General features: G+C 56.0%; 2 protein-coding genes and 5 long non-coding RNA genes across 13 annotated transcripts in view; 5 read left to right on the forward strand and 2 right to left on the reverse strand.

The window, feature by feature from the left end:
- The first annotated feature begins 15,777 nt into the window (after positions 1-15,777).
- Positions 15,778-82,082, forward strand: TPCN2 (two pore segment channel 2). 7 transcript variants are annotated; one of them, XM_077862747.1, is made up of 26 exons: positions 15,778-15,931; positions 19,658-19,722; positions 20,468-20,544; positions 21,135-21,312; positions 22,687-22,803; positions 26,519-26,625; positions 27,180-27,252; positions 28,456-28,558; positions 29,554-29,619; positions 30,545-30,609; positions 31,050-31,147; positions 31,747-31,828; positions 32,047-32,133; positions 32,918-33,037; positions 33,186-33,245; positions 35,072-35,200; positions 35,910-35,959; positions 37,356-37,455; positions 39,391-39,462; positions 40,564-40,640; positions 41,084-41,165; positions 41,255-41,337; positions 41,740-41,821; positions 42,255-42,349; positions 80,775-81,032; positions 81,725-82,082. In XM_077862747.1, exons 1-26 carry the CDS (start codon positions 15,820-15,822, stop codon positions 82,065-82,067), a joined length of 2,781 nt encoding a protein of 926 aa, XP_077718873.1. In that variant the 5' UTR covers positions 15,778-15,819; the 3' UTR covers positions 82,068-82,082. The 7 variants fall into 7 exon arrangements, 5 of the variants coding, with proteins under 5 accessions (XP_077718873.1, XP_077718874.1, XP_077718877.1 ...); XM_077862748.1 differs by having other exon boundaries at positions 28,459-28,558; XM_077862751.1 differs by having other exon boundaries at positions 15,779-15,931; positions 80,775-80,793; positions 81,725-81,745.
- On the reverse strand, positions 43,507-49,493 carry LOC144292451 (uncharacterized). The gene is made up of 2 exons (XR_013359843.1): positions 48,014-49,493; positions 43,507-46,789 (listed from the first exon to the last, which is right to left on the reverse strand). It is a non-coding gene; the product is annotated as an uncharacterized LOC144292451 (long non-coding RNA).
- LOC144292446 (uncharacterized) lies at positions 54,618-65,886 on the reverse strand. Its single transcript, XR_013359840.1, has 4 exons — positions 65,471-65,886; positions 60,864-60,963; positions 58,135-58,328; positions 54,618-57,806 (listed from the first exon to the last, which is right to left on the reverse strand). It is a non-coding gene; the product is annotated as an uncharacterized LOC144292446 (long non-coding RNA).
- A 9,896-nt stretch (positions 82,083-91,978) lies between the features above and the next one.
- On the forward strand, positions 91,979-93,208 carry LOC144292453 (uncharacterized). Its single transcript, XR_013359844.1, has 3 exons — positions 91,979-92,135; positions 92,224-92,364; positions 92,820-93,208. It is a non-coding gene; the product is annotated as an uncharacterized LOC144292453 (long non-coding RNA).
- Positions 93,209-93,810: 602 nt separating this feature from the next.
- Positions 93,811-97,721, forward strand: SMIM38 (small integral membrane protein 38). The gene has a single exon (XM_077862754.1). It carries the CDS (start codon positions 93,877-93,879, stop codon positions 94,006-94,008), a length of 132 nt encoding a protein of 43 aa, XP_077718880.1. The 5' UTR covers positions 93,811-93,876; the 3' UTR covers positions 94,009-97,721.
- A 13,477-nt stretch (positions 97,722-111,198) lies between these two features.
- Positions 111,199-115,242, forward strand: LOC144293206 (uncharacterized). The gene is made up of 3 exons (XR_013360625.1): positions 111,199-111,513; positions 114,004-114,130; positions 114,422-115,242. It is a non-coding gene; the product is annotated as an uncharacterized LOC144293206 (long non-coding RNA).
- An 11,583-nt stretch (positions 115,243-126,825) lies between these two features.
- The window catches only part of LOC144292454 (uncharacterized), a 23,574-nt gene continuing 11,542 nt past the window's right edge, over positions 126,826-138,857 (forward strand). The window contains exon 1 of the long non-coding RNA XR_013359845.1: positions 126,826-126,960. This is a non-coding gene — a long non-coding RNA (uncharacterized LOC144292454). The remainder of the gene's footprint in view (positions 126,961-138,857) is intronic.

A 138,857-nucleotide genomic window follows, 5' to 3' on the forward strand; every position in this document is an offset into this window, starting at 1 on the left:
TGGACCCCATCTTGCTCGTCCATTCATTCACAGGTGGACACTTTGTCTGCTTGCACGTTTTGGCTGTTGCCAATCGTGCTGCTGTGAACACACCAAGTATCTCTTTGCAAATGTCTCTTTGAGACTCTGCTCTCAATTCCTTTGGGGGTGGGGGGCACCAGAAGCAGAATTGCTGCGTCCTATGGTAATTCTAGTTTTACACCTCTGAGGACTCACTATGCTGTTTTCCATGGCAATTGCATCATTTTACAGTCCCCCCCAAGTCCCCTAAACAGTGCACGGTGGCTCCGGTTTCTGCACATCCTCACCAACACATGTTATTGCCCCCTTTTCCCTAGCGGCCTCCTGACGGGGACGAGGGGGTATCTCACTGTGGTGACCTACACTTAACTTTTGAACAAAGAAACCAGTACTACCCTTCTACCTAATAGAACCCGACAGTCCCTTGACAACCAAGGACACTCCGAGCCTCCCTCCAGAAGAGGAGATGCAAAATCCTCTTGGCTCCTTACCCGTCTCTGGGTGGCGTCCATTCCTTCTAGCTGAGCCACACTCCCTTCTGGGCCCGGGACCTTGAATCCTAGACACTGGGCAGCCACTATGAACACATTTCCTATTAGCTAGAGCAGGAAGGGGACGGGGGAGGAGCATACCCACACCTGCTCCAGCTCCTTCCTCCAGCTCCAACGAGGCGAGGGGGGGGAGACTTCCTTCTCCTCTGCCCGTCCCAGACCACTCCCTTAGCTCTGTGTGCTCATCTCAGCTTGCCTTGGTTCTTTGCCTGGTGGGGTGAGGCAAACCTTCATTCCTGAATGTCCTGTGCCATCAGGGGGTCCACCTCTTTTGGGTTGCTGGAGTTTCCCCCACAGGCATACCAGGATATGAGAGTTCAGAGGGGAGCTGCAGGGGCTCTCCTGGGGTCCAGGTGCGGCTCCCTATGGCCTGGTAGGTTTCTGGTTTCTGCTTGGGACCAGGGCCAGTCATCCCAGACAGCAGAGTAAACCCCTTCTTTGCCTCTTGGTTCAGAGCCTAGGCTGCATGCTAGGGTCCTGCGAAGTATTGTCACTCAGCCATTAAAAGGCTGTCCCTTCACTCAGAAATACTTAGGATGATAGGCAACATGGATGAAGTTCAGTGGTACACATCACGGGATGCATGTTGCCTCCCAAATCTAAAGGGGCCCCTTAGGCATCGTGCTGCTTGCTCAGTAGAAGAAGCTGTATGGTCTAGCAACTGGTATGTCATCCTGGAGGGGACATAGCAATGTGCTCCAAACAACTGTAGTGCTAGAAATTTCACTGAGACCATAGGCCCCTGCGTTTTGTGGGGTTCGCCTCCCACCCTTTTTTTTTCCCACCCTTTGATATGTATGTATCTCACCAAGATTTCTAGAATATTTAGGCTTCTTGCTCATCAGCTCTGATCCACACAGAGTCATCAGTACAGGGAATAAGTGTGCTGTCCCATGAAATGGTGAGGAACCCAGGTCCCAGAGCACTAGATCCTGAGGCCGGGCTGGAGAGTTGACAGGCCTACGGGAAGATGGTGCAGGTGTACTGCTGTCACTGCTGGGTGAGAACAAACTTCTCATTTGCATTTGTTTAATAAATAATGAATATGGGGAAGGAAGCATTTGACGGGTGTTGGGAGTGGTGTTGATTTGCTTTGGTAGATACCCGCACATCTGGAAGAACATGTGAACCTGGACTCACCACCGGTTGAGTTTATGATATTCCTTTTGTTTCTTTAAAAAAAAAACATTTTGGACTTTATTTTTTAAAAGATTTTTATTTATTTATTTGAGAGAGAGAGAGTGAGAGCATGAGCAGGGTGAGGGGCAAGCAGACTCCCCACTGAGCAGGGAGCCCGATGTGGGACTCGACCCTGTCACTCCAGGATCATGACCTGAACCAAAGGCAGACGCTCAACCAACTGACCCACCCAGGTTCCCTCCTTTTGGTTTTCTATTTTGGGAGAGAGAGAGATTAGCAGTTCTGGGGCTCTACTCAGCTATCTCTGCCACAACAGCACACCTCTGCCAGCCAGGGAACTGCCACCTGCTGAGATTGTCTATTCCCCCCACCCCGGGCCTTCCAGAATAAGGGGGATGACTACAGGGTGGCTTGGGGGACCCACTGAGCTTGGTATGAGCTGGATCTGTATTGAAATCCTGTTAATTGCCTGACCTCCATAAGGAGGACCATGGGGGTGATGTAAACCTCCCAGAATTCACATCAGCTCAGACCCAGGGTCCCCCACATCTGGATCCTTCCTTTTCTCCACTACCCAGCCCAAGTAAATGGCCTCTTTTCGGGGAAGGCAAAGAGGAGATCTGTACATTACAAATTTTTGGTAGACTAGCAGGATCCTTCCTCAAGGGGTTCTGGATGAAATCTGGGGACTGGGAGATGAACCAGGTCTCTCTACTGTGGTAGTTCGGGCCACATCTGTCGATCAGATCTAGAGCATCTTTGCTTATTCCAGTCAAGGAAGTTCTTGGTAGGCTGCTCATCTGTTTGAGAACCGTGTTAAATTGTAGTTGTTCAGATAAAAAATGGTCGAATATCAGCAATTTTATGTGATTAAACCAAACATTTTGGTCTTGGGTACTTCACAATCAAGTAGCCAGTGCCAAAGATCGCCATGGGTCAAGCTATTCTGGTTATTCCTGTTTCTGTTAGGGTAACTACGCCCTCCTTGGCTCCCTGGCTCCAGCCACGCAGGGGCCATATCACCCCATTTGATTTCAGGAAGTCCAGGTTGACCACCATCTCCCGCTGTCATTCCCAGCAAGCCCCAACATCGCATTTCTCCCACCTTGGTCCAACATTCATGGGGTAGGGGCCATTGTTGTGCATATTCCCAAAGCTTCTGCCAATGGGGACTGAAAATACCTGTCACTTCCTCTGGATAGTACATCTTCCTGGGTCAGATTTTGTTCGCATGCTCCCGGAGCATGCTGGGATTTGCGTTTAGGTGCAGGTCTAGAAGCAGGAGGTCAAGGTGGGCTCCTGAGGACGTGTCTAGCTTGGGAGTGACCTTCATATAGTTCCTCCAAGCTAACGCCCTTTGAGAGGGGACAGGGGCTGCTTCGGCCAGCAGAGAGGTTCTATGTAATTTGGAGGTTCAACATCCTCAGCTGCCTTGGAGTCTTTTCAAATGGAATTCATTCCAGGGTTCAGGGTCCCCCCATTTCCCAACTGATGCCCTAATTTAATGGAGGACGGCGTGGCCATGAGTGGAAATGGTTGTGTTGCATGGTTCAGCTACCCCACAGGGTCAGCGTTTGGGTTCAGACTTTCAGAAATCTCAAATCTGTGCCTATAAGAGATGTGGGCTTTTTTTTTTTTTAAATTTTTTTTAAGGGCAGCTATGGAAGTTTTCTGATACTTTAACTTGGCTGTGAGCTGAATATTTAAAGGTTTCAACTCATTTTCCCCCCTCCTAAATTTTCTATGCAAATGAAGAGGCCCACCAACTCCATAGCATGTACACTCTGCTGGGCGTCCTTGTCACTGTCAATAAAAAGCATGTGTCACCTGACCCTTTGTGGTACATGCTCGAAGGCCGGTTGGTTTGGGCAAGCACATCCTGAACGCCCCCGTTAATCCCTGTCTTGAGAAATCCCACCCTCCCTCTAAATTTCCATCAAGCAGGATGTGTAGGAGAATGTATTGTTCAGCCTTCAAGGTCAGGGACTCTGTGGGTGGCCAATCCGGAGCATCTCCCTTGTAACGAAGCATGTCCAGTGGCAGGCCTCGATCTCCTCGGAGCACTGGCCCTGGAAGGAGGAGCAGCCACAGAGAGTCACTCTGATATCAAAGCTTGGGTTTGCAGATCCCCGCAGAGGATCTCTCAGTGGATGCCGTCCCTGGACCCTTTATCCATAAGCTCCCCCAATAAACCTATGTCTCAATAGCTGTCTGCGGGTCTTATCTCAGTCTCACTGGATAATCACCCACCCTCGGCTGGGCCCCTGCTGGGTGAGGCTACACAGCCTTCAGGGGACTAATGGTGATTTTTCAGGTTAACTGTTTTGGCCCCATGCATTGCATAAACACCAGTGTCCCAGTGACTACTGGCAATAAGGTGCCTTCACATATAATCAGGCCAGAGACCACATTTCAGATGATCATCTCCAGACCTCACTTCTGTTACAGAAAACGGTATCCATCTGAGTTTGATCAAGAAAACAGAGCCTCGGGCACCTGGGTGGCTCAGCAGTTGAGCATCTGCCTTCGGCTCAGGGCGTGATCCTGGAGACCTGGAATCGAGTCCCACATCAGGTTCCCTGCATGGAGCCTGTTTCTCCCTCTGCCTGTGTCTCTGCCTCCTTCTCTCTCTGTGTCTCTCATCAATAAATAAATAAAATCTTTAAAAAAACAAAACAAAACAACACAGAGCCTCTCCATGTATTCCAGAAATAAACGTCTTAATATAGAAACCGGGGCTTCTCTGAATGTAAGAGAGGAGCATTGGGTAAAGGTCTGGAAATCCCAGAGGATTAGGGGAACCGCTATGGGCTGGAGCGCTGGAGCAGAGGGGAGGCACGGGCCAGGGGGACGTCCTGAGAGAATCACTTTGGCCACCACGGGCTGAGCTAGGAGCCAGGGAGGGGTGCGCAGAGCCACCGTTTCCCTCCTTCCCAGGGCCAAATGGAAGCTCCTGGACACATCCGTGAAGCTGCTGTATCTGGTTGCCACGACATCTAGAGAATTCTGCTTTACTTATACCTTACAAATCTTTGGAGAATTTGTCTCATTGGTAAACTCTTACCAGGCGCCGTTTGGAGAAGAGGATTCTGGGACACGTCATTCTCAGCCTTAGAGGGAGTGGTGGCGGCACACGGGGGTGTCAGACAACCCGCGGGCCAGCCTGGGCTGCGGGGACCCAAACCCCAGGCCGGGCAGCTCAAACACACAGCTCCGGAGGCTGGCGGGTCCAAGAGCCGGGTGCACAGCGCTTGGTTTCTGCTGAGAGCTTGTTTCCTGGCTTGTGGACGCTGCCTACCCCCTGCGCCCCACGCGGCCCACAGGGGGCCACCTCGGGTGCTGATCTCTCTTAGAAGGGCACCGATTCCTTCTGAGGGGTCCCATCCTCCTGACCTCAGGTAACCCTCACCCCCCCCAAAGGCCTGTCTCCAAATACTATCTGGCAGGGGGTTACGACTTCAACACAGGAATCTGGGACAGGTGCATAAACTTTCAGTCCACCACGCTAGCACACCCTCTGTGTTTCTTTTTTGTTTTTAGTGCATATTTTGGCATTTAGGACCATCGTTTTTGTGGTTGCCTCATAACCTTATGTAATATCTGCCGTCCCTCATATTTTTGGCCTTTGTCAATTGGTTTCCTAGCCTGGGTGGGGTGGTCTTTTATAATGTCCTCAAATTTTCTTTTTTAAATTTCTTGAACTATAATTTTTTAAAAGGTTTTATTTATTCATGAGAGACACACAGAGAGAGGCAGAGACACAGGCAGAGGGAGAAACAGGCTCCCTGCGGGGAGCCCGATGTGGGACTCGATCCCAGGACCCCGGGATCACAACCTGAGCTAAAGGCAGACGCTCAACCACTGAGCCACCCGGGGACCCCATGCTGCTCAGGTATCTCCCAGGGAGAGGAGTTCTTGTGACTATGCAGAAGGAGAGGTAGGCTGTAAACTGTCTGTCTTTTATCTGGACCTGCTTTTCTCTCCCTCTGTCCCTGCCCTGTCCCTGAGGGGCTTCCCCTAGCAGTTCCTTCTCAGTACGGGGCTTTGTCCTGGAAGGAGGTTTCGCTTTGTTGGCTCCAGAGTTCCCAGGGCCCGGGCTGCTCCAGCATGAGGACCTTGCTGCTCCCTGGGAAGGGAAGGCTGTGTGTCCCCTTCTAGATACTGACTCCTGCTCTCCTGCAATCCGATAGGGCCACTGAGCTCACCAGTGAGTACCCGTCAGGGTCTGGGAGGTCCTCTACTTCTCAGGCCCGGCAGGCCCAGCTGACTTCCCTCCCTGTCCTCTCCTGCCGTGGCTGATGACATGTGGGGTTGCGGCCCCTGGTGATCCACCCCCACCCACTTGCTCGCTCTGGGTGCCTAGCCGCCTAGTTTCACTGTGACTATTATCTGTGAGTTTTGGGTTTTGCCCTCCTAGGTGCTCTGTCCATTTTTAATGGGGAATTTTGGGAGATTAAAAAATTATGGCATCGCCATTCCTTCTTCCCCAAACTGCTTGTAAGCCCTACTTACTAAATAGCATCAGAAACATCTGCTCTGAAATCAAAGTGTTGATAACAGCCTGCAGCCCACCGTTTTTCAGCAGAAACAAGCAGTGCCAAAGACTGGAGCATGAAATGTTGGGGATCTGGGTCTTTCTAGGTCCCCGTTGCCAGACTGCAGAGGCTCTGTGAAGGGAGCTATAAGCAGGGCCACCATGTACTGTTGCTGGGTTGTGCACTGCTCAAGTACACCTGGGTGATAGGGTGGGGGTGAATTCCAGCTCATGCTGTTTGCTGAGCCCTGGTTTCCATCCTGGAGCTGCACCCCTCGCACCCTGAGAATGCACCATATGTGCTGGTGGCTTTGCCAACTGTGGGTGAGGGTGTGACTACATGTCTTCGAGGCCTCGTTCTATAGGGGATTCCCTGCAGGGGGGTCTGCAAAGCATTGGCTGTCACCCAGGTGAACGCACATCCTCCTGGCTGACGGGCACCAAAATCCCTTCCAGCAAAAATGTGGACTTCCTTCACTTCTGTCCTTACCTGTGGCGTCTGCAGCCTCATCTGGGAAGAGGCTTCACGAATTGGAAGCAGGTGGACTCAGCCAAGCCAGAAGCTGGGAGTCAAAGGAGTCCAGCTAGTTAGGGAGTGGCTGGACCAACCCAGCTTGGCTCAGCCTGAGCTACCCTCAACTGGCAGAGGGACCCTAGAGCCACACACCTCCTGGAAGAGTCCCTCCACCTTCCATCCCCCCCTCCCCCCCCCAGACAAGGACTGCTCAGTTCCCTGGTTGGTGCAGGTCTTTCCAGCCTCTACGTCTGTGCTCATGTGGCTCTCTCTACCTGCTAGTCCTAGGAAAACTCCTATGCACCCTTCAGGCTCCAGCTCAAATGTCACCTCCTCCAGGAAGCCTTCCCATGAAGCCTTACTCCCCAGCCTCACTCAGTTTGTTATACTGCCACTGTGGCACTGCTCCCATTCAACGTGGATAGCTTCTGTCAGTCGTTCAACAAATGTTTGTTGAGCACCTACTGTGTGTTCCACCTCTGACATGAGCCCCCGGGGGCGAATGAGACAGTCCTGGCTCTTGGCCCTCAGGAGCATGCAGTCCTCTTGCAAGTGTTCGTGCTAGGCTGCCTCTTCCCTGGGGCGGCACCATGGCTGATCCTTGGCTGACCCCAATACCCTGTGAGGAGCCCGTTTGATGCAGGATGAGGGTCTCCGGTGTGGCATGCCCAGCCGCTCTGAGCACCTGCCCAGGTCCAGCTGCCAGGATGTTGTGGCTCTCTGAGGGGCTCCCATGGTAGCCACCTGAGATGGGCAGGGACTTCTCCTCCGCCCCACAGAGCAGATCTTGACCATGAACCTACAGGTCCCCTAACCCAGCTTAGACTCTTACAGGTCAAGGCAGGACCAGCTCTCCCCAGCCTGGATGACCACAAGTGCCCCTTTGGCCTCGAGTCCGGGAGGGGGGTTCTCCTTCCAGACCTCAGGCATTGGGTTTCCTGGTTCTGGTGTCTGCCCCTTAGGCCTGGGACTGGCTGAGGAGCCCTGGCCAGCTGGCCTGGCAGCAAGCTCAAAGGCCAGGCTGTTTCCTGGGTGGTTGTGGGGTCTGCCTCCCTCCCTGCCCCACTCCCTTGCTCATCCACTCTGGCCTTCCCTGCCGCCGAGACAGGCCTCCTGCAGAGCTCCCTTTCTGTGCTGTGGTGCCCCCAGACCTTTCTCTCTCTGCCTGGGATTCATCATCTGAGGGCAGGGGTGCTGCTAATACACTGCAAGATGCAAATGGCCACCACACCAGAGCAAGGTGTCCCACCCACAGCCCTCTAAGGCACAGGAGTGAGAACAGGTTTGTGCCAGGTAGCCCCCAGCACTAGTCCCCTGTGACTCCCTGGAACATCTGTCACCTGGTGGCCGGGGTGGGGGGTGGTGTCTGCCTCCTGTTCCCTCTAATCCACCACCCCAACCCCAGCCCATCGTGTCTCTCTCCCCTGCCTAGATCCTCCAGCAGCCTGCCCTGCTTTCAGAATGAGATCTGTACCCCTCAGTATGGATGCCAGGCTATGCGGGTCTGCTGCTACCCCCTCACTTTGCCTCGTTCTTCTCCCCTCAAGGTCACCGTCCTCAGCCTGTTGTCACTCCCCCTACATGCTACGCCTCCTCTTTCCCCCCTCTCTGGCCAACTCCTCCTTATCCCTCAGACCTCAACTAAAATGTCACCTCCTCCCAGAGGCCCTCCCTGACCATCTTATCTAAAGATGGCCCCACTAGGGGTGCCTGGGTGGCTCAGCTGGTGAAGCATCTGCATTTGGCTCAGGTCATGATCCCGGGGTCCTGGATTGAGTCCACATCGGGCTCTCCGCTCAGTGGGGAATCAGCTTCTCCCTCTGCCTCTGTGCGCTCTTACACACTCTCTCAAGTAAATAAAATCTTAAAAAAAAAAAAATGAAGATGGCCCCACTACATGTGTGCTTTGTGGAATGGAGATATCATTCACCTACCATAAAATTTACCCTTTTATTTATGTATTTAATTTTTTTTGAGCAGGGGTGGGGCAGAGGGAGAGAGACAATCTCAAGCAGATTCCATGCCCAGTGAGGAGCCAGACGTGGAGCTTGATCTCATGACCCCGAGACCATGACCTGAGCCGAAACCAGGAGATCAACCACGTCAAGCCCCCCTTGGGACTGAGCCTGCTGCTACCAACTGGTGACATGCTTCTGTGGCTTCTTCCCTTTTCCTGATCTGCTTCTCAGCTCACCATCCAAAAAACTACTGCAACCCCATGTCCCGGTCTGGTGCTTGGGCCTGATCCGCCAGGGCCCCAGGTCCCAGCCCCCACCCGCGGCCTGCCTCTCCCAGGCCTTCTCTCCAGGCCGTCTCCCCAGGGCTTCACCCCAACCCTGCAGGCCTCGGCTCCGCCTTCAGCCCCCGCCCTGCTGACCCTCCTCGCCCTCAGCCTCTCCCTTGGCTGCCGCCCCAGGCATTTCGGTTCCCAACACGACAAAGGATCTGGGTCTCCCCGGATTCCTGTTGCTCGCGTCACGTGTGAGAGAAGTGGAAATAGCGAGAGCAGCCTGGCCTGGGAAGTATTTGGTATTTCCAGGGGGCTTGTCCCCAGGGCACAGGCAGTGGCGTTAGCTCGCCAGCGCCCCCGCAGGTGGCCCTGGACTTGGCGTCTGCCGTGTCCCCCACCCACTGTGTGACCCCCCCCCCATAAGGCACGAGGCCTCGTGAGCCTCACTTTCCCCAAGCACAACGGGGAGATGATTGCTGCTCTGTTCTCAGCAGTAGTTTCAAGACTGAAGAGTGACACGGGATTTGGGAATTCACTTTGTTACCTTCAGTTGTTTGCTGCAGACGGGTGGCGTGAGGCAGTGGGGGGAAAAGCCGGCGTGGGGACTGAGGCCCCCTCGTGTGTCCCTTCCCCCTGCACACCTGGGAGTCCGCATTGTCATTAACTCCACGTTTTGGGTGCAGAAGCTGAGGCCCAACGAGGTGTGGGGGTGGCCTGAGCTCATGAGGTTGGTGCTGCCCAGGGATGGGAATTCAGACTGGACCAAGCCAGAGAGCATCGCTGGATTACTGGGTAGCACCCAAGGCCGTCCTGCCTGCAGTAGGTGCTCCGTAGGAGGGATGAGAGAACGGATGGATGAAGCTACCTTTAGAAGGACCGACGGGGGGCGCATGCTCACTGCTTGAGCAGTGAAGGAGGAATGGCCCAAGGTCCCCAGGAAAGCAAGGAGTATGACCCAGAAGCATCGAGAGCAGGCACAGGGTGCCTGACCTGTGGCGGTGGGGGGTCTGCAGGTGGCAGGGATGTTAGAGGTCCCCTTGGGATCTCCAATACACCCCTGCAGCCTCATGGGGAAGTTCCCATTATTCCCCCTGTAAAATTGGAACCGAACACAGAGGCGGTTGGCACCTGGCCCAAAGTCACATAGCTCTGGCCCGCATTTGGGAGCTGAGGGGGGCATTTGTGACATTCAAACCAGGTTTCAAGCAACCCCCCGGGGTGGATATCTTGGGAGAAAAGGCTCTCTGTTGAGGCGTGCCAGCCTCCGCAGTGGCCCTGGTGTCACATGCAGCGATCCTCAGGCTGAGCTTGAGTCAGTGTCCCCACCAAGAGGACACCTCTGTCCACTGCAGCCTCCGGGGGACACTGGCCACCAAGCAACATTGGAAACACAGCTGCACAGTGGTGGGTGGGCCCCTGGTTGCTGTGTGTGGAGGGGGAGGCCGGAGAGAGGAGGCAGCTGTGTCCTGGTGAATCTCAGGTTTGTTTTCTAGCCTGGGGGCAGGGCCGCGAGTGGGGCCAAGCACTCCCTTTCTCACCCACTCTGCACACTACCGGCTCTGACTTCGCTCCGTGCCTCCTCTGGGTTGGCCAAGTTTTGCAATCCAAGTCGTGCCAGGACCCAGCCCTGCCCTTCCCTGGGGCCTGATGTGCTAGGACCTGCCCGCCCGGGGCGGCTTCCTCTCCTGCCTGTGGGTCCCACGCCTGGGGACTGAGCGAATGGTGGGCCGGGGCTGTGTTCAGCCCACTGGGCGATGCAACCCCGAGTTGGCCGAGTGACAGCTGGTTGGGCTTCCAGGACGGACGTGAGGACAGACAATTGTGGTGTGGGAGATGACCTTATGGGCACAGGAATTAACATTAAACAAAGCCTTGTCACCTATTGTGGCAGGTATCCCTTTTTTTTTTTTTTTTAAGATTTATTTATTTTTGGAGAGAGAGTGCGAGCGAGGGAAGGGGCAGAGGGAGAGGGAGAGGGTCCCAGAGCAGACTCCCTGCTGAGTGGAGCCCAATGCAGGGCCTGGTCCCAGGACCCCAAGATCACGACTGGAGCTGAAATCAGGAGTCCGTGGCTTAACCAAGTGAGCCACCCAGGCACCCTGGCCTGTCGTCTAAGATGACCCCCACAGAGCCCCTCCCTTGACAGGAGGCTGAGGCCAGTGACTTGTCTCTCTCTGATAGGACACAGCAAGAGTGACAGGACTGGGTGAGATAGGACCGTGACCTCTACCTTGTTAGTCTTCTCTCTCTGGCTGTTCTTTCTTAACCACTCTGCCGAAGTTGGCTGCCCTGTTGTGGGCTGCCCTAGGGAGACGCCAATGTGGCAGGAAACTGAAGTCCAAAGCTGCTGAGTGAGCCTTGAGCCTCGAGAAGGCTGCAGCCCTGATGGACCCCCCTGATGGCAGCCTGGGAGAGACTCAGAGCCAGAGGTGTCCAGCCAAGCTGCATTCAGATTCCAGTCTAAGAAAAACTGGGAGATAATTGATGTTTTTTTACCCCATGACGTTTTGGGGTTGTTATACAGCCGTTGATAACCAATACACATATTTATCTTAATGTGTCTAAGGAAGAAAACACAAGTGGCACAATGTTTGGGTTTGCAGGCATTTGTTGATGGATCACAATGAAACTAGGGAAAATGAGTCCATTTAAGTCAACTGGAAGAGAATCATAGGATGAATAAATAAAAGATAAAAATAAAAGAATGAATGGAGGGGAATGGATATGACCAAAGTTTGATAAGAATCAAGATATTGATGGGACAGTAATTTTGATGCCACAGCAGGTGTATTCAATATTAGAAGTAACTAGAGTCATGTCAGGGCAGCCGTTCACAAGGTGTGGTGCAGGCTTCTGGTTCCCTGGCTCCTCCTGGAACCACAGCCTAAATGTGTGCAGTGTCCCCATTGAGGGAGTGACAGATTTGTGGCCTGGTTACCGCAGCCCCGTGCCCAGTGAGGATCTGGGAGCCCTGGTTCTAGGGCAGCACCTGACTGTGGCGGTTACCTTCCTTCTCTGGGCAGGGGGCCAGCGGAAGTTGAGGTACAAGAGGAAGGGGAGGGGAAGACAGTGGGTGTCAGATGAGGTCAAGTCATGCCTCGGCTCTCCTGCAGAATTGCCTCCCAGTCTGGAGCACCAGAAAGACCCATGGACTGGGCAGGCAGGTAGACTGGTGACCTCATCTAACCTCAGCTGTAGATAGGGGGGAGCTCAACAGAGTCCTTCTTCCCTCTGGCTGGAGAAATGCTGTCACTGTGTCATCTTTCCCAGTCCTGTCTCCTCCACTGGACCAGATGGACAAGGAGCTCGCAGAATGGGCTGGTGGGGGTGGGGCGGGGCTGAGCACTCAGAGCTCAGACCATTTCTGCTAGAAGGGCACCCCACTCACCGAGCACCTCCTATCTGCCTTGCCCTTGACCGGTGTCACCTTGCTTAAACCCTCTCAATATCTGTGTGGGGCTGGTGTGATTTTCTCCCCACTTTACAGATGGAGAAATAAGGGCAGTGGGGGGTGATGTGCCCAGGGTCTCAGAGTTGGGTCAGTCTGAGAGCAGAAGCAGCAGGAATGCACATGTCCGGAAGTGACTGTTCCCCCCCCCCCCCACCCTTGTAGCCGCAGCACTTAGTGTCTGGCATGCAGGAAATGCTCAGGGAATACTGGCTGGGCTGGGCTGGCAGGGAGGTAGCTCCTGGGCAAACCCACAGAAGGCAACCGAGGCACAGAGAGGGGCTGTGACTGCCTGAGGTTGCACAGGAGCCTGGTTGGCATCTTTCTGGCTTTGCTTCCAGGCCAGCACTGCTCCCTTGGCCCTGTGCCCTTCAGCCAGGGTCCCCAGGAGACCCACACAGGGGACCACAAGGCTGGTTTGAGGACCCACTGCCCAGAGGACCTGCCAGCTGGTTCTCTCCCCGTTGGCGCCTCTAAGCACTTACTGAATGCTAGTGATGGACTCAGCCCAGATGCTGCCAGTGGGCACCCCAGGGACAGCTTGGCCCTACCAGGATGGTATAGCACACTGGCATCTGGGAAAGCTTATTTCTGTCTTCCCTTTCAAGAAACACGTTCTATTAGCCCCACCTGCATCCAAGCCAGCCTGGACACCACAGATTCCCTGTAAATTGTTAATCTTAAAAATAAAACTGTCACTTATTTTACCAGCGAAAGTAGGGTTTACCCGGAAGTGGCAGAGAATTGCAAACTGGACCAACACAGCCACAGCAAAGCCACAGGCAAGTTCCCAGAGCAAAGGAGAGGACCCCTCTTTTATGGGGGTGGGGGAGGCAGGTTACTCTAAACAGAAAGTCCACTGGATCAGTTTCCAGGTATCGTGGTTTCTCATTGGTCGAGCTGTGACTGTCTCTCATTGGCCGGCCTATTGCTGGGTGAGGAGAAAATCTTCCTTTTTCCAGCAGGGGAGTAAGGTGGGCTCTTCCAGCAGGAAATGTAAGGTACCTGCTCTTCCCGTTTGGGTCTATAGTTGAATACCCTGAGTGGTGGTGCATGAGAGCCCCATCCCACCCCATACTGGCCTTCCCACTCCATTTTATTTTATTTTATTTTTAAAAATAATTTATTTTTAAGTAATCTTCTACATCCAAGGTGGAGCTTGAACTTGCAACCCAAGAACAAGAGTTGCATGCTCTACCAACCGAGCCAGCTGGGTGCCCTTCCTCCCTCCATTTTACATGAGGTTTCCTATAATTAATTTTCACAAAAGGCTTTTACTGCCTTGCATTGCACTTGGGCCTCCTGGAGTTTGTGCCCAAACATAAATGGAATTCTTTAATTGCAATAAAAAGAGATCCTTGGGGGATGGGCTGTTTTTACAAAGTTCTGCATGTATCTATTATTTTCTTTTTCCGGAATAAAAGCATCATACTTCTTTCAGGTAGTAAAATGCATGCTTCTTGTTTTCTTTTCTTTTCTTTTCTTCTCTTTTCTTTTCTTTTCTTTTCTTTTTGTTGTTGTTGGTTTTGTCTTTTAAAATCAAACCCATAAACAAATTCTATGATTTCTCTCTACCCTCCTGGGATAGCCACGCTCTTGAGCTCCAGCACTTTTAAATATTTGCCAACTGATTCACTCAATGATTTTTATTGTTATTTTAGGTTGCATCTCTTTGTATTCTAATGAGGTGAAGCTTTGTTTTAAGCACTCTATATCAATATTTCCTCTCTTGAGAACTTCTGGTTCAAGTCTTTTGTTTCTTTCCCACCTGAGGAGAATTTGATCTTTTTCTTATTGATTTTTAAGAGCTCTCTGGGAGGCAGAATTTTGGTTCCCGGTACCTTCACCTCCCAGCACCGCGCCAGTGGTTAAAGTAGGATAGCTGGCAAAAGGGATGTGCACATATACTTAAAGTTACTAACATCAGCTGATCTTAAAATAAGGATATTATCCTGGGTTATCTGATGCACCCAACGTAATCACAGGAGTCCTTAAAAGGAAAGAGATGTGGCAGAGGGAGGAAGTCGGAGAGGTTGGAAGCATCTGGAGGCATTTTGATGCACCTCATTCCAAGCATAAGAGAGATTCAGTGCACTCTTGCGGCTTTGATGATGGAAGGGGCCGTGAGGGAAGATGTGGTGGTCTCTAGGAGCTGAGAAGGACCCCTGGTGACATCCAGCAAGAAACAAGGACCACAGTCCTGGTCCCACGGCAGTGAACCTGCCAGCCCGTGGATGAGTGTGGCCCAGGCCAATCTTAACTTTGGCCTCGTGAGGCCCCGACATGAGAACCTAGTCCGGCCGCCGGACTTCTTTATTTATTTATTTATTTATTTATTTATTTATTTATTTATTTATTTATTTATTTATTTATGATAATCACAGAGAGAGAGAGAGAGAGAGGCAGAGACACAGGCAGAGGGAGAAGCAGGCTCCATGCACCGGGAGCCCGACGTGGGATTCGATCCCGGGTCTCCAGGATCGCGCCCTGGGCCAAAGGCAGGCGCTAAACTGCTGCGCCACCCAGGGATCCCCCGGCCGCCGGACTTCTGATCTCCGGGACTGACCGATGATAAATGGCAGGTGTTTTCGGTAAATTTGCGGTAAGGCATCACCGCAGCAATGGAAAACAAGCTATTTATGTGTTACTTCATGTATGTTGTAAATATTTTTTTCAAGTGTGTCACTTGTCTTTTTAAGCCTTACTCTTTTTTTTTTTTTTTTAATTTTTTATTTATTCATGATAGTCACAGAGAGAGAGAGAGAGAGAGAGGCAGAGACACAGGCAGAGGGAGAAGCAGGCTCCATGCACCGGGAGCCCGACGTGGGATTCGATCCCGGGTCTCCAGGATCGCGCCCTGGGCCAAAGGCAGGCGCCAAACCGCTGCGCCACCCAGGGATCCTTAAGCCTTACTCTTAATTATACTTAATCTTACTAGTTTCAAGTTCCATTCTGGGGCGATGTCCTTCAGTCCTCGCTCCTAGGTACCCACCACTCACAAGCAAAGCAGATGCCTGGGCCCTGCCGCGAGTTTCTGCCTCAGCAGGTCCGGGAGGGCCCAGGAATCTGCCTCCTGACCAGCGCCCCGGAGCTGCCCACCCCGCCCACCCGGCTCTTTAACAAGGCATCCTCCCAGCCGCGGAGGGTCCTTAGCGCCCCTCCCTGGAGCGTAGGGCGCCGAGTCCCGCCCCGGGGGCGTGGCCCGGTAAGCCCCGCCTCCACGCGAACCCTCCGTTCTTATTGGCTGGTAGCGAAGGGGATCCCTGACGTCACGGCGCTGTCCTCTCCTCCCCCGACCTCCGGAGGCGGGGCCGCCGCGCCTGCGCAGTGGGGTCGCGCGCGGGGAGCTGCGCTCCGGGGAGGGTCCGGCGGCCGCTGCCCATGGCGGACCCGCGGGCCGAGTCGGAGCCCCTCCTGGGCCGGGCCCGGGGCGGCAGCGGCCACGACTGGCCGGCGGGCTCAGCGGCTTGCGGCAGCGTTCGCGGCGACCCTGGTGAGCGGCGGGGGCGGGGGCGGGGGCGGCGCACGGGGTCCTGCCGGCCTCGAGCGCTCCGCTCTGGCCGCGGCGGGGGCTGCAGCCTGCGGAGTCGCGGGCGCCCGGGTCCTGCCTCCCCCGGGCGTCCCAGAGGCGGCCACAGCCCCGCAGCCCCCTGCGGCCCCCTCGGTGGGCCTCGGGTGGATCGCCTCGGTGGCTCTTAGAAGGCAGAGCTTTCGTTTCCCTCCTGGTTATGATAGGGGAAACTGAGTCACAGAGAGGGGCATTCCCCACCCAAGGTCACACAGCGGAGAAGTGGCTGGGGGGGCGGTTAAGCTGTTTCAAGCCCAACTGGGAGTAGACGAAGGGGTCCTTTCAGTGTGCCCTCTCCTTCCAGGTGCTCAAGGCTCCCTGGAGGCTGGTCCCCCAGGCGTGGCGTGGGGGCAGGCGACCCCAGACCAGGGCAGCTTCCTCCCTTTGCCCTCTGCAGCTCCCGCCTGCCCTTCCTGTTTACCAGCAGAGAAATTGCTGAATCCCGAGGAGGGCAGGAGGGTGGAGTCCATCTGTCTCTGGCAGACACCAGGGTGGTTGGGTGCCGGTTTAGGCGTGGAAGGGCCTCAGCCTCATCTCACCGGGGAGAAAACCGGGGCCCAGAAAGTGTCTGGGACCTGTCCAGGCTCAGCCCTGGGATCTGCTGCGGCTGCTGCTAGTGCCACACTGGGTGTTCTCTCCAGGAGCACTTTCCCTTTCTGGGCCTGCTTTTATCCTCTGTCCGGGAGGGGCCCATAGTGTGTGCCCATCTGTGACTATGGGGGTGACGGTTTCCTTTTAGGAGATGGAAAACTAGAGGCCGAGGCAGCCACCTGCCTGCGCATCTCAGAGGCTGTCCTGAGAGAGTTCTCCATCCAGCCTGCGACAGGGCCCCACGCATCCCTGGGCAAGGGGCACAGAGCTTGCAGACTTTGTTTGCATCTGGAGGTCAGAGTGCCTTTCTCGTGCCCCCACTTCTGGCTGTGTGACCTTGGCTGGTTGCCTGACCTTTCTGAGTTTTACTAAAAGGGAAGTAGTCTGAGGGGCTGACTTGAGTGTTGTGAGCATTTGGAGAGAATGCTGAGGATGCCCTCAGTGTGGGGCCCGGCCAGGTGGCAGAGCTGGTACAGTCGGTGCCGAGGGCCACTCTGGGTGGAGCACCCTGATGGTCATAGGTCCCAGTCCTGGCAGAGCGGACAGTCAGCGGATGAGACCTGCATTGTAAGCTAGGAGCCAGGGCCAGACAGTGTAGACCATCAGAGAGGGCTCTTTGTCCTGGCGCTATGGCCTCCGTGAGGGCTCCCAAGAACGTGATGGGACGGTCTGTGTTCTGAGTCTCCCTGGCTAGGCTGCTTGGCCCTGGGGGCGGTGGGGACTGAGGATGGCTGGTCTGTGCTCCACTCCTGTGGAGGCTCCTAGGCGGGGCTCTGCACAGGTCTTGCATGTCCCACAGCCTGATCCTTCTGCCGACGGGTCGGGGAACTGTGCTGCTGGGTGCCCCGTGGACCCTGCAGCAGGTCCTTTTGACCCAGCCTCACCTCGCGGGCTGCAGGGCCAGGGTTGTACTTTCCTTTTCTTGTTCCTGGTCAGGGAGATCACCTTCTTTCTGGCTATGGAAGAGTCAGAGGGAGCGCTATGCTATGGAAGGGGCTTCTAGAATAAAAGCAGCAAATAGTTACAGCACCCCATTCTGTCTGCACATGTCCCATCGTGTGTGACCTGTGATGGGGAACTGAGGCACAGAGGTGGAAGGGCCTGTCCAGGGTCATCAGGGAGCTGGTTGGGGCCCCAGGCAGGTAGGGCAGGGTGGAGCCTGAAATAGGAAGGAGGGGGGCTTGGGGTGGAGAGACTGGTCCTGGGCTGATGTGGGACCCGGTGATGTCCTCTGCTTCCTATGGCAGATGCTGTACCCTGACACTCCGACCTGAGTGCCCACTTATTGCCACATGGGGTGGTGGTCCCTAGACCACCGTGTTGGGAAGCAGTGATCCTGGTAGGGCTGACAGCCTGGGCAACGGCTTGGAGTCTTGGGGAGAACTTGGCCTTGGCAGAGCCAAGTTCAGGATGAGTGGCGTAGAGGGCAGAGGATGGGGGAAGCAGCAGGATGGCTGGTGATGGGTAAGGTGGGTGCCCGTAGTGCCAGGTAGGGGCAATGTGGACCTTTTCCAGAAGCACTGGGCACACGTGGGAAGCTGTGACATGTTCATGACTGAGGGTTTGTGAGAAGATACCTCTGGCTGTTGGTGTCAGGGGCTGCAGAACAGGTGGGGTGGCCTTGATGAGGTTTGGTGCCCTGAGGCCCAGGCCAGAGGTCTGATGTGTGCTGGGCAATTCTCAGGGTGCCTGACACCCCTGGCCTGTGGTGGCTTGCCTGGGCGTGAGCCCCTTCAGCTGCACCCTGCATCTGGGCCTAGAGTGAGCCTAGAGGCTCTTGTCTGAGAAGCTTGTATCCTTAGATCTCTCTAGGCCGAGATCTGGTCTCTTACCTGAGGTTTGGGTAACCTGGGGCCCCTTGTGGGTCCTCAGACCACCCTGCCCTGCAGCCTCCCCTCAGGCTGATCGCTCCACAAAGAAGCTTTGAGGATACTATGTGCCGAGCCCTGTGCTGTCCTAGGCTCTGTGGGTATAGCAGGGAGTAGAACAGAGTGCTGTCATCACAGTTCCCAGGACACCGTCAGGGGAAGTTGGCAGTCACCATCCTCACAGCCTCCTTGGGAGAACTTCAAGGCTCCTCAGGGTGAGCATGGAGGTTGTACATGGGGGGAAATAGGCCCACACAGAGGAGGGCACTTGCTTTGGGTGACAGCAATGTGGTGGCAGAGCCAGGCTGGAGCCTAGGCTCCTGCCTCTGTCGGGAGTCCCCCGTGTCCCCAGTTGACCCCCCGGGCCCTGCAGTGGGAGTCCTGAGGACAGGGATAGTCGCTTCCCTGGGGGTGATGGGCAGAGCAGACAGTGGCGCACCCCCCGCTCTGCCTCTGGCTTTGGGACCTCTGCTCTAGAGGCACGCACAAAGCTGCATTCTCTCCGTGCCAGGTACGGGCAGTTTAGGAGCTGCTGGCACAAAGGGGCCAGATGTGAAAGCAGAATCTTCCACAGAAGCAGCTGTCCTCTTCATTTCCAAGCCCCAATCTGGGAAGTGCTGGAGGCTGCATGCCGGCTCTGCGCTGCCTCCCCATGGCGCACCCCCCCTCCCCCGCAGCCTGGGCTGCTCCCTCCCTCACGGACCTCAGGGGTGGGGTGAGCCATGGCTCCTCACACCTTTCTTCTCCTTTGAGTCAAGCAGTGGTTTCTGCAATGAAGCCACAGAGGTGGCACTTGGCCCTGAGCAGTGGACGGAACCCAAGGCGGCAGGGACTGACCTAGTGTGTAGCTTAGGGCTGCTCCCTGGGCAGGCGGCAGGGGTGCTGGGCTGACGCTTCAAGCCGCCTGACTTGTCTTGAAGGCTGCTCAGAGTCGGAGCCTGCTGGGGTCCACGGAGGCCCCGTCCAGCCTCCTGTGCTCTGCCTCCCAAGTTGCTGGCTGCTGAAGGTGGCAGAAGGGTAGTGCCGGGCCTGGGGCTGCCTCGTGTGCAGACCTGCTGCAGGGAGAAAGGCATCTCATTCCAGAGCCTTGGAAAAGAATGCCTCCAGATTCTTTCCTTGATCTCGATTGTCCTGTAGCAGGCGAGCGTCACGTCATCTGCCTTGTCGCCTGATGTGTTTTCTCTGCCTGCAGGTGCTGCGTCCCGGTGGGATCTCTGCTTTGACCAGGCTACTGTGTTCATCGAAGATGCAATCCAGGTGGGCGGCACCTGCTCCTAGTGGCTGGGCCTGGGCTCGTCTCCAGGTTTTGTGGGGCCTGGGTGATGGCTGCCCTGCTGGTCCCCTCCTTGCTGTCCTGGGGCCAGGCCTGGGTGGCTGATCCATGTCATCATATAACTGTGATGATGGGGCCTTTGGGCCCGACTTGCCTGGAGTCCTCCCTGAGGCAGGGGGTTGCTGGGGTGCTGGGTGTTCTTCTTTTGAGTCCTAGCATCAATTGCTTGTTTTGTTGAGTTACCTCCTGAGGGCCTGTCATGCACCTGCATTGTCCCAGGTCCTGTGAAAGATGCCCAGAGATGGTCAGACCATCCCCGGCTGGAAAACAGCACTCAGGCTCAATGAGAGAAATAGCGATGGAAGGAAGCAACGTGCCATGTGGGGAGTTAGGCTAGGGTGTCCTGGAGAGTGACAGGGTTGTAGGGGCCTAGCACAGCAGAGGGGAGAGCCTCACAGGCAGGCAGTGGATACAGCTATACATTTAGAAGCATGTGTCCATGCAGGACAGGTTCCTAGGGTGCTCTGCCTCTCTCAGCAAACATGCCCCTGCAGGGTCCCAAGAGAGCCCTTTGTCCAGGTATGTAGTGAAAGTGGACTCTGGTCCACAGCCCGTCTGCCTGCCGAGGGCCTGTCCTGGGGTCAGTGGGTGCCCTGCATGTGGCTGGCTGTGCTGTGCAGCTCTGAGGGGACCCTCACTCACGCTCCCCTGTGTGATGTTCACTTTCAGTATCGTTCCATTAACCACCGCATGGATGCCAGGTCGATGTGGCTTTACCGGTTGTATTACTCGAACACGTGCCAATGGTGAGAAGGCACATGCATGCAGCGTGGGGTTCCTGCGGTCTGGGTGGACGGGGGGAGGCTGGTCTCAGTGTCCTGGCGGGCTGTCCCCTCCCCATAGTGGAGAAGGAGCTGCTTTTCCCTCCTCCGGAAAGGAGCCCAGCCCAAGGAAAGAGGGGCTTTTCTGGTGATGAGGTTTAGCCTTGGAGATGGAGTGTTGGCTTGAGTTGCGCTGTCTGACCCCTTGAGAGTGGGCACACACCAGGAAGCATGGCCTTGCCTTTTTTTTCTTTTAAAGATTTTATTTATTTATTCATGAGAGACATACAAAGAGAGAGAGAGAGAGAGGGAGGGAGGCAGAGACACAGGCAGAGGGAGAAGCAGGCTCCATGCAGGGAGCCCGACGTGGGACTCCATCCCGGGTCTCCACGATCAGGCCCTGGGCCGAGGGCGGCACTAAACTGCTGAGCCACTGGGGCTGCCCCATGGCCTTGCCTTTTGAAACCGTGGAGTCTGTCCCGCTGTCCTCCCAGGGACCCTGCCTGCTGATCTAGTGTTTGGCCCAGAGCACGGCTGGTTCGTGAGTTTTAATTAGTTTTTGTTCCTTTTTTCAGGATATTGAGCTTCACCATTTTCTTGATCCTGTTTTTGGCTTTTATCGAAACCCCTTCCTCGCTCACGAGCACCGCGGATGTCCGCTACCGCTCGCCCCCCTGGGATCCACCATGTGGCCTGACTGAGAGCATCGAGGGGCTCTGCCTTCTGGTCTTTGTGGCCGACGTCTCTGTGAAGGTGAGGTGGGTGCCGTCAGGTGCCAGAGCGCAGGGACCAGGGCCCTCCCAGCCTGGTGCTGCTTTCCTGATTAGTTTTCATACTCCTGGAGTTAGCTGCCTTTGGCTCTGACTGTGCACTTTGACCATCTGAGCAGAGGCCTGGGTTGGTGGAGGGTTCTGGGCTTTGTCAGCTCTCGGTCCTCTCCAGATGAAACTGAGTCTTGGGTTCAGCCCTGCCAGGTGCATGGCCTCGCGAGGCCTCTGGGAGTGGCTGAAGGTCTGAGGCCCCCTTCCCCTGTAGGACGAGGGTAGACCAGTGGTCTTGGCCCAGCCTCCCACCCCCAGCAGAAGAGGAACACAGGAGGAGGTGGGCGTGGGGCCTGTAGCCACATGGTGTGCGTCTGACTCTAGATTCTCTCTGACTTGAGGCCTTCTGGAAGCTGGAGGTGTGCCCTGCCTTGCTCATTTGAGCTGAGCCGTGTCAGAGGCTCAGAGCCTTAATGGCTTCCCAGTGAGATGCAGGGGGGCTGAGAGGCCGGGTCCTACTGTGGGTCACACGTTGTTACTTTTGTCAGACGGTAGCAATTCCAGCGCTCCAGTGCTGGGCCCTCCGGACACAGCGGGCCGGGTGGCGCGGCAGGCTGTCCCCAGAGTCACTGGGCAGGGCCTTTGCCCAGCACCTGCTGGGCTGTCCTGCGGGGGGTGTGGCTTCAGGCCTCTGCTGCTGACTTTGAGGCCCGTGGGTGAGGGCCCTGGGTAGCTTCGAGGTGGTTCTTTTTTAGCTCTTGTGTTTAGGGGCTTTGGGGGTTTTTAAACTGGAACTGAAACTAGCGAGAAGGTCTCATTAGTATTTTTGAATGGTTGATACGTTTGGGGAGTCTCAAAAGTCAGAGTGAGTACACATTTTTATCTGCACGCTGTGACCTCTGGATGTCCCTGCCGCCCATGGGCCTCATGATGACTGGCCCCTGGCCGTAGAGGCAGACCTCAGGCCTGGTTTATGGATGGTTCTGGGTGTGGGCTAGCCCTAACCAGAAGTGGACCATGTTGGGTGGTACAGCCTCAATTGGCAAAGCCCCGTTTCTAGAATGGCTCTTTTCCAGTGGTTCCTGGGCATGAGCTAAACTAACGGGTGGGATGGGCAGGACGGCTCAGATCCTGTTGCCCCTGAGGAAGCAGGACAGAGTGGTTAAGTGCTGAGCACAAGGTCACTGGCTGCCCGAGGTCACCAGCAGGCTGGCCAGGGAGTTCAGCTTCATGTTCCCCAAGTCACGTGAGAGCACACTGCTGGCCGAAGCTCCTGGCTCTGGCTGCCCCTGCCTCACTTGGGGGCATTGACGGCCGCAGGCTGGTGACTACTGGGCTGCCCGCTCACTCACCGCCTCTCTTGCAGAGCTACCTGGTTGGCTGGGCCCAGTTCCAGAAGAACCTCTGGCTGCTGGCCTACATGGTGGTGCTGGTCGTGTCTCTCATGGACTGGATCGTGTCACTGGGTCTGGTTTGCCAGGAGGTAGGTGGTGCTGTGCTCTGAGATGGGAGCTAGAAGCTCTGGTGGCCTGCGCCCTGCCCAGCTCTGCCCACCCTCCTTCAGCCAGCCGTCGGCCACGGAGCCTCGTCCCAGCTTGTAGAAGAAGACACTGAGGCCTGGGGAGGGTGCGAGGACTCCCAATTCCTGCCTCGCCACCTTTCAGCTGAGCATCTCGACTGGTCAGGTCCCCCCGCATCCTGGGGCCTCACCGTGGCCATGTGGCCCACGCTCTGGGAGGGCTGCCATGGGAGAGCCCATGTGAACTGCAGCGTCCCCTTCACCCCCCTCCCGGATGCACTGCCCAGTGCCTGGAAAGAACAGAAGCAGGGAAGTAGGTGTGGGGACATCCGTGTCCATCAGGGCCAGGCAGGGACACAAGCCTATTGAGTGCTTTAGCTAAGAGAACTCACGTTGAGGTTTAAGCAGGTGTTGAGTAACTGATAAGGCAGAAGGACAGGGTGGGGGCGGGCCCAGCAGGCTCCAGAACTGCAGGAAACTCAGGGGAGGGGCCCCCAGAGCTGGCACCCTGCCCTCCAGGCCCTGGAGGGCTGCAGATCACCAGGACCCCACCGGAGACTGCTTGGTCTGGCAGGGCTGAAGGAAGGGGAGACTGGGAGCTCCTGGTGTGGGTACTGCCCAAGGGACAGCAAGGGGACAGGTGCGTGTCCCCCCACCCCCGCCCCACAGTGTCCTCACTGGCAAGAGTAAGGCTTGCTGAAGGGGAACCGATGACGGCTGGGGCCCACGGCCCGCCTCCTGCTTCCTTGCAGGAAAGAGCTTAGTTAACATCTACGAACCCACATCTGCGCACTGAGCAAGGGAGGCTGCTCGGAGTGTCTCACGTCACGCTTTGCTGTTGGCTGCGGCCCTGACTCACCCTGAGAGCTTCCTCCTGCCCAGTGTCCCGGCGCCCTGTGGCTCCCCTGCTCCCCAGTTCCCCTGGGTCTTCGCCTTGAGCGGAGACCCAGATCTTTGTTCCTGGCAGTCCGTGTCCTTGGTGGTGCTGCCTTTTTTGATTCCCGGAGTTTCCTGATAATCTTTCTGCTGGCTGTGCCTCAGTGTCTCTGACTGAGGCCTCCCTGACCCTCTGGGCAGCAGCACCCCCTGCCTGTCCCCCACTCTTGCCTTCATAAGACTTACAGCGTGTCCCCGAGGGAACACCTGCCCCCCGGAGTGGACGTTCCCAGAGTAGCAGGGCACCGAATTGTGGGCTGTTTTATCCTGTGCTCAGAGCCTCTGGTGCCTCTTCTGGTCCCATAGAGGGCTGTCCTCCAGCACGGGTGTCACCCAGCCTGCCCAGGGCCACCGAGCCCCTGCCATGGGTTGACTGCTTCTGAGGCCTGGGTCGCGGTCCTGGGTGGTCCCAGGCAGAGCCCTAACCTGCGTAACTGTTCAGTGAGGACAGCCAGCGTCCTGCCTGGGGAAGGGGCCCAATGCAGTCACCCACCCATCAGGGGGCCACATCAGGGGGTGGGCTGAGTGCAGATGGGCTCTGCTTCTGGAGGGCAGGCCATCCGTGGTGGCCTTGGGGGAAAGTCTCTGATGTCACAGGACATGTCATCTGTCTCTCGAGTGTTCACTCTGCCCACCCACATGCATGCTTCTCAGACCTTGTCCCCAGTTGTGTGCTGTGTTCTTTCTGTGCCCTGCCCCCTGCAAAGCTTTCCCTTTGGCTCCGCCACTGGAGGGTTTTCCTGATGGAGGCTGTAATGCCACACGTGGTCCACTTGTGAGTAGGGTCAGCCTATCACCTAGAACCATCTACAGACCAGGCCTGAGATTCTTTCCTGTCCAGTTGGCCAATCACAAAGACCTCACATGGGTGCCGGGGAGGGAGGGCGAGGAGGACCAGGGGCCCCCACCTGCTCCAGCCCAGTCTCTCTGTCTGTTGTCCTCGTGGGCCAGAGGGTCAGGTCCCACGTGGTCTGCCGCTGGATAGACCATGGTCACAACTGTGCTGTGGCTCTCTCTGCTGGGAGGCGGGGTGTCTGCAGGTTAGTTGGTGGGCTGTGATTCTGTGCGGGCCTCACCAGGGGCTTCACTGGCACCGGGCCGGCTTCTCCTTGGCGTTGAGGCTTGTGTCTGCCTCCTTATCCTTCATAAAGGCCACACATCTCTGTGTCCATGACCCTGATGGGCCCCAGCGTTGGGAGGGCTCTTGGCAGGTTGAGTTACTACAGCTGGGAGAAGCTGCATTGCTGGTCCGTGTCTGATGACAGGTGGGGGTCCCAGTCCCGGGGTGCGGGTGCCAGTAGGACCTTCAGGCCCTGCTTGACCTGGAGGGATGGCTAAGAGACTCAGGTTACAGGCACTGAGACGGGTTCCATCCAGGGCAGTGGAGATCGTGGGTGAGCTGGGGACGCTGGCCCCTCAGCCCACAGGGACGGGGTGGGGGCAGGGCCCTGAGCATACATTTATTGCTGTTTCCTTTGGCTTTCTTGGTCCTGTGTCGGGACCCGGGCCCCCTTTTGAGAACGTGTGCAGCCCAGGGAGGTTGAGTTAGGCCTGGGGATCACATGTCCTGTGGACCATCCAGAGGGACCAGCGCTGGTAGGACCTTGTTCTGTTGTAAGAGAGACCCACAGTATGAGGAAAGCCCAGATGCACCGTGGCGTTCCAGAATGCCATGGGTGTTGTGCTAGAGGAGGTTGGATGAGAGGGACAGGGACAGCCTGCCAGCTGAGCAGAGGGGTGGGCAGGAGGGCGAGCAGTGGCCCCTGGATGGGCCAGAGAGGGCCTCCAGGCAGTCCTTAGGACTTGGACAGGGAGGGGATGTGGTCCTTTTGGTTTCTAAGACAGTGGGACGGGAGTCGAGTTAGGAGCTGGGATGGGCTGCGGCATGTGAGAGTACAGAGCATAAGCATGGTGCTTAAAACTGCATGGGAGGCCTGACAAGTGCGCCAAGGCATGAGGTCGCAGAGGTGAGGAAGGGGATCTGGGTGTCAGCACTTGGGGGTCAGGTATGGGGGAGATAGCCTGAGGCGCTGGGCAGACTCAGGCCTGGTCGTCCCTGAGGCTGGGTCCAGCAGCCCAGACGGGAGGACTGGCTGGGTCAGGAGCAGGGACACATGGAGCAGGTGAAGGGCATTAGAACGTGTGTGGTATTGCTATGGAGGAGGGAGGAGGGGCTCCTGAGGGAAGCCCTTGAGACAAGCCCTTGAGACGGCTGGGTGGTCCTGAGGACGGGGTTGGGGGGTGAAGGTGGGGGGGGCCTCTCCTTGGTTCTGACAGGAAGGAAGAGGGGAAGGAGGAAATGGGGGCCTGTGTGTGGACCCATGTATGTGTGCTTGTGTGTAGAGGGCGTGCATGTGTCGGGTAGGCGCACAGAGGCTGTGTGTGCAGGTGGACACACGTGTGTGAGGGATGGGGCCGCAGCTGGGAGGGATGGGGCCGCAGCTGGGAGGGATGGGGACAGGGGAGGAGCCAGGAGCTTGGAGTAGCCCCCTGGGTGTGTTTGTAGAGAGGAGTGGAGTCCCCATGGTGCTGAGGCCGCAGGGCTGATGGGAGTGGGGTGACCCGTTGGCAGGGGTTGGGGGAGGATGCGGAGCCTGCGTGAGACCGGGTAGGGAGGCCAAGGCTGTGAGCAGATGGCCGGGGCAGGGGGGGGGGGGGGTTCTGAGTGGGGCTCCAGGGCTCTTCTGCACCTCTGGTCTCGGGCCTGGGCGGAAGTGGAGGGCCCCTTTCTGCTGTCTTTCAGCCCCTGCGGATTCGTAGGCTCTTGCGCCCCTTCTTCTTGATGCAGAACTCGTCCATGATGAAGAAGACGCTCAAGTGTATCAGGTCATCACTGCCGGAAATGGCCAGGTGGGCTCTCGGTGCGGGGACTTGCAGGGCAGGTGGGGTTTCCTGCCATTGGGGGTGCCAGGACTGCACCTTGGGGTGTGGCCAGTGCCCACCTGGGGGGAGGCCAGTGTGGGGGTGTTTGGGGGCCTCCTAGCAGCCGCTTGGTGGTCTTGTGCCCTCTGATCAATAGCTGCGGAGCCCTGCAGATGCTCCCCTTCGGTCCCTCTGTGGCCGTGACCACCACCCCCCTCGTTTCTCTATCCCCTGGCCTCTCTCTGCCTCGCATCCCCTCCCCTCGTGGCTCACATAGTTGAGCCCTCAGTGTCCAGCCCAGATGGAGGGATGTGGCCTTACCCCTCAGAGAGTCCAGGGGCATCCTTAGGGTGTGCCCCTGGGGTCCCGACTGTCCCTGCCAAGGAAAGAGCTCCCTCAGGACAGGACCAGTAGCTGAGTGCATGGCAGGTTCTGGGGCAGAGGGTTCCCCTGAGCAGTTGGGCCGGTTGCCCCTCAACCCCCATCCCCTTTGGCTCGTGGGGCGTGTGCCCTGTGCTGAGCACCTGCATCCGTCCCTCCAGTGTCATGCTGCTGCTGGCGCTCCACCTGTGTGTCTTCACCATGTTTGGGATGCTGCTGTTCACAGGCGAGAAGGTACCACACTCCTTTCTGTCCCCAGCCTGGATCCCTTGGGGTGGATGGACAGCTTGGCCCTCCGGGTCACTCTTGGGCTGCAGAGGTGGAGGAGAGGTCAGGCTGCCGCCCTGACCTCGTGACCAGGGTCAGCGATGGCCTGCCTAGACTGCAGTGTCTCTTCAGATGACCCGTCGTCCCAGTGCCCCTGCCAAGCCACCCCTCGTCGGCCTGGCTCCTCCCCACGCCTCCCTCCATCCCTCCCTCCTCTCCCCTCCCTGCCCTGTCGCTGACCCAGCTCTCCTTGCACCTCATTAGGTAGAGGCCCCCTCAGACGGGCACTGGGGGCCGTCGGGGTGGACTGCACTGCTGTTCGCTCCCCTCACAGCACCTGCCTGTCTCCGCTTCCTCTTCTCCAGCTGGGCCTTCTGCCCTCCTCCTGGGTCCCCTTCTCTTCCAGCTCTTGTTGCTGCTTGGCCCCCGATGGCTTGTTGCTGTGTGGAGGTGTCTGGCACCTCTCACCCTGGTCTCCTCCCCATGCATCTGTGGTCCAGTGTGTCTGTCCTCACATCCTGACCTGGGTCCCTGTCCTCCTCAGGGCAGGAGCTGTCCTGCATCTCTGTCCTGGGAACATGGGGTAGTCAGTGAGGCCAGTGTCCCTTGAGTTTGTGGCAATACTGGGTTCAGGTTGTACTGTCCGTGAGGGAGGACTGGACTGTCCCTTCTGACTCTGGAAGACCTGGAGCTCCCTTTGTGTGTGTGTGTGTGTGTGCACTTCCCTGTGAAAGGAACCCATGTCTGTATCTCTTGAGTGTGTGTTTGTGTCATTGTGTGTGCTGGATGTGTGTCTCTGTACCTGGGTGTGTGCTCTGTGTGTGTCTTTGTACATCCGTGTATTTGTCCATGTGGTTGTGTGACTAATGGTGTATGCTGTGTCTGTGTCAGCCAGTGTGGCTGAGAGCTTTTCACCACAGTTCTGAGCAGACCTGCTTCGGGGTCCGGTGTCTCGGGGGCTGTGCAGCTTTCCTGGCACTGGCTCTTGGGCTCAGAGGCCCCAAGTTAGGTCTTGTCTGGCCGTGAGGGCAGAGTCTGGTGGGAAATGATGGGGGGGGGGTGCAGGGCAGGGGATGCTGGCCCCGCAGTGGACGGAGCTCCAGTCGGCCTTGGGCCTCAGCTGGTGGAGCAGAGGCCTGGTGACCCCAGAGCTGCCACATTTGCTCTCAGCAGGACCATGGGCAGGACCGGGAAAGGCTGATCTACTTTCGCAACCTGCCGGAGGCTCTGACCTCCCTGCTGGTGCTGCTGACCACTGCCAATAACCCCGACGGTGTGTGAGGAGGGGGCACGGGGCCTGGGGGTGGGTGTGCTTCGTGCGGAGCCTCAGCGCTGGGCTCTGGGAGGCAGCAGTGTGGAGGGCTTTTTTTATCGCTGGGTGGAGGATGAAAAGGAGGACGTTGGGTTCTCTCCCTCGCTCCTTCCTTGTTTTTCTTTCTCTATTTGTCTCTTCTCTTTTCCTTCCTGTTTCCTCTTTTTTTGCATTATTTCTCATCTCCTTTGCTCCCTCCCCTCCTTCTTTTTTTCCTCTATTCCCTTCACCTTGTCTTTCCCGTCTCCTGACTCTACTGAGAAGCTAAGAATGAACAAGGTGACAAATGGTGGTGTGTTTGGCGTGTTCCCTGGTGGGTTCATCTTTGAGGCCCAGCCACTTTCCCTGTCGCCACCTGGGCCCAGCTGTGGGGTGTGGCTCGGCCCTGAAGGTGACCAGCCCTGGGTCTTAGGTAGCTGTGGTGCTCATGTTTGGGGTTGTGCTGGGGCCTCTCTGCTTGGGCCAGGCTGTGGCCAGGATGAGGTGCTGTGGGCCTTTAGGGCCTGGCTGTGGCCTCGCCACCCTGGCTCGAGACTTTGGTCTTGGGCTCAGGGATGATCCCCCCCATCAGAGAGACCTTCCCGGGAGGGCAGGCCCAGCTTCCACACCCAGAGAGAGCTGTGCAGTGGGACACCCTGAGCACTGTCCTCACGTGTCCCGTGAGTCTAGCAAATCCCCCAAGGGAGAGCTGAGCTTTTGGGGTGCGGGGGGTTCACAGGGAAGCAGGTTTCAGCTTAGTGTAAGGAGGAGCAGCCTGGAAAAGCAGTGAGTTCCCACTCCAAGGGTGTGTGAGCAGAGGCGTGAGGGTCAGCATTGGGGCAAGAAGGCCTCCTAGGTCTCCCAGTCAGAGCCCTTCTTTTTGTTGAGAGGGCAGACTATGTGGGGCCGTGTTGGGAATTAGATTGGAGGCTGAGGTTGTGAGCACGTTTTAATTTCTCCTAATTTCTTTCTCTCAGTTATGACTCCTGCGTATTCCAGGAACCGGGCCTATGCCATCTTTTTCATAGTCTTCACCCTGATAGGTAAGTTCCGGTGGATCTGTAGGCGTCACTTGGGACAAGATCCTGCCCCCAGTGGCAAGATCCTGAATGCTCAGGTGTGAGTGTGGCGTCCCGACCCCATGACTTCACCTCGGTGTGCCCTCCTTGCTGAATTCACCTCAGTGTGTCCTCCCTGACCCTGCGTCTTCACCTCAGTGCATCCTCCCCGACCCCACATCTTCACCTCAGTGCGTCCTTCCTGACCCCATGTCTTCACCTCAGTGCATCCTCCCCAACCCCGTGTCTTCACCTCAGTACATCCTCCCTGACCCCACGTCTTCACCTTAGCGCGTCCTCCCCAACCCCGCGTCTTCACCTCAGTTCGTCCTCCCCGACCCCGCGTCTTCACCTCATTGCGTCCTCCCCGACCCCGCATCTTCACCTCGTTGCATCCTCCCTGACTCCACATCTTCACCTAATTGCGTCCTCCCCAACCCCGTGTCTTCACCTCAGTGCGTCCTCCCTGACCCCATGATTTCACCTCAGCGTGCCCTCCCTGCTGACTTTGCGTCAGTGTGCCCTCTTGACCCTGTGACCTCATCTCAGTGTACCCTCTGACCTCGTGACTTCGCCTCACCGTGGCCCGCCTCGTGGTTTTCAGTCTGTGGCCACCGATAGCCTCTGTCGTCGGTGGCTGTGGCTGGGCAGGCACGGTGGCACGCGTATTCAGTAGATGAGGACAGGGAGGCCTGCATGTGGACCAGGCCCCTGGCGGGACTGATGGGCTCCCCCTGCTCTGAGGTCGTCCAGGCCCTGCTCACCAGCCCCTGTGGGTCTGCTGTGCCTGTGTTGGCCCTCTGGCGCCCCTGGGTGCTGCCCCTAGCCCTGGGCCCCTGATGCTGCTGCTCCTTGTGGACTCTGCCGTCTGCCTGTTGCTCCCCACTGACTGTGGCTTTTTCACGTGAAGGAAGCTTGTTTCTGATGAACCTGCTGACGGCCATCATCTACAATCAGTTCCGGGGCTACCTGATGGTGAGCCGGGCTGCCGTTTCTGCTCCTCTGTGAGGAGCCGCCCCTGGAGGCCCAGCGGGGCACGGCTACCGGGTGGACCCAGGGGGGTGGTGGTCCCGGGGGTCTCTGCACTGCCCTCTGGCTCCCTCCTGCCACATCCTCCCCCGAGGGGCCATTCCCTGCTCCCTCTTCTCTAGAGGGAGGCCGTGAGGTCGCAGCTCCACCGCGAGTGGCCCCGAGCCCGCCACGCAGGAGAACTGGGCACCCCAGATAGGCACCTTAGTGAATCCATGGGCCATGAAGAGTCTGGCTGTTCCTCTGGTGACCGAGGGGGTGAGAGCTGCTCCCCAGCTGCAGGCAGACAGGGTGCCCCTGGAGGCCGCTGGGCACGAGCCAGGGGCGGGGGGGATGTGTGGCAGGGGGAGGCCCAACCCCACCACTCAGAGCCATTTTCCTTGTAGAAGTCTTTCCAGACCTCCTTGTTCCGGAGGCGGCTGGGAGCCCGGGCTGCCTATGAGGTCCTCTCCAAGACCGCGGAGGGGGAAGCCCATCCTCAACGGTGAGTGCAGGGCTCCCGGGGCCCTTCTCCCTGGGGAGATGGGAGCCGCTGTGGGGAGGGAATCCTTAGGTGCTCCATGGAGCGTTTCCTAGCTCTCTGGGGTCTGTGCCTGATTTTAGCGCTGCCTCGGAATCACGACAACACCACATCCTTGGCACTGCAGGGCTGTCATTCTCTGGGTTGACTCATTTGTCCTCATGACCCCTGGAGCCCGTGGGTTGATGAGGGCTGGCTGGCTTTGGCCCTCCCCTCTGGCTCACGCCCTTCCTGCACCACTGTGCTTGGCTGCTGGAACCTGCGGGGCCTGGGACGTATGTCTTTGCCTCCGCCTGGTCTGGAGGTGGTGTCTGGAAGGTGATGATCCCGATGGCTCATGAGCTGCCCTGTCGTATCTCTTTTGTGCTGCGGACCACTTCTGAGCCCCGTGTGCTCCTCTTGAAGGCAGGACAGTAGTGTCTTTGGGGGTTTTTAGATGACGGAGGCCCTTGTCATTGCCCAGGGCCACTCAGTCACATGTGGCACGGCTCAGGTCAGAGGTGCGGGTGCCCTGGTGGGCTGTACCAGCTGGGCTCACTGGGGCGTGGGTGTCTTCTTCGCAGAGTTGGGGTGAAGCCCCAGGACTTCCTGCAGGTGCTTCAGAAGGTCCAGCTGGACAGCGCCCACAAACAGGCCATTGTGGAGGTACCAGAGCCCCCTCGTCCTCTTGCCCTCCCCAGCCTGGGCTTTGGGCCCCTCCTGATGGTCACCTCAGCCAGCTGCCCCCTTTCAGCACAGGGCTGTCATTTCAGATCACCTGGGGCTGGCCCAGGCCGGGTGGGGCCGGGGATAGTGCACCTTCCTGTGGCAGCCCTTCCTCCCCTCCCAGCTGAGCCCGGCTGACTTGCTTCCCTCTTTTGCAGAAGGTGTGTTCCTATGGTGATGACCTGCTGTCAGCTGACGAGTTTCAGAAACTCTTCAATGAGTTTGACAAAAGAGTGATCAAAGAGGTAACTGGTGCCAGGCCACCTGGGGGGAGCTGGGAAGGTTACAGCACCTATTGGTATTGATCATCTGGGTGACCGTTAATGGTCAGTGCCAGGATCTGCCTTCCTGGGAATTTTGGCCCCTAGGATGACAGATGGGAACAGAGAGCACTTGGCTCTTAGAAGCTGGGATGGTTTTGTCAATCATGAAATTCACGGACCACAGAGAGTGGCCTGGGTCACGTCTGACCTAGAGGAACCTTCTAGAGGGTTTTCCCTGTCTCCATGACAGACTTATACTACTTCCATGTGTCCTTCCCCAGGAGAGTCCTGAGTTTGTCCAAAGCCCTCATTTTTTTGTTGTTGACACCAATTTGTGAAGTCACCAGATGAGCCTCGGCCTCCAGCTCAGCACTGCATCCGCAAGAGCCCTGTTCCGTGTTAAGCTTTCAGTTATTAGTGTGTAATTGTCACATATTTTTTCCCAGAATAGTTTTTGTCGTGTAGCACTTGGTGTCCATTTAGATGGCTGCCTTATATTGTGGTTTCCCTGAGCTGTCTGTGGCCATTTAGGTTCTCTCTAGCTTTCTTTGGTGTTAAGAGACGACTGCGATGAACATTTTAGTGTGTGCAACTGTTTCCATTGTTTGAGATTATTTTATTAGGCTGGACACACTTGGATAAGACAGGAGGTAGGAAAAAAGTCGAATTCCAGAATAAGGTGGTATGGGCAGTGGCGGGCTCCCTGCAGCCACAGCCTCCTGCAGACTCGTGTTTCTGAGCCTGGGTGTGTTCCCTCCCTCCGTAGCACCCTCCGCGGCCCGAGTACGGGTCTCCCTTCCTGCAGAGTGCCCAGTTCCTCTTCAGCCACCGCTACTTTGACTACCTGGGGAACTTCATCGCCCTTGGGAACCTTGTGTCTGTTTCTGTGAGTGCGGGCTTGCCCTCGTGTGGACGTGGGAGGCGCCTCGCTGCCCACCCCCTTGGCCCCTGCCCCTCCTCCCAGCTCCCTGACTGGCCGTGGCACCCTGGCACCGGCCTGGGCTGGTGAGCTGCCTGCCGCTCTGGCTCTGCAGGTGTTCCTGGTGATGGATGCAGATGTGCTGCCCGAGGACCGTGACGACTTCGTCCTAGGGGTGAGCTCTGGGGCCGCGCTGCTCTCAGGCGTTCGCCAGGGTGATGGAAGAGTCAGCGGGAGCAGAGGGCACAGCCTCCCCCTCCCTGGGGCCCTTCTGGTGCAGAGCCACTCCTTCCATCATGGGGTGCTGCAACAGGAGTGGGTGCTGGGCCTGGGAGAGGCTGGTGCGGTGCAGGCCGCAAGTGTGCCAAGGCGTCTTCCGGGCTTCTCTGGCCCTGGGATTGGAGCCTCCCCCTCGGGGCTGCTTCTCAGCCAGTGCTCAGCCCTTTCTGGAATTGTGAGCTCTTTTCTTAACATTACTAGGTCTTGTCAATCTCCTTAGGAATTTGAAAACCATTTTTTTGTTTTGGATTTTTAAGCAAAATAGCAACACCCCTATGTTATTTAATGCCAGAACCCTAACAAAGCAGGTATTTTAAAGTTATTTTAATGAAAGATCTTGTGAACAGTGTTAAAATTGATTGAAGTGAGTGAATGGTCTTTAATTAGTTATGTAGGAAACAGCTTGATTTGTCTGATGTAAAACTGTCACAGAATGTCACGTGTATTAAACAGAGAGTAGACTTTATCTAGCATCAAAATGGAAAAAATGGTTTTCCTGACCTGATGCTTGAAATTCCTTTGTTTTATACTTTAAGAAAGTCTTATTTCCGTTGTACTTTATTTCTGGATGACACTGGAATGCTTCAGTCTCCTAGTGAGTAACTCACCGTTGGTTTTTACTCTTGACAAAATCAAGTTGGATGCAGTTGACCTATATTTTATCTTTTTTTTTCAAAGATTTTATTTGAGAGAGAGAGAGAGAGAGAGTGAGAGAGCGTATGAGCAGTGAGGAGAGGGAGAGGGAGAAGCAGGCCCCCCCGACTGAGCAGGGAGCCCTGTGTGGGGCTCAATCCCAGGACCCGGGATCATGACCTGAGCCGAAGGTAGTCGTTTTCACCGGTGGAACCCCCCCAGGCGCCCCTAGAGTCTGTCTTCTTTAGCAGTAGTTGTTAAGCATCATGGTCAGCATGACTGTCTGTGAGGGGCTTCTGGTCTCGGGAGTGCCGCAGGGGGTTCTGGGGTGCCTGCAGAGTTCCATCCTGCTCTGCCCTATGGTAATGGCTCAGGACGCAGGGTCAGAAATGTTCTTCCTGCCTTAACAGCGACCTCTTCATGGGTGTGGATGGGGCAGCACTAACAATGGGAAATTTAGGCTGGACCCCTATGCGAGGTGACCGCAGTGCTCATCTGACCCCTTGTGCCCCCACCCGATCCCCCCCCCCCCACTGTGGCTCTGTGCACCCCGGGGGCGGTGCCGTGAGGCCTCCATCAAGGGAAGAGGTCCTCTGTATTTTACTCACTGGCTTCAAATAAGACAAGAGACCCAGTGGCCTGTGGTCACCTTAGATGCTAGACCTCCTCTGACACTCCCTTCCCCTGAGGGAGGCCCCTGCCCATGTGCGTTGTTAGAGGTCGCCCTGATGTTCCCGTGGAGATGGGGACTGGAGGAGTGAGGGCAGAGCACCGGGGGCGTGGGCTTGGGTGGCAGCCACGGGGAGGGAGCCACTGCCAGAACAGGAGCTGGTGGGGTGGGTTGGGGGTGACCCAGGCCTGCAGGCACAGAAAGGATGTGGGGTGGGAGATGTGGGGCCAGGTGAGCATGCGCTGGGGGTGCAGCTGTGTGGGTTACCACTGAGGCCAGTCCCCTGACGAGGGCATGGATCAGGAAGGGGGGCACTGGAGACGCCCCATGTGTGTGGGGGTGGGGACGCGGGCGGAGCAGCCCTGAGAGGCCCATGGTGCAGGTCGGGACTGAGCACTGGGTAGCTGTCCTCCTTTCAGATCCTCAACTGTGTCTTCATCCTGTACTACGTGCTGGAGCTGCTTCTGAAGGTGTTCGCCCTGGGCCTGCCGGGGTACCTGTCATACTCCAGCAACCTGTTTGATGGCCTCCTCACCGTCGTCCTGCTGGTAAAGTCTAGGATAGGCCAGTCTAGGATAGGCCTCTCCGGGTGGGCGGCGTGTTCTCTGCGTGCTCTGTGCTGTGTCCATCTCAGGCTGGCCCTCGGGAGCTGAGGGCCCCAGGACCTTGGGCTCCTGCCTCCAGTGGCAGAGGGCTGGCATTCCTGTGAGCGGCTGTAGGAACCGGGTTTCCACCGTGTCTGAACGTCGGGAGGCAGGCTGCCTCTCCCGCCCCTGAGAGGGGCCTCGCTGGCTCACCAGCCCCGGCCACAGAGCTCAGGACCGTGGGACCTTGTTGTGGGTGGCAGGAGAGGCAGGGGTCCAGGCACCCTTTCCCCAGAAGCTGTGGGAGTAGAGGGTCACGCGTGGTGTGTGTGTGTGTCAGCAGCCATGCTAGTGCTGCATTCATTCGTGTTTCTAGGAACTGCGGGCCCCTTGGGACGGGGGCCTTTGGTCTGTCCTCGACCTGGGCCCCCGCCAGCCTTTCCGGTATCCCGCCCTCCGTATGTGCGGGCTGCTGCTTCCTGATACCTGAGAGTCTCTCAGCTGCAGGAAGTCCCACGTTTGGAACCAACCCATGGGGTCGAGGATAGAGCTCTGACTTCTCCCCAAATCCCCCTTTGCGGGGAACATGTTACACACGAGCTTTATAATTCATTGGAAAGCCGCCTAGATTAACGTTGCTGTAGCGATGCCTTCTCTTCTTTTGTAATTAAAGGTTTTGGAGATCTCAACTCTGGCTGTGTACCGATTCCCACACCCAGGCTGGTATGTGACTGCAGAGAACCGAGGGAGGCTACAGCAACCAGCGCCCTGCTAGGCCCCAAGGGGGGGTGCGCTCTCTGTGGGCCTGCCTGCTCGGGCCGCTTGACTCCCGGGCCAAGCGCCCTAGTGTTAGGAGAGCTGGCGGCTCAGAGCCTGGCCGCTGAGGACTGTGGGTGCAGACCCCTCTCGTCGCTCTTGGGGAACGTGTCCTAACTCGCTATCAGAATGATAGCGTTCCTAGAGCCTTGACAAGTCTCTAGGGGACAGCGGCCTCGGCACCAGCACCGGGGTGGGGCGTGCGGCCCCCAGTGCCCTGGGGAGTGGAGATGCCCAGCTTAGGGCTGGCGGGATCCCTGAGCCCTGGAGTCGGGCTGGGAGCTGTGTCACCTTGGCCTGTCACCTCCCACTCTGGTCGTCGGGTTAGCCCCCTGTAAGATGATGGAGGCCGGGGCTGCTGTGAGTCCCACCACCCCTGTTATGGCCACATAGCAGTCTAGATGTCTGGGTGCCTTGAAGTGTGGTGGCTGTGAGGTCGCGGTGCCCAGGACATAGCTGCCCCTGCAGTGTGTGTGTGCTGGCCTCACTGGCCTTGGGCCTCTTGGCCGCTCTGGTATCTTGGTATCTCTTTGGGATAGAGATGTCTTAGCGGGGCAGCTAGAAGGTGCTGGAGATGGGGAGTGGGGCTGAAAGACTGGCTGTTTAGGGTCAGCTGCTGCAGAGCCAGCCAGGAAGGTTTTATGTCAGGCAGACAGTTGGGCTGGCGCTGTCCTTGGCGGGTCCCTCGTGGCCTGGCGGGAGCCCCGGCCTCAGGAGCAGTGGTCCCCTGTGCCGGGCAGCTAGCTGTAGGGCTGGCTTGTCGGTAAAGCTCACTGAAAGCCCACCGTGTACTTTTGTCTGAGAATCACAAGGGGAGTGTCCTGTGTGAGAGTGAGTTTCAATTTAAATAGGAATGAGAGCCCAGTAAGCCCCTGAGAAATACCAAGAGGGGCCGGGACATAGAATGGGACCACAGGACAGGGGATGGGGTCAGGAGCCAGGGTCAGCCAACAGGGATCTCAGATGAGGTCAGAAAAAGGGGTGAAATAGGGCTGGGGTCAGGGGACTGGCTTGGGGAGCAGGTCTCTTCTACTTCTGTTGGGACCTGAGCTGGGTGTTCCGGGATCTGGAACCTGAGTGGCCTCCTTTGTAAGGTGGGGGGTGTGATAGCCGAGGTGCCACCATGAGGGGTTGTGCCCTGGCCAGTGCTGTCCTGGGCTGCCAGGGATGTACCATCCAGACTTTGTCCTGTACCTGAGATGGAGCACCCCCCCCACCCGCCGCCTCGCTCTCTGCATCTCTGTGTCTTCCTGTTGCTGGCATGTTGAGGCTCTCCCAACCAGTCTCTTGTGTGTCTCTCCAGGAAGCCAGAGATGCTGGGCCTGCTGTCGCTGTGGGACATGGCCCGGCTGGTGAACATGCTCATCGTGTTCCGGTTCCTGCGCATCATCCCCAGCATGAAGGTCCGTGGACGTCTGACCCCTGCCTCACCTTCCCACTGTCCTGCTCCCACTGTGACATTGCTCTAGAGAGTGGCTGAGCCTGACCAGGGAGGAACTGAGACCAGGACTGTCCCTCTGGCTACCTTGGTCCCCTGGGGATGTGTCCCCTGCCCTGCTGCTGGGTGATCCAGCCCTACATTTATGGACGAGGAGAGAGAGGGCTGGGGCTGGAGCTCTTGGAACCACCTTGTTCCCAGGTGTCCTGAGGTTCCCAGAAGGCCATTGGCATAAGCTCTTCATAGCTTCTAGTAATGAGGGGCAGAGGTGGGCTTGGCCAGGGCCCTCTACCCCAGGCCCCCCAGTGGGAGTGGGGCATATGGTTGGCTGGGGTGTGCATCTTCAGGACACCCAGTGCAGGAACCCAGTGGCTTGTGACCATCTGCGAGCCTCAGTTTCTCTCCCTATACACGCAGGGAGTGACACCAGGCTTGAGGAGAGGGAGGCCAGGTGAGCAGGGTATTTAGGCCAAGTGCCCACTCAGCACAGAGGTAGAGTTATCTCCTCCTGTTTGTTTGCTTAAGAATTTTCCAGAAGAAAAGAAACCCAAGGACATGAGACCCCTTCCTATTTGTCCAAGTCCCTCCCCTGTGCTTATCTGTTCTTTCGTGTGCCTGTGCTGCCCGGGGCTACCTGTCACCTAGCAGAATTTCCCATGTGAAGGTGGCCTGGGGACCCTGGGTGCAGATGGGATGCTGCACCAGGGACTTTGTGCATGCCACATACATGCATGTGATCACACACATGCACACATATACCCACATGCATGCATATGCCCTTACATAGCCACACACACACGTGATCATGCATATGCACACACCCACACATATACATGTGATCATACACGTGCACACATATGTGATCAGTGTATAAGTCACATATATGTATATGATCACAATGTACTCTTACACACATGTGGTAAACACACATGAGCACATAAGCTACACACGTTCACATGCATGTGGTCACACATGCATACACATGGACACATATGCATGTGATCACACGTGTGATCATAACCGCACATAAACACACATGGTCATAAGTACATGTAACCCCAACACAGCCATGCATATCACACAGCCATGCGTGTAACCACACAATATAATCACCCACTGGTAACACATGTACACACTTAATCACATGCGTACATATGACAAACGTACATGATCCAGAAGTACAATCTCACATGTACACACAGCACGTAACTATACTATATACGTGCTGTACCATGCGTGCACATGTGCTATATCCACACATAACTGTACCCACACACAGTTACATGTACACATGCAAGCGCGCCTGTATGCTTGCACATAGTAACGTGCATACACACGTGCATCGTGGTGTCTCTCTCTCGGCATCTAGCATTATGATCTAACATCGGGTGCGGTAAACAGGCTAATTAGAAAGCTCAGGTTTACGTGTCAGGGGAGCAGCCCTCTGGAGCTGGGGTGCCTGGGTGGGTCTCTCAGGTTCCCTTTCTCAGACCTGATCACTAGGGCTGACCTGGATACCTCAGGCCTGTGCTGCTTTGGAGCCTCCAGACCAGAGAGGAGCTAACGCAGCCTTAGTGGGTCACTGGGCAGTGTGATCTGAGCTCCTGCAAACTGTGGCTTCACCAAAGGGCCTTAGAATTGAGACACATCTAGTGTGTGGGGTGTGCATGAGTGTGTATGGGTATGTGTCTCTGCATGTGACTGGGTGGGTGGATGGGGATGTATGAATGTGTGCGTTCCATGTGCATATGATCATGTGTGGGTATTTATGGGTGGCTGTGGGGTGTGTGGGTTGGTAGTTCGCTGGTCCTGCCCTGGTCAGGGTCAGGGCAGTGGGCAGGGTTGGTGTCTCCTCGGTGGGACCAGGAAGAGTAGGGCCATGCTTTCCTTCTGTCCTCAGCTAATGGCTGTGGTGGCCAGTACCATCCTGGACCTGATCAAAAACATGCGGGCTTTTGGCGGGATCCTGGTGGTGAGTCTGGGTGGCAGGCTCTGGCTGTCGGGGTGGGGCGTGGAGCTGGCTTTCGATTCCGGGGAGTCTGGGCTCTGTGGGAGGCTGCAGCTCCCAATGGGTGATTATATAGTGAGCTCGCGGCTGGCGGGTTGCTCTGGAGGAAGGAGGGCACTGTGTTGGGGTGGCTCTCATGTTGTGTAGGCCCGGGAGGCCGGAGTGCCCCCTGCCGTTCCCGAGAGCCGACCTCTGGGCTGGTCTGTAGGAAGCACTGCCCAACCACGCTCCCTTTCTTTGCCAGACATCCTGTTGGTCACTTTTGAGTCCCTCCATTTTTTGGATCATGGGTCATAATGAGACACTGACTTTAAAAAGTGTGAGGGGTACTAGGGGGCCCTGAAGCCCACACAGACCCAGATGGGGCTTTGGTCAACCCGCCTTGCCCTGAGCCATTGCAAGACCTCCTGCCGTGTAGGCTGAGAGAGAGCCATGACGTCCCCTGTCTCCAGAGCCAGGCTTGACCTGAGGTGCTGTTGGCTCTGCTTACAGCCCAGCCCGGGTGAGCCCCTGGTGCTGCTCTAGGCTCGAAGCCCAGCAGAAGAAACAGATGCCCAGAAGGGACTGGCTTTGCCAGGACATGTGCCCCTTCCTCTTCCCCTGGCATGTTGGGGATAGGTGGGGACAGGTCGGAGGCCATTGGTAGCCTCTTCTCTCTGTGACGTGAGGCTGTTGGGTGGTGCTCCTTGGGCATCACCTCCTGAGGAAGCCTACCTGCCCCTCCCCTGGGACCTCTTACCCTAAGACTGCACAGGGGTCCTTCTCCCCCCTCTTCCTGCCACACCTGTCCTGGAGAAGGACAGATAGCCTCGCTTCCTTGGCTGCCTTGGTCTTTCCCCTTGGGTTCCAGTTTATCTCTGTGGCTCCCCTGGTGGTGGCAGCTCCTCCCTCCCTTCCCTCTGGGGGAGGTTGGTGGCCAAGAGGGGGTACTTGGGAGAAGCCCCAGTGTTCCCTGCGGGAGGCCAGCAGTGCCTGTAACTGGGAATAGTGTTGAGGGCTGGGAACCTGCTGGCTCTGTGGGTCCGTCTACCATGGCGCTGAGCAGCCCCGGTGCTGCCTCCCTAGGTAGTGTACTATGTCTTCGCCATCATGGGCATCAACCTGTTCCGTGGTGTTGTCGTGGCTCCTCCTGGAAATGGCAGGTGAGGTTGGGCCCGAACATGCCAACGGAGTGTCTCTAGGGGTGCAGAGGAGCATGAACCTAGGTGGGGCTCCTGGATGGGGCTCCTAGTCCCTCCTCTGCCTCCCCTCCCCACCCTGCCAGGTGCCTTCACCTAGAGTCTGTACCGAGAGTTTCTGAAGCCTACTCGGCACTGCAGCCCCCACCCCTCTGCCCCTTGGGGACCCTCAGGCCAGGCCCACACAGCCAGACCTGGATGGAGGCTCTATTTCCCAGGCGTGTCTGTGCCCCTGGCCCCTAGCATCCTTCACAGCACCCCCAGAGATTGGGGGCCCTGGCTTCTCCCTCTGACTTCTCAGGGCCCACACACAAGGGTTCTGGCTGTGCAGGGGCTGAGGCAGTGCTGGGGCGCCCGGGTGTATGTGTCCTGGTCCCTACCTCGACCCGGCTTGTCCTGTCCCACAGTCTGGCCCCTGACAACAGCTCAGCGCCCTGCGGAAGCTTCGAGCAGCTGGAGTATTGGGCCAACAACTTTGATGACTTTGCGGTGAGCCTGGTGCCCCCTGCTCCTTGAGACCCTTGCCTTCCCGTCGCCCTCCCCCTGCCCCCCTGGACCCTGCATCTGCCGCCCCTCAGGCCGCCTTGATCACCCTGTGGAACGTGATGGTGGTGAACAACTGGCAGGTGTTCCTGGATGCCTATCGGCGCTACTCGGGCCCGTGAGTGACCCCGGCTGGGAGGTCCTCCACCATCGCGGTGCAGGTTGCACGTCCTGTGTACCCGCCGGTGACCTGGGGTTTGCCTCTTTTGGGGACTGCTGGGAGGTGGGTTCTAGAGAATCCCACTGCACTGGGAGCCCTGGAGGCAGGCTGGGGGAAGGAGAGCCTGGAGCTTGGGGAGCTCAGCCCCGGCCCAGCAGATGGTCCTGGGTTCAAATCCCAGCAGCACCTCTCAATGGCCATGCTACCTTGGCTACTCATTGACCACTTCTAAAAGCCTCTGTCTGGGCATCTTGAAAACGGGAGTGGGAGCATCACAGAGTTCCCGGCTGGACTCGCAGTCCATGGTGCTCCAGCTCACACTGCTCCCCGAAACCACAGGTGGCCTTCTTGCCTCCACAGGTGGTCGAAGCTCTACTTTGTGTTGTGGTGGCTGGTGTCATCTGTCATCTGGGTCAACCTGTTTTTGGCTCTGATTCTGGAGGTATCCCAGATCCCTGCCCAGGTGGCCTGAGGGGTGGTTTCTGAAGGGCTGATGGTGGCATGAGGCTGCTGGCTGGGCCCACCTGGACTGGGGTGGGATGGGCTGTGCTGGGTTCCATCAGGTGCTCAGTTCAGGCTGGGTCCTGCCCTGGGGCTTGGCGAGGCTCACCCTGGCTGCTGGGAGCCTCTTTGAATGCTTGTGACATTGGACCTGGGGGGGCGGTGGTTCTCAGCCTCTGGGGAGGGATTGGGGCAGGGCTGTGGGTGCTGGGGCAGGGCTATCAGGCATCTGGTTCCTGCAGGAGTGGGCCCTGGATCCCAGTGTCCGGGTTGGGCTCAGCTCTCCCTATGGTGGATGCCTGGCCGACCCTGGAGGGGAAAAGGCTGGTTCCTGTGGGATTCACACACTGGCCCCCTTTTCTCCTGTTTGCCAGCATTTTCTTCATAAGTGGGACCGCCGTACTCACCTGCAGTCTCTTGCCGGGGACCAGGAGACCAGCTATCAGATGAGCGTGGAGCTCCTATTTAGGTGCATGATTGAGGAGGGGGCTTCTGCTTGGCCTCTGCAGGGAGGGAGGGTGAGGCAGGGAGGGGTGGGTGGGCGAGCATCCTCTGTGACCCTGATGCTCTCTACGAGCTGCAGGCATCTTGCCGCCCTTCTGCAGCCCTGAGCTGGGGTCAGGGTCTGGGCTTCCTGTGCCCTGCTGCTGGGGGTGTGCACTCCGTCCTGCTCTCTGATGAGCACCTTGAAGGCAGTGTTCTCACGTGCCGTTAGTCTCCAAGGGATTCTGCTGGTGGGTGTAGGCGGGGGGCCCTCGCTTCCCCACGGTGACCTTGAAGTCCGATCTTTGCTAGTGAGGAAAGTGCTCCCTCTGGAAGCATGCACTGTGTTGTAGCGGCCCCTCTGCACTGCCCCACGGGCCAGCGTGCAGGGGCATCTTCCCGGGCTTTTAGGGAGGCCGTGCACACATTGCGGAGATGCTTCTAAGCCCCCGTGTTCACTAGTGCACATGCCTGGTGATTGCTTTGTGGGAAGCAAGACTGCATGCCATCCCAGAGGTCCCCAAGTGCCCCCCTGTCTGGAGCTCCCTGGACATCTCCCCAATCCCGCAGGGACGTCCTGGAGGAGCCAACGGAGGAGGAGCTGGTGGAGAAGCTGAGCCACCATCCGCACCTGCAGCTGTGCAGGTGACACCCAGGTGCGCCGTCCTGGCAAGGGCGGCAGATGGCGATGTGGCCTCAGGATGATGCCAGTTGTGGGAGGTGGCTGGCTATAGCCCAGGAGAGACTTACCCTCAAACAGACGGACAACGATGGGAGCTACTCCACCCGCCTGAGGCTGGGGTAGACGTGCAGGCCCTGGTTTGCTGCCATTGAGCAGAACCACTACTCACCTCACCACCAGTTTTTCTTTGCAGCCCCTCGGAATGGGGCGCCTGTGCTTTGGGTGGCCTCTGCGCCATGCTGCTCTCTTATAAGCTGCTTTGGTGGGACTTTGACTTTTCTAAATGCAGAAGAGAGTGACTCCGCAGGGACCTTTCAGACCGTCTGGGAAGCCGGAAGCAGCGGCCTTCCTTTCGGGCCCTGCCATTTCTGTGGTGCCTTCACTGTTGGTGGCCTTCAGGGACCAAAGCCGCCTCCCCCCCCCCCCCCCCCCCCGGGGACCTACATAGGCCAACTGGCAGCTTTCCAGGGCATTAAGTTGGGGATCCTGGTGGTTTTACGTAAGGAGAATCTTAACTATTTTATTATTTTATGGCTCATATGAGTGTGATTGGGTGTATGTCTTCATGGGTCAGAATGCCAATAATTTTTATTCTGAAGTCTTGGAAAGAATGAGGTCGTTGTTCTTATTGGGACACAACTCCAATCCTGCTTCTTTCTGGAACAGGGTGGCCAGGTAAGGTTGTTTAGGTTGTGCACTGCAAACCTGGTTGCAAGGGTGTGTCCAGCCTTTGGGACGTCTCCAGGGTGAAGGATACTTTTTTCTAATTTGCACAAAAGCACGTGTGAGTCAGTGGTGGCTCTCCCTATAGGTCCATAGGGTGTGTGGCAGAGGAGGCTAGTAGGTCAGGGAGGAGGGAAAGTGAATACTGTGTGAGAGGCCACATTGGTGCTCGAGCTACCATGGGTCCAGATTAACAACAAATGGTTGTCTCTTTATAAGGGCTGACTTGAGTGATGGGTGGGAGCTCCTGGAGGTCCCTGTTGAGGATTGGGATCCTCATGGGAGTAACTCTGGGATTGATTAGTGATGTCTGCTCTGGGCCCTCGCGGGGGGGGGGGGGGGGGGGGGGGGGGGGGATGGTGGTCATGAAAGCACAGGCACTGACTCCAGTCCGGGGAGAAGTCATCTCTGTCTTCCAGCTTCTCAGGGAGTGGGATTGGAGGAAAGTTACTAGAAAAAGCCACCCCGGGGCTCGGTTGTGTCACGTACCCGCGTACATTGCACTTTCAGACTCTGGAGTTCGGATCCTGGGTGTTGATGTGCTACCCCTCGGGTTTGGGGGATCCTTGGGCGTAGTGAGACCACTCTCAGACCTGTCCCCTCTGCAGGCTGCCTTCCGGGAAGGCTGGTTGGGTGGGGACGTAGCAGCCTGCAAGCCCTGGGGACAAGGGTGAGGGCCTGGCAGCTGTGTGCACTCTACTGCCAGCCCCTCATCCCCTACCCCCAAGGTCTGAGCGCCATCTGGTGGCAGGATCAGATTCACTTTTAGTGCAGGCTGGACCCCCTGACCCCCAGGGCTGGCTCATTGCTTTTCCCAGGCCAACTGGGGCCATGGAGCGTGGCCTCTCGGCCTGGGCTGCAGGCTTGTCCACCTGGAGCAAGCAGTTGCAGTGGGCGCTTGCCAGGTAGGAAGTCATGCTCCCTGCCCTGCCTTGTGCAGGGCCCAGCTCTGACTGAAGGTTTTCTGCCTTCTGTTTCATGGCTTGTGTGCAGAGGAGCCCCCTCTGGTGATTACTGTCACGTGGCACAGAGTTCTGGAGGACCCACATTGCACTCTGGGAGACTGTGCTGTTCAGAGGCTGGCTCTGCCCTTGGGATGGGGTAACTGAAGCTGGTGGTGTTGCACTGGTGTCTTCTGACCACAAGCTGGTGTCTCTTGGATACTCGGGGTGGGGAGGGGGCACTGACTGTCCCCTTCCATCAGTTTCAAATGGTATCAGCTTCCAAGCCTTTGTCCCCTTGAGAACCAGGGCTGAATTCATGGTTGAGCTGGAGCTGAGCTTTTGGTTAAGGAGAGCGGGTCGGGTGGGGGGCGTCTGGCCTGCAGCTCCCAGCTGGGTGCTGCACTGAGAGAGAACATGCACTCACCTCTCAGACAAACCCTTGCAGCTCTGGTCGGGGCTCGTGTTTTCTGTGGCTGCGGTGGCTCCCTCAGCATTCTGGCTGGCTTGAGGTGCAGGGGGCTTAGCCCTGCTGGACTCTAGAGTCACCCAGGGCCAGGCAGGAGTCTGGGACACCTGGAGTGGCATCACTGCCCCAGGGGAGTGGGGAGGAGGTGGGAGCAGGAGGCTGCTGTGCCCGGAGGAGCCCTGTGGTTTGGGGCAGGCTCCAAGGAGGGGCCTGTTCGTCCACAGGCTGGGGAGCCCTGGCTTGCTGTCAGCAAGAAGCTGAATGGAGGCAGGTGGCCTGGTGGAGGGGGGAGGCCCAGGGAGTGAAGGGAAGGGGCTGGAGTGCCCATTGGGGCAGGCTCGGAGGAGGGCAGGGTGGTGTGGGTGCCTGTGGGTGACGGTGGGCTCAGAGCTGCACACACCCAACAGCAGGGCCTTGGGTCCTAGTCATCGATGGCCCTGGGGTCGGGTTTGGGGGCAAGGCAGGTGCGTGGGTGGGCAGCAAAGCCCCAGCCTGCCTGGGAGGCCTGAATGCTGCCCAGCTGGCACTTGCAGCCTCCACATTGAAGGGTTCTCACCTCCCCTCCTGCCCAGCTCAGAGCCACCAGCTGCCCTGGGCCTCTGCAAGTGAGCTCCTCAGGGGTCTTGGTGCCACCTGCCTGCCTCCACTGACCAGGAAGGGCTGCAAAGAGGCCACTTCCTCTCCCCTTGAGGATCCCCATGGAGGCTTTTGCCCCCACCCCCTGCCCCTGGGGAGCCCCTGGAAGATGCAGTTGCCATTTCTGAGGCTGAGGAGCACAGGGGTCACGAGTTTGCTCATGTTTAACATGGAAGCAGCCTCAGACTTAGAGAAAAGTTGCAAGTAGAACTTTCTTCTGGAATCACTGGGGGGGGGGGGGGGATTGTGGTTCCAATCCCCTTCACACTCCGTGCTTAGGAAGGGCCTCCAGCAGACAGGCACACAGGAGAGGGGTCACCCCAGTTCCTGCTGGCTGGCACTCCCTCCACTCATGACCATTCTGAGCTTCCAGTTAGGTCCCTCAGGCCCCAGGGTTGCCTGTAATCTTCCCGGACAGGTGACCCCGGCACTTGAAGGTCAGCCAGTGATTGTGTAGGAAGGTCCCCAGGTTGGGTTCATGCGAGGTGTCCTTGTGAGCTTGTTTCTGTTGTTTCTGTAGGAATATCACAGAAGTGCCTCCTGGCAGGTGACATGAGATTTCAGTTTGCTCCATGGCTGGTGCCCACCCTGTCACTTGGTGTCAGCAGTGGTGGCTGGGCTGCCTGGCATAAAGTTACTCCTCCTCCCTTTGTAATGAACAGGGTGCCCCGAAGCTATGTGAGCATCCACCTCACCAAATTTCCTTTAGTTTCTCCTCCCTCCTGTGCTCATCTGTGCACACTGTGCTTTCTTCCATTCAGTGGGCTCCATGCAGTCTGTTGCTGTATTTTATTTCACGCTCAAATTCTCCTTTGGCCAGTGGGAACTGCTTCATCTAGCTTTTGCGTCCATTTGCTAGGTACCTGTCATCTTTTGAATGCTTCTTTGCTTTCTGGCAGGAAAAGATGTTCTGGGCTCATGTTGTGCCTTCTCTGCCCCAGCCCTGGACGCTGTTCCTTTAAGCAAGAATAGCATCTAGGAACCAAGATGTAGGTGTGAGGTGTGCCTACTGCATGGGTTTTGCTGTGCCCAGGTTCTCGTGGTAGAACTAGGGTATATATACATGCATCTGCCTATGTGACTGTCCATCTGTCCATCCATTGGTCCTTCATCCGTCTATCCATTGATCTGTCATCCATCCGTCTGTCTGTTCATCCATCCATCCATCCATCCATCCATCCATCTGCTGGTCCATCTGTCCGTCCATCCATCTGTTGGTCCATCCATCCATCCATCTGTCTCTCTCTGTTGGTCCATCTCTCCATATGTCCATCTATCCATCCATCTCTCCATTCATCCATCTGTCCATCTGCTGGTCCCTCCATCCAAATGTCCATCTGTCCATTGGTCATCCATCCATCCATTAGTCCGTCTGCCCATCTATCCATTCATTCACCCATCTGTTGGCCCATCCATCCATCTGTCCATTGGTCCATCCATCCATCCATCCATCCCTCCATCCATCCAATCTATTGACAACTATGAGATCATGCTGATACTCCATTTTCAGACCAACGCCACAGGGCACATCTGGTTTTCTCTCTCTGTGGTTGCTAACTCTTTTTTTTCCTGAATGGTTTGCATTTTCCTTCATCTGTGAACTCACTTGCTTATTTCTCTTGTAAATTCTCGTCTGCCACTGCCAATGCCACCTCCTCCCCACAGAGATGCCCTCCTCACCCCATGTGGGCTCCCTTTGGATGCCCTCCAACCACAAACCTCCAGAAAAGAGCTTTCCAGATGGAGAGATGGTATTGTCAGGCCCTTTAAAATTAGGAGTAACAAAATTAGAACCTGGCCAGCTCATTAAAATCAAATAAATATGTAAAAAGTGTAAACATTAAAAGAAATATCTCTTTATTCATAAATAACATGATTGTCCATATAGAAAGGCTACAATCATTGAACAGTAAGAATTTGGCAAAATGGTTTGCTGTAAGATTGATACACTGAAATAAATTGTTTTTATAGAACATTAGCAACAAACTCTCATAAATCTCTTTTAAAAGATACTGAAAAAAGTATTATTTATGTGAGAGTAAAACCTTCAGGGTCCTTAAAGGTAACATTGAACAAGTGATGTTCAAGGTCTTTATACAGAAAACTATAAAATGTCATTAAAATCCAGGACTGTGGGCTTGAGGGGAGAATGCTGAATACCCAGTTACCACATGGCAGTCCCAGACACTCGGCGCTTACCTGCTCTTGGCTCTGCAGGCCGCACTTCGCTGGGTCCTCTTCACGGCTGGGCTCTGGCTGGGCTCCTGGGTTCTCCGGGAAGAGCCCATGCCTGCACTCATTCTGGTTGTCAGCCGAATTCGGTTTCCAAGGTGACAAGGCTGGGGCTGTAGGTGATAGCACTTGACCTGACCCCATTTCCTTGTTGGCTGTCCGCAAAGGGCTGCTCGTAGGACCTGGAAGCTGCTGGAAGCTGCTACGTTCCCTGCCACACGGCCCCCAGCCCTCAGAGTTAGCGACAGAGAACCTGCTGTGAATCTAATCCCTCACCCTTTGTGCCTCTGCTGCAGGAAGAGCCCTGACCCTTTATGGGTTCACCTGATTAGGTCAGGCCCACCAGGATACCCTCCCTTTCTTGAAGTCAGCTGTGTCATAGTTCAGCACCCAACCCCAGGAGTGACTGTGGCATCATAGTCACGGGTCTGCCCAAGCCTGGTGGGAGGGCCATATACAATGGTGAGGGTCACTGGGGGGCAGCTCAGAATTCTACCACAGTTGTCCTGTTCGTGGCCAGAAAGTTGATATTATCAATAGGTCCATTGTCCCCTGACTAATCCATAGATTTGTTAAAGTTCTAAACATAATCCTATTTTTTTCATTAAGGTTTGATAAGCTGATTGAAAAATTTACATGAAACTTACGTGCAAAAATAGAGAAGCGTATGGTTGAGGATCTCGGTTTGCCAGTGTTCCGGACTCACTGTGAGGCTCTGGTGACCAGGACAGTCTGGTGCAGGGGCGAATGGAGGGATGGAGTGAAGAGCCCAGAACTGCCGGTGGAGAGGGGCTGGGGCAGCTGGGAGGCCCTGTGCACCACGGGGGGCGAGAGTGGCCTCGGTGTGCGTCTGTGTGGGCTCTTCCCCTGGGCCAGCAGGTGCACAGCGCGGTGGCTGTGGCAGAGCCGGCAGGATGGGGCCCTGGACCTGGACCTAGGCCTGATCTGTTGCCGGGACCTGAGAGTGGGGTCTCAGCAAGCGGTTTGGGGCCTTTCATGTGGTCTCCTCCGCTCAGCACAGCAGGGAGGAATCTTGTCTTTCACCAAAACAGCCAGGTTTCGGTTTTCTGCCCTAGAGATAATTGGTGGTTCTTATTAAAAGGTTAGCACAATGCATTGTTTTTTTTTTTTTTTTTTTTTTTTAAAGTGGAAGGTAGGCACACCGCACTGCTCTTAAAAATTTAAGAAGGGGGCGTGCGGCTCGACAATGGCCTTCACATCAAAGTGGCCAGCAGACGCCATGGGCAGTGTGCGGGCAGCCCACCCCAGCCCACTGATCGCACTGGGGGCCCTGGCCATTCTGGTAAGACAATCAGAGCCGCCCCAGGGTGGTGAGCCCACACCTGCAGGGACCTGGGCGGCCTGGCTGCTGCCCCGGGTTTGACAGCAGTTGGCTAATCCGCGTCTGGGCCCCGGCAACACCTGTCGCCAGGTGAGCCAGACCTGCCTGTCCCGCCTCCCTGGCCTCCACTTTTTCTTCTCAGCTAATGGGCAGGGCAGGTGGATGGGGGCCACTAACACGAGACTGTGGTAGAGGAGAGCATCCCGTGGCCGGAGGCGGTGGGCCAGCAGCTCTCAGAATCCCCGGAGGAGGCTTCCTCAGACAGATCCCTGGGCCGCCCCATGCCAGGCGGTCTGGTTGGGGTGACCTGGGGGTTGGGGGAAGCTAGGCACCTGCGTTTGTAATCCATTCCGAGGGGATGCAGCTGTGGATCCAGAGACCAGGGTTGGAGAACAGCTGGCTCAGTCAGTTATCTTTCCTCCCTCCTTGTTTGCTTTCTTCCCAATCGTCGTTGCTGTGGATGGATTGTAAAACAGTCCTTCGAGGGAGCAGTCACAGATGGGACCCCTTTCTGAGTGGTCCCCTCTGGGCAGAGGAGTCAGGAAAGGTGCTGGCTTCTCAGCACTGCAGCTGCCACCCTGGTCTCTCCAGGCAGATGGAGTCTGAGCCTCTCGTCCTCCCGGCTGTCCCAATCCCTTTTCTGTTGCCTGGGTTCTGGGTCTGTGCACAAACCACACAACTGGACACGGAGAAGCTGGCTGGACCCTGAGCAAGATGAGAGCTCTGCCCCGGCTTGGTGGAGTGGGTGCCATGGGCAGGGACACCAACAAGGGCCCCTGGTCCTGCCCCTGGAGGTCCAGCCGCCCTCCCCCAGCTCCATAAGCCGATGCTCTCTGGGGAGATCCGGAGCTATCGCGGCCATTGAGTGCTGGGAAGAACAAGGGTCTTACCTCAGACACTCGCGTCCCCTCTAGAAGCAGGCACTGCGGGCTGTGCTGTGCCAGGCAAGGAGGTAAAGTGGGATGAAGACAGAAGAAGCCGGGGCTGGGAGCAGGAGGAAGAGGCTGCGGGTACCCTCGGGAGGACCCACCACTGCTGCAGGCCAATGTGGAGCTCCCTGGCAGCCTTAGAGAAAAAGGGAACAGGTGCCTGCTGGAGGAGGCAGCGGGCTGCTGGTTGGTGGGAGGCCTGCTGGGTGGGGCTGGGACCTGCTCCCTGGAAGTGAGCTGCCACCCACAGCCTCGGTTTTGTCATCGTGTTTCCAGGTCTCGTGGTGGGGGCCCCGGGAGGCAAAGGATGTGCCAGCAGCAGGCACGTGGAGGGATTCTTGAGAGTCCAGGGGAGCAGCAAGGATTGATAATTAGGAGCCACAATTTGAGGCCTTGCTCCCCATGTGCTTTTCTGAGCACTTGACAAAGTGGGATGTTGACTTGTTTAATCCTGTTTAATCGCGGGCTGGGGCAGCTCTGATAGCTGGGGAAACTGAGGCGCAGAGGGGCTGAGGCCACTTGGCCGCTGACAGCATTGCCTCCTCCTGGCCCAGCGTCTTCTCTGTGTCCCTCCTCATTCCCCGGCACATCAGCCTGGGGACGTGAGCGCCGCATGCCTGAGATAAATATTTGTAGAGCCAGCACCGCTGCGTCAGATGTCAGACGTAACTTGCGAGACTGTCCTTCCCTGCACATGGGAGGGTCCCCACAGTCCCCATGGGACGTGGGAGGTGACAGGAGTGACCAGAGGTGCTTCGGGGGCAGGCTGGGCTCCTCGTGACTTTGTCCCCTCTTGGCCACTACAAAAGAGGCTCCGGGCACCCAGGCTGGGCCCCACCGCTGCACGCCGTGACCTTGGCAGGCAGCCAGCCTTCCTGCACACCAGCTCCCTTGATCGGAAAGGAGGTGGGTGGCCGGAATAATGATGGGGCGGGGGGCTGATGTGCTGACACACATCACAAGTTTGTAGTTTCAAACTTCAGACCTGGGGTTCAATCTCGGAGCACCACATAAGTGAGGAAACTGAGCCCTGGGATTTTTTTTTTTCCTTTGGGAGCCTGTGCTGATGGGCGGCAAGGTGATGTGTGAGCCCAAGGCTGTCATGAAGGCGGGGTCCCTCAGCCCTGCGATGCTCAGCGCCAGGCTGGACGGAAACCCTGTTTTTTATAGGATGCGCGGACATGCAGCTTGCTCGGCCCACGGGCCTGCGGGTGGTTCGGGCTCCCCAGCTTCGGCGGGCGCCCCGGTTCACAACAGGAAAGCAAAATCTGTCCCGTTAGTCGGTCTGCAAGTCCTCACCTGTGTCCCACTCCTCGAGTGTGGGGAAGGAAGGAAGATGTGTGAGGGCAATCCAGGGCCTTCTGGGCAGGGTGGCCGATGGCTCAGGGCTCACCCGTGGCGGCCCCTGGTGACCTGCGGAGCAGAGCTGAGTGGGGAGGGAGGAGGTGGGCGGTCACCGCACAACGGGGTGGTGGGGACTGTGGCCCTCGTCCATAGACGCCCTGTGGGGCCCTGGCAGCCACCCAGAGGAGAGGAGATTTGGGCCGAAAGGTGTGGTTTCCTGGGAGGACAAAGATGGCACATGTTCAGAGCTGACTCGGGTTCTCCCTGGGTTTGTTGGCCGCTCCTCTGCTGTGTCTCCTCTGACAGGTGCTGGGCCTGTCCTCGGGTGTGATCCTTCCTGCTGGAGACCCTTCGGACAGGTCTCTGAACAGCTCCATCCAAGTGTCCCCCCCCACACACACACACCTTGCTCCATGTGACCTGCATCCGATCCCAAGGAGCTTCAGGTGTTCTTGCCCTATGACTGGAGGCTGGGGTTGCTGTCCTGCTACCCTGGCATTGGCCCACTGTCCCCGTCGTGGGGCACACCCATCAGCCCTCAAGGTGACCCTGAGCCTGGCACAGCATGTGGTGTTGGCAGTTGGGGGGTTGGGGGGAGGGTGGTATAGTGGTGAAAGCCCCCTCTTCCCCCCTCTGGGCACTTTTGGTCTCCTGGGAGTGAGAGGGCTTCAGGGTCAGGAAGCCGGTTTTTATCCATTTCCCTTGTCACTTCTGCTCGTGTTGGAAGGGCTCTACCTTGGGATGTCACGTCTCTTGCGTTCTGGTGGAGGGTCATTTAGAGCAGCCCGCTGCGGTGTGTTTGCAGAGAAGCAAACCCAGAAGTGCTTGAACCTGTTGTTGATCTTTCCTCCCAATGGCGCCAACATGGGTGGCTTGTCCCTTTGATTGTGTTGCAATATTTCAGACTATTTTGCGCTGAAGTCTTACACTGGGGGAGATGTTTAAGGGAAGACCAGGACGCCTACCACGTGCCCCCATGCCCTGGCAGGAGGCGGATTGTGGGAACCATAGGCTTTAAAATAAGCTGGAAAGTTCTTGATTGGCCAGGTGGTTGATATCTGTAGCCCTGGTGGTGCCAGGGGCCCTTGGGCATTGGCCAGACCTGTGGCCCCTTCTTAAAAAAATGTCTGTAGGCTGTAACCCAAAATATGTGGAAGTGCAAGGAAAATCATTATATTGAAAACCTGCTCACAAAGTATGAACAAATCCAAATGTGGGACAGAGGAGGTCTGCCACCTGCCCCAGGTTCGAAACAGCACTCTGAGACGTCGGCGCTGGCGCTCACGTGATGGAAGGTACCTGTGGTTTCTGCTTGGGAAGGGCCGGAAGCCTCACTGACGCCTTGGTTCATGGCCTGGTCCAGGCTGTGGTTTGGTTTTCCCACCGAAGGCCCCAGGTCCCTGGAACCAGAACACTGGAGGTCCCTGTGATTCCCTGCTGGGACTCTCCCTACCTTCACCGAGTTGTGGTGACACCTGTAAGGTAACTGATTTTGGCCAAGGCTGGAGGTGCTAGTCCCCGCCCCCCCCCCCCCCCCCCCCCCGCCCACTGCCAGGAGGCCTCACTGGTGCCCCCATCGGAATGAACCCCCTCCCCCTCCCACCACTTTTTCTGTGGCCCCACCCATGTCCCAAGTGGCTGTGGGGCTGTGAGCACTCAAAGTTCTGGAGAGTCTCAAGCCTCCTCGATCCCAATAAATGAAGTAGATCCCAACGGACATGACACCCGATCCAACCCAAACAGACTGTAGTATGAATGGATCTGTGAGTTGAGAAGGGCCGTTTTGTGGTTTCATTTCAGTGGCTCCCAAACGTGAGCGCGCATCAGATCCCCCGGAGGGCTCGTGGAACCCAGATCGCTGGGCCCCTCCTCAACGTTCCAACACGGCCAGCCTGGGGAGGCCAGCCCGGGGTATGCACTCGAAGCCTGTTCCCCGGTGATACTCAGGCTGCTGGCTAGGGCTGGGCTCTCTGAGAACCGCCGGGGGTGCCCCTCTCCCTGTACCACTGTAGGGGAATCAGCGGAAGCCCCCCAAAGGCCGAGTCCTAACCCGCCGTGTCCGTGAATGTGAGCTTACGTGGAAATAGGGGTAATAGGGGTTGGCAGGTGTCATGTTAGGGCTCTTGAGACGAGATCATGCTGTCTTTAGAGCGGGCTCTAAACCGAATGACGGATGTCCGTGTAAGAAGAGGAGAGAACAGATGTGGGAAGCAGCACGTGACCATGGAGGCGGTGGTTGGAGGGATGCCGGGAGGCTCCAGATGCTGGGGCAGGAAGAGCCCCAGAGCCTCCAGGGAGGGCGCCCTGCCCACACCTTGATTTCTGACGTCTGACCAGAAGTGGGAGACCGACCATTTGTTGCTTAGAGCTGCCTGTTTGTGGTCATTTGTCCCGGCAGCCCCAGAACACTCTCACAGCCCCTGATGAGTGCTAGTGGTGGTGGCTCTTGTTTTTGGTGAGTTCAACGAGGCCTCAGGTGACGAGCTCCAGACGCGTCCAGTGGGACCAGTGCTCACAGGAAGGAGCAACCCAGACCATGCCACGTTCCTGTTTCCCGCTGTTCTCCGTGAGGTGACCCAGAGTGACTTTGGGAACCCCCGTGGGCTGCACTGCCTGGGTCTGGGGCTCCTGTTAGGGCTGCAGCCCAGGGACTGCCAGAGAGGGCATCTCTCTTGGGCTTGTGTGGAAGTGGTGTCTCCAAGGCTCGGCCTGGCCGGGCATGGAGGTGGGGGAGATGCCTGGCATTTTCCCACGGTGCTGCGGGGGCCGACGGGGAGCCAGCGCTACTGACCAGCGCCCCGCAGCACTGTGGCCTGTGTGCTGCTGTTTTCAGGGGTGCGGTGGGCACCTTCTGAGGCAGCCCCTGGATGGTGCCGAGCAGCACCCCCTGGCCTCCTCTGGAGGCAGTGTGCAGAGAGGGGCAGCCTCTGTGTGCAGCCCGGCACCTGAGAGTGGGCTTCGAGGCCCTGGCTGCGGTGGGGCCCCCGTGGGCCTGGAGGGCCACCTGGTCAGTGCCCCAGACACTGTGAGCCAGCTTCGGTGACGGGAAATGCAGGCTCTTCATGCTGCCCCTGCTGCCAGTGGGCTGTGGGCCCCAGGGGTGATTTGCATACAGGTGAGGGCCCAAGACGAGGCCCTGTCCAGCGGCAGGGCCAGGTAGGACTCACACCTGGAGGGCCACTGCCTGGCGCGCACGCAGTACTGGAGCCGGCCGGCGGGGGGCAGCAGAGCTCCAGCAGCAGGTGTCCCCTTGGGCCCGGGCCTCCCTCCGTCCCTCCCTCCCTCGGCCCCAGGCCAGGTGGGGGACAGGGGCAGTCACCCTCGTCTGGAACTTCCTCCCTTCCCTTCTCTGCAAAGGAGCCTCCTCCTCCCACAGACTTGACCCCAAAGCCTGTGCCGGGGACGTCCCCCCCGCTGCCGCGGCCCTGGCTGCCTCCGCCAGGGGCTCTCATCACTGTTTTTTATGCGGCTCAAGTGACACCTGGGACCTGTGCGCCCACACTGCCCTGGGCCTGCTGAGTCCGCACACATGTTTGCTGAACTGTAGGTTCTGGCGGGGGCGGCCTGGCCCGCGGTGGGCAAGTGGAGGTGGGCCGAGTCCCCACTCTGGCTGCGGGGACCCCTCCGGCTGGGTCTGGAGTGGTCTTGGTGCCGGCCCCACTTGCCAGCCACCACGGAGGCCACTTGGAGCTGCTTCTCCCCGGGTGGGGACACTCTTGTGACCTTTCTCGTGCCCATACCTGACATCTGCAGAGGAAATCTGGGTGCTGGGGGGTGGATGGGTGACATGGGTCTCTCCTGGGTGATCTGTTGTGGCTCAGCAGACCTTACACTTCTATGGATGCTCTGTTCATGCGGCCCTGATTCCCCAGAAGTCTGCCTCTCTGTGGGCGTCCCCCTCTCTGCCCCACATCTCTTCTGTGTGACCTTTTCCCACAGCTCCTTGAGCATGTGCCCCAGGGCCTTTACACATCCAGCACCCCATCCTGACAGTGTCAGACCCCACCCCGCCTTGCCCCACCTGCCTTGACTTCCTCCTTGTCCTGTCCCGTTGTCTGTCTGGTGTGGTGAACACTTTGTAGTATAGATTCTGTTCACAGCTTCCCCTTACTGGACTGTAAACTCCACCAGAGCAAGGACATTATTTTATTCACTGCTGAGTCCCAAGTGCTCAGAATACTACCTGGCATGTGGTAGGTGCTCCGTAAATTCCCAGCGGCTAAGTGAACAAATGAATGAGTGGATGTCTGACCCTGTGCCCAGCCCTGAGCCTCCCTGCTCTGCCTCTGAGCAGCCAGGGGTGGGGGTGAGAGGGCAGAGTGCTCTGGCCATGCCTCGCTTTCCCAGGTTCCCCCCTGGGGTGTGTGTGTGTGTGTGTGTGTGTGTGTGTGGCCACCCGGCCCAGGCAGGGTCCAGCCAGGAAGGGCTGCGTGATCTGCACCCAGCTGTGGGGTGTGCTGAGCCTCATGCACAAGGGGTTGTTGTCAGCTGGGCCTGGGGCTCAGACCCCATAATACCTGGTTGGCGGAGGGACTGGTGGGAGCCTGGCTACTCTGATCCCCTGGGTGCCAGACAACAGGTGGCCCAGGAGGCCCTGGGGGTCCTGATGGCAGCCTGGCTGGCTCAGCTCCTGTCGCCTTCCCCTGCTGGGTGGGAGGGGGCGCTGTGGGGGTGCGCCCAGGCCCAGGAGGAGGGACTCGGGCACTTCGGGCGTAGCTAGGATGACAGGCCTTGAGGGGACAAGGGCACAGATCCCATCTCTTCTGTGTGCAGAGCCAGCCCCTCCTGAGGACAGGTGCAGCGGAGACGTTGACAAGGAGGGCAGCGGAAGGTGCCTTAAGGCCATATCCTTGGGAAAAAGTGACCAGATACACCTTGGGGTGCAGGGCCAGCCCCAGAGCTGACCCTGAGGGACCCCTGGCGCCTGCTCCTTCTGTGGGGCAGTGCACCATGCACGCTCGTGCCTTCTCATTTCTGTCTCACAGAGGGTAACTGAGGCTCAGAACATTCTGGAATACCCCCGACCTGCTCCGGCCCCCATGCATGTCTGGGCTGCCTGCTTCCACAAGCCAACATGCTGGCCACTGTAGCGGACAAAAGGAATTAGTTATTTCAGGGCCTGCCTGGGGCTAAGAGCCACCCCAGTGAGGACAAGGAGAGCCATGTGGGCTCAGAACCAGGGGCGTCGTCAGCATCGGAGGGTCTGCAGGTGGCGTGTGGTGACGGAAAACAGGTGGGTTCTCCTTCCAGGGCCCTGGCAGGCTGGCCGCAGGCCGGAGACGGTGACTCCGGGCCGCTCGCAGGCTCCAGGAAGGCCTCGCAGGCCGCGCTCACTCGGGGAACAATCTCACTCTGATCAGATGCCTTTGGCATTTTTTTGAGATGCAAAGAATGTGTTTGGGGGCCCTGGGGACCCAATGGTCCTGCTTGTCCCGGGCACATAGTTTGCCGCATAGCTAAAAGGCAGTGACTCTGCTCGACCACATGGCAGTGAAGGTATGCGGGAGGGGATCTCTGCTTCTCAGCTCCAGCCTGGTGGAGGTGGCCGGCGGTGGGGTGGGGGTGGGGGGGGAGCTCCAGGCTGGACACTAGGGTGAGGCAGGGTCGGGGGTGGGGAGAGAAGGGCCGGCTGGCTGCGGGCTGGGAGCCCGCCCCGAGAGGTATCTCCAAGGCCCCGGGATCTGTGCTGCTTAAGTGGAGAGTTCTGGCACCTGCTTTTCTGTTTTTCCCCCCAGAACAAAATTTAGCCACATCCTCAGTTTCCAGATAACGTGGCCAGAACAGGAAGTTCACATGGCAGGGTGGGATGACCGACACGGCCCCTCCCCCAGACACGGGGGGGCTGGGGTGTCTTACTTCCCAGGGCGGCTGTGACAAAGTGCCACGAATGGGGTAACTTTAAACAACAGAAATTGGGTCTCTCCCAGCTTGGAGGCCAGAGGGAAGTCCAAGGTCCAGGTGTCAGTAGGGCCACCTCCCTCCAGAGGCCCCAGGGGAGGGGTGTCCCATTTGAGTTCCAATCCTGGTCTTGCCAGTTGCTAGCTGGTTGGCCTCAGGTGAGTTATTGCACCCACTTGGGCCTCGGTGTCTGCATCTGTGAAATGGGTTGTTGCTCTCCACCACACCGGTGTCAGTTGCTGATTCCCTGAAGCAAATAGAAAGGATGGAGAAGAGATGGTTGGAGTGAGACCAGGAGCAGAGTCTTTGGGAAGAGCCGAGGGTCCCAGTGCCGCTGCCCACTGGCTGCACAAACCCCTTTTCATCTTGGTTGCTTTATCTCGCAGAAGGGGATAGTCCCTACCTGGCCGACTTGCAGGGAGGACAGGGAAGAGGTGAGTGGGGAGATGAACGTGGGGCCAGCCCCCTCGGAGATGGCCAAGGAGAGTCTTGAGGATTTAGTCCCACCCCCCACCGACTTTGGTCCCACACAGGTTTTATTGGCAATATTCATGGCAGGTGCCTTAAAGATGAACCTGGGGGTCAAGCATAATGATCAGTCATGTCTGGAGACGAAATCTGTCGCAGGTGGGCAGCAGGTGAGTCAGGAGGGGCAGGTGCAGGGCTTCGTGGCACAAGCAACGTCTCAGCGTCTTTCTGTCAGATGCGGGGGCTGCCAGGATGCTGGGCCACCCAGCGTCCACGCCAACGGGGCCACCACCAGACTGGTCTGCGGTAGGAAGAGAGACATGGGCAGTGTGACAGCCAGGCTTCCCTGTCTGCCCCGCACCTCGAAAAGTATGCGTTTATTCGGGACAGCGCTCCTTGTCCCAGAAAGCGGGTCCCAGGGTGGGGGATTAACTTTTTGCCTTTTAACTTTCAACTTCACTTTTCCATGGGAATCCCTCATCCCCGCGTTGGCCACCTTTCCTTCTAGATGCTGACGCCATGTCAGCTGGCAGGGCCTCCCGTCCCCCCGGCTTTACACAGCCTTGCTCTGGGCCTCTCCATCAAACAGCTAATGATCCCTGAACAAACATCAGTGTCCTGGGGGAGCTCCTGTTTAAAGGGACCCCCGCCATGGATCTTTTGTGATGTGGGCGATCGGCAGGGCACACCTGTGGTCAGCCCCCCACCGCCGTGCCGTCGTCTGGGAGAGCAGCCCCGGCCTCACCCAGCCGCGGGTGCCCACGCAGCGTGCTCACCTGGCACAGAGAAGCAAGGATAACCAGGAGAGGGACTTTTGATCTCAGGATGGCTGGCGCTTTTGCCAAGAGCCCCCAGATGTCTCTGCCTGGCTCAAGCCCAAGCCGGCTTCGCAAAGGGCAGTTCCTTCCAGAGAAGCTTTTGGGAAACACCTTTGACAAATGGCTTCATGCAGCGGCCCAGAGTGCTGCGGACCCAGCCCCAGGGCTCCTCCTTGGCTACCAGCCTGGGTCCCGGGACGCAGGGCCATATGGCAGGTTCAGAAAGTGAGCCAGGCCCCGACATTCCTGCGTGGCAGCCCGGGGGCCCCCTGCTGCCACAGCCCACTCCCCATCTCTGCCAGCCCGGGGTCCTCGGGGGCTTCCAGTGCGCTTGGGGTGGGAGGGGCCCTGGGCTCCCCCACCTGCCCCCTGCCCCTGGCCCACTTGGAGACGTGTGCAAGTGGTAGGGCCACGCAAAGTGCTGCAGAGCCCTCCGTGACTGCCGCTGCTGCGGTGTGGCGATGTCCACCCGCCACTGATGGGGCTCCCGGGGATGTGGCTGGGCCTGCAGTTATTTTCGTGCTGCTGAGCCGGGCCGCTGGTCTTTAATAAGGCCATCGTGAACATTTCCTTGTAAGCTCGTCTTAAGGAAATGTTTGCGTACCGAGCACTTTCCCACAGCTGTGGGACAATGCGCTGTCCCTTGCCAAGGATCACTTTTGCCATCCTCGTCTTTCCTGTAGCTGGAGGTGGGCCTGGAGGCCCGCCAGGCCCGCGCTGCCAAGCCGCCTCCATTGATCATTATCAGGATGCGTTTGATTAATATCTGACGGAGCAAGAGGCCTGCGCTCCGCCGGTGGGAGCCGCCCGCTGCCCCGCTGCCCCGCTCCGCGTGCCGGTCCGGGGGGGCTGCGGGGCGGGCGCCGGGCCCGGGGGTGGGCGGCGTGGGCGACTGTGCGGCCTTGGCCGTGGCCGTGTGAACCGGCAGCCCGGCCGCGCGCCCAGCTCTTTGAAGCGCTTCCAGTTTGCCCAGCTCGGTCGCCCAGTGAGGGCCTTTGCATTACCAGTTCATCCAGATCCAGGCGCAAAGCCGCTGCCCAGGCCCCCGAGGCCCGCTGGCCCTGCCTCCCAGGCCCGTCCCCCGGGGAGGCGTTCGTGGGAAGGTGCCTCCGGGCGGTTCTCTGGGCCTGTAACCGCCTCCCGCCCGCGGTGGCCACCGGCCTCCTGCTCACCACCGTCCCGCTCGGGCCAGCGCCCTGCGGGGCTGTCAGGGTGGGGACGGCCGTGTGCGGCTGCGTGGGGTCTGGCCTAGGTAGACCGGCGGGGACGGCGAGCGGCAGCCTTGGGGGCTGGGGGATCACAGCCCCTGGGTGGAAGGAAGGGGGTCCCGAGCAGGACGTCCAGGCGGAGAGGACGAAGGGCCTGGTGTGCGTGTGGCCGGGATGGTGACGCGGGGAGGCGGGAGTGGGCTGACGCGTAGGGAGGGGCGGGCAGGCCCCTGGCTCCTGCTGCCCAGCGTGGACGACCCGGTGGAAGGCGCCGGGCAGGCACGTTCTGGACGGGGCGTCCCTCATGTTTTTGGAAACTGAGAACTTTACACAGGAAGTGCCTGTGGAGGCCTCTGTGTTGAACCCCCTTGTCCTGGGGAAGCTAAGACCCATGGAGGCAAAGAGCAGCCTGGGCAAAGAGAGGACCCCTGGGCTCATTTGGGGGAGGGTCCTTGGATCTCTCACAGAGCATACTTCGGGGCCTGGGGTACTGTTTTCGTGCTGAGGAACACTGAGAAAGACCCTGCCACTTCTGCTGCTGTGTTTGCTGAGCACCACATCGGCCCAGGGATGTGTGGTGAGCATGGCCGGTGCAGGCCCTGCCTGAATGCTGCCCCTGGTCATCAGCCTCCTCCATCTCAGCTCATGTCTGTGAGGAGGGGTCTCTTCAGCCCCCACTCCTCAGTGCCATGGGATGGTCATCCCTGGTCACACCCACCTTCCTCGTCAGGGCTTTGCCCAGGACGTTTGTCGTGGCTCCAGAAAGATCTGTGCAAGTCCCAACCCCAGAACCTGTGGACATGACCTTACTCAGGAAAGAGGGTCTTTGCGGAAGTCATCAAGTCCAGGGATCATAAGATGTGACCGTCTTCGCCTATCCGTGTGGGTCCCACGTCCAATGCCCGGTGTCCTTATAAGAGACAGAGGAGGAGAGAACACAGAGAGGAGGGGCCACGTGACCACAGAGGTGAGGCTGGAGGGGCGCAGCCAAGACACCAGGGCCACTGGAGCCCCAGGAGCTGGAAGAGCAGGCGAGGCCATCCCCCAGCACCTCCAGAGGGAGCGTGGTCCTGCACACACCTGGGTTCCGGACTTCTGGCCCCCACGCTGGGAGAGAATACGTTTCTGTTGTTTTGAGTCGCCCAGCCTGCGGTCATCGGTTACCGCTGCCCCAGGACATTTGCACACATTTTTCTGCCCGAGGCGCTCCCCACCTGTATGCATCTTTCAGGCGGCAGCTCAGCTTCCTGAGAATTGGTCCTTGGTGCTCATCAGAGTGCCTGCTCCTGCCCCTTTAGGAGTCCTACCATAACCCACAACCACATACTTATTGTTTATTGATCAATGTGTAGCCACTTATTGGTCACTATGATCACTGTTAATTATTATTATTACTAAGTGAATGGATATCTCCTCATCCATCCATCCACTCAGTCACCACTTACTGAGCACCTGCTGGGCGCCAAGAACAAGAGAACGGAGCCCGGGTGGGTAAGTGGTGAGAACCAGGGAGTGTCTGCTGGGCCGGATGGTGGTGGGGCTGTGGTGGGGGCTCAGGTTGGGCCAGCGGTGCTGCCGCATTTCCAGTGGGTCAGGGAAGGCCTCTTGGATGAAGGGCCCTCTCAGCAGAGACCTGTAGGAAGGAAGGGATGGGGAAGCCATGTGGCGATCTGAGGGAAAAGCTTTCCGGGCAGAAGGAGCAGCTTGTGCAAAGGCCCTGAGGAGAGCCTGGCCCAGGTGCCCAGGCTCGTGCAGGGGGCCGCATGAGGGGGCAGATAAGGTGCTGGTGGGGCGAGCATGTGGCCTTGTAGACCAGCGCAGTGACTTCACTTGTGTGTGACTGAGCGGAACCCCTGCAAGCTTGAGCAGAGGCGGGATGAGAGAAGATGCCTGTTACTAAGGCTCGCCCTGACGGCTGTGGCATCCGTAGCCTTTGAGCTGGACAATCTGGAGATGAGCACTCACTGGAGCCACCCCTGACCTTGGGCTCTGGAATGGTTCTGAGTTTGCAGGAGCTTCTGGGAGACACCAGGGCAATCCTTTGATGAGGCACCACCAGTTATTGAAAACAACCGAGAGGGGAGGCAGGTTTCATTCACTCAGTGGGGGGCTAAGGCTGAGCAGCAGCCACGAGTGGAGATGTGGTCATGGGACTCTGCTGAAACGGCCCTTCATCCCAGAGGGGTGACAGGAGTCTGCCTTGGCTCCCCCCCCCCCAAGAGTCGCTGCTCCCTTTGGAGGCTCTGCTGAATCGGTCGATGAACACGCCCGTTGACTGCATGTTGAGCATCTCATGTGCCAGGCGCTGCACACACTTTACCACACTCAATCCTTACCGCTTCCCCAAGGGATCCCCTTTTAACACTTACAGACGCTGAGGCTCAGAAAGGAAAGTTCTGCCCCTGGGTCCCTGTGCTGGGAGGCAGCAGAGCCTGGAAACTGCTTGGAACCTGGTGGCCAGAGCCCGCATGTGCCCTAGGGCAGGGCAGCTGCCCATTCAGTGCACCGAGCATGAAGTGAGGGGTGATAGGCCGGGGCACCCCAGCCTCTGCTCCGGGTGTGCGGGTGGAGATTAGGGTCCTTGGGCAAGAGGGCTTTGAGCTGGGGGTGGGGTTTGGATGTGGGAAATGGTGGTACAGGCACTCTAAGGGGGAGCTATGTGAGCGATGCCCAGCAATGAGAAATGAGGCCAAGAGGGTGCCTCCTGGGAGCCTCTGCTTCCCAAGACAAGGAGAAGGAGACAGGGCCTATTAGGGCCTGCTGAACTGAGGTACTTGCTTGGCTCTAGAAAATGCAAATTATTCTACCAAAATTAGTTATCTTTTTGGAGGGTGACCAATGTTATCCATCGATCTATCTACCCACCCATCCATCCAAGCTCTCATCCTTCCTCTGTCCCTCCCTTCATTTTCTTCTCTCTTCATCCAAACATCTATCCACTCACCCATCCATCATCTATTATCCCTCCCTCCTTCCATCCTTCCATCCATCCATCCATCCGTCCATCCATCCATTCATTTAGCCATTCATTATCCATTCATCTATCCACCCTTCCATCCATCCATTATCTATCATCCATTCTTCCATCCATCATCTATTCATTCATCTATCCATCCTTCCATCACCCATCCATCCATCCAACATCCTTCTACTCATCTTTCCTTCCTTCCATCCATCCATTCATCCAGACATCCCTTCTCCCTCCTTCCCTTCATGTCTCCCCCACCCCTACATTCTATGGCAAGCATTCTTCTAAACTGAGGATATAGGATAGACTTGGTCTCTGCTCTCGCCATTGAATGTCAGCCACAGACCCTGAACAAATCATCATATAGCTAATTCCACTAGAATTGTGAGGAGCACCAGGAAGGAAAATGCAGTGCCATGGGGTGTTTAGCTGGGGCCTCACCACATCGGATGGTCATGGTGGGCTTCTCTAAGCTGAGATGAGTTGGAGTAATCTGGTCAAGGGAGTGAAGAAGAGCAATTCTGGTGGGGGGAACAGAATGTGTGCAGGCCTCTGAAGCAGAAAGGTCTTGGGGAGGTGGGAGGAACATCCAGAAAGCTGATGTGTTTGCAGGGACGGTGGGGGCCACGGGGAGGCTGTCCAGGATGCCGGGGGCTTAGGTCTTGGGTCAGGGGATGACACTGACATAGCCTGAGTCTGTCAATCACTCTGGAGGGGTGCGGACTCGGTGGGGACCCCTCCACCTTCTCCTGCAACGTTTGTTTTCTCAGAAGGTTACTCTGAAAGGGGACCTCAAGGTCAAGATGGGCACTTGGAGGCTTTAGATGCCGAAGCAGTTTTACTTTGACCAAGTCAGCTGAAGGAGCACGTGGACCTAAAATTAGGTGTGTGTGTGTGCTGGAAGTGAGTTCACACGCTCAGAACTCCTGTGGGCAGGATCCGCGCGGCTTTCCCCTGTCTGTTCATGGTACAATCTGTTCGGACCTTTGGAACATTCCTCAGCTTTTATTTAATGTAGGAAGAATCATTTCTGGAATTAGCATATAAATTGGCAAAAGTCAGCAGCTCTGGAGAAGGTGCTTTCCCCGGGTGTCAGGGCAGGGTGGAGAGGTTGTGGGGCTCGTGAGGATGAATCCACTGCCCGACCTGATGCGCCTCCAGCTCTCCTTCAAGGGGCAGAGACCTGCTCTGTGTCAAAACCTCTAGGCTCTCTCCCCAACCATATGCAGCTGGGGAAAGTATACGTGTCCCAATGGCCGCAGGGGGACGGGGGCCCGGCCGTGGGGCAGGAGGGTGATCAAGTGCGTGGGAATCTTCCCCAGATAGATGGCTTGCTGAGGGGAACTTTTCCCACAGGCCCACCTTGTAGAACAAGGTTAGGGAAAGGGGAAACCCAGAAACGTTCCCTCCCTGGTTGTCATGTCTGGTCTGGTCGGGGGCAGATATTTTACACATTTTATAGCGCTATTAGTTCTAGGGCTTTTGGATAGGGGTGACCGGTTGATCATTAACTGTTTGCTACGTGTGGCATTCCAAATTCTGGCCCAGGAGAGCTCCGTGCAGCGTGCCGATTCCGCCTACCCATTGGGCCATGGCTGGGGCGGCCGCTCCCCCGAGGCCAGGGGCCGGGCCCGGCGGGGACGCGCACTGACACTCTCGGGGGTCCCGGCGCCCCTCGAGCCCCCGTCCCCATGGTCCTCCCTCCCGGGACTGGGCGCCTGGGTCCGGGCCATCCCCACCCCTGTGCCCTGTGTGTGCTGGGCAACCCCGGGAGGGGGTGCCCCTCCTCCGTGGCTCGGGGACACCACTCTGCCTTCCCTGCGGCCAGCGTCCTGACATCCTCTCCCTGTGGAACATTCCTGCCGGAGTCCCACCCTGGGTGGGGTGGAAAGTCTCCCAAATGGCTCCTCGCACTCCAGAGTCGGGCCCCTCGGCCGAGGCGAGAGTGAAGGGGCCGCCCTTGCAATCACATGCTCATTTTTTGCATTCACTGAATTTTCTGCCAATCTGCCAGAAATGTCCTTCTCTTGCAGAATCCAAAGGCAGTTGCAAGACATTAAAAAAATGTGCTCCCCAGACCGCTCCCCTCCTTTCGCCGACCCAACCTCCCCAAGACACGCGTCTCTCCAGCCCACAGCCCCTCACTCAGCTCACTGCTCTGCCTCCCTCCTCCCCGCCCCGGCCTCAGGCCCCTGCGCCCCCCACCTCTTCTCCTTCCGGGCACTGTGGTCTCCACGGGACACTTCCAGATGGCAAATCTGATAACTCACCAGGGGCTTAGAACTTTCTATGGCTCCTCAAGATAAAAATCTAAGAGAAAAGCTCCAAGTCCTGGTCGGATCCTAAAAGGTCCCACACAGCCTGCCTCCTTCAGCCAGGTGGCTCCCAGGACCCCCCGGGGCATGGCCTTGCCGGTCCCTGCTCTGTCCCTGGGTACCTGCTGTCTCACCTGGCCGGTGCACCCGGACTCCTTGTCTTCAGGAAGCCTGCTCTGACGATGGGTCCACATGCATCACTGTCTTCCTAGGGACCTGTCTTCCCTGTCGAATGGGCGCTCCCAGGCGTCTTTCCACCTTTGTGTGCTTTGGGGCCGGAGTCAGCTCTGAGTGCTGCTGTTGAGGACGAATGGGTGGGTGCACACCTGGTGGTGTACAGAGACACGCATGCCACCTCCCTCGGGAAGATGGGAGCCAGGTGTGCACGGCAGAGACAGGCGGGAGCAGCCGAGAGCAAGTTCAGGGAAGCAGCCAGACCTGGGCCAGGGCCTGCACCACCTGCTGTGTGGCCTCGAGCAAGTCACCTGACCTCCCTGAACCTGACTTTTTTACTCATGGAGACAGGAGATGCAGTAGCATTTGCAGAGGGACTGGGAAGCCGCTGGTTGGCGGGTGGGGCCCAGAACCACGATGGGGAGTAAAAAGACCAACCTGCTCCAAGACGGGTGTTGTGGGAAGATGCTGTTCCATTCCTCTTCAGCCCTCACTCCGGATGGGGTGGGGAGGACCTGTGTCAGGCACTGGGTTCCCGTTCTGCTCTGTCCCCCTCTTGCTGGGTGACTTGGGGCCAGAATCTGGCCTCTCTGGGCCTGTGTCCTCACTTTTCAAGCAGGGGGCTGCTTCCATGCCTTTGGGGGCTCCCTTGGAGCTGCCCAAGCTGATACACTGGGGTCCTCTGGGGTCCCCGGCCAGACAGTCCCTTGGTCACTTTGTGATGACAGCAGGACCTGTGGGTGTCACCGGTGACCTCCAGCTCCTCTGGAACAGAAACCCCTCTGCCTGGGAACCTGGGCTCCAGCAAGAAGCCACGGTGCTGAGATGGGCCCGAAATATGATTTCCTTTCACTGGCACCAGAATATAGGTAAGAGAGAAAGTGCCAGAAACAAAAGGGCTGTGTCACAAGGGTCCCAAAGCAGGATTGCTCCACAGTGAAATTTTTTTTTAAAGATTTTATTTATTTAATTAGAGAGTCAGAGATAGCCACAGAAAGCATGAGCAAGGAGAGGGAGAAGCAGCCTCCCTGCTGAGCAGGGAGCCCGACGTGGGACTCGATCCCAGGCAGATGCTTCATGACTGAGCTGCCCAGGGGCTCAGTCAGGTCTGCCCTCAGGCCTGCCCTTCCCTCCTTGGACCCCGACTCTGAAGACGCACCTCCACGTGGGGCTGCTGGGCACGCAGCTGCCGCTGGGAGAAAGTGGGAGCTCCGGCACTGGTTTATCGAGGGTTTATCTCGGGAGACCTGAGCCAAGAACGTTCTTATCTGAGCGGAGCCTGCCCGAAAGTCCCAGCGACACCCGCCATCCTGGCGTCACAGTTAGCTGTCCCCCCGAAAAGTGCACAAACAGGGTGTCCCTATTTGGATGAGGAAAAACACGGCTTCCTGGGGTGCAAGCCCCGGCAGAGCCATGTGGAATATTCCCATTCTGGGGATGAGGAGCCTGAGGCTCGGAGGAGGAGAACCTGCCCAAGGTCAGCAGCTGGCTTCTGGGATTCAGCATCTCCTGGGTGGGATCTGAGGCCGGCGGGGGCCGACTCTCCAGCCCGCCTGGGAGCCCGGCCCCACAGCTGCCCGAGCCAGGGGCGCCTCGTGGTTTCAGGGAACGTTGTGTGAAGGCCGAGGGGCCAGGGTCCCTGCAGAGGCCCCGTGGGCCCAGGATCCCTCACCGGCAGCCCACAGCCGGGGTCCCAGGAGGAATTCTGCCGAGAGAGAGCTTTTTCCCCTTGAAGGAATAAAAAGCACACACACACACACATTCCTCCGAATCAGAGGTGTGCCAAGGGGAGGCGGAGGGCAGGGCCCCTTGACCGGCCTGCCGCCAACTGCCCGGGCACATGACAGCCCTGAAAGCTGCTGGCACCAACTCAGGCCGGGCGTTTGCAGTGGGCGGCGGTGCCAGGGGCGGGAGGGTGGCCTTTCACCAGCTTGGCACCTTGGGCATGTGACAGCCGGTGCGGCCCGAGAGGTGCCCGTGTCTGCAGAACCTTCCGGGCCTGGGTCTGCATCCAGCCGTGCGTCCACAGCCGCCGTGTCTGGTCGAGGGAGCTGGGGGAGGCAGCGTGAGCAGGGAACGTGGGAACCTTGTCACATCCAAGACTCAGGACCCCAAGTGGCTTTTTGTGACTACCACCATTTAGTGGGCAGAGGCACTTCAGTTTTCTGCAGCTGGGTTACCTCGTGTGGCCTCTTGGCTGCCCCACGGAGGAGGCGCTGCCACTGTCTGACTCCACGTTAGCGAAGGGGCAGCGAGAGGCTTTAAGGGTTGAGTTACCCCCAGCGTCACACAGTTTCCTAGGCACTGTGGTCCGGAGTCCTGGCCCCACTGACCAGGGCTTTCAGGGGGAGGGGGCTGCCGATGTGCGCACTGACATTGGTTCCTTTAGGAGTCATACAAGGAACAAGCCAGCATCCTGCTAGGAGGTGTCAGTGTCCTGGGGGTGGCTGTAACAAAGGACCACCAGCGGGCCAGCTTAGCACCACAGAAATCCATCTCTCCCAGTTCTGGAGGCCGCAGGCCGGAGCTCGAGGAGTGCCAGGGCCTCGCTCTCCCTGGACGCTCTGCAGGGAGGGTCCTTCCTGCCTCTTCCAGCTGCCCACGGGTGCCCGCAGTCCCTGCCAGTGGCTGTCTCTCTTCTCTCTGCCTTCTGCCCTTCTAAGGACACTTGTCACTGGGTTTCGTGCCCTCTAGGATGACCTTGTCTCCAGACTCTTCTTTTAGTTCTCTACCTGCTGACACCTTTTTTCCAAATGAGGTCATATTCACAGGTTCTGGGGATTAGGAGTTGGACACGTCTTTTTGGGGGCCACCGTTCACTCCACTACTGGAGATTTCACAACTAAGTCTAGATTATATGCCCTGGCAACACTGGCTGGCACCTGTCTGGCGGTGAAGAGGTGCACGCCCTTTAGGTGGGGCAGGCCTTCACCAGAGTGCTCTGGTGCCCCTTCTTCCCCAGCCCGGCCCGGGGGGCCCTGAGCTGGTCTAACTATCCCATTTCACAGCCAGGCAAACTGAGGTAGAGGAGGGGATGTGGAGGGTGGGGGTGGTCCTGGCTCAGCAGGAGTTATTGCCAGGCCCCGGGATGCCCGGCACAGCTGGCTTCTCGCTCTCCCAGGGGGGCGGCTGGGCGGCTCAGGAGCGCAGCGAGCTTTCTGCTCTTGTCACACGCAGCCTCTGCACAGTTCCGGGGCCGTTCTCTCTGCTCCCGTCCCCAAGGCCAGCAGGTAACGGAGGTCCTGCTGAGTGGTCAGTACGGGGGTCACACAGCCGCTTCCCCTCATGCTGGAGTCAGTGCCGACCCCGAGAGCTGGTTGCCACTTGCTGCCCGGGACGCCTGGGCTGGAGGAGGAGGTGGGTGTGCAGGGCTGGTGGGGCAGCGGCCTGGGCCTTCAGGGAGGCTGTGCGTGGGAGCCGGGCAGGCTCTGAGTCCAGAATGGAGGGACGGGGTGCCTGTTGGCGCACTGCCGCTGCACTGGACACTCAGGGGGAGGTGGGTGGCGGGGCCTTGGTGGGCCAGCTCGGAGCCTCCGTCCTAGCTGTTGCCTCAGCACCTGGGGGCACAGGGATTGAATCTCTCTGGCAATGAGCTGGGGGTGTGCACTGGGCCTGTCTTCTGGGCTCGGTGGGGGGGCGGGGGGCAGGCCAGAGCAGAACTGGCCTCTGTGAGCGGCGGGGGCTCCTATCCAGCCTGTCCTGACCTTCACTCTCCCCTTCCTTTTAGACACAGAAACCCTTGTGGGGGACTTTGTGACCCAGTTAACAGGTTCTATTGCCCAGCATCTCTCGGCTGGAGATATGAAACAGCTAGCTGTTGCCGTGTAACAAAGCACCCCCAACTGTGTGGCCTAACACGGCGCAGGATCTGTTATTTCCTGTGACTCTGTGAGCTGGCTGGGGGACTCTTCTGAGCTGGCCTGGTTGGGGCTGGGTGGCCCAGGTGGGCCTTGCCCCTATTTCAGGGACTGGAATGCTGGGGGCAGCTGAGGCGGCTTGTTCCCATGCTGGCAGGGGGTGGGGGGTCCCAGGACCAGGAGAGTGAGCCTGAATGCATAAGCTCTTTGCAAACCTCTGCCTGTATCGCTCCTTCTGTCCAGAGATAAAGCACAAGGCAGGTCACAGGGCCGAGCCCAGATTCAGGGGTGGAGAAATGTCACTCCGAGAGCAGGCACACAGAGAAGCATGAACAATCAGGAGTCACTACCACCATGATCTACTGCTGAGTGTGTGCCTCAGTTATGGCCAAGGAGGTCTAAGCAGAGTGGGTCTTCCAGGATGTGTCCCTAAAAGGAACCCCTGTCCTCCCTTCCTTCAACCTGCTGCTGGGAATGTGCATGTGAGGGCTGGAGCTCCTGCAGCCACCTTAGACTGAGGATGAGAGCCACACCCTGGGGCTGGTGTATCAGCAAGTGCAAAAGAGGCTGGGATGTGGCTAACTCCTCGGAGCCTCGGGGTGACCAATCTCTGATCTGCCTTATGTGATAGCAAAGTCACATGTGATCACGCTTCATCCTAACTGATACAAATGGCAAAGGCTCTCGTCTCCCAGATCATGAGGGTTTGGGCCGACTCTCACCACTGCCTGCTCAGGTGCCTCTAAGGGGCCCAGGCTTCTTGGGGCAGGCAGTCGGGGTGCCTCTGGGCTGGTGCTGGGGGCAGGATTGAGGGAAGATGGGCTTTGAGGGCCCGAGAGCCAGGGGGAGAGCAGCACTGTGTCAGCTCTGCGGTAGCCCCGCCAGGTCCTTGCTCTGCGGCTAGCGGAGCTGACGCCTCTGCAAGGCAGGCCATCCAGCCGCGGAGCCACATTCAAATGTACAGACCTGGGCCTTGGACCGGCCTGGCACTGACACCTCCGGTCGTTCACTCCTTCATTCATTTACTCACCCGCACACTCATTCATTCGACACTCTCTGAATGCCTCCCCGGGGCCAGGCACCGCCCCTCGCACCCGGGACCGCGTGAGCAGAGCAGACCTTCTGCACTTGCTGCTCCGGACTCACGGGCTCGGAGCCTCGTCAGTCAGCCCCTCGCAAGCCAACTCGGCCCCCTGGGGGGCAGGTGTGGGTGAGCGGCTGCGACTTGTTGGTTGTGAGACGTCGAGCATGCATGCTGTGTACCTGAGGCCTTGGTCTCACCCGTAGAGTGGGGACACTGGTGCCTCAGCTGGGGGCTGGTGAGAGGCTACGGCTGTCCCACATTCGGAGCTTCATGCTGGGGCCGCTCCCCTGCGGCGACGCGCTCTCCGGCCAGCGCCTTTGGGCCACCGCATGGGGCCGTGGGCACGGGGCTGCCACCGGGAGTCCTCCTCTGGCTGCCTTAGCAGCTCTGAAGGGCGCAGGCAGGCGGGCTCCTCCTGAGGCCTCTGCGTGTGTGGACGGCTGTCCTCTCCCTGGGTCCTCAGGGGGTCGCCCCTCCGTGCGTGTCTGTGTCCTGATCTCTTGTCATAAAGATTAGCACCCTGCCCACCCCCTGGGACCTCACTGTCACTTAATTTCCGTTTTTTTTAAGATTATTTATTTATTCATGAGAGAGAGAGGCAGAGGGAGAAGCAGGCTCCATGTGGGGAGCCAGATGGAGGACTCGATCCCGGGACCGTGGGATCACACCCTGAGCCAAAGGCAGAGACCCAACTGCTGAGCCACTCAGGTGTCCCCTTAATTTCTGTTTTTAAGACTATCTCCTGAGAGGTGCTAGTGGTTCCAGCTTCAACATATGAATTTCTGGGGAGACACAATTCAGCCCATAGCAGGCGCCTGGTGGGGAAGGTGTCAGGCCGTGGACAGGGAGACACTCGCTGTCCACACGCCGTCTGGAAGGCCCCCACCTGCCTGGGCCAGGACGGTAAGCGCTGAGCGTGAGCCTGAGCCCTCTCTGGGGATGCGGGTCCTGTTTAGGGAAAGGGAAGGATGGGAGCTGGTGACAGGACTCTCAAACTCTGTCGTCTGTTTCTTCTCCCCCTTGCTCACTGCCACCAGACATTCTCTGAGTCCCCGCTGTGTGCCAGACGAGCCCGGAGACCCCTGGGGGTCAGAGTGCTGAGCAGAGCAGGACGGGGGATGCACTGTGGTCCAGGCAGGACCCCAGACCCCATCCTGGCCAGCCGGGTGCCGGCTCTGTGTGAGTGACAAGGTATTTACTTCCCTTTGCCTCAGTTTCCTTGTCTGTCAGGCGAGCCGCCATGGAGCCTCCCAGGGTGGATGAGCTGGCGTACACAGGCTGGGAACGTGGCCTGTCCTCTCGTAGCTGACAGCAGAGAGTGACGAGGATAACTGAAGTCGCCAGACCCCACGTGACTGGGTGGCTTGACCCCACACACAGTTACACTACATTTGTCATCTCAACCCTCAGAAGGACACTCTGGGTGGGGAAGGGCCCCGCTATTCCCATGGCCTAGCAGGTGGAAAGACAGGGTCTGAACAGGTGAAGTGGCCTGCCCATGGTCCCCTCCGCCCCACCTGTCCGTCGGCGGCAGCCCCACCCAGTCTCCTGGTCCTGCCCTTCTTGCCTGGGCCCAGAGTGTCCCTAGGGGAGTGGCCACCCTGGGCTTCTCCCCAGCGGCTCAGTAGCCTCCTCCCTGACAGCGGCCCATCGTCCTTGAAGAGAAGAAGCAGAAAGGGCCCTTGGAGTCGTGAGGCCCTTGCCTGTCTCCCCAGATGGCACTGTGGCATGGCCTGGGTCCCCAGAGCCCTCCCTGCCCCAGACACCGCTCATCCGTCTCCTCCCTCACCAGCAAGCCCACCCCGGGTTTCTGCCCTCACCCACTCTGCAAATTGGTGGGGCTCCGATTATCTCCACTGGCCTGGACCTCACAGTCACATCTCTGTCCTCGGGGACATTTAGGGACAATAGGAACATCCTTGTCGTGGGTCCCCATGCCCTAGCCTTGCCCAACCCCCTGCTTCCCATAGCTTCTCTCTGTGTCCTTAGCTCCTGGTTCTGGGTGTCTCTGCCCTTGCTGTGGCTGGCCTTGGCTGAGGGAGCCTCTCTTTCCTTGGCCTACTCCCCATGCTGATCTGCACCCCAGTGTATCCCAAAGTCAAGGTTGGGCCTCAATGGGACCCCAGATTCTGCAAGCATTCCACCTGAGACATGAGGTTGGCTGGCACCTGTGCCCTCTGGCATGGGGCGAGGTGGGCTGAGGCGGGGGCATGGCAGGAGCCAAGAAGCAGCTGGTGGGAAGGGAGCCCCCACGCATCCCCAGAGACCCTGGTTGGGGGGGGGGGGCGGAGGTGATGGCTGGCAGTGCTCAGAGAGCAGCTGGGCCAGTCCTTGAATCCAAGGGAAGAGGGAATTAGGGAAGAGGATGATTCCAAGTGGCTGGAGAATTTGCAGTCAGGGGCAACAGGCCCAGCACACCAGAGGACACAGCCCCTGATTCCGTCTGGACTTGAGATGCTAGTGGGAGATGGGCGAGGCTCCCAGGAGGAGGAGGCTTTGAGGCTTTGAGGCTTTGAGAAGCAAGTAGGAGTTCACTAGCGGGACTAGAGGTGGGTTTAGGAAAGAGATAGAAAAATGATCTTGGGGCCCTTTGGAGCCCTGCAAAGGCAAAAGGATCTCCACCGTGGTGGGCCCTTGGCACGTCTGCTCCAGGACACGCAGCTAGTTTGAGGCAGAGCCAGGTCTTGAACCAGGTTTATCTGCCCCCGCATCTGTCGTGCATTGTTCCACGGCAGGACACTGCCTCTGAGCAGCCAGCCCAGCCCTCCCACGCAGTTAAAATGCTGTTTAATGGACAAAGTTCAGTTTACATACAAAGATGGCCATGCCTGGGCAGTGCTGGGCGGCTGAGAGAGAGCACTGTGTCAGGAGCCCAGGGTCCCACCCTGAGTCCCCAAGTGACCTTGGGCAAGTAAGTGCCTTCCCCTGCTGGCCGGTGTGCTTCCTCCCCCGGGCGCTGGCCGGGCCCTAGACGATGACGCCCGCCCAAGGGCTGGTTCCAGGCTGCTGTTTACCCTGGTTCTGCATGGAGGGTTTGACCTCACGCCGGCTCCCCACCCTCCAGGCCAGCTGAGCCCGCCTCCTCTCTGCTGCTTAGCTGACTCACAGCTCTGCTATGCGTCGGAACCCTCACCCTGCAGCAGGCAGGGCTCTGTGTGCTGGCCGGTGACAGGGCCGCGCTCAGGGCTCCAAGGGAGAGGCACTTGGGTCCCCCAGTCATCCTCTGTGTGCCTCTCTGTGGTGACAGCGTGCTCCCAGATCTGTGACCTCAGAACTGCAGTTGGATGCCCTTCTGGGCCTCCCGTGGAAGGTTCTCCTTTGCTCTTATGCAGACCTGCCGTGAGTGGGGCGGAAGGAGCCAGAACACCTGCATCCCATCCCTGACCCGCTCCTGCAGGCTTGGGACCTGGGGCAAATCAAGCCACCTCCCTGTGAGAGGAACCAATGGTTTACAGAAATGGTGGCTGCAGAGCCCTGCTGCTGACCTGACCTCTTCTGTGTGGCCCCAATCTAGGTGGGTGGAGGAGGGATGCTCTGGTTGAGTTTGGGGGCTGGAGAGCAGAATTGGCTTTTGACTTCCCATCCTGCTGGGGCCTTGGATCACCTGCAGCGAGAAGTCACCCTCAGAGTGCCCTGCCATCTTCAAACCCGCTCCCCATGCTGATCTGCACCCCAGTGTAGCCCAAAGTCAAGGTTGGGCCTCAGTGGGACTCCAGATTCTGCAAGCATTCCACCTGAGACATGAGGTTGGCTGGCACCTGTGCCCTCTGCTGGAGGCCAGCTCTGTGGGCTTGGGGACGAGGGTGCGCATGCAAACACAGAGCCTGGTGCATGCAAGGCGCTCGAGAATCCTTTGCCGAGTGAGGGAGGACATGTGGGGTCCTTGTTCGTCCTCCTGTCCTCGCTCCCATCTTTTCTGGAAGATCTTCCCATCTTGCTGTGTGACCCTGGGCAAGTTACTTAAACTCTCTGGGCTCTGAGAGGGGATCAATGTGACCTGTCTTGTCGGGGTGCTCGGGGCATTCAGGAGAGAGTCAGCTAGCGCTTTGCACTGAGCCTGGAGCCTGCTGAGGCTCTGCTCTCACTCAGTAGCATTACTTTATAGGCGTCCTCAGGGAGAGCAAACTAGCAAAGGTTAGGAAGCCTTCTGAGGCCGGGGGGCGGGGGGGACGAGGAGGGTGCTGCAGCTGCTTGTACCCTCGTGGGCCTGAGGGGAGCCCCTCTTTCCTCTCTAGACCAGCCCCACCCAACAGAAATAAATTACGAATGTGTGGAGGATAATACCTTTTTTTTTAGTAGCCATGTTGACAAAGTAATGAGAAACAGGTAAAATGGATATTAATCACATTTTCTTTAACTCGAGCTATCCAAAATATTATTGTAGCATGTAATCAGATCAAAATTATTAACAAGATATTTTACATTCTTTTGCGCGGATTTAATTCTCCGAAATCCGGGGTGTTATTTTTGTACTGACAGCACATCTCAAATTCAGATGCTAAACCTTCCATGTCCTGCCAAAGCAATAAACTTATGTGAAGCAGAAAACCATTTTACATTGCTCCGGTTTTCAAATTTAAATTAATCAAAGTGAAATGAATTTAAAAAACAGGTTTTGGGGGGTCTCATCCCCAAGTGTTCCCCTGCTGTGTATGGCCAGGGGCTGCTGTGTCAGATGGAGCCCGTCTAGAAGCATCCATGTCCTCCTCCTCTGACCTGTCCCGTCCCCTCCCCTTGGGCTCAAGTAACCCCTGGCTCAGCTGAGATGCTTACCTGTTGGAGGATGGAGTTTTGGAGACATTCAAGGGGTGATAAGATGGGGTCTCCAGGCTTCATGGGAGGCTGGCAGGGGAGAAGGGATGCCCTTTGGTGCCCTATTCACTGGCTGTAGTGATGAGAAGGGCACAGGCCTGAACGGGATCTGTCCTCAAGCTGGTTGCATCCCCTCTGGGTATGTTTGGGGGGCTTGAAGCCCCTCCAATTTAGTCTCTATCTTGTACTATCGCCAATACTTGCAAGTCAGGGAACCACAGCTGGGAAGCTGGAGTCACTGACAGTGGCTTACATACAGATGGCACTTAATAGCGGGTTGGTGCATGAACAATCCAGGTGACGGCCTCACCAGGTAGAGCTGCCTGGCACTGCCTTGTCTTGTTCCTGCCACGGACCTTGTCTTGTTCCTTGCCACTCAGGTCCTCTGCCATTCCTGGGCTGTGCATCCCACATGCGGTGACGCTGACTTGTCGCTGGGGCTTGCTTGTTCCCATGCATGGATTAAATCCCGTCATCCTGATGGTGCCCTTGAGAAGGCTGCCACATTACCCCCATTTTGTGGGTGGGAAGACCGAGGCCCGGGGTTGTCCAGAGTTGCAGAGCCAGCAAGTGGTGGAGGTGGGCTGTGGCCCCAGCCAGGTCGGCTCCCACCCTCCTGACGACCGCCGAGTACCTGTCTCTTCTGACAGCCCGGGTCCCAGTTCCAGTCCTGGCTCTGTGGCCTCTTGGCCCAGGCCTCGGTTTCCCTGACCATGCCCCCCAGAGGGCTGGACCTTCTAATGGCGAAATTCCTTCCAGCTCTGGGTCTCTGTGTCTGTTCTTGGGTTTTATTTTCGAAGCGCTTTTACCTTGGTGATGGGGCCAGGGAGTGTGGGACCGTGGGGCGGGGGCGGGGGGGGGGCAGGAAGCCCATCACACGGCGCAGCCCCTGGCGGAGGGGAGGCCTGTGCACGGCTCCCAGAGCCCAGGCCAGGCAGCCTGCCCAGCCGGATCCCGCCGCTGGGAGAAGCCCGCTCTGCGTCTTGGCACTCAGGCCTCGCAGCTGCCGGGGGCTGGCCGCGCGCTCGCGGTCACTGGGCTGGCGCGGGTGGCCGGGTGGCCGGGGCGGGCGGGGCGGTGGCGGGGGCCCCGCATCCATCACTGCCAGCGGCTCCCGCGGGTCCTGCCAAGTCGTGGTGGAACTGGGCCCAGGTGCCAATGCGCTTGGTAACTGGATTGCTATTTGAAAAATTAAAGCAGCGCCCAGAAAATCCAACCTTCGCGTTTGTATCGGGAGCCTGAGCCGGGCGGGTGGCAGCCCGGGCGGAGGGTGGCAGCCCGGGCGGGGCCGTTTGTGCAGGGCGGCCGGGGGAAGGTGCCCGGGACGGAGCCGACTGCAGCAGGGAGTATCATCTGCCCAGGCTTGGGGCGGAGGGAAAGAACGGAAGCACCGGCGGGGCCTGTGCTTGGGGCTCACGGGAGTGGGGGGGTGAGCCGGGGGCTTGGGGGCAGCAGGGATGGGGGGGACGTCTGGGGGGGCACACTGCTTGAGCCCAGAGAAACATTTTAATATCTTTAAAAATCAGATTTAAAAAGATGAACTTTGGGGTTGAAGGAAACGTTTTCACATATGTACTGGGTTGAATAGCGCCCCCCTAAAATTCATGCCCACTGGGAACCTCAGAAGTGATGTTATTTGGGAACATGGCCCTTTGCAGAGGTGACTGGTTGACATGAGGTCACAGTGGGCCAGGGTGGGTCCTGATGCAGTGACTGGCGTCCTTCTAAGAAGGCCATGCAAAGACACGGAGGGAGGCCACAGAAGCGGAGACTGAGGGGCACGGCCACCGCCCAGGAGCGCCCGGAGTCCCCGAAGCTAGAAGAGAAGAGTGGGTTCCCCCCTCCCAGAGCCTCCAGGGGGAGCGCAGCCCTGCCCACATCGCAGTTGCAGACTTCTGGTCTCCAGAACCGGGAGGGAATGAGCTTCTGCTCCGTGGTAATTTGTTATGGCAGCCGCAGGAAGTAATGCAATATATAATGTTAATTTGTTTTCATTGCGATGCCATTGTAAATATAAATGATTATTATTAGCAGTATTTTATGGAAGAAGGAACCTTTGAAAGCAAAGGTCCCAAAAGCCCATGGCAGTCCTAATTCAAGATGACAAGCCTTGCCTTTCTTCCAGGAATTCAGTTCCTGGTCTGGGGGGCCATGCGGGGCCACACGGTGGGAGGGGAGCGCTTCCTGAGCAAGTGGACCCCGACATCCAAGTGGGTGGAGGTTGAGAGGGGAGCTGGAGCTCTGGAGCAGGAATCTGGGGTTCCGTTTCCAGCTCTGCCATCCCCTCCTGCTGACCTCGAGAGAGGACGTGGCCTCCTGAGCCTCGTCGTCCTTATCCGTGAGCAACCTACTGTGGGGGGCACGGCGCTACGTGGCCTGGTGTTGGGGTTTCAGAGCTCAGGGGTGGTGAGCACCCTGCGCTGTGTCTACCACCTGATGGGGCATCCCGGGAGCGGGAGGCCTGGTGCGTAAGGACGTGGAGGCCCCGGAGGCCAGCTCCCCGCTTCTCTCACCCAGACACCTCTTCCCTCTGGGGTGGCCGTGAGTCTAGGCCAGACCTTGGGCACAGCAGTGGGGGCAAAGCGCTGTCCCAGCTGCCAGCAGGGGCCACAGAGGTTCCCGGGCTGGGCTGTCTTGGCATCTCGGCACCGCTGCCTGGCCTGAGTGGGAGACCCCAGACTTCCAGGCAGTGGGGTCCGGGTGCAGGCAGGCTCCGGGTGTGCCAGGACTCCGTCACCGGGCGTCCGTCTATCATCACCGTGACACCACTTGCAGAGACTGGGATGTAGGCAGGATTTCAGTTCTCACGGTAAGGAGGAGGAAACCGAGGCACAGAGCAGCTGGCTGGCTTGCCTGTAGGTGGCACAGCCAGGATAGGAGCCCAGGAGGAGGCCATTCTGGGAGCTGGGGAGGAGCAGGTCCTGGCCCCCAGGGACAGGCCCTGCTGGGAAAGCTGCAAGGCTGGCAGCGGCCACGGGGACCCGGTGGCATTCCTGCCTCTAGGTGGGGTATTCCGCACGCACATTCCTGGAGCTTTGAACCCTGAGCTGGGCAGGCACAGAGCTTCCTGACTGCTCCACTGCTCCTGCTGGTCAGGACGCTGGGCCCTTCCCGCAGACCCCTGCGCCACGCTGCAGGGTGCAGTGTGGACACAGATTCTCCGGCTTGGAAGCACAACGCCCCTCTCCTCCCCCCTTCCTCCCTGGGGCCAGGATCCCTCCCAGACAGGCCTGAGATGTGGCCACAGCTCCCTCACTCTCTTAGCCGGTGGCCTCCCTCCCCCTGGGCCCCAGCAGGCAGCTCGAAGGAGGACCTGCCGGAGGATGTCTGGGCAGAGGTGTAGGGCGACGTTGGGCCAGAGGAAGCGGTGAGCTTCCTGAGGGCAGAGCCTGGCTCAGCGCACCTGTGCGCCCCCAGTCCTCAATCCTGCTCTATCTCCGGCCTTTTCCATCCTCAAGATTGTGTGAGGGATGAGTGTTTCTGGACCATGGCGACCTCCCCCTCATTCTATTTCTCTCCTTGTGAGCTGGGGCAGTCGGTTCCCCTGAGGCCTCACCCCTCCCTCTGGAAAGTGTGCGATGGTGGCAGCTGGCTTGGCGGTGCCCAAGGAGCGCCCCCAGGACAGCCTCAGGGGCTTGGGGTGTGGATTGCATAGAAAGCCTGACTCCATCACTTCCTTGCTGGTGATGCCAGCTGGCTTTACTTTTCCAGGCCTCAGTTTGCTCTTCTGTAAAATGGGAAGAAGACAGGACCCATTGGATAAGTGACCACTGGGGACGCAACATGTCCATCGTTCGGCACTGTACCTGCTACATGGGATGTGGTCATTCTCTGACTGCGACTTTATCACCCTCATTGATGAGGAAGATGAATTTCAAGGAGAGGTTAGGAGCTATACTTAGCATATGGGAAAAGTCACCATTTTGACGGTTTGATGCCTTTTGTTAAAGGTATATGGTTGTGCAACCAGCCCCAGAGTCAGGGCACAGAACAGCACCTTTGCCCCCAAAGGTCCAGGCAGTGTCTCTCCCCATCCCAGCCCCTGGAAAGCACACACCTATTCTCTGTGCCTACAGTTTTCCCTTTTCCAAAATGTCGTGCAAGTGGAGTCACTGAGTACGCAGCCTCAAGTGTCTGGTTCCTGTCAGCACAATGCATTTGAGTTCACGCACGTTGGTCTGTGTGTCTGTGGTTAGTTCCTTTCACTGCTGAATATTCCTGAATGTTGCCCAAATGCTGAATTGTATGAATACACAGTAATTGGTTTTCTATCCAACATTTGAGTTGTTTCTGGTTGTGGCTAATTTCAATGAATAAGGCTGCTATGAACATCTGGATTCAGGTCTTTGCATGGACGTATTTTCCTTTCTCTTGGGACATGCTAGAAGGTGGGATTGCTGGATTTATGTGAAGTGAATATTTAACTTTACAAGAAACTGCAAATTCTTTTCCAGAGTGGCCTCCTCATTTCTCGTTCCCACCAGCAACATCTGAGAGTCCCAGTTGCTCCTCATTTTGTTAACATTTGGAGTCGTCAGCTTAAAACTTTAGCCATCGTCAGAAGTATCTAGTGCGATTTAACGATGTGGAACATTGCTTCACTTGCTTATTTGATGCCCTGTTTAATCTTCTGTGAAACATCTGCTCAAATTTTACTCACTTGAAACACTGGGTTCTTTTTGTCTTGTTATTGAGTCCTAAGAGCTCTTTGTATATTTTGGACATAAGACATTGATCAGATGTGTATTTGCAAATATTTCTCCAGGTCTCTAGCTCATCTGTTCATTTTATTAACAGTATCATTTGGGGAGTGGACGTCTTTCATTTTGACGAGATCTAATGTACGATGTGTTCTTTTAGGTCCGTGCATTTTCAGTCCCTTCTAGGAGTTCTTTGTCCGACTCAAAGTCACAGAGTTTCTCCTCTGCTTTCCTGTACACGTTCCATAATAGTAGATTTCACATTCAGGTCTATGGCCCATGTTGAGTTGACCTTTGCCTGAGTTGACCTTGTGGATGGTACCCTCACACCCGGCCTGCAGGGCGCCCCCGGTGGCTGGCCAGGCCTCTCCAGCAGTGGTGACCCTTGTCTTCTCGGGCAGTCTCAGTGGAGGCTGCCCGGCCCTCTGTGATCACCAGATGTGATCCTGAGCCGCCTCGGGGCTGGCAGTGCTGACACGGCCTTTGCCCAGGTTGTTTGGCGTCCAGGCAGGTGGGTGGACTCGTGCGGGGGACACAGGCTGGGCTCCTTCCCACTGCTTGGAAGACACTGCTAGAGGAGGCAACGCCACCTTCCTTTTCTGCTGGGGCACCTTCCCCATCAGTGCTGGGAGCTGGGCCACTTGGCCCCACGCAGACATTTCAATCATGCTCTACAGGTTCCATTTCTCAGGTGGGGAAACTGAGTTTTAGAGGGATATGTTATTTGTCTAAGACCAACGAGTGGCAGAGTTGAGAAAGGAACCAGGACTTCACAATCTCCCTTGACACCATGTTGCTTTTCTCCTTCCAGATCTCTCCATGTGGCTGAGGTACGTCTACACAGGGACCTGGGATTGATTTTTCCAGTGATCATTGGCACGTGGTTGTTTCTGAGTGAGGGGGTTGCCTCCCCCCCGGAGTGTAAACTTCTCCTGGTCAATGATTTCTCTCGTTTGGTGTCTTTTCCCACGAAGCATGGTCTTGTACACAAAGGGTCAGCTGCATGTGAGGATGAGCCCGTACTCGAGCCTTTTAAACACGGTCTCATCTCCCCACGATGTTCCTCAAGGTAATGGGTAGACCTGCCAGGCCCCTGATGGATTTGGGAATCATAGCATCCCTGTACACAATGTTTGGTATACAATAGGCACTCAATAAATGTTTGTAGTGTGAACGAATGAACTTGGAGTCATTCATCTAGTGGATATATAATCAATTCTAACAAAACCCAGTGGAACACAAAAATCAGGGTCAAGGCTGAGTGTCCAGGGCATTTGAAACTTCAATGACATGGTTTTGGTCACCCAGGTTCTGGGGTTGGGATCTTGAGGGGAGATGAAGAGAGGCTGTTGGGGCAGGGCCTGGAGTCTTGGGAATGTGCTGCTCCCCAAAACCCAGGTCAGCACCACCCAGGGCTGATGTGGGGTCTGGGATGAGCTGGGGCTGGAGGTCTCAGGACCCTCGCCCATGCTATCTGTCACTGAGCAGGTTTTGTTGCCAGTAAAGACAAGACTACCCTGGTGCAGGGTCTGGTGTGGCCCCGTACTCTGTCCATGGCAGGTTCTTGGTGGTGAGGAGGGGCCTCCAGCAGGAGCTAGCCCCAGTGCAGACTTCCATCCTAGGGACAGGGGCAGGGAGGCAGGCTCTCAGTCAGAGCAGGCTCTTGGCCTCAGGTCAAGGGTAGGACTCCTGCTGAGACCTGATGCTCACAGTGAACTCTTGGCAGCAAAAGCAAGTTTGTCGCCCTGTTTTGTTTTCCAGGCTTAGAATCACACAAAGCACCAGAGTTGGACCTTCTGGATTTGAGCTGGAACACTCCTCACGTGTGCCCTCGTTGCTCCCCTCTTCAACCCAAACGTTTCAAAACCAGAGTCGTTCTGGTGGGACTGGCACCTGGAGACAGAGGACACATGCAAGGGGCCACCCAGCTCCTGAGGGAAGACCATACTCATCAGCTGGGGAGGCCAGGAAGGCTAGGGTGGCAGTGGCAGAGGAGGGTGGCCCAACCTGGCAGAGGAGAGGCCAGACTCCTATTGGTTTCCCTATGAACTCTGGGCAGCAGGCTGGTAAGGAGGGGCCCAGTCGGTTTATTCCTGCTCTGTGACCTGGCATTGGGTCCAGGGGCAATGGGTCCCTTCCCCGGCTCCTGAGGGACAGGCAAGCTCTGCCTGCATCAGCTGGCCCAACTTCTGGGAGCCCAGAGGATCCTAGATCCTGCGGGAGCCCCAGAAAGGAGAAGAGAAGGGGACCCTCCTGTCACAGGCTGTCCACATGGCAGGCTTAGTGCTGCAGCCTCTCCGTGGGCAGTCTCACCAAATTCTCAGTCAAGGTCCCTCCCCTGCAGCACTAGTTTTGGGTGAATCATGTCCTGTGTGTGGCATGTTGAGCAGCATCCCTATGGCCTCCACCCACTGGCTGTCAGCCACCAACCCTCAAGTCCATGTGTTCAGATGTCACCGAATGTCCCTTCATGGGCAAGGTCACCCCAGCTGACAGAGGAGGGATATGCGGGCCCAGAGAGACCAGCGACTCACTCTTGGTTTACGGAGCAGAGCCCAGGGGAGGGCACGATCCATGCCCCGAGCGCCAGGACAGGCTTCTTGGGAATGGGAAGGAAGGTGAGCTTGACCCTGGCTCGGAGGTAAGGCCTCCGGAAAGCAGAGGGCTCAGTTATCTCTCACTGCACAACAAATTTCCCTAAGAATTAAGGGCTTAAAGCAACCATAAACACTGTCTCTCAGTCTGTGGCCCAGGCATGGGAGGGGCTTAGCTGGGTGGCCGTGGCTCAGGATCTCTCCGCAGGCAGCAGTTGGTGTCTGTGGAGGATGTGTCCCCGGGGCAGCTCCTCGGGTTTGGAGAGCCTCACTCAGCACCTCGCCACCCCTGGGTGAGCGTCCTCGATGCAAGTGGCCGGGCTCACCACGGTGAGCCACCCCAAAGGAAGCCACGGTGTCTTTTAGGGCCCTGCATGGACCCCCACAGACACATTTCTGCAGTGCCCTGTGGGCTCCCACGTTGGTCTTGTGAGGAGTGGGAGAGGCGTGAGCTCGGGAGGTGAGGATTATAGTGGAGGGGTTGGGGGTGCATCTCGGGAACTGGCTACAACCAGCAGGAGAGGCATCCAGGTGGGAGGACTGTGAGTGAGGGCGGTGTGTCTGGGTAGGAAGGAGAACAGCCTGGTTCATGTGAGTGATGTGCATGAAAGGGATGAGGTGGGGGGACCTCGACGGCCAGGCAGGGGTTTGGGCTGGATCCTGTGGGACAGTGCCCCAAAGACCTGCGTTCCCCATGTGGCACCTCTGGTCATTGTGGGGTCTTTGAGGGGGCTGCCTCAGTTTCTCCCTCTGCAGAATGTTGGGGTTGCAAGGGTTGACTGCAGGAAGAAGAGCTGGAGGTGCTTGGTGGTCATTTAAAGAGCAGAGGCAGTATGGGTTGCTCTGTGCCATGTGGGGCTCCCCGGACAAGCCCAGCGGAGGACCACAGCCTGGGGCCCAGCCGGATGAGCCAGCGGTTCTCAGTGTGGCGTGGGAGGGCCGAGGGGATGGGGAAGTGCTCCCCCTGGTCCCACCACTTGCTCTGCTGCAGTCACCCCTCAGATGGGCTCCGTCCAGCACATCCTTCCAAGAGGTGGCCAGGAACAGGGGGCTGCTGCTGCTCGACACTCTCCCCACCTGTAGCTGATGCCCCCTCTTCCCGCTGCCTTGGGGGGGAACAGCAGTGCCCAGTGGCCTGTGGCTTGTCACCTTCCTCAGTCCCAGCACCCAGATGGACACTGGACTTCAGGAGTTTTGGGGCTGACGTGTGTCCAAGGGGAGTCCTGTCAAACCCCAGACATTTGCTCAGCAGGAAATATTACAGGGGAGACAGGCTGCCCTTGTGAGGGTTATCTTAATCCCAGGCTTCCTTTGGGGCTCCTCCTACTGCCCCTCCTGCTCCAGAAACAAAGCTCAGAATAAAAAAAAACAAAAAACAAAAAACAAAAATCAAAAACCAAAGAAATTTCAGGAGCCAGAAGCACCCTGGGCTTCATAGACTTCCCATTGTGCCTGATGGAGGGGCGACCATGCTCTGGGCCTGACGTAATGCGGCCTGGCTGGGGCGCCCCCACAGCCCCGCACCTGTGGCCACAGAGAAGCACGTTGGCGGGCCGGTTCCCTGGAAACATTAGATGCATCATCCAGGCTTAGTGTCATTTCAGATCACCTGGTGAGAATGTCAGAAATGAGGTGGGGGCTCCTGGGGGGGGGGGCAGGAGGGGTGAGGAAGCAAAATCCCTCTTGGCAGGGGTGCTTGCCAGTGATGGCCGGATTTCCCAACAACGGCGTGGACTCTTGTCTCAGAGGGGGTTCTGGGCACATCTGCACTCTTCTACACCGGCGGGCTTCAGGCCGCATCCCCCACAGTGCCACATGCATTCTGGGCAAGGGATGGGTATGTGATGGCAGGACTGGCCTCCGGGATCTGTGGGGTGTCCCCTGCACACGGGACTGAGATTAGCTGGTGTCCAAGCCCGTGGGCCGGGCCAGAAGGTGAGGAAGGGCGCTTCCTCCAAGGGCAGCGGCTCAGCTCAGCTGATACGGCGGCCTCGGGTCAAGGAGCCAGGGACTTGGGTCAGGCTCCATCAAGGTCACACAGGGGCAGAACAGGCATTTGTGAAGATCGACTTAGGAGAAAACTTTAGGTAACATTAAAACCATCTTTGGACAAGCTGACAGAGCAGAAACCAGTGAAAGGGCTTGGAGACCCCGTAGTGGGGTCAGACTCACTTCCCTGTGCTGTGGTTTGTTAGAAAGACCTGCCTGCCCCCCTCCTCCCCACCGCCCCCCCACCCCACCTGCCCCCGGAATAAATGCAAGACCATCTGCAAAGCGCTGAGCTTTGTTTGCCCTGGGCTGGGAATGTGTGCATCGAATGCTCTGGCGCTGTGCAAGCGATCACGAAGGGGCGACAAGGACTGATTTGGGGAGTTTTAGCGAGAAGGCGAATTTGCAAATACGGCACCCATGCATAATGAGGGCAGACTATCCCTCAGCCTCAAAGAAGAAGGGGAGCTTGAGGACCAGTCCTGGACAGGGAGGTTGGCAGAGGCCTCTCTCAGAAGGTGGAATTAAAGCCAAAACCTGAAGGTCGAGGAGGAGACAGCCCATGAGAGCTGTGTAGGGGTCAGCACGGTGTCCTTCCTCAAGGTCAAGATCAGAGTCACTGTTCCTTTCTGCACAGTTGTGGGGCAGCAGGCTTTATCTCTGCCCTTTATTTCGAGTTTGCCACGCGACCTGTCTGTTCTTTTTGTAACTTCCTTTCAGATTGTGTATTTTCCTTCTCATTTGAATCTCTCCCCCTCTACCACCCTGGACCTCAGGTAATCTCTGTTCTTTCCATGGTGACTCCAGAGGCTTTTACCAGGCGTCATCAACTTTTACACGCCTAAGTTAATTCATATTTTATTCCCCTTCCAGTGATGGGAGGCTTTAGAATATGTCACCTCCCCTCTGACTGATGACTGATGGGCAACTGTGTCATGTATTTTATTTCTAATTTTAACCTCCCCAACTTAGACATGATTTTTCTTGTTTTATGCGGTCAGTGTTTGTTTATATTTACCCAAATGTTCCCCAATGGCTCCCATGGCTCATGATTTCTCTTGCATCTTGCCTTTTCCTTCTGGGGTTATTTCTCTTTGGCCTGAAATATATTTTTTGAGATGTCTTTACAGGCCGAATCTTCGTGGCAAGCATCTTAATTTTTATTTGCCTAAAAGTGAACTGATCAATCTTTTCTTTCATAGTTGGTACTTTTGTGTGTTGTTAAGACGCCGGCGCTGCCCTGAGGCCATGTCGATGTCTGTCCTTTGAACGTTTTACGGTTTTGCCTTTTGCGTTGAATGGTTCAACGACCTGGAGTCGATTTCTGTGTGAGGCGTGAGGTAGGGGGTCTGTGGTGGGCATCAGTGTTCTCCACCAAATATTCTGGGGCCTAAGTACCTCAAGGCACGCGGTCAGATGGCAACTCTCCACCCAGATCTGTATCTGTTACCCACACTGAGTAACAAATCACCACTAACACAGCAGCTTAAAGCAATACCCGTTGATTAGGTCACAGTTCGTTAGGGCAGAAGTCCGGGTGGGCTTGACAGTTCTCTGCTCAGGATCTCACAAGAGCCCAGCGTGAAGGTCTTACTGGGAGGCTCTGGGGAGGAATCCACTTCCACGCTCATGGTTCTTGACAGGATTCACTTCTTTGCAACAGTAGGACTGAGTTTCCCCGTCTTCCCACTGGCTGTCGGGCCAAGGGGCCACTCTTGCTCTTGGCTTCTAGGGGCCACCCTCAGGCTCTAGCCATGTGGGCCCTCCTCTGACAACATGGCAGCTCACTTCTTCAAAGCCGACAGGAGAGTCTCGCTCCTCTCTGCTCCGACAGACACGTCCATGTATGACCCACCTGTGGGAGTGACCGCGCCATTGCATTTGTGGTGACCCCAAACATGCGACTTGTTTTTGGCCAGTGATGCATGAGCAGCTGCAGGGATGTCACCTCTGAGAGAAGCTTTAACAGGTGTCTGTGTGATTTCCCTTGGCTTTCTGTCCTTGGTGGGGTCTTTGCTGTAGCTGATACATTTGATTGCATTTGTGTTTACAACTCATGTTTCTCAAAATGCCACAGAAGGCATGAAAAGACCACCTGCGGACTGAGGAGATATAACATGAAGAATGGACAAAGAATTAGTATGAAGAGGATGGATGTTTTGATACAAGTTTTACTATTATTAAGGTACAGCAAGGTCAATGGATCAGGAGGCAGGAGCCCACTGCACCATGGGGTCATGCAGGCAAGTACCAGAGTCGGTCAGGAGAGAAAGGGAGCTCGCAGAAAAACGTGGGCGAGGACTTTACTGCGGTTTCTGTGGAAACGAATAGGTGGGGCAGGGCAAGCAGGCTGAGGATCCGCTAGTTTGAGTAATTTCAGCAGGCTCTGGGGTACTGAGGCTGTCCCTGGTTGTGTGGCACCTGCCCTGGAGCGATCAGGCCCCAGGGGGACAGTAGCTCAGAGAGTGGAGGCCTGATAAAGCATAGAGTTGGGGTATGGGCTGGTGTGTATGAGAGGCGTGCTCCTGGGCGAGCCGTTTGCTGTCTCTAGGAATGGGCTGACCCTGGCAGTCCCTCTAGGGACAGCCAGGCCCCAGATGCCAGAGCTTCAGAACACAGGATATCGATGCATGGTTAATTCAGTGAAGAATGCCTATAAATCAGTAAGAAGCAGCTCACTGGCCAAAGCCTCAACTCTAACTTCATAGGAGAGGAAACCCAACATGGAAGATTAAAAATAAAACTCTAAGACACTGTTTCTCACCTGCCAGATTGACAAACATCAGAAAGCCAGCGTTGCTGAGGATGAGAGGAGCCAGAGCATCTGCACACCGCTGTCCCAAGTGTCACTTGGTGCCACCACTTTGGAAAATAAATCAGCATCTTTCTTGCAAAGTTAAAGATATGTGTTCTTTAGGACGCCTGGGTGGCTCAGTGGTTGAGTGGGTCGGCTCAGGGCATGATCCCAGAGTCCTGGGATTGAGTCTCACATCAGGTTCCCTGCGGGGATCTTGCTTCTCTGCCTGTCTCTGCCTCTCTCAGTGTCTCTCATGAATAAATAAATAAAATCTTAAAAAAAAAAAAAAAAAAGATATGTGTTTCCTTTAACCAGGCACACACATCCATAGACAAACTCCCCAAACCTTAGCGTACGTCCTTATTCACGTGTTTGTGGTTGGACACATACAGTTTTAGGTGATTGTTTTACTCCTAACCCCTATGATACGCAAAGGCATGGTTTTCTGCCTCCCTGTTGCTGTGGGGAGGCCAGCGGAGGGTCCCACTGTCACCTGGACTTCAGCTCTGCCTTGCTTCTCCGGCCGTTTCCAAGATACTCTCTTGGGCCATAATCATTCCTGATGCTCCATAATTGCTGATTTGGATCCTTGAAACCATGACTGCTGCTGCTCCTGACCGGCCCCGGGCCTGTCCCTGTGGCTCTGCGAGGTGGCAGTTACAACTAACATGTTCTTCTTTCAAGGCAGTGCTCTCTGTGTCTGTCATCTTAACATACCTGATTAAACGCAAAATCTAGGTATATTTTAATAGACTTGTCTGACGGTGGACTCTGGGATGTCTGGATCTGTGCATGGATGGCTTTTATCAGCTCTGAAGAACGCTTCTCTCCCCTCACCTGCGGGCCTTTGCCCCACTCTGTCCTCTCCTCTGGGCTGCTGTGGCCATGAGTGCCACCGTCATGGGGTGGACCCGAGCACAGCAGGGGAAGCAGCGAGCAGGAGAAGCAGGGGGTGGAAGAGGACGGAGCGCTGTGCTTGCGGACCGGTGCCGCTGCGTTTTCCACAAGTGAGCCATCGCCTGGGGCAGGCCTGGGCCAGCCTGAGCTATCTATCCCGCCCCTGATCATTGAACACCATCTCCCACTGGTGACAGTGGGGACTCCAAGAGGCGTGCGGACACAAGCCCCTTTGGGGGGGGGTTGTGGCATTTCCGAGGGGCAGGCAGTTCTTGTGTGACACACATTTGGTGGCAGCAGGGCCCTTTCTTGTGGCTCAATCCAGCTCTGAGAGCCCACAGCGTCTTCCTGCCTGTCGCTCTGCAGCCCGTTCCAAGGGCCTTGCCAGCATTTCCCCGATCCCCCTGCCTTCCTTTTTAAATTTAGAAATAAATAAGAGAAACAGAATCGAGGCCCAGTCACGCCTGGGAAACTGCTGAGATCTCCCCCCCACACCCCCGCCCCACTCACTACATTTCTTTTATCTTAAAAAAAAAAAAAATACCATTAGGTCATCTCCTTCCCCCCCCCCCCCATTTCTGGGAAAATCTTTATTTTGTGTATTTCTCAAGCATCTTGACATTCCGTCTCAGACTAACGGAGGATCACTTCCTTCCAGTTCCCCTCAAAATTCCTGCCAGTTTTATCTTTTGCAAGGGCCTCAGTGCTGCAAAGCAAACCCCCTCCCTCTGCCCCCCCTCCCCCTCGCCTCCCTGTGAAGAAGAAAGGGCCCCTGGCTCTCTGAGGTCTTTAGGCAAAGCAGATACATCCCCACAGAGCCTTCAAAGGTGCCTCCTCCAAAGCCGCAAAACTTCTGCCGGTTAACTCTTTCAAAGAGCTTTAGTGGGCCTGTGAAAGCCGTCTGGGTTCATTGATAAAAAACGAAAGAAAAGGTATTGTTTTTAGCACTGTGGAAGATATTAATGAATCGTATCAGAGGACAGCGAGTATTTGCAAGGGGCTCTGGTTACCTTCACCTACTTGTTGCCCTTAAAACACGGAACGATGGCAGAGTAAAGCTGCCCCTGCCACGACGCCGGAGCAGACGCCTCTCCCTCCCACACCCCAAAGAGTTAAGCAGAAATGGTTAATATTCCTCCCTTTGGCCCCCACGTCCCGTATTCTAATGTATGAACTCTCTCATTCAGACGTGAGCGAGCCGCATATGCTTCCCGGGCTTGGCGACAGCTCGCCTCCTCTACATGGCACGTATGGACTCCGCCGCAACGTGCGTAAAACCACAATTTTATGAACACGCAATGCTCACCTACACCGTAGGCCCCCGCCGTGCATGCACACATGTGTAGCCCCACGTCCCGAGTGGGGCTCGCTTTGTCCCCCTGCCTCCGAGGGCTCAGCCCGAGGTGAGAAACAGGGAGCAAGGTTATTAAGAATTCTGACAAGGTAGGCTGAATAAATTGTGTTTTCTTTGTGTGCCTTAATCTGGTGTTGTATTGGCTTCTCGGACATGGCTAATTTATTTGGAATTTCATTCTGTTCCTGACAGCGTCCTTGACTAGCTGTTTGATCACCTCGAGCAAAGTTACATACCAGCTTTCAACTGTTGGAAGGGCAGCGGTATAATTTTTCTCAAGTGCATTCTCCGGGGTCCGGCTTTATGCTTGCAGCGCGACGTTTCAGATGGCTGGGGCCGGCCCTTGTCGGGGAGAAGCCGACCGCGCGGGGGTCTCCCTCAGGGAGGAAGCTCTCCACTTTTACCCACTCATCCCACTGTTTGGGATTTTAATCTGCTTTTGTGGGGAGGAAGAAAGAAAATTAATTTTCGCCCGTCTGTGAGCACGGAGCATTTTAGTAGAAACCGAGTTTGAAATGCACGTTCCGTTGACTTCACGGGTCCCCACGCCGGCTGCATTTTTCACATGCAATCTTCTCAGGGGACGAGGTGATTCAGCCACAAACCTTCCTAGGGGGCCGACCGCCGGTCTACACGGCTCCTCGTTTCTCCGGCAACTTGTGCCTTTCTAGGCAGAAATAGGAGTTGACATTCATTCTCCCTTAATTCATATGTTTTCTGTAATGTTTGCTTATTTTTTGGTATAGCGAGCATGTCTGCTTACAGAAAAAGAAAAAATAATGATGATTTTCAATAAGCCTCCGACGCCTTTGCATGCCTCACTTGTAGCACAGATGTGGCCGGTGGTCTTATAATTTGGCCAGAACAGGTCTAACGGAAACGGGTGCTTCTTTTACTTTGGGGTCTTGAGTCCCTTCCCACCAAGTGCCTTTTAGGTGCTGGGAGCTGAGCTAAGTTCCTGAGGATGTGGCCAGAGCTCACATGCTGGACAAAGATAGAGGATTTCAGAGACATCAGTGCCATGATGAAAGTAAAAAACAAAATCAACCAACCAAACAAAACCAGGGTGATATGTTGTATGGATCCTGGGTGAGAGGACCTATCTTCACTCACTGACTCCTGCCCTGGGGTCCCTGAAGTCCACCGGATCCTGTGGCCTTTGGCAGTGATTTATTTCCCTGGCCTTGCTGGCAGACATGCGAAGGGGCTATTGCGGAACACTGCATGACACCCAGCAACTCAAATGAGGCTCTCGGGGCTGGTTCTGGTGCTGTCACCCACAGTGACAGCTGGTCCTGGGTGGGTGCTGGGCAGTGCCTCCATCCCCAGCCCTCCTCCTCTGGCCTCCCCTGAGGAAGGGGTCACCTGGCATTCTCTTAAGGAACAGTGAGAGAGGACTTGCCCGATGTTGCTTCAATGGTAGACCACTGGGGTGTAGGAAGACCCTTAGGCTCTTTGCTATAGATTTGTCCTCACCTCACTGTCTTCGATGGTCCCGGGCTGGAGCCTCCCCCTGCACAGCTCTGTCCATTGTGGAAAACTCTGACTCGCTTTGATGGGGATACTCGTCATCTTTGTCAGGGGTTGCATTTGGGGCAGGTGCTTTAAGAGGTGGTGCACTGGGAGAAATATGAGTTTGGTGGGGAGGGCAGGAAAAAAGGGAGAAGCCGAGAAGAGGTATGACTTTGGGCATGGTCTCAAGTCCATGGTGATCCTGAGCAGAATTATGGGGCCTACTTTTGGCCTTTGAGTTTGCACTGACTGTCAGGGGAGCTGGGCATTCACCCCCACCCAGCCCAGTTGGTCCTGGGCATGAAGGTCCCCCTAAGTGCTCCCCAATTCAGAGCTGCGCAGCCCCCACAGCCAAGCATGTCCCCTGGAGGAGACTTATGTTGGGAGCAAATGGACATTGAAGTCTGGGATCGGGAGCACAGAGATGGGTAGAGGGTCCCAGGGGTCAGGATGCAGCCCTGGCCATGCTCCAAACCCATCATCGCTGCAAATTACAAAATGACTAGAACAGGGAGCACGCAGTGTCTGCTTCCCGGGGGACGGTGGGAACTGAGTGACACCCGCACTGCGTGGCCTGCCTGCTGTACTGTCTCATCACCGAATTATTTTCTCCTTGTGGGCAATGGCCACCTTACCCATCTAAGGTCTGCTGCACCTGCAAGTCAGGTAGACCCTTCTCAGGAGAAGTCAGTGCTGGGCACAGCCGTGACCCTGTCCAGGGGATGGGGCATCTGCTTCCTCTCCTGAAGGGCGTGCTGACTCCGGGGCCTGAGGACATCTGTGCTGGAACGAGGAGGCCTCTGTGATCCTAAGGAGTCTGGGTGTGTGGATGCCATGTGACCAGGGTGCTGTTGACTTTGTGTGTCCCATGGTGTGCTTGGCAAACAGAGAGATTTACCCAAGGCCACCTCGTTGCCATCTGCCAGGTTGGGAGCTTTGGAGCAGGAGGCAGAGGACGGGGCTCTGCCTGGCATGCACTTGCCCCTCTGGCTCTCCTGGGGTGCCCACCCAGAGATGCTGGCCACGCAGGTAAGCAAAGTGCCCCGCTCAGGATCCAGCCTCTTTTCTCTCCTTAAGTTCGTGGCAGCTTTCTCCTGGGACTTTGTTCCATGTGCAGATGGGTGCGTCCAGGAAGGCGACTCCGTATACCACTGAGGACTTCTCTGCAACACTCTGGAAGTCTTTATCAAGGGGTTGCCCGTTCTAGAATACTCTATGTGATTGCTGCCTCCACATTGGGCTCCCATTAAGTTTTCACGTAAGTTTGAAGATCACTTCATGATCTCATATACTCTGCATGAGGCATATAAGCCCAGAGCTTAGTGTCCCCCGAGAGAGTCCTGGTCAGCAAATGTGCTGGGTCACCTGGCCAGATCCACTGGCTGGTGGCTTGCTCCATGGACAGAGGCAGAAAAAGGCATCTGCCACCCAGACCGCAAAGAAGGGCACAGTGCACTGTCAGTCTGGGTGATGGCTGAGCTTGCAGGGGTCAGCACAGAGGGGGGGATGCCACTGGGGCTCATGGTGGGTGGGACTGGCCCACGGTGAGTGCCCGGTGCACGTTCACTGGGATTATCATGATGAGAACCACACTCGAGTGCTGCCATCCTACTCCACTGCCCATCTTGGGTTGTGCTCCTGGTCAAAGCCATTGCATTTGGTCCTTAGGTAGAACCTTCTGGAAAGGCTAAGGAGCACATTCTCATTTTGTAGGTAAAGAAAAAATTCAGGAACTGGCTTCAGGTGGCCCCTGAGCCATCTCTCTGAGGAGGAGGTACCTGCGGGTGGACCATTACCCAGGTGAGAATGTGCTTGGATCCCAGGACCGGGAGTTCAGGGACCTCGGCTCTTCCTGGTGGGGCCCCTTGAGCTCCGACTGGGGCTCGCTCGTCATTTTGTCGTGGGTTGCATTCGGGGCAGGTGCTCTGTGTCATGAGGCCGTAGGGTGGGAGTGGGGGGAGGTGACTCAAGTGTCTCTTCTCCTGGAAGGCTTGGCTGGGAGAGGGCGGAGGAGGGGCAGGAGCGGCCGCGGACGGGCCTGCGCGTGTGCGTGGGGGTGGGTGCGCGGGGGCCCGCGGACAGGGGCGCAGGCTGTCCCTGCGGAGGCGGGGGGGGGGGGGGGGGCCCTTCCCGGGACGTCGTCTGCTCCCAGCGCAGGAGGCCGCTCCGCCACCGCCACCGGACCCCACGCCTGCGCCCGCGCCGCCGGCCTCGCCCTCCCGCCCGGGGGCTGAGCCCGGCCTGAGGCCCCGGGTCGCGGCGAGGGCAGGGGGCGCCGGTGGGGGGAGGGGCGCGGGGGGAGGGGCGCCGGGGGAGGGGGCGCGGGGGGGTGAAGGGGCGGCCCCGTCCCCCGCCGCCCCCGCCGCGCGGCAGCTAATTGGGCCGAGACAGGGCCCGATTGTGTGCGCGCCGGAAGCGCGGGCGTGGGCGGCTGGAAGCGCCGGGCAAGGGGCCGCCTCGCCCCGCAGCTGCCGCGGGGCCGCGGGGTGACGTCAGCGGGGGCGGCGGGGGCGGCGGGGGGCGCTCGCGGGCTCGGCTCGGCCTCCACAAAGCGCCCATTGTCGGCCCGGGGCGGCGCGCGGCGGGGATGGCGCCCGGGGCTCTGGGCCGCGGAGGCCGCTAGGCTCGCCCGCCGGGGAGGCCCGGGATCGGAGCGCGGGGCCGGGGGCTGTCCGGGGGGGGGGGGGGGGGGGCTGGACGCCCGGAGCCCCGACCCCGCGGCCCAGCCCTCTGCACCCCGGCCCCGGCCCCGGCCCCGGCCCCCGCCCGCATGGGCCCCGACCCGCTCCTGGCGCTGCTGGTCGCCGTCCTGCTGGCGCGCTTCCTCCTCTGGTCCTGCCTCGGCACCTACATTGAGTATAAACTGGGCCGGAGGCAGCCCCGCAAGCCCAAGGAGGACTAGGGCCCCTCCCCGTCGGGGGGGCCGGGCGGGCTGAGGCCGAAGGTGCGCGGGCCGCGGGGCGGGGCGGGGCGGGGCGGGGCAGGAACCGTCCCCTGTGCCCCGCGCCCCGCGCACCTGGCAGGCTGGGGCACGACCCACTCACACGGACCAGGGCTGCCCTGGCCACGGCCCGGCCCGCGGCCCGCTCAGGACAGAGGGGCCACCGGGGTCTGGGCGCTGTCACTGGGCGCGCGATCGTGGGAGTGGGTCTTGCTTTAGGGCTCTCTCTGCCTCTAATTCTTTGTAAACATGTTTGCAGGAAGACGTGGGGATGAGCCAGAGGGTTGGGGGGAGGTGCCTAAAGGACAGATGTGGTCACATCACGAGCCGCACCCACCACCAGAGCTGCCCTGTGTGTCAGCTTCCTCTTGCCTCCCCCCGGGAAGTAATAGCAAGTTCACACAACTGCCTTGGTCTTCCCTAAAGCAGACCCCTGGAGGGTCTCAGGACAGGTGTGTGACACCCGAGTTCACCCAGCTCTGGCTGGTGGTAGGGAAACTCTCCCCATGTCTAAAACGGGCGCAGTAAGCCCTGCCTCCCTCAGAGGGGGATGACGACGGTTGGGTCACCTGCACGCTGCTGGACGTGTGGAGGACAGTGCAGGAGAGAAGCCGGGGACCCAGGGCCCTCGGTTCCTTTGTACTCTTCATGGTGTGGCTGAGACGTACCTCAGAAGGCTGACAGGTGGGAAACTTGACACAAGCCAAGCACCTGGCGCCTCCCTGCCGCCCACCTCCCCGTCACACCTAAGGAGCAGCATGTGGTAACTGCGTGGTTCTCAACCTGGTGGCAGATGCGAATTGCCCTGCAGATTTTAGCAAACGTGACCGCCAAGTCCCACAGACCAAGAAGCATGGGCAAGGGACAAGGTGTCTCCAGGAAGCTGGGACCTGGTTGCACTGTGCCTTCGCACAAGGACTGGGGGCTTGTGTCAGAGCAGAGTCCCGGGGAGCTGGTGTCGCTGACCCGGGTGAGCAGACTGAGGAAGCCCCGGCCGGAAGCTGCCCACCTAGCCTTGCGGCATCCTGGCAGACGGACCTGAGCCAGGCGTGCAGCGGGGCCCGACAAGCTCATCGACACGGAGATCTCTTGCTCCTGGACGACCTGCCACGCTTGAGACAACCGCGGGGACTGGGGAGCCGGTCAGCCAAAGCAGTGACCTTCTGAAGGTGGGACAAACCAACCCAAGAGACTTTTGATGGTGGGGTGTCTGGGGGATGGTTTGCAGATGAGGCTCTTCTCTTGTGGGTGACAGTCTGGAAAATCTGCACAGGGTGGGGTTACCCTGCATTGATTCATCCAGGTCTGGGGGTGGCTGTCCTCTGAGCAGTTGTATCAGCCAGTGGCCCAGCAGCACCGCATCCTCCCCGTGTCAGGAACCTGACTAGCATTAGGGAGGAGGTGCTCTCATCATTCTTCAGGAAAGTGCCTTTCAGTTCTCTTTAAAATGCTGGTGTGATTTTACTGATCTCTCTAAGAAGAATGACATTCATTATCAGGGTCATATACCGAAGAGGTTTGCCTAGGATTGTCCATTTTAAAATGGAAAGTTCCGTGTCCTGGGAGACTCCTCCATCCAGGGCAAAGCAGTCCCCCGGCCCCTACTCAGATGGAGGAAGTCAGCTCAAACAACATGTGGCGGGCCTGCCCGTAAGCTGCGTCCCGCCTGTGTGGGCACATGGCTACGCGGAATGGCATCCCCACACGTATTTGAGGTTCGCCATTTGGTCCCGTGAGCCAGAATTCTGGGGCTCTCGCGGCAACCCCTTCCGTTGAGGCTGCCTGGCACAGAGGACAGAAGCAGGTGCAGCTGCCAGCACAGGACCCTGGAAGAAGACCAAATTCTGTAGTGTTACTTGAATCACTTTCCAGTTACACTAGTCAAGATATTACCCCCCTCCCCCGCCCCGCTTAGGCCAGTTTACGTTGGTTTCTTTATTCACAAATGACAATTCTGATGAATGCAGGCCTCTGCATCCGCGCACCAGCCATCCATCTACAGCCTCACGACGCATGCCTGGCTCAGAGCAGGCCCTCAAGCCACGGCGGCTGAGTGAATGAGAGGCTGTGCCCTGGCCTGATAGCAGGCAGCGACTGCATCCAGCTGCAAGTAACGGCCAAGGGAACAGTCACTTAAGCAGGAAGAGCTTGTTTTCCTCTTCAATTTTCTTCTTTTCACGTAGCAAGAAGTCTGGCTTTTGTCATTCCCAGGCCGTGGTGTGGCAGCTCCGTGATATTATCAAGGACTTAGCCCCTTCCATATTTCTGTCCTGCCATCCTTCACACGTAGCTTTGGTCTTCATGGTCACAAGAAAGCTACTGCTACTCCGGGCGTCTTGAGTGAGTTCCAGGCAGGAAGAGAAAGAAAAGGGTGATAGAGGGGGGAGAGGCTTTCCCTTGATGTGTAAAACCCTTAGTTGTACGGCTCACAAACTAGAATCATGTCACCTGGCATTCCTAGATGCAGAGGAGGCTGAGAAATAGAGTTTTTTAGTGGGGCTCACTGCCACCTGAGACGTCAGGTTTCTCTTATAAAGGATGGCTACCTGGATATTAAGTAGGCAACTGGCCACCACTGGCCTTTTTTTTTTTTTTTTTTTTTTAAAGATTTTATTTATTCATGGGAGAGGGAGAGAGAGAGAGGCAGAAGCAGGCTCCATGCAGGGAGCCCGACATGGGACTCGATCCCTGGTCTCCAGGATCACGCCCTGGACTGAAGGCGGCGCTAAACCGCGGAGCCACCCGGGCTGCCCTGCCACTGGCCTTTTGCCATTCTTTTTAATTGTCTTCATTCAGAACACTGTTTTGGGTATTTGGGTGACTTTTGTGGTACCCTTATGTGCCAGCTTTGCCCTTGTCTGCTCTTTAGGGACAACAGCTGTGCTCAGCTGTCTTTTGCAGCTCCACCCTGGAGTCGGCCCGTCTTCTTGGGGCTCCTAAGAATTGTTCCAGTAAGAATGTCTGAGGCTGAAACAGACATGTTCCTTCTGAGAGATACAAGGAAATTCTCCTTTGCCCACAGTGGGTAGCAACAGGCCCAGACTGTAGCACATGGAAGGTAGACGGTGAACAGCTGATGGATAGGTGAATGGTAGTGATGGCTAGTGGGTGGATAAGTGGGTCTTCAACTCGGTAAGCATGGGGGAGTGGAGGACTCATACTAGGAGAGGCAGCGTGGATACAACGTGTAAAACACAGTGCCTGCCCTCAGGTAGCTTCCAGGCTGGGAGCTAAGAAGTGGGCAGAGAGACCTGGAAATAGATACTAGCTCTGCACTAGGCAGTTGGTTATTAAGCACCAAAAGTGTGGTCAGTGCAGGGATGCCTGGGTGGCTCAGCAGTTGTGCATCTGCCTTTGGCTCAGGTCATGATCCCGGGGTCCTGGGATCGAGTCCTGCATCAGGCTCCTGCAGAGAGTCTGCTTCTTCCGCTGCCTATGTCTCTGCCTCTCTCTCTCCATGTCTCTTGTGAATAAATAAATAAAATCTTTAAGCAAAACAAAAAGTGTGGCCAGTGCAAATTAAGATATACTGTCGGTGTAAGATACACACCAGATTTTGAAAGCTGGATACAGAAAAATATTGTATAATCTCATTAATAATGGTCTTACATTGATCATGCATGGAAATGGTAATATTTTGGTCATAATTGGGTTAAATAAAATACTAAAATTCATTTCAGCTGTTTCTTTTAGTGTGTTTTAATGTTGCTATTAGAAAATTTAAAAGTACGTATGCAGCTTACAGTATTTTTATATCGTACAGCATGGTGCCCAAACTGTATAATGTAAAGAAGTGCCCGGGTGGGCACACTGTATTTTACAGGAATGCAGAAGAGGGCTTTCTGGAGAACGATTTGAAGTGATAATGTAAGTACTACACACCAGAGCTTATGAGATGCAGCTAAAGCTGTTCTTATAGGAAAAGTCATTTCTTAAAATACTTACATGAACAAATAAGGGAAAATGAAAATTGGTGAATTAAGTACATGACTCAATAAATTTAAAAAAGAATGATAGAACAAAGCTAAGAAACACAGAAGAGACACAAAGAGAAATAAAGGTAAGAGAAAATTAGTGGACAGCCCGGGTGGCTCAGCGGTTTAGCGCCGCCTTCAGCCCAGGGCGTGATCCTGGAGACCCGGGGTCGCGTCCCACATCCGGGCTCCCTACATGGAGCCTGCTTTTCCCTCTGCCTGTCTCTGCCTCTCTCTCTCTCTCTCTCTCTCCTCTCTGTGTATTCTCATGAATAAATAAATAAAATCTTAAAAAAATATATAAAAAAGAGAGAAAATTGGTGTAATAACAAAGTGATAGAATTAATAAATGTCCCCAAGTCCTGGATTTTTAAAAATAACATTTCTTATAGGTTTCCTTCTCCTTTTTCTTTTTCAACATTGTGTTAAAATACACAATGCAAAATTTACTATCTTAAGTTTTTTTTTTTTTTTAAGAGAGAAAGCACAGGCGTGAGTGGGGGGAGGGGCAGGGGAGAGAGAGAGAGAGAGAGAATCTCAAGCAGACTCCATGCCCAGCGAGGAGCCTGACATGGGGCTGATCTCATGACCTGAGCCAAAGTCAAGAGTTGGGCTCTTACCTTACTGGTTGAGCCACCCAGATGCCCCCAGTAACCGTTTTTTTTTTTTTTTTTTTTTTTTTTTTTAAGATTTATTTATTCAAGATAGACATAGAGAGAGAGAGAGGCAGAGACACAGGGGGAGGGATAAGCAGGCCCATGCCGGGAGCCCGACGCGGGACTCGATCCTGGGACTCCAGGATCGCGCCCTAGGCCAAAGGCAGACGCGAAACCACTGAGCCACCCAGGGATCCCTCCGTTAACCGTTTTTAAGTATATAGTTCAGTGGTATTTTTGAGGGAAAAAAGCTAACAATCAATCCCATTCTTATGTTTTAAATTTACCAGTGAAGAGTGAGCTCGTGAAACTCTAGGCCCCCATGCTTCATGTGAATAAAAGCAGAATCCCAGATCCAGGTGCTCTGTCTCTCCAGCTGTGACCTTGCCGTGTGGCCCCAGGTGTGCTGTGTGATTTCCACGTCCAAACCTTCATTTTTTCAACGTTTCCTGACAGTTGCTACTGAAGACCATCTTGCAATCACAATAAGAACCACAGGAGCCAGTGTGGCCACAAACTAGGTTGTTGGTAGGCTGAGACCACACACAACACCTCTTTAAATCAAGAAAGAAAGCATTGAAAGGCCCAGAATGTTTCAAAGAAGGACCCCTACTACACCAAATACTCAATACTATTTATACTGCTCTAGCTCATAAAAGAGGGAAAGCTCCCAATTTTTTTTATGTAGTAAGCATCTCATTGATACCAAAATCTAGCAAACATAGCATGAAAAGAAGAAATGCATGCTGATGTCACTTAGAAATACCGACACAAAAACTTGAATCACCAAATTAAGCATCACATCAGAGGGCTAAAACATCATGACTAAGTGGAGTGGGTTCCAGAAATGCAAGAGTGATTGGATACTAGAAAATCAGTTAATATGATTTCCTGTAGTAATAGCTCCAAAGAGAAAAAATAATTTCACAATTTCCTTAGCTGTACTTCCAAAGGCATGTGGATAAAACTCATATCCAATCTCAACAAAACTTATCACAAAACAGAAATACATAATGTGTTGGTGTGTTTGTATTTATTTATTTATTTATTTATAAAAGATTTTATTTTATTTATTCATGAGAGACACAGAGAGGCAGAGACTCAGGCAGAGGGAGAAGCAGGCTCCCTGTAAGGAGCCCAATGCAGGACTCGATCCTGGGACTCCAGGATCACTCAGGCATCCCTGAGCCCGACGCTCAACTGCTGAGCCACCCAGGCATCCCTGTTGGTATGTTTTTAAGCTGAGAAGGTAGTTCTCTCTTAACAGAGAAGGTAGCATCACGACAGGTAGGGAGGCGCCAGCAATGTCACTGTAAACCCCGGAGTCGAGAGGAAGATGTTCACAGCTGCTGGCACCGGGCCATCTAGACAGAGATACGCTGGCACAAAAGACCCCATTTATAAGAAGCAATGTCAAGGACAGAGCACATGGGAGCAAACTTGATGAGAAATGTGTCAGGTGCTCGGAAGGCCAAGTTGCTCCCTTCTGTTGGTTTTGGGGTGCACTTTGGATGCTGCAGAGGAGATTTCCTGCAGACAGGAGACCCTGGGAGTGAGGGGGCTGATGGGGGGGTGGCTGGGGTGGGGTGGGGGGGTCAAACCTGCCCCTCCAGGACAGACCCAACCATGTTTGTCTGTCTCGCTTATTCCGATTCCCTTGGGCCTGTGGGGGCGGTGGGAACCTGGCACCCCACTCGAACCTTCAGAGCCCCAAGAGCTGAGGCTGCTCAATAGCTGCCTTCTGGGCCACGCTCTCTGGCTATTGTCATTGCAGCTTAGCCAAGACTGCACAGAGCAAAGCCACTACCTTTTTTGGGAGGGTGGAGGGTGCTCACGTGTAGGGTGGCTCATTGTCATGGGTCCGAGGGATCCGCTTGGGTTCGGGGGTTCCCTGTGACACATTTGCAGTGCTAAAATCAGGAGCGTCTTGGGCGTGCTGGGATGGTTAGTCATCCTATTTGTATGAAGTCCTGGGTAGTAATGAATTAAACCATCCAAAGAGAATTCTGGTCTTTGCCCTGGGAGGGAACCTTAGGCCCTTGGAATGTTCCTCCGATCAAAGTGCCCTGGTTTTCCTGGGACCTTGGGCCACATGGGACAGTCTAACCATGTGATTTGTTATAGGGCCATGCGGTTTCTTCTTGATCTCCAGGTGGGCTGGAGACTGAAGCCTGGATATGTGGGTGGTCAACCACGTCTAGGGGGTCCAACCCAACAACAACTGCACACCGAGGCTCGTTTGGGGGAGAGCGTCCTGGTTGGTGGCACTTTGCATGTGCCACACATTCCTCTGGGCTGGAGCTGACGCTGTCCAAGGCCCCACTGGGAGAGGGCGGCCAGAGGCTCCATGCATGGAACTGACCTAGACTCTGCCCCGTGCACCTCTGTCCTTGGCTGGTTGTGATCCCGATCCTCTTGCTGTAATAAACCACCACGGTGAGCATGGAGCCTCTGGTGAGTTTGGAGTCCTTCTTCTTCTTTTTTTTTTTTTTTAAGATTTTATTTATTTATTCACGAAAGGCAGACACAGAGAGAGAGAGAGGCACAGACAGAGGCAGAGGGAGAAGCAGGCTCCATGTAGGGAGCCTGACATGGGACTCGATCCCGGGTCTCCACTGAGCCCCACTGGCTGCCCTGGAGTCCTTCTAAGGAATGATGAACCTGAGCGTGGGTTGGGGACTCTTGAACTTGTAATTGGAGTCAGAAGTGAGGGTGGCCTTGGGGATGTTCCTGCACCTTCCTTGCCTGCCCCCTGGTGCCCTGAAAACCACAGAAGGGCATCCCGGGAAAGGCCGGCCTGCTTCCCACCTCTCCCCCAGCGACCTAACCCCCACCTGCAAGCGCTGCCCATGGTGTCAGTTTCTTGTATCTCATCTGGAGCTGTTCCTAGTACTTTCGAGAAGACACATATGCCTTCTCCTACCCATGAACCTTCTTATTCTATTGCTCCATATCGGCTTTTGAGTTTCTATTTTTTCTATAATGTACATGTACTTTTTCTTTCTTTCAATTTATGAAAGAAATAAAGAAACAACTGGGTTATACATATTGGGAAAGCACAGCAAGTGAGAACCCCCGAGGTGAGGGTCTGGAGGGGCTCAGGGAAGGTCTGTGTTTGGGGGGGCAGGGGTGAGTAGGGGAGGGATGCCTGGAGTGGGGGAGCAGGCGGGCGGACGGGGTGGCCCCATGGCCTGTGCACTAATCTCATCACTAGAAATGCTCCCCCCACACCCCATGCAGTGTGGGAACTGGTTCATTCTTCCCGCCCCAGGGACTTGGCACCCGGTCTTTCCCCTGGCCGAGGGTCATTGAGGAGGACACAGCTAAGGCTGGTGCAGGGACACCTGGGCAGCCTCCGTGGCCAGCCTGTGTGGGGACAGGATGGGGAGGCGAGACCTCTAGAAACAGCTCACTGGTCCTGACTTCATTCCCTGGACGGGACGTGACACATGCCATCCTCTGTTCAGCCGCCCTTTCTGGTGTCCCGGGCATCCTGAGATGGGATATTTTGGAGGGGCAGGTGGATGGGGGGTGACCGCCTCACCTCTCAGCTGGACATTGGCCCCTGGGTGCGGCAGGCCAGCCGGCCCCCTGCCCCTCTCCCCCTAACCCCGCTTGGCCGGGGAACAGGCGCTCAGCCTCAGCGAGCTCCCCCGAGAGCAGGCTGCAGAGCCTCCGCGGTGCAGATGAGTCACCCATTCTAAAAATAAGAAGAGTTAAGTCATGAAAGAGCGTATTTCCTTTTTAAGTCAGATATGTCTGCTGAGGGACCCCCAGCAGTTTGGTGCTGCAGGGAGGGCCAGGAGCCGCTGCTCTACGGGTCACTGGGGCTCTGTCCCCCCCACAGTGCCCCCATTCACACCCACTCCCTGCTATTAGCACCCGCACAGGCTTGGCATGGGGCAAGACGGATGCAGATGGTCCCTGCCTCCTGCACCTCCTGGGTGTGGAGAAAATGGACTACGTAAATAATACCCGTGTCGGGCAGGTGGTCCTAAGGGCTATAAGAGACGGGTGGTGTGCCACAGGGATATGCATAGGGGAGGGGTCCTTAACTCTCTCTCAGGGTCTGCAGAAGGCTTCCTGGAGGTGTCGCCAGAGTTAGGACTTAGGGGGCTCAAGGGGCAGATAGTGGAGGAGTGGTGTCCTAGGCAGGAGAGACCGTATGAGCAAGGGCACTGAGGCTAGAAGGCTCATGGCAAGGTTAGGATCCTGAGGAGGACGTCTCAGATCACCTGGTGACACAGGTAGATTCCTGGGCCCTAGAACAGGACCAACAAGCCAGCAGGCAATTCTCAGACTCTTTAAAGTTTGAGATCCATTAGTCTGGCCACTGGGTGTGTAGAGGAGAGAATGAAGAGGTACAATGGCAGGGCAAATTAGGTCCAAGTTATTAGGACTTTGACACTCACCTAGGAGTTTGACTTTATCATACTGGCAGGAGGGAGCTTTCAAGGGAGTGACACTCCTGGATCTGTGCTTGGGAATGGTCCCTGAGAGCAACGAAGGTGATAGATCAATGGAATGAAGGATTCCAGGGGTGAGGAGCCTGGTCAGAAGCCTGGGCAGGGGTCAGGGGGCCTGGACCATAGAAGTGATGTGAGGGAAAGGGTCGGGGTTCTGGGAGACAGCAGGGACAGGACTTGGGCCACTCCCTTTGCCTCAGGCTTTGGGGGAAAGCCCTTTGGTGGGCCCCAGAAAAGTGTGTACGGAGTATGAGCACATGTGGGAGAATTGGGTGGTTGTCATCGCTGGAGGAGGAAGGGAAGGGAGAGGAGGAAGGGGAAGGGAGAGGAGGAGGGGAAGGAGGGGGAGGAGGAGGGGGAGCCAGCAGTCGTCTGGGTTTGAATGCCACATCCTCTCCTTCTGCCCATGTGACCTGGGCACATGTTTTAACCTCACCAGGGACCAGGTTCCTGTCTACAAGATGGAGACAGGATGGCCACGGCCCACGAAGCTCGTAGAGGAGGACCTGTGCACAAAGAGCCCATCTGTGCCAGGTTGCAGGAAGGCCCAGAAGCTTCCCTGGGGGTGCATGCACCAGTGTGTCCGGGACTTTTCTGGTCATCCCAAGAATTTGGCTGATGCCACAAAACTGAAGATGAGAGGTGATAAGAGCCCCGTATGCTTTTTCTTTTTTTAAAAAAGATTTTATTTATTTATTTTGAGAGAGAGCACACGCACGTGTGTGCACGAGTGGGGGTGGGGGGCAGAGGCAGAGGGAGAAGCAGACTCTTCGCTGAGCAGGGGGCCTGACTCTGGACTCGATCCCAGGACCCTGGGATCTTGACGTGAGGTGAAGGTAGATGCTTCAGCCACGGAGCCACCCCAGCGCCCAGAGCCCTGCATTCTTGAGAGTTGTGGCTCTCCTGGTGCCATCAGACTGAACGACTAGGACTGTCAGCCCCGTCACCATCCCCAGCCTGAATGGGACGGGGAGATGGGACTGGTGCCTGAGGGTCATGGCAGCACAGATGATTCAATCCAAAGTCAGGGGGGGGGCCCAGTGAAACTACTCAGAGGCTGGGGTGCCCACAGGGAGCGAGGAGCGACACGTACTGTGGTGTGGAACTGCGGCCACGGCTCCTTCGGGCCCAGACCACGGCTGGTGGGTGGGGTCCCGGTTTCTTGGACCTGGTGGCCGCACGTGAGTGTAGTGCCTGGTGCCTGCTTTTCTCCTCGTGAGTTCAGGAGGCTGGGGCCTGGCTGAATGACGAGCCATGGCAGAGGGGCCACCTGCTGGCCCCACAGATATGTGTAAGCAGGGCAGAGACTCCTAATTTTCCCAGAGGGTCAAGTCATTGCACCTCAGTCCTCTCTGGTGTCACCCTTCTGAGGCTTCGCCATTTCCTCAGCTCTCCTGTGGCCGGTGTGGTCATGGGATTGAGTTGTGGTCCATGGGATGTGGGAGGAAGGGGTGCATGCCATGTCAGCCGCACCCTGGGGAGGGATGTGTTTTCGTGTCCTCGCTCCTCCCTGTTGGGCTAGATCACAAGCCACAGGGGACAAAGGAGAGGAGGCTGATGTCCTTGGTGATGGGGGTGCAGCAGGCAACGTGCTACGAGGATCCCAGCTCCTTGGACAGCCCTATGGCGCGGGATCCCTGCCCCGCTGTGGGCCACCCTCAAGCTCCAGGCTCTCACGAAAGAGAGACATGAACTGCTATCTTGTGTGCGCCATTGTACTGGGGGCTCTTTGTTACGCAGCTTTCTCCGTATCCTAACTGGTATGCCCTTTCAATACACCCGTTTTGTTCAGTCTTCTCATTTGTGAAATAGCCCCGACTGCCCTCCCCACAGCACGAGCCAGGAGGTGCCAAGGACATGCACACACCCTCGATGAGGTCTCATGGGCTGTCCCTTTTCCTGAACACTTGCCCCTGGGATGCCTGCCTTCTGCTCAGGGTGTGATCCCAGGGTCCTGAGATCGAGTCCCACATCAGACTCCCTGCATGGAGCCTGCTTCTCCCTCTGCCTATGTCTCTGCCTCTCTCTCTCTCTGTGTCTTTCATGAATAAATAAAATCTTTAAAAAACAATAAATGCTTATCCTTCTTCCCCACCTCCCTGTAAGCCTTCCAAGGCCAGACTGTGGCCTAACACTGCACCTCCGAAGAAGCATTTGCTGCCTGTCAGGAAAACAAACCCTCTCTGGCCATCAGCTGTCCCCATCATGTCCTCAGAGGGACATAAAACAGCAGGAGAATCAGAGAGAAATGACCACCCTCTGCCACCCGCTTCTCCTGTCACAGGTGATAACAGGGCGGGTGGAGGTGGGCTTGGAGGAAATATATGCAGGAAAGGTTGTTATTTGATGTGTGTGTGTGTGTGGAGCATCTTCGTGGCTGGTGGAGAGTTCTGGGATCTGCCTTTAGGAAAGGCCTTCACTCGCAGGAGTGCTCAAAGCCGAGGTGGGCTGGCTTGTCCATCCCTGGAACTGGTGGTGTGGGCTGGGGCAGCTGAGATGTTTCTGTAGGGCCGGAGGTCTTGGGCCTGAGTGAGTGGTGTCCCCCTGCTCAGGTGGTCCTACCAATGGGCAGCCAGGCAAACGGTGCCACCATAGCCAACGGCAGGTTCCTCACGATGCCCTTGGAAGCCATCCTTCCTGGCTGTCTTCACCCCCGCCTTCAGGCCTCCCAAAGTACCTGGCAGGTGCTCACCATGGCGGTGTGGACAGCTGTCTGATTGTGGTCTCCGCAGTCCCTGAGTGTGCATGTGTCACTCTTGCTTGGGACACTGTGGGCTGGCCAGGGACCAGTGGGAAGGGAAAAGAGAATCCTCCAGAAACAGCCTGGCCTGGCTGTCCATCCTCAGCTCCCAGCACTTCGCAGAAAGAGCACGCTCTAGAAGGTGACAGATACCTACAAATAAGAAGTCAGGATGGAGAGACAATAGGCATCAACTAAGGAAGGAGGAACTGGGGACAAGGCCGGGGTAGGAAACACACGTGCTGCTCACGACATCCTCCAAGGTTGTGAGGGCTGAGCTGCAAATTCCTGGCGGCCAAAGTGAGCAGGGAAAGAAGAAAAGTTTCCAGTTTATAGAGTCCTTGGAGGAAACACACTGCTCCTTAGTGACAGTAAATGTGTCCTTAGCCCTTATTATTTACTTATTTTTCCTTAGCCCTTGTTTGTAAAATAAATTGGTCACGAGGGGCTTCACCTCAAAATTATTGGGAGATACACTAGCAATATGTGTCCTTCCACTCCATGAGCACAGAATGTTTCTCCATTTCTTGGTGTCTTCCTCAGTTTCTTTCGTGAGTGTTCTATAGTCTTCAGGTCCTTGATCTCTTTGGTTAGCTTTATTCCTAGGTCTCTTATGGTTTTTAGTGTAATTGTGAGTGGGATCGGTTCCTCGATTTCCTTTCTTCTGCCTCATTGTTAGCATATAGAAATGCTACTGACTTCGTGCATTGATTTTATATCCTGCCACTTTGTTGAATTCCTGTATCAGTTTTAGCAATTTTTTGGTAGAGCCTTTGGGGTTTTTACATAGAGTATCATGTCACCTGAGAAGAGTGAAAGTTTGACATCTTCTTTGCCAATTCGGATGGCTTTTATTTCTTTTTTGTTGTCTGATTGCTGAGGCCGGGACTTCCAGTGCTGTGCTGAATGGCAGTGGTGAGAGTGGGCATCCCTGTCGTGTTCCTTACCTTAGAGGGGAAGCTCTCAGTGTTTTGCCATTGAGGGTGATACTCGCTGTGAGTTTTTCGTGGATGGCTTTTACGATATTGAGGTATGGTCCCTTTATCCCTGCATTGTGAGAGTTTTATCAAGAAAGGATACTGTATTTTGTCAGACGCTTTTTATGCATCCATTGAGAGGATCATATGGTTCTTGTCCTTTCTTTTATTAACGTGATGTATCACATTGATTGATCTGTGGATTTGAACCACCCTTGGAGCCCAGGCATAAATCCCAATTGGTCCTGATGAACCAGTATGTTGGATCCTATTGGCTAGTATCTTGAGAATTTTTGTATCTGTGTTCATCAGGGATATTGGTCTGTAATTGTTTTTTGGTGGAGTCTTTGTCTGGTTTAGGCCTCCTAAAATGAGTTTGGATGTTTTCTTCACATTTCTATTTTTTGGGAACAGTTTTAGAAGAATAGGTATTAATTCTTCTTTAAATGTTTGGTGGAATTACCCTGGGAAGCCATCCGGCCCTGAACTCTTGTTTTTTGGGAGATTTTTTTGATGACTGATTTAATTTCTTTGCTGGTTATGTGTTCTGTTCAGGTTTTCTATTTCTTCCTGTTTCAGTTTTGGTAGTTTATGTTTCTAGGAACTTATCCATTTCTTCCAGATTGCCTAATTTGTTGGCATATAATTGCCCATAATATTCTCCTATAATTGTATTTGCAATGACATGGATGGAACTAGAGGGTATTATGCTGAGCGAAATAGTCAGAGGAAGACAAATACCATATGATTTCACTCATCTGTGGAATTTAAGAAACAAAACAGATGAACATAGGGGAAGGGAGGGAAAACTGAAATAAGATAAAAACAGAGAAGGAGGCAAACCATTAAAGACTCTTAATTCTAGGCAACAAGCAGGGCTGCTGGAGGGGTGGGGGTGGGGAGATGGGGCAACTGAGTGACAGCATGAAGGAGGACACTTGATGGGTGTTATATGCAACTGACGAATCACTAAATTCTACGCCCGAAACAACTAACACACTATATATTAGCTACATTGAATTTAAATAAAAAAATTAAAATGTAAAAAAAATTATTGGGAGATACGATTATAGCATTAGCCAATGTTCTCCAGAAAAAAGGAACCAATATGATGTGTGTTTATATAGAAAGCTATTTATTATAAGGAATTGGCTCCCACAATCATGGAGGTTGGCAAGTCCAAAATTTCTGGGATGGGCTGGCAGGCTGGAGCCCTAAGAGAGCCGATTTTCTCGTTCAGGTTGGAGAACAGTCCGCTGTACAGCCAGAAAGAACTAAAGTTGCAGAGAAGTCCAAGGGCAGTCTGGTGGAGAATTGTCTTTTTTGTCCTTTCAGGCCTTCGACTCATTGGATGAGGCCCACCACATAGGGAGAGCCATCTGCTTTACTCGTTCTACCAGTTCCTAAAAACACCCTTGTAGGAACATCCACGATAATGTTTTTTAAAATTAATTAATTAATTAATTTTTTTACACAATAATGTTTAACTGAATATTTGGGCACCCTGTGGCCCAGCCAAAATTAGCCATCATTGTGATGGCGGGTATCCCCCATCTTTACAGCAAATGCACTCATGCATTGACTGGGTTGGTCCCCCAAATGCACTCAAGAAGGCACTTGTGTGGGGAGGTGGCCATTGTTCTCATGGAGGAGAGATGAGCCCACTGCCCCTTTCTACCATGGGCCTGTCTCCAGGGCTGGAGTACATGGCGGTGGGGGGTGGGGGGGGGCGCTGAGATTCTCTGACCACACTGTTGACCACAGAGCCATGCAGTGTGCTCATTTGTTTATTTATCTTTTCATGGGGGAGGGTGTGTGTATATGTGTGTGTGTTTTGGAAAAGAAGAAAATGAAGGTGCCAGATGTGTGAGGACCCATCAGGAAGAGTGATTTCAGGGCCATAGCCTCGGACAAATGTCAGTGGGGGATCTTTAGCTTCTCTTGTCAGCCGCAAGTAGCATCTCACTCACAAGAGCAAAGGAAGCAGAGCAGAAGGAGGATGGGCAAAAGATCCACCCAAATTTGGGAAGGAGGGAAGAGAAGAAACAGCTGAAAGAGAAGTGGCACCTTGCTTCACTTCAGAGCACTTACGTTGTAGTGACTTGCAGCCTCTCCTCAACTGATACCCTGGCTGTCACCTCCAGAAGGGAGTCGATGCCCAGTGGAGTCAGAGGGACACGGACAGGAGGCCATGCTGCCAGAGCACCGACCAGCAGAACCAAACTGTGCTGGGGAGCACCTGGTAGGAGCTGGGAGCACGGAGAGGGGACGGGGGAGAGACTACCTCAGCTTCCCCCTCCTCTCGCCCTCCACTCTTCCATCCGTCCTGCTGACCAGGACAGTCCGAAGCCTGAGGGCAAAGGCCTCTGGGACATGTAGGTGCCTGCCAAGGATAACCTTCCCTGACACCGAAACCATGTCCTCACACCCCCACCCATGTGGGCTGGCTCAGCACCTTACCCCCAGGCTTACCTGCTTTTCTTTTTTTTTTTTAAGATTTTTAATTTATTTACTCATGAGAGACACAGAGACAGAGATAGAGAGAGGCAGAGACACAGGCAGAGGGAGAAGCAGGCTCCATGCAGGGAACCCAATGTGGGACTTGATCCCGGACTCCAGGATCACGCCCTGGGCTGAAGGCAGGTACTAAACCGCTGAGCCACCTGGGGATCCCCCTGCTTTTCTTTTTCATCTTAGAACTTAGCACTAGCTGATGTTGCTTTGTGTATTTATTTATTGGATTCTTTGGTTCTACTTTTTATTTATTAGATTACCTAGGATGCAAGTCCAGGAGGGCAGGGAGTTTGTCTGCCTTGTTCACTTGAGAACGGTGCCTGGCGATTAGTAAGTGCTTAACCCTCATTTCTGAGTGACTGATGCTTCCCCATGTCTTCTCTTCTTTGGTGGCATGTCCCCAGTTCCTCCAGTCATCCTCTGGGTCTGAGTTTCTGGCTGGGTGCTGGGTGAGGCTGGGCCAATGGCTGGGATGGTCCCAAGGTTGCAGAGCATCCTGCCTCTTACCCAGCCAGCTGAGCAGCTTCCATCAGCAGACATGGCCTTGTCTCAGCTCCCTGGCTGCTGGTCAAGCTCTCAGGTCTGTTCTATGTGTAATGCGTCAAGTGCCAGGCTCCAGGCCATTGCTGGTGAGGAGGGTGTGCTCATTGCCTGGGGGTTAATGAGGCATCGCAATAGCCAGATTCAGGGACAACCATCAGAGCCAAGGCTTCCTGAATGACCCATATGGGCCGGTCACCTTTCTAAGAACATTCCATGCATCTTTAACTTTATTCTCACAAACCTTCTACAGGCAGGTGCTGTTATAATCCCAGCTAGCAAGTGGGCATAGGCAGCCTGTGGGGTGAGCTGAGCCCTTCACCCCTGGGACATGCTGTCCTCTGGGTACCGTGAGGCAGACTGGAAAAGTGCTACAGCAGACAGCTGACACCCTGGAGCGACGCGGGACCAGTGGTGAGTTCTGGCCTGGTGACATCTGAACTCAGTCTTGAAGGTAGTAGAGGATGTTTGTGGTGTGCGTGTTGTGTACGTGTGTGCTTTCCGAGGGAAATGGAGTTGAGTAGGTTAGGAGTGGGGAGGGTGGATTTGCAGAGCCGGGTCACTGGAAGGGGATGCCCTATTGCTGGCTCCTGCCTGCTCTTGGAGAAATGAGCTCTTGCTTGCGAAGAAACATCTGTCTGGAGGGCTGTGTGTATCGATGTTTTTACGCATGCCATATATAACGTGGGAGAGGCCCACTCCACATTCCCTACATGTTTATTGCAAAATAACTTTATCCTAAGAATTACAGGAAAAATATCACCCACATCCCCACTACCCTAACAAATCAACTGTGCATGTTTCACGTTCCCCTCCAGGCCACGTGCCGGGGCAGACACGACTTCGAAACCAAGCCCAAGCGGTCTTGTTTGTTCATTGATTTGTTCAGCAAACGTTCACTAACTACTTACCTACTCTGAATGAGGGACTGTGAGCTGAAAAATAATTGCTTAGATTTTCCTGGGTTTCAGCACTCATGCGAAGCTCCCTCACGGATCAGGGTACTAATCAGGGTATGTTGACAGTGGTAACCATCACTCCCCAATTACAGTGGCCTCATCCAGCCAATGTGTAGTTCTTGTCCATGGCTGTGCGGTGCAGGTAGTGTTGGGGCTCTGCTCCATGCAGTCACGCAGGGACTCAGGCCTCTCCATGCCAGAGCTCCTGCCATCCCTCAGGACCCTCCATTTGGTAGCCTGCACTGGGCTGGCAGAGGATGAACAGAAGGAAAGAGCAGGGTGGGTCGCACGGGCCTCGCCTGGAGGTGGTGCACATCATTTCCAGCTCATTCCATTGAGCGGGGCTTGGTCACATACCTGCGTCTACCTGTGAGGAGGGCTAGACAGCACGTCCAGCTGGGTCCCTAGAAGAAAAAGGAAACAGGTTTGGTGACCATCTGGCCAGTGTCTGCCACAATCCTTGACAACACACTGTTTGGTTCTGAAAAGTGGATTAAGAAGCACAAACCGAATTGTGGAAGGAAAAGGTGATATCATCATCACATTTGAAGGTCTCTGGGAAAACGTGAGCTACAAAGGCAGGCTGAGGAGAATGTCTGGGTCAGAGCCTGGCTTTTGGAGGATCCTGCTGTGTGTGCAGGTAAGCTCTTCCCCACCGCCACCCACCAGTGTGGCTGAGCTTTCTTAAGCCGTTCTACACAGCCAGAGATTTACCTGCTCATTTTCTGCGCACCTTCCAGAAGTGGCTACTGCTCTTGCCTTTCTGTCCTCTGCATCCCTGTGGGTTTATGTCTTTCAAATCCCTTTGTTGTAGCTTTGGCCCAGCAAACTCAGATAACAGTGGTTAAGAACTATCTTCAGGACCCTGTTTGGCTTCTCCCGGTTTAACATCATCTTCTGGTGTCATTACGTGATCTTCATGATGATAATTTTCATGGTGACATTAAGAAAGGAGACTTTTCTTGCAAAGAGCGTGTTCCACGGAGCATTGGTAGGTGTGCCAAAGATGAAAGGTGCTCTGAGCTGAAACTAGTTTGGGATGTTTGGGATTTACGAAGGTAACCGCAATCAATTCCAAGGACTATACTTCCAAGTATATAATCAATCGCAAGGTCTTGGTACATTCAAAGACCTACATCCCATCAGGCCATAGTGCTTCCGAAGAGATTCTGGCCTTACCTCTGTTTCCTTCAGAGCAGTAACGAAGATCCTATTTGGGTCCCATGGGTGACTGTTCCCTGAACCCCCGGGCCCGGGCTGGGTTAGATGACTCCCCGTGGACCCTCATAGTCCCTGCCACCTGTCACATCACCCGTCATCATGTATTGCAATTGTCTGCTTGAGTTTTCTCTGGCCTGTGAGCCACCTGTGGGCTGCAATGGAGGCTGGCTGACTGTTAAAATCCTACCATATAGTACAGGTCTGGAGCAGAAAAAGCATTCGATCTATTGGAAGGAAAGAAGGAAGGAAAGGAGCAAGGGAGAAAAGAAGAAGGGAGGGAAAGAAGGAAGAAGGAGGGAGGGAGGGAGGCCAGTCGCCCAGGCACCGTGTGAGTGGAGCATGGCCCTCCGGGCCACCTGTGCACACAGACACACGATCCCGTGGGAGCTGGTGCCCAGCACTGCTGTGTGTAAACAGAGCCTGCCCCCTCTGGCGTGGCCCCATCTTCCGACACTGGCCTTCGCCTCCCTGTGGAAACCCAAGATCCAGACTGGGACAAGGGTTGGCAGATGTCTGTGAAAAGGACCGTCTGCCTTTGCAGATAAGAGTTCCCCAGACAATGGGATGGCCTGGGCCGGGAATTCCCACTGGGCTCCAGTTGAGAGACTCCGATAGTCCTGGGTCACAGTTCCCTTGCCCCTCAGGGCCGTTTCTGTGGGTTGGAGTATCCCCACGAGGCAGCTCCCCTCCCACCCAAACCCACAACCATCTCAGAGGACTTCTCAGAACCAGAGATTTTTCTCTGATGGCCCTGCATTGGGACGGTTGGCTTTGTGGCCTCGGCTTGAGCCACCTTCTCTTGGATCGTTGGGGTCTGTTCAGTGGAGACTGGGGCCTTCATGTGTGGGGCACACAGGGATGATGAATAAGTGGTTAAGGCTCACCCTTTTTGGGGGTTAACCATCCCCAGCTTGGGGCTCAGAGATGGAGAGCTCCATGTGGTAGGTAGTCCTCTCTAGTGCCCCCAACAAAAGATGGCCATGGGGGAACCAAGGCGGTCAACAGGGTGCCCAAGTCCCCTTGTGGGCCTGGGTGTGACTCCCAGCTCTGAGCCACGACCCTTCCTCATTACGGTGCATGCTTTGAAGAGTGGAAACCGTGTGCGTGTTTGTGAAGGAACAGGGAGCAGAGGGTACGATGGCCAAGGCGCCCTCCGGAAAGCCCACACCCCTAACCCCGCTTGCATTTGAGTCATTGGGGACCTGTTCTGCGGGAACCCACCCTCCCTCCTGGGGAAGCAGGAGTGGCAGAAAGAGGCCAGGGATTTCTGTCCTGTTCTCTTTTCAGTGCTGTCCTGTAATTGGCCTCGACTCCCTCATGAAGCTTCTAGTCAGAGAATCAGACCACCAAGGAGGCTGGGCCAGCTCTGGCGTCCTCTCATAGTTGTAGCCCTTACCAGGGCTTTAACTCCAAGTCTTGGCTCAGGGCTGCTTCTTTCACAGAGGACATTGTCACGAGAGCCTCTCTCTGTGCTCCTCCTGGCCATGCGCCTTCCCTGTCCCTTTCTCCAGCCTCAGGCTCTGGGCCCCACTCACCGTTACTCAGATGAGAAGTGTGTCTTTCCTTCTGCAGATGTAATTGTCACCTAACTGCTTGCTCTGGACTCCCCCCACCACAGAAACAGACCATGAAGTTCAAGGTCAGAGGTGCAAGCACTCTTAAGAAAGGGGCTTGTGCCGATTTAAAAAGTGAATGTGAAATGAGGGGGTCAGGTGTCCCCGGTAACCCCTCTGTATCAGTCAGCTATGGCTGTTACACTGTGTAACAAACTGCTCTCAGACTCCAGGAACACAACCATCAGGATGTATTTCTTGCTGGTCCACGGACTGGTCGAGGTTTGGCTGATTCACAGTGGGCTCAGCTGGGCTTGGCTCTGGGCCAGGACATGCTCCGTGTGTCAATTCTGCAGGGACCAGCAGGCTCCTGTGGGCGTAATCTCCTCACAGCACCAGCAGAGGTGCAGGCGATGAGCCCACTCACAAGAGCATCTTTCAAGCCTTGGTTTGCCCTTGTCAGCTGATATTCTCCTGTTCAAAGTGAGTCAGGTGGCTGAGCCCCCATCTGGGGACAGGGGTGCGAAGAGACTGTAGGGTGGAGCTAAGGACCCTCACTGTGGTCTACCGTGGCCCCTTTCTAAGGGCTTGGAGCTGAACTCTGTCCTGAGGGAGGGGTCTTGCCAGTGTGGATGGGATTGGGACTTTGGATGCTGAAAATTGTGGGTTTGGGTTTGCAGCCTGTCGGGTCACTCACAAGCTGTGGGATGGCGGGTTGAGCCCTGGTTTGAGTGTAGAATGGGAGGTGATATTTGTCCACACTTGTGCTTGCAGCAAGAGCTGAGTCAGGTGGGCTGAAGCGCTGGCCACACAGCAGCCGCTCTGAGTGTCAAGACCGGATTCCCATGCAGGGTGCATCTTCCTCAGTGAAGCATTTCAGACATTGGCGCCCAGAGGAGTGCATGCCCCCGGAGTCACTGTTCAATATGGCTGAGAAGTCACATGGTTGGGGACGCCTGGGTGGTTCAGTGACTGAGCGTCTGCCTTTGGCTCAGGGCATCATCCCGGGGTCCTGGGATCGAGTCCTGCATCGGGCTCCCCGCAGAGAGCCTCCTTCTCCCTTTGCCTGTGTCTCTGCCTCTCTCATGAATCAATAAATAAAATCTTAAAAAAAAAAAAAAAGAAGTCACACGGTTCAAGTGGTTTCAAACTAGTGGCAGCCCCAGATTCAAGCTTGCCCTTGAGAGTCCTGGCAAGAGATTCTGACGTCATAGCACATTCCTGACGTCATAGCACACAGACACCCTCGGGCTGGCTCTGAGGGGATGGGGGCAGCGATAACCTCACTTCTTCTCTTCTGCGCTGCAGGGAAGCTCCTCTGTGATCTGATAGAGGCCCCTCCTACCACCTCGTCACTGTCACATGGAGCTGAGAAAGGAAAGCCCATGTCCTGGGGCCACCTGCTCTGTGAGCACGGTTTGTGCTCATTTGTGACCTGGAGGCAGCAGGGATAACATGGACATGTCCACCCAGGCTTTTATTCCAGAGTCTCTTTGTCTTCTTGTGGGGAGGTGACAGTCCCTTTGAAAATGGGATGGAAGCTATTGGACCTTCACCCCCTCACAATACACGCAGACATGTCATCTTTTGGGTACCATTTCTGTAGATTTTATTTATTTATTTGAGAGAGAGAGAGAGCATGAGAAAGAGAGAGCGACCACAAACAAGGAGGAGGGGTAGAGGGAAGGCCACACTCCCCACTGAGCAGGGATCCTGATGTGGGACTCGATCCCAGAACCCTAGGATCATGACCTGAGCCGAAGGCAGATGCTTCACCAATGGAGCCACCCACCACCCCTGAAGACCATTTATATATGAGAAGTGAAGAGCCCCATCCAGGGGCACATCAGAGGACAGGGGCCACTTGAGCTCCCATCAGACAAGGCCAGGTGATTCCAGCATCATAATGGACACTGCCAGTAATGGATCATAACCCCATCATGAGGATGTGAATCCGGAGTTCACACTGACAATGAATTAGCAGATGGATCAATGAACAAACAGAGGAGAAGAGAAAGTCTTTAGAGTGGAACAGCAGCTAACAAATGTGGACGGAGTGATAGGTCAGAAAATTGCAATTTTGCAATCATCTGAGCAGCAAGTGATTTGGGCAAGAATAGGGTCCTACTCATGGATGGATGTGAAGACCGTCTGGTGAAAGTTGATTTTTTATGTATTTATTTTTATTTATTCATGAAAGACAGAGAGGCAGAGACACAGGCAGGGGGAGAAGCAGGTTACCCACAGGGAGCCTGATGTGGGACTCGATCTCAGGACCCCAGGATCACACCCTGAGCCGAAGGCAGAGCTCAACCATTGAGCCACCCAGGTGCCCCTGGGAGAAAGTTAAATGAAGAACATGTTATTTAGAGTGTCTCAAAGTGTCTTTTCATGGGTGACTTGTGACATTCCAAGGGGCGAATGGAGCAGCCTGGAGCCCACCACCTCTACCAAGCAATCCGAGTCAACAGTGCCATTGCTGGGACCGGTGACAGCCTGTGTCTCCTGACAGCACGCACGAAGGACACAGCCTCAGTTCTGCAGCTGCCCTCAGGATGCCGGAGTCATGAAGAAAAAGGAAGCACTGAAGAATCGTCCAGAATAAAGGAGCCTCAAGAAGACCTACTGCTAAATGCACTGGTAGATCTTATTTTGAAATGAAATGCTATGAGGAACGTGACGGGGGTGGCTGGAAAAATCTGAGAAAGAATCATGCATTAAGTGATAATGTTTCAATGGTCAACTTTTAGAACTTCTTAATTGTGCTGCGGTAAACCTCATTAAAAACCCTATGCATTCCTAAAAATAATCGTGTGGTGGCAACGTGAGCAAAACATTCTTGTTATTAAAACATACCTGCCGGGGACGCCTGGTTGAGCATCTGCCTTTGGCTTAGGTGGTGATCCCAGGTCTGGGTTCGAGATCCGTATTGGGCTCCTCGCAGGGAGCCTGCTTCTCCCTCTGCCTTGTGTCTCTGCCTCTCTCTGTGTCTCTCATGAATAAATAAAATCTTTTTTTTTTTTTAAACCTATAGGATTATTTGAGGACTGCTGTGGATTGAATTGTGTCCCCATCTCCACACCTCCAAATCCACATGTGAAGCCCCAGTGCCCAGCCCGGTTGCACTGGGAGTGAGGAGGTAATTGAAGTAGGATGCAGTCAGGAGGGCGAGCCCGATCCCATGTGCTTCAGGTCCTTGTAGGAACACCTCCGGCGCGCTCTCTCCTACTCCTCGGAGTGAGGACCAGCGGGATGTCAGTGCCCACAGCCAGCAAGCGGGCTCTCCCCTGAGGCTGAACCTGATCTCGGATTTCCAGCTCCAAAACCATGGGGGCTAAATTTTAGATAATTAAGCCACCTCGTCTATGCTGTTTTGTTACGGTGTCCGAGCCGGCCAGACAGGCGCAGAGTGTCAGCAATTCGGTGGTTCAGAAGAAAAGATAAGAATATATGAGAGATAGAGTGAGAAAGCAAACTGGCAAAATGAACGTTGATGGTTGGTGAGTCTAGGTGAAGGGTGTCATTTGCATTATTTGTACAGGCTTTTTGTACATTTGAGATCATTTCCAAATATACAGTTAAACCAAAAAAGAGGCTCCAGCTCTGTACAAAAACAAGGAAAAAGCCAGGCCATGCTCTGAGGGCTCAGGATTGATTCTCCTGGTGCTGAATTGCTGAGTGCATCTGCGGATAATCCGAGGCAGAGGGGGCCCAGGAAACCTTGATGGGGCGGAGAGGAAACAATAGCCGGTTGAATTCTAGGATTCGTGAGGCTCCTGGGACCAAGCTCTCCTGAATATCAGGGATGGGCATGAACTGTTCCCAAAGTGTGTTCCTTGGATCCCTATCCTGAGGAATTCTTTACCCAGGAGGGTTCCCTGGGCAGGTACATTTGAGAAAGGCAGCGTGCGTGGTTCCCCCTCCTGGGTATTGGTGAGATATTTTATTAAGGCACATTTATTTAAAGCCTCTGAGGAAAAATAAATAAATAAATAAAAATAAAGCCTCTGAGGAGTTGTCTTCAGGAGCCGCATGGGACTTCATATAGTGAGGTGGAGAGATTCTTGAGAATCTCTCATGAGAGAAGTAGCTGGAAGATGGATGCCTCGGCCTCCCGGGAACCGCGCGGGTGGCACAGACCCTCCAGGCACCTCTGCCATTTCCAGGAAGGGAGCAGGGAGAGGGGTATGATCCGCCTGTCTACAGGGGTGCAAGAAAGTTACTTGGGCAGGTGCTTGTGATGCCCTGGGATGCCAGGCGTGCCGGCTGAGCCAGGACCCAGGTGTCCTGGTAGCTGGCTAAGAATCAGGCCCTTCCCTTTCTCCTGTTTGGCCCAGGGGCCCGGGTGGCACTGGGCTTGACTGAGCCACATTCCTCATCCACCAAGTCTGATTCCTCTCCAAACACTTGGGGCTCTGCTCATCTTGCCTCTTCCTCGGCTCTGGCCACCCTGCCAGGCCCCGCTGGTGCCCCCTCATCCCCTGCATCCCAACGCACAGTCCCAAGGGGTTCTAAACTGCTCAGCGGCCTGCACTGTCCACCTTCGCTCTGCTCAGAGGTGCGGGGCACAGCTGCCCTGCTGTGCCCAGAGCCGCACACCAGTAACAGAAAGAATCGACGTGATTGAAAGCACTCTGGGATCCGTTCCACTTTTTTCGTGAGATGCTGTTACATAGACACGCAGAAGATGTAGTGCCAACGTGGTGCACCCAAAGTCTCAGCCTGTGCTTCTTAAAATCTGTGAAGGCCTCACCGATCTTTGGAGTGTGGACAGTTCGCTTTACCCAACTGAGCTCTCAAATTTCAAACCACGCGGCTCCTCTTTTGCGGCAGGTGAGTTTCCTTTAAAACCCCTGGCAAGTGGATCCCATCATCCCTGCAGCATTAACGAGGCCCAAGGGAGCTTGGATTTGGCTCAGCAGACGTGTTCCGTGCATATCTCGCCACACAGGCCGACAGCTGGTCTCCGAATGCATTATCAGCAGGCTCATTACATATTACCGACCGAGCCGGGGACACATCATGTCATTCATGATGTCCTGCAACATTTCAATCTTGCTTAGTTCCGTGATTTCATTTCAAATCTCTGCATTTTTGCAGGAATCAGCTGGTGAACTCATATGTCAAAACATGTCTTTCCTTTTATCTTTGACTCCGGGTATCCGGGATCTCCCCAAATTGCCTTATTCATAGACGAAGCAGACCATTTCCCCCTCTTAACAGTAAACAGTGTTTGCTAAGAAATGAGATCTTTTAGACGATGAATTTTAGCCATTTTCAATTTTCCTCGACCTAATTGAGTGAGCAGATGCTTTGGTCTGCAACAAAGTGGAAACTCGCCCCACGGTTTGGGGGGGGGGTTGGCTGCCAAATGCATTTTGCTTCTTTAATGTTTTCTGATCGTTTCCAGAGCTTCTTTTGTCATGAGGAGCCCCGTGCATGGTGGGTGACTCTTCCTGATAACTAAGTTTTTGTTCCCGGGATGACCGGCAGCCGTGGCAGGAAGGAGTATGGTTCCAGGCGTTGGAAACTTGAAAGAAAAGTCCCTTCGAGTGTCACCACCTGCCCCGCGAGGGAAAATGTTGTGGCCGTGGTCCGCCACTTATTTTCTCAGATTTCAAACCATGTGCTGGATTCCTACCGAAAATGGTATCATTCTCCCAATCTGTGTTGACCCCAGATGTACCCCGATTAATTATTGATGATAAGGAGCCCCCCGGCTGCTCTACCCCCAGCTCCTGGCCGGCTGCACTCTGCAGGAAGGCTTGGAGCATTCTCCGTGGGGCTGCAGGCCTGGGGGGTTGAGGGGGTTGCGGGGAGGTGGAGACTCAGCAGGTCGAGCTGGGATCACTGGAGGGTCACGGCCGGCCGGCTGAGTTGTACCCAATGTCACGGCTTTACTTTTGTTTCAAGTTCGCTCTCGGTGAAGAATCTGCTCTTTTCACATAGCCGTGGAACAGAGAGAGCTTTGACCCGAGTTCCGTAGTTCACAGGCCTGATGTAAAGTGGTTGTGATGGTTTTATCGCGGTACCGATAATTTGGGGGTTGGAGGGGGAAGGGGTTTCCTCTGGGAAGTGGGGGTGTACAGCACTCTGATCCCTCCTCTCTCTGAGTGTATGGGCTGGGAGTTTGAGGGGGTGACAGGACGAGGGCAGCCAGAGGGGGTCAGACAGGGTCAGGACTTCGTCGTGCCAGCAGCCGGAAACCACGGGAAAGTGACTTGGTGGGGGGCTTGCAGGCTCAAGCTGTCAGGGCCCTTGAGCCGGCCCAGGGGAGGTGAGAGCTTTCCTAGCAGTTCCACAGCCCACACGAGGCATCTGGGGTTAATCCTGGATTTTGGCACCAGGCTGGGGAAGTGGGGTGGGGGAGCTGCCACATTTGTCTCTACCCAGGGTGACCCCTCAGGTGATCTGGCCCAGGGGCATCGAGAGGTTTGGCAAGGGGACCTGCAGTCATTTTGGGATCTTCTGGGTCTTAACAGCACAGACTTTGTTCACCAGATTCCAGCTGCTTGAACCCACACCCAGAGCACAGGAAGATCTCCCCACACTGGTGGTTTATCATGAGCGCCAGCTCCAGAGCCCCCACTGTGCTCACACCGTCATGCATATTTCTTTGTATTTGAAAAAGTGAGTTTTTTAAAAAAAGATTTATTAATTTATTTTAGAGAGAGAGAGAGCATGCATGAGCAGGGAGAAGACAGAGGAGAGGGAGAGAGAGAATCTCAAGCAGACTCCCTGCTGAGCATGGAATCTGACAAAGGGCTTGATCCCAGGACCCTGAGATCATGACCTAAGCTGAAAATGAGAGTCAGTTGCTTAACTGACTGAGCTGCCCAGGCGCCCCCACAAAAGTGAGATTAAAAAATTTTTTTTAAAAAAATTTATGTATTCATGAGAGTCACAGAGAGAGGCAGAGACATAGGCAGAGGAAGAAGCAGGCTCCCTGCGGGGAGTCCCATGCGGGAATCCATCCCAGGACCTGGGGATCGTGACCTGAGCTGAAGGCAGATGCTCAACCACTGAGCCGCCCAGATGCCCCCAAAGTGAGATGTTTTAATGGCAGTAGGTACAGCTGCTGTGCCTTCTCTCTCTGACTTGCCCTTGTGTTGGGTCCAGGTGAGGGACAGTGGGTTTGGTGGGATGTATTTGTGTGCTTCCAGTCACTTTCCTAGACAGCCACTTTCCACTGGCTGCAGGCTCAGGTTGGCTTCCAGGGATCCACCTGTGCCCACTTGGGCGATCGCCTGGGATGGGGCCGACGCTGCACTGAGGTGTCAGCCCTTCTTATGGCCCCCGGCCCCGGGTACGTGCGTGGGCAGGAGAAATGAAGTTCGACATTCATGGAGCCAGAAACTAGTCTCCAAGAAATGTGTCCAATCATCATATCAGTCACGTTGTGAGTGGAGGATTCAGTTCCTATCAGATCCAGTAAAAACGAAAGGTTTCCCTTTTAAGAATTTATGTGGTAATGGAGGGCATATGATTACAAATAGACCACCATATATGTATTTTGTACTTCTTCTTCTTCTTTTTTGAATGGGAATCCTGGCAAAATAAAGCTCAGCAGGATCCTAGATTTGCAGGGCACAGCAAACAAGCAGCTGAGCACCTCTGTGTGATTGAGACACACCTTATGCACCTCGAGGTTTCAGATTGCTTGTTAGAGCTCAAGAAACATCTTGTTCTGACAAAATCTGGTGCTTCTCGATAGTGGGGGACAGGAGGTGCCCAAGCGCAGCACAGTGGCCTGAAGACACTGGGACATGTGGCCATTAATAACGCATCGTGCAGAGGAGTGAGTGGGTGTTGGAACTGTGTAGCTCAGTGCAATGTAGCAACAAGTGAAAAGTGCATTTGGACCATCAGGCAAATGTAAATCAAAACCCTCTGCCGTTGGCTCAGGTTGCAGTCCCGGAGTCCTGGGATCGAGTCTCGCATCGTGGTCCCTGCAGGGAGCCTGCTTCTCCCTCTGCCTGTGTCTCTGCCTCTCTCTCTGTGTCTCTCACAAATAAATAAATAAATAAATAAAATCTTAAAAAAAAAAAAAGAAAAAACCAACATCCATACCGGTTAGGAAGACCGCAGTCAAGAAAAGAGAAAATTGACAAGAATTGGCGAGGATGTGGCAGGAATGCAACTCAGCGCAGCTGCTATGGGAAACGGTACGGGGGTCCCTTGAAATTTTAAACAGAAGCACCATATGACCTAGCAATTCTACGTCTGGGTCTAGACCCAAAATAATTGAAAGCAGGTCTTGAAGAGCTATTTGCACACCCATGTTCACAGTAGCATTAGTCACAACAGCCAAGAGGTGGAAGCCACCTAAATGTCCACTGATGGGCGAACGGACAAGCAAAATGTGGTCCATCCACACAATGGAGTATTACCCAGCCTTCAAAAGGAAGGACGTTCTGACACCTGCTACAACATGGATGGACCTGGAGGACACAACGCTGAGCAAAATAAACCAGACACACAAGGATAAATGCTATGGGATTGCTCGGTATTTATAGGAGGTACCGAAGTCATCAGACAAGACGGAAGGTAGAATGGTGGTGGGGGGCTGGGGGAAGGGACTGGGAAGCTGATGTTTCATAGGGATGGAGTTTCAGTTTTAGAAGCTGAGGAGGCTCTGGATGTGGATGGGGGTGGTGGCAGCACAGCAAGGTGAGTGGATTTAGCACCACTTGAACCGGACACGTGACAATGGTTCAGAGAGTAGATTTTATGTTCTGGGTATTTTACTGCAATAAAAAAAGGCATAAACATTCATTTGAATTCCTTTTGCATCCACCTTCATTTCACGTCATGTCTATTATTTTCGGAGTTATTGATTATTCTAAAATTAAGTGTGATGGGAGGGACGATCTTCGCAGAAGCCTAAAACAAGCTGGACGAGAGCAGGCTGGCAAAGACTGCAACCTACCCAACCCCCCTGCCTGCATCACAACAGAAACAAAAACTCTGATGGTTAGAATCACGAAAGAAACACACGAACTCCAATTCCCTGTGCTACGGCAGGACCTAGTCATCTTTCTAGTCTTGTTTTTTAAATTTTTATTTATTTATGATAGTCACACACAGAGAGAGAGAGAGAGAGAGGCAGAGACACAGGCAGAGGGAGAAGCAGGCTCCATGCACCGGGAGCCTGACGTGGGATTCGATCCTGGGTCTCCAGGATCGCGCCCTGGGCCAAAGGCAGGTGCTAAACCGCTGCGCCACCCAGGGATCCCTTTCTAGTCTTTTTATAGAAAAAATAATAGGATTGCAGAAGCACAGTCGTGTTGAGGCACGATGAAACTGGTGCGCAGCCCAAAATACAGAAAAACTGCATCACAGACGTGGGCCGGGCAGCTCAGAAGGAAAAGCGTGGGCACTCTGCTATGTGTTGTGGTGTTTGCAATCTTTGTGAGCGTGATGTTTGAATTGTGAGTTCCTTCCTCATCCTAATTCATAGTCGTGAGCAGATCGAGTTTTGCGTTTGCCGTTCTGTGGGAATTTTCTCCTTGGCGTCTGACTTCACCCCTCCTCTGTGTCCCCACCAGGTTGCTGCTTTATGGGAGGGGAGTGGTGGGAGGTGTTCCTATGTCCTCCCACGGGATGGGGTGGCATCCTCCTCGGCCCTCTGGGTCTCCCCCTCTCTCACACCCATTCTTGAAGTGCCAGGCATCACCCTTTGCACACACGCCCTCATTTTATCCCCTCATCAACCGGCTGGCTGGGGTGGTGGCCACGTTAGGTGAGGGATCTGAGGCAGGAGATGTGAAATCACTTGCCCAAGTTTCCCTGCCAGTAAGTGGTGGATCTGGGATTCAGACCCGGGGAACTGGACCAGAGACCCCATCGGCATGCCAAAGCTACGTTACTCTCCCTGTTTGTCCTAAGGATGTTAGCAACCCCATCAGTTGGAACAGGCACCATGTATTAATCTCCTCTTCTGTGCCTCGTATCAGCCCACATTTCAGCCTCGCGGACGTGCTGAAAGGTAAACTCACTCCATTTCACGGGTGTGGAGATTGAGGCTCAGAGTGGCCACTTAATACACTTAGGGCAGCACAGCTTGGAGGTAGGAAGAGCTGGGTTTTGATCTCAGAACTGCGGTCCCCTTTGGTGGCCCCTGGGCTAACTCCGGGCCCTGGCAACGGCCCTCTGGGGCCACCAGCCTCCAGCTGACCTTCCTGAGCATGCCGCCTTACTAGCAGCGCTAGCCCTTTCTGTGTCCTGGATGTGACTTGGGGCAGGGCCACTGTCACAGATGTGCAGCCAGTGCACAGCTTGCAGTAGCACCCAGCCTGCTCCTGGGAGGGCCCCATGCTTGGCGTAATACTCTGTGGCTGTCATGAAATTCTCTAGTTTTTGAACAAGGGGTTCGACCATTTTTACTTTGTACCGGGCTCCGCAAATGACCATCTCCCCCTCCCCCCCACCTCGCTCAGCCACCTTCCTTGAATCTATTTGTAAAATGAATTACTACAATACAGGAGGAACGAGAAGGTTCTTTATCTCCACTTGGGCAAATCCATTAGGATTAGCGGCCCCTCTGAAGCCCCTCCGAGGGGGTGACGTAAGCCTGTCTTTGGTGATTTGTGGAGTGGCTGCGTGATAAGGAGTCCGGGCCCGTTTTAGTGACAGGGGCATCCTTCCCCTGCGGTGCCCGAGAATTAGTGGGCCTATCTCTCCATTTATCAAAGCCCTTTGGGGGCTGAGGCAATGGGGTGGAGAGGCACTGATGCCGTGCTGTCGCCCAGCCTGTGGGGGCCTGCTCCTCCTGCCGGCCCGCCTGGATGCCTGGGGTCTGAGCTATGTGGCCGGCCACCAGCTGGGCATGCTGAGGCTCTTGCCCTCAAGTAGTGTGGGGCTGAGAAGGACCCGACTGGGCTTGGGGAATAGTCTGGGATGGTGGGGAAGAAGGCATTTCCTGGAGGGGGAGCCAGCTGTGCCACCTGCCCTGGTGGTGCAGGCCAACACTGTCCCTTTGAGGGGGTGACCCCCTGCCCTGCCTGGCAGAGAGCTCTCCCTGAGATGCGGTGCTCAGGGACTCCCCAGCCTGGGTCAGAAGAGGCAATGTGGCTCCGACGTGGCTCTCTGTCTTGGGCTGTCCCTGGGAACACACCCTATGTGATGCGAGGAAACCCAAACCACCCGGAGGGGCCCCCTGTGATTCTGGCCCACAGCCCCGCAAGCCCCCAGCTGACACTAGCCCCAACCGGCAGACATGGGAGGGAATGAACCTCAGATGATTGCACCTCCGGCTTCTGAGCTCCCAGTTGAGCCCCTGGCATCATGGAGCAGAGAGTGACCATCCCCACTGTGCCTGCCTGAACCCCTGGCCCACAGAAACCACGAGAAATAATAACTGGTGATTGCTGTTTTGAGCCAGTTTGTTATGCAAAAGAATAACCAGAACAGATGGAATTCACTAGTAAGAGGAAATGTCTGCATGAAGGGACATTAGAGTCGGTAGCTGGCCTCTGAAGCCCCTCACTCCTCTCCAGAGAGACCAAGAGACTTAGTTTTTGGAGACTTAGGGGCTCCAGGCCCTCTCTCTTGGGGAGCTGTCCACGGAGGGCATGTGTCTGCTCTTCTTTCTGCCTCGTGTCTGGTGGGCCTGCCCTGTGGGCAGCAGGGCTGGTTTCTCAGAATGACCTTGACTGGGTAGGCGGGCCCTCTTGAGATCTGGGACCTGGTCCCTCACATCTATGAGTTAGGGGATCTGAATCCAGCCTTTTCAGTGATGGAGGCGATAGTTCAGTTTTTGCTGGTGGAGGTCATCCATCTCTTAAAGGGTTCAGAACTCCAGCAGGGAAAATATTTGGCTCCCAGTGAATTGTGCCCCCAAAGATAGGTCCAACTCCTAAAGATATATCCAAGTCCCCACAGAAAATGGTCTTTATGGGTGTAATTAAGTGATGAGTCTTGAGATGAAATCATCCTTGACTCACTGGGTAGGCCCTAAATCTGGTGACAAGCGTCCTTGTCAGAAGACGAGAGACCCAGACAGAGGAGAGGGGCTGTGTGATCCTGAGGCAGAGGCTGGAGTGTTGCAGCCAAGAGCCAGAAGCACCCAGGGTCCCAGGAGCTGGAAGGGGTGGGGGGTCCCCCCTCAGAGCCTCTGGAGGAAGCACGGCCCTGCTGACACCTTGGTTTCAGACCCTGGCCCCCAGAACCAGAGAGAGCACGTTGCTGTTGTTTAAGCCCCTGCCTGTGTTCATTTGTTACGGCCGCACCATAGAGACCCTGAAACCCCAGCCAGGCCTCAGACGGGGTGAGCCTGTCACTCTTTACTGGGCTACGTTTGCAAGTTTGTTAAGTTAACAGTAGTTTGCAAATGTGAACAAAAATAATAATTAAAATTGATATAGAAACTGTTTGTTGGAGTCTTTTCCAGAACACTGTTTAAGGAAACAGACAGAAACTGGGCACTCCAGCTGAGCTGGGGGGGACCCGGGCCTCTTCCCGTGCACACAGTGGCTGGAACGAGGCTCTCGGCTGAGTCTCAACCCTGACCAGCCACGTGGCCCCGGGAGGGTGACACTATCCCTCTGTGTCTCAGTTTCTCCATCTGCAAAGAAAGAGGGGTGCAGCGCTCTCGGTTAGCCTCACGATGCTGCCCCGGGCGGGGTGCGGGGAACACCTGGAACCCCGGCTGTCAGGAGGGCTGGCTCCTCCAGGGAGCCTCCTGCCATCTCCCGTGTCCCTCTGGGTCTGCCCATGCCACCCCCACAGGTCGGGATGTCTGGGGGTGCAGGACTCCTTCCTGCCGCCGCCTGTGCTGTGCTGGGCAACACGGAGCCCTCCGGCCGGGGGCAGGACGACTTCACGGCCGCATCTCTACCTCCTGTCTGTCTCCCCCCCCACCGCCCGGAAGGATTCGGGGCCCTGCAGCTGGGCAGAACCTGCATCGGACTGTGGGCACGACCGCTTTGTCGCTTCACGGCCGAGCCTCGGTCCTCCCATCTGTAAAACGGGCGTGGGCGTGCGTGGAGAGGCCGCGGCTGGCGTCGGTCATTCCTCCACAGAGCGGCTGGGGCAGCGCGGTGAGCGGGGGGCTGGCTGGGGGCCACGTGCGGGCCCGGTTGCGAGGCCAGCGAGGCATTCAGGGCGACTGGGGCGAGGGGCGCGTGAGACGGGGCTGGAGTGCCGTTGGGGGGTTCGGGAGGCCGGGCTGGAGCACGGGAGGGCTTGTCGTGTAGCCACAGGAAATGAGACCCAGAAAGGGCAGGCTACTTGGCCAACGTCGCACAGCGCTTCAGTGGCCAAACGGGAGAACGGGCATCCCGTTTCTCTACCCAGGCGTCCCGCTGGCGCAGGTACCGAGGGGCCGGCCTGCCCGACGGCTTCCAGTCTGAGCTGTGGCCTCGGAGGTGACGTCCCAGGCCACCAGCCCCGCCGGCAGTGCCCTTGGCCTGTGCGTGGGTGGGGGCGCCGTTTCCGCGCTATCTTTAATTTGCCTTGAAATTGGGCACAAGTCCTTTGCAAAACAGGAAGCAGTCTCTTTGGGCCTGACATGAAATAGTATTGCTGTCACCTTGAATTAGAGGGTTAGACATGTCTCAAAGGGGTGGCACATTGAAATAGCTGGTGGGGTCGGCCCAGCCCCGCGAAGGCTTTGATAGCACAGCTGATAACAGACCCTCGGCTATAAATACCCAGAATCAATCAGCGCGCGCTGCTGACAGCCGCCGTGTTCACATATCACAGCAGATGGGAAGGAGGCAGGGATGGCGATTTGTCTTGCCTTTCAGATGGATTTCCTGTTTTTTAGGGAGCGGGAGAGGGCCCATCTGGTAATCAGATCGTGGGCCGAGATAGCCATCTCCGGGTCACGGCCCCCCACTCGACGTGTCCCCTCAGCCACGCGGCCCCAGCGTCGCGGCGGCTCCAGTGGCCTGGCCTCCACAAATGGGAGCCATCAGGAGGCCTCCCGCCCCACGGAAGCTTCCGGAAGGCGGGGTGGGGGGCTGCTCCTGCCTTTCATCTTCCCTCTGCTTCCTTTCCAGGCACCTGGCTTTGCTCTTTGTCATCCTATTACTTTGTTTCTTCAAAGGCTCTTCCCAGCTAGTACATGTATGTGCAAATGCACACAGACACTTGCACATGTGTGTGCACACACATGTGCCCCCCTAGCCTTCTTCATCGGCCTGTCTGGGATGCTTCTCTGCCAGCTTGCTGCATCCAGACCCCTCTGGGCTGCTCAGCGGGTGCAGGCTGGAGGCTGGTGGGCTGATGGAGGGCCTGGGAGCCTCCTCTTCCCCTTCACACCCGGCCCCCCTCCTGCCAGCCTGTGTCCTTGATCAGTGGGCTCAGGTGCCCTGGACCTGTTTCCCCATCTGTGTTATGGCCTCTCCCCCTCCAGGTTTTGTGCAGCCACATAAAGCATCTAGAGCTCTGTGTACGGTGAGCTCGGCACAGTGTTGTCGTTCTGGTTGTGGCCTTACTCTTCTCACTCCTGAACTGGGGCTCCCAATGTCCCCCAAGGCAGGTCTTGGGAGCTCTCTCCCACATGCTCTCTGATCCCTCCATTGTGATGCTGTCCGTGACCCTCCTTTCCCCTCCCTTCCCCCAGCCTCCAGTTTCTGGCCCCAGCTCCTCAAGGACTGCGTGCTTCCAGGAGACCCTGTGCTGGGGCTGGGACACGTGGCTTCTCTTCCTTTCCGGGGATCTTGCGGGGGATGCTTCTGCTATGATCGCATCTCATGTGCACTCCCTCCCCTGCCTTATGAGATCTCCTGTCCCCCAAATTACATCCAGACAGCGGCAGTAGCAGGCATCTCCCCTCCTGCCCAGGGGCCCACCAGCCGGCCAAATGGGGCGTTTAATTGGCAAGAGAAGCTGGCGGTCTGCCCGGAAATCCTGAAGAAAGGCCCCAGAATGGACCTGTTTTTAAAACTGCGCCACACACCTTCACCATATACTTCTGTTTCAAATACTTGAAGGGGTTCTCGAGAGCATTTGAGAATGAAAACCCCAACCCGAAGCCATACAGGGCAGACTTCAGCCCCCTGGGGTGGGTGCGTGCTGTGCGGTGGTGGAACCTGACCACTTTGTTCAGGTGTGGAAACAGAGGCAGCCCAGAGGTGGGGAGAGAACGCAGATCGGTTTAGGACGGGTCTCCAGATGTTAACTGAGATCCGCTCCCCCAAATTCTGAAGCCACAGCCTCCTTCAGGACATCATCCAGAGTTCCCGCTGGGTGGCTCCTGAGTTGCAGAAGGTGGGCATCGGCTGTACGCGGTGGGATAGAAGCAAATGGGGGAATGATGGTTCATGGGGAGGCTCACTCTCAGAGGCCCCACAGGTTTATGTGTCCAGTGGGCAAGGGCCCTTCCTGCAGAGAGAAGTCAGGGTCCATCAGGGCTGGGGATAGACCATGGAATGCAGAGTCAGGGCCGTGTGTGCGTGGGACAGATTGAGGATGAGGGAAGGCCTGGGGTGTAGAAGGGTGGCCTGGGGCAGCTGGGCAGTGGGTTCAGGCTCTGAGCCCCAGGTGGTCAGCTGACTACTGTCTGTTGAAACCACGGGGTCCCAGATCTCATCACTGGGGGTGGCGGGGCCAATGGAAGTCATGCAACTTGATGACTGTGGGGAATCAACCAGACCTCCACTTGCGCCGTTTCCTTCCTCTGTAGAATAGGCACCACTAGAGTTCTTTTGTCAGTTTCTGCAAGACAAAATGAAGCACGAGGGCATACGGCTGCCCTCACATCACCAGAGGCTGCTCCATAAACCCAGGGGCCTTCTCTGTCAGTTCAAGGCCATCCAGCTCTGTTCTTTGTGACTTGTCTGACTCTGGGCAAGCTTCTAAAGCCCTGTGCCTCAGTATATCCTCACCTGTGAAACGGGACAGTAACAGTCCTATTTCACAGGGCTGGGGGTGCAATGGGTTAACCCATGTAGAGCACATGCAAGTTTCTGGCTGACACTCAATGTAGGTTAACTGTTACTGGTACTATTATGGTGGTCGTGGTGATGATGATGGAGATGGTGGTGATGGTGATGATGATGGTGGTGATGGTGATGATGATGATGGTATTGATGGTAGTGGTGGTGATGATGGTGATGGTGATGGTGGTGATGATGGTGATGGTGATGATGGTGATGGTGATGATGGTGATGGTGATGATGGTGGTGATGATGGTGATGGTGATAATGGTGATGCACTGAGCACTTGTTATATGCTAAACTTTGTTTTAGGCACAGACATACTGCAGTGAGCAAGATAAACATGATCCCTGCTGTCCTAGGAATTAGCCCTGGTGAGGATGAAGCCAGTGAATAAGCAAATGGCTAACTATAAAAAATCATGCCACACAGGGAAGAGCTAGAGTGCCATGTGATGTGCAAGATACCCCAGGAGGCCCCTTGGAGGAGGTGACATTTGGAGAGATACGTGTTTAGGACAGCTCTCTCCCACTTTCTCCTCTATCACTCCTGACTGAGTCTTGAATTTCAGTTGGGAACGTGAATCCACGACATCCTTTGTGGCTTACTAAATTTGTGGTCTCACACTGGTTGAGTCCCCTCTCCGGGACCTGGTGCTCCCATCGGTGCAGAGTGTGTATAGGATGCAGTCAGACATTCCTTTGGCCCCTTCCATCACTGGGATCCCAAGCGTCTTGGGCCTGTGCTCACGGCCTTGATCCACCGTGGAGTAATTGGCAGTAAACGGTCGGCACGAGGGGCCCTCTCTGGGTCAGGGCCCTCGGGAGGGTTGAACAGTTCACTTCGCGGCAGTTCCCTGTGGCTTACCTGAGACGGAGCTGGCTCCAGGAGCAATTTCCCCTGGATGAAACAATCTCTAGAATCTACCGTATATCATTCGCCATGACGTCTTCTGTTTAAACAGCGGCAGCCGGTGGAGGGTGTGCTCTGAGGCCGAGTGTCTAGGGGGGCTCGCGTCCCAGCCCCCTGCCCCAACCCCCGTGGAAGGCCCCGCTTGGGGGGAAAGTCAGGCATATGGAACCCATTTGGGAAATTCTTTCTACATAAACCACTTTTTCCAGGTAAGACACACGTCCGTATTGACTATGAAAGATGAAATAGCTCTCTCGCTTTGCCGGTTACGTTTTTATGGATCTTAATTAAACACATGCCCTCCCCGGGTTGGGAAATTGAACCCTCTTTTAGTGGTGCTGGCCCAGGGGAGGGCCAATTATAACCTCCCGTCCTCGCCACCTCCCAGGACCTCCCAGGCCCTCCAAGCGCTTGGAAAATGTGTGCTCGACAGAGGGGCTTTGATTCCGCACGCCTGGAGAGCGTTAGGCCTGTTTCCAGGCCTAAGGCAAGTGGCGGTCAGAGTCCCAGGCCGTCGGCGGGAAGGCCTTGGGGACTGAGGCTTTCAAACTTCATTGAGCATCAGAGCTCCCCTTCACGCCCAATCACACGCAGACCCCCGATAGAAACCAGATGAAGCCGCTCTGGCGGTGGGAGCGGAGGGAGTGCCCATGCAGCCCCTTGCTCACCCCGTGGGCAGCCTTGGCGCTAGCCGTGGGGTGCCGCCAACAATTACAGCTGCTGCCCGGACGCTCAGGGAGCTTGAAATGTGTGCTGGTTTTGTTATGTTCCTTATCTCATTTACAGTCACAAAAACCACATGAAATAGGTGCCACTGCCATTTCATATGCGGGCGACCTAGGCACAGAGTAGCAGAGTGACCTGTCCAGGGGCACCCAGCCAGGCCAGGAGGAGTGGCGTCTGAGTCCCGGAAACTTGTGTGCTTGGCCACCTCTCTGGAAAGCTGCTGATGGGCCCAGGCTCTCTTTCGGTCATGCTCCTGGCCCGGCAGTGCATCGCCTTCTCGAGTTGTGGTCCCTGTCCATTGGGGGGTCTCCACAGCGTGGGCCCCCAGGTCCACTTCTTCCAGAGATACAGCCTCTGCGACCAGCAGCATCGGCTGGAGGGGTGGGGATGTCTTTCAGCCCACGGCTAGCATGCCAGTTCCAGGAGACCCCAAGATTTCCCAGGAGTGCCTTTGGGTTTCTGCTAACGGTTGATTTCAAGGAACAGATTCACTGGCCAAAAACAGTTTCCAGACCTCAGGGTTCATCCTTCACAAATGGGGAGAGGGCCTGACTCTTTATAGAACTGTGCTAGTCCTGCCTCCAGGACCCCCAACCAGGCAAAGGGAGGCACTTTCCCCACTTTTGCTGTAAAGTCATTGCAGTCATGGTGCAATCTGCCTATAGAATTCCTTCTTTCTAAGATACAGTTCAGCATATTTTTGACTAACGTACAGAGGGCTATAGCCACCACATTACCGAAATATAGAGTAAAGCCCCCGAGAGGTCCCTCCCACCCCAGTCCCTGCTCTCTCTGATCTGTTTCCTGTCTCTGTAATTTTGCCTTTCCCAGGATGTCATGTCAAAAAAAAAGCACACAATACGCAGTCTCCTGAGTCTGGCTTCTTTCACTTTGCATTATGTCTTTCTAATCCAGCCATTTACAGGGATATTATTTGTACCTTTGTCAATTGGGTGGTTTCAGGGAAGACCGAGCTGGACTCCCCTGTGGGGATCCTGGAGCAGCTGAGTGCGCGCAGATGGAGAGCTTCTCCCAATCTCCGCGTCTGCATGAGCATGGGTGTGGTGCTGCTGTCTCTGTGGGGTGATGGGAGAAATGTCGTGTAGAGAGGTCGTGGCTGCAGGTACCAGAGACCTGACCAAGGGGAATTCAACGCGAATCTGCAGGAAGATGGCTCCAGGGCTGGCTAACCTGAGAGCTCCGCGATGTTGAGATCTGGTTGCCTCCCCTAGTTGCAGGATGGTGGTGGCTCTGGCTGGCAGCACGTCCCTACATGACAATGTCCGAAGTGGGGAAGGGGCACCTCCCCGTGGTGCTTTCCTCTGGGAGCACACCCCAGGCCCAAAAGCCTTCCCTGCGTCCCGTTGGGCAGGGCCATGTCACATGCCATGTCTCATGCCAGGCAGGTTGAGGCTGATGGGCTCTTCAGCTGGGGAGGGGCCCGTGGGATGCTGAGCAGCCAACACCTGGACAGATTGGGGCTTCTCTGGCAAGGAAGAGAGGGGGCACCTGTGGGGCAGGCTGCCGGCGGAGTCTGCTGGATGGGGTGGGTGAGGGCGCCAGGGCGGTGTGATTGTTCGGGAGTTCTTGCTACTAGAGGATCTGGGGAGGACCAGGCCATCGGGACAAGGGTCACCACCATGGCCAGCCGGCTGCTGCGGGCCCTTCCCAGAGCTTCAGATGCGCCAGGCTTCTCTTTGGATGTTCCTCAAAGGAGGGGGCACAAATGAGCAATGTGTGAGCTCTGCATGGTGCCATCCATCCCTCCAGCCTTCTTCCCTTTCCTCCCTCAACTGTCCATCCCTCATCCCTCCATCCCTCATCCCTGCATCCCTCTATCCCTCATTCCTCCATCCCTCATCCTTCCATCCCTCCATCCCTCCATCCCTCCATCCCTCTATCCCTTATACCTCCATCCTTCATCCCTCCATCCCTCCATCCCTCCATCCCTGCATCCTTCCATCTCTCCATCCTTCTATACCTCCAACCTTGCATCTCTGCATCTCTCCATTTCCACATTTCTCCTTTCCTCAATTTCTCCATCCCCTCTTGCAGGTAACAATGGGGCACTAAGAATGGCATGGATCTGGATCCTGGGGAGAATGCTGGATCCTGGGGAGAAGGGGAGGGGCTAGGCCCTGTTCCCGAAAACCCCACTGAGGGAACTTCACGGTCAGGATGTGGCAGTGTGGTCCCTCCAAGACCTTTCCCTGTAATCACGATGTAAATTTGCAGGTGAAGAGTTGCCTTTTATTCCCTAAGGTTCAAGGAGCACAGATTTCTCCTACAACCCTTGCGCCAACAAAGTCCTGTGTTCAATCAGCTAACTTTTGTATCTCCACTTGCTGTGTTTAATTAAGATCCATTTGAGTCAGATTTGGAGGAATAAAGCCATCTAGGCATCCCTGGCCTTTGTCCTGGGGCTTCTTTTCTCTAGTCTATGATGATGCAGGCCACAGAGGCCCACCTGGGAGGCGGGTAGGAAAACCCCATGTTGGCTTTTCTTGCTGGCAGACTTTTTGGATGGCTCTGAAACACCAGACTAGGTCTGTGGCCAAAAGCCTCAAGCCTTGGCCCACAGCTGTCTAGGCTGATATCATTTGAGGATTATGGAGGCTAAATTATATGCTTGCTTGGCTAATCTCCTTGGTAGCAGCATTTGTGAAAAATGAATTTTTTTTTGGCTGCAGTGGAATTTTTAAGACTTATAGGGAAAAAACCTTTGCTGTTCCCATTATAGGACCTTTCAACCCAACAAGAGGTGTCGTCAGCAGCTGCGTCCCCATGGATGATTGGGAGAGGCAGGAAGTTGTTTGAACAGGATGCCATGTGAGGTCCTGTGCGGACACGTGGGCAAGTCTCCACGGTGCCTCTGTTCAAGCATATTTAGCTTTAGCAAGTTCCCGCTCAGAAGTCGGAACACTGTCAACAGGACCTGTGAAGGGCTTAGGAGATGTGGATTTTCATTTTCAAGTTTTAAAAAGGGACACGGTGTGGAGGGACCCAGAACTGCCATGTGCCGGGAAGCAGGGGTGCCGGTCTGCCCCTCTCACCGAGGCTTCCCGGCTGTGCTGGGGCAGTTCCCCTTTTCTTGGAGAATATTAGGGAGGCAGGAGTGTGGCAGATTGCCTCGGGACAATGGGCCCCTCTCCCGTCGGGTGGGCTGCTCAGCCCCAAACAATAGGCCTGGGCCAGCCCCTCTCCTGCTGCCCAGGGCCTGAGCCAGATGCCCAGGAGCCCCCTGCGAGCGCCCTGGAGGTGACCTCTGGGGCTGCCCTGTCACTCCGTGGAGGAGCCCCGGAGAGGGAGGAAGGCAAACAATGAGGGCCTCATGCCGGGCGCCCGGCCTCCGGCACGGGCCAGGGGCTCCCTGGGGAGAGCGTGGCCTGCCAGGTGCTGCTTTTGTCTCCGGGCACAGGGGCCTTCCACGGGGGTCTTCCAGCTCGGCGGCGGGAGAGGCTGGGGGCTGGAGGCCCTCTTGTTGTTCTCTGGGGAGGACCCACGGAGCTGATTTTGCTGGCCCCGTTCAGGTCTGACAGCCCAGCCCAGCCCTGCACTTGGCCTCTGAAAATGCCATTCAGGAAAACAAGTCACGTGGATTGGCCTCAACCACCACCAGGACTTTGCACGTCAGATTTTATGACCAGACCCGTCCTAGGAAATGCCCGACTTCGACACCACGTTCTTTCTTGAGCTGGGGCACAGGAGGAGATTTCTGGAGAAATGTCAGCTTAGGGGGCTGAGGGCAAGCCTGGAGGGTTCTTTCTCTGCTGAAAGACTTGCCTGCGTGTGTGCATGAGTATGTGCTTGTATGTGTGCATGCATGTGTGTGCTTGCTTGCACGTGTGTGCATGTGCTTATATGTATGGATGCATGCATGTGTGCATGTGCATGCCTATATGTGTGCACGTGCATGTGTGCATGCACACGTGTATGTGTGTACATGCATACACACAGGCATGTGCACACACATCCATGTGTGGGCACACAGACTCTGCACCAAGCACACTCCTGGGGATTTTTGCCCCTACGAGGATTTGCAGATTTATTTGTAATAGCTCCAAACTGGAAACAACCAAAATGCCCCAGAGTAAGTGAGTGGGTACATAAAATGTGGCCCGCGCAGATCACAAAACACGGCTCAGCAACATGAAGGAATGAATGATTTGTGCACACCACCTGGGTGGATCTCGTATTAACCTGCTCAAGCTGCCAGCACAAAATACCACAGAGGGCAGCTAGACAATGGGAATTCATCTTCTCCCAGCCCTGGAGGCCAGACATCAGCAGGGTAGATGTCCTCTGAGGGTCTCTCTGGCCTGCTGGTGGCCGGCCCGCACCTCGTCCTAATGGTCTCTGCATGTGTGTCCTGGGGGCTCCGTGTGTGTCCAAATTCCCTTTACTTTCAATGATACAAGTCGGACTGGGCAAGGGCCCACTGGACAGCCTGTTGTAAACCAGTCACCTCCTTAAAGACCCTCTCTCCAAACACAGCCAGATGACGATGTACTGGGGGTTAGGACTCCATCGTGTGAACCCTGGAGGGGACACTGATTGGCCCATGACACATCTCAGAGGTGGTAGGCTGAGTGAGTAAAACCCATCTCAAAGGCTTCTACACTATAGGATTCCATTTATGGAACTTTCTGGAAGACAAAATTATAGAAATGGAAAGCAGAATGGTGTCCCAGGGAGGATGGATGGTGGGTGCAGGTGGGTGTGACTGGAAGGAGAAGAATCAGGCAGGTCCTAGTGGTGACGATTCTGTGTCTTGACTGTGACGGATACATTCAGTCGCGTGATCTGTACAGGAGCCTTCTGGAGAAAGGCACCATCCTGGGACTTTGTAGAAGCCTCTAGAAGGCACGTTACTTAGGCAAAATCCTCAAACCCCCAGTGAGATCCATCAGAATTCACAGTCATGTCCTCCCCTGTCAGCTAACCCAAAGGCCACGCCTTCCTCATCTGGCTGGCTCCATGATCCCAGTATGTGACTCAGCCCTGCAACTGTATACCGCTAGGGTCCCTACAGCTGGGTGGTCTGCGTGGAGGAGGCCCCACGGTCAGCACCTGTGACAAGGAATTGTGAATGTGGCCTCATTCACGCGGCAGCTCCCCTGGAGGGCACTGAGCATGGCTCTCCCTCATGTACCTCTGATGTTTGGCTTTGAGATGCCCTGTCCTGTTTTGGGCTGTGGGTCCAAGCCCCTTGCTGAGATCTCTAGGCCTTTTGAGGGAGACCAACCCAAGGACCTGGGGCACGATGGGGCTTACTCACAGAATAAGTTAGAGCAGAACTAGGCAGCCCCCCAAACCCATGGGCATGACCCTAGTCAGCAACAAGCAGCCTCTTTGGAGTCCTGGTAGGTTTGGATACTGGAAAATGGAATTTTAAAGCTGGAGATTCTGTTAGAAAGGGTCCTTGTGCACAGACACGGAGGCCCAGAGAGAAGGGGCTTGTCAGGGGGTCTGGGAGTGGGGGAGGGAGCTGCACCCAGAATGTGGATATGGACACTGGGCCTGGGGGTGGGGCGGGATGCAGGCCTTTGCTCTTGGGTGCTCTGGGGTCAGCTTCAGGGATGGACGGCACCTGGGAACACTTGATGATTTTCCAGAGACTTCGGTGCCCCACAGGGTGGGCAGCACAGGGCATTCAGCTGTTTTGCAGACAGTGACGCAGGAGCCTTGCTGCACATAGCCAGGGACGGAGCTGGAGCAGAGGGGCGTCTAGGACCTCTGCCCTTGGCTTGGGCCGGCTGGGCAGTGGATGGCCCTGAGAGGATCTCTGGTGGGAGCGTGGTGCTGGGCGACACCGCCCCGCAGAGGAGCCGGTCAGGAACTTGGATGTGCCCAGCCCCAGCTCTGCATTTGGCCCCGTAGGCGCCCCAGAGCTCAGTTTGCACAGGGCGAGCTCGTGCTGGGAAAGCTTTCCCGCCTGTGCCCGGTGCTGGCTCGGGACCCGTGTCAACTCTTCTCTGTGGAATGGTGTGACCGTGTTGCTGGAGATGCTGGGCCTGTCTGCTCGGGGAAGTTACCTTGAGTGGGTGGGAGAGGGTCCTGAGGTGGCAGTGGCAGCCTGGGGGTGCTGTGATGCACAGTGATGTCCTTGGGGAAGCGGTGGCGCGGGTCGGCTCCCCCCTCCCCCGGAGGAAGACACCCAATTTAGGCCTGGTGGACGGAGTGCTTGGTGAGGACGGGCTGGCTGGGGTGCCACTCCCCACCACGCAGAAGGACGCCACCCCGAGCCTGGGTGCCGTGTGGCCCAGTGACAAAGATCCCTGCCGCTCCTGGCGCAGTTTCCTCCTGCTCAGCCGGGAGCCCCGATGTGACCTCCCCCAGCAACCTTCGGCTCTGGTCGCCGGGCCCGTGATGCAGCTCCATGACCCCCAGCTTCCAGTGGGGCTGGCCTCCCCGCGGGCCAAGGAAAGGCCTGGAAAGGGCGGCCAGATCGCCGAGTGGCCGAGGCCGGGTGGCGGGTCCGCACGCCTTCCAGTCTGTCCAAGCTGGCCGGGGCCCACAAGCAGGCCTTGGAGGAGCGGGCGCCTTGGCGGCAGTCCTCCTGCTCCGCTCCCGCCCCTGGCGGCCTATGACAAGCGGCTTTCAGTAGATATGACAGCCACGGGTGGGGGGTCCCTGGCCCCAGTCCACGTCTCCACACTTGACTTGCTCAGAGTTCACTGGCCCGAAATAATGTCCCCAATGCAAGTCGGCGGACGGAACGTTCGCGGTGGACGGTTTGGTGGGTTTTTTTTTTCCCTCCTTTTTTTTAATACATTAAACATGCATTACTGGATTTCTACCCGGTTCCTCTGACAGCTGTGGAAAAATAAAGAAAATTCAGTTTGAACTTAAAAAGCTGGAGCTTAATTTATGTCCCGCACCTTTGTCTGCCTGGTTCTTTTTCCTCTTCCGATGGAAAGGCCCCAGGGAGCGGGAGACAGAGGCCCTGCCACCCCACGTGGCCCCGTGGTGCCCGGACCTTAATAGGGGCGCCCAGTGGCCAACACGGAGGGGAGTTTTCAGATGGAAATGCGACGAAACAATGCAATCATCTGTCTCCCAATCTGTTTTGAAGGGGGGAAGAGGGAGCCGCCGGGAGGAGAGAGTCGGTTTCTGCTGGGGAGCTTTCATTCAGAGCGTTTTATAGGGAAAGACAGATGTCATGAATACTGATGTGGACGGCCTGGCTCTGGTAGAGGTTTTTAATTTTCTGAGTTGTAAAGACAAAGTGTTTTAATAATACAGGGAAACACATGTTCATGGGAGGGCCTTTTAGCTCATTCTGGTTTCCTGAACTCTCTCCCTCTCTCCTTCCTTCCTTCCTTCTCTCCTCCCTTCTCCTTTTCTGCATCGCTCTCTTTGAAAGGGTCCTTTCTCTGTGCCGAGGAGAAGGGGAAGGAGGCCCGGTGACCACCAACCACGTTAGCATCTGGAAAGGCAGCCCAAAGAGGGTGCCGTTCCCTTCTGGCCCTTTGCGGGCGCCGGGGGCAAGCGAACCATTCCCTTTGTGCCCCTTCTCGGCTCACCCAGTGGAGGGAAGGGACGTGCTTCTCTGCAACGCTGGGCTTCCGCCTAAACTTCACGGCGTTTTTGGGTCAGGGGTGGAACAGTTCGGCCAAAAGGGGCATTTGTTGTGCAACCAGCATTTATTAAGTACCTACTGTATGCCAGGGACTGGGAAAACGGAG

The sequence above is a fragment of the Canis aureus genome, chromosome 21 (assembly GCF_053574225.1).
Source record: "Canis aureus isolate CA01 chromosome 21, VMU_Caureus_v.1.0, whole genome shotgun sequence".
Classification (NCBI taxonomy): Eukaryota; Metazoa; Chordata; class Mammalia; order Carnivora; family Canidae; genus Canis; species Canis aureus.

Coding starts and splice junctions, on each gene's coding strand:
- TPCN2 (XM_077862747.1), top strand. CDS start 15,820: ATGGCGGACCCGCGGGCCGAGTCGGAGCCCCTCCTGGGCCGGGCCCGG. Junction 19,723..20,467: donor TCATCGAAGATGCAATCCAG/GTGGGCGGCACC, acceptor GTTCACTTTCAG/TATCGTTCCATTAACCACCG. Junction 33,246..35,071: donor GTGACGACTTCGTCCTAGGG/GTGAGCTCTGGG, acceptor TCCTCCTTTCAG/ATCCTCAACTGTGTCTTCAT.
- SMIM38 (XM_077862754.1), top strand. CDS start 93,877: ATGGGCCCCGACCCGCTCCTGGCGCTGCTGGTCGCCGTCCTGCTGGCG.